The following is a 139,619-nucleotide window of genomic DNA, read 5'->3' on the forward strand; positions in this document are numbered from 1 at the left end:
TGATTCTTGAACGTGTTGATACTTAGTTGAATTCATTTTCTCTTCCACCCACACAATATTTCCTGTGGTATTGGCTGCCACACAATTCTAAAGCACAATAGAGTCACCCCCATGCTTAATGATTGACAAGGTGTTATTTTCTTCAAAGGCACCTTCATTTTGCTCCAAATGTATCATAATGTTTGTGGCTGAACAAATCAATTTTTGTTTCCTCATTAGCCAAAAGCACATAGTTCCAAAACATTCTAGGCTAGTCAAAGCTCTCTTTTGCATACTTTAGGTGGCTTTTGTAAAATTGGAGAATAGATTTCCTTCTGACCACTCTCACATACATATGAGCTATCTTGTGCTGTGAACCTGTGGATAACTACCCTTTAACTTTTAAGCAGATCATTTCAAATGATCTTCTCTTTTGCATATCTGACCAGTTTTCAGTTAAAACATTTTTTTCTTAATCTTCAGGCGATCAAATCTTTTTCCTGTCAAAGGTCACATTCTACCTTTGAATAACATGTCAGGGAGGTCCCTGCGAGCGGGAGCATGATGAAAACTAAATTTGCTTTAAATGTCAATTAACACCAGGTATTTCCCTAATGCAGACATCGCTTTTCAAAGTGTGACACATTTGAAGGTTAGCTGCTGCTAGGGAGGAACTGTTTGTCTGTTAAGCAGGCATATATCTGTGCAGATAATTTTACACATTTATTGGGTGTTGAGAATCTCCAGACTATTTTCAGCCGAATTTGGCAATCCCTAAAAAGATAGGCTGGAAAAACTGGGCAACGAACAGGATTTTTGTCTCTCTGTATATATTGTTTTTCAGTTAATTCTCTTGGGAGAGGATTAACTTAAATTAGGGAACATCCTCCCCTGGATAAATATAATACTTGGTATGACTCTTACTCACAGAACTAATAATTTTCTCCTTTGATCTTATTAAAATATGATTTGATGGAAATTTTTCAGGGGCCCTGGGATCATGCTGAAGGCTTTGCGAGGTCACATTTTGTATACCTTAATTTTCTTTTAGCAAAAAGGGGAAACGGCAGACATCTATATTACAGGCAAAAGTCCAGTTTGGGGGCAAGAGGGACTAAAAGTCTAGAACAGGGGTGTCCAACTGGATTTCTTCAAGAGCCAGATCAGCATTGTACTTCTCCTCTGTGGGCCAGCTTGGGGGTGGTGGGGGAGAGATGGAACAGACCTCTCCCACAGTTCCCTTCTGGCAAACTGGGGCACGAGTGGGCGCAGGCCAGTCCTTTGCTATTTTCAGGCCAGCCCCGCAGGTCTTGAGTTTGACACCCTGGTTTAGAAGCCTTCTTTGTGGTTGAATATTTGCTGCTCACCCCCCCGCCTCCAATAACTAGCTCATCGGCTTAAAAGCAGGACCAGCAGCTTTTGGGCTTCTGTTTTTAATACCCTGGTCTTCAGTACTTACATTTGACGTAAAGAGATGCCAAGGGATGGATGGAAGATATGTTCCATAATAGAAGATGGGATTAAAAGAAGGAAGACACTGCCTTATATTAACTCAGAATGATTATATTAAGTCAAGTGGATCAATCAATCAGGACTGGCAGCAGTTCCCCGGAGGCCCCGTCAATGGTTCTTTGCAGCTTTGTCTCCAAAATCTGATAAGTGGGGACACAGGGGACAGGCCTGGCACTTCATACATGTAATGTATTTATCGACCACTGAGTGATATTCCCCAGGGAAGATCCAGCGTGCGCATGCAAAAGCCATTACCCTGAATTCCCAACAGCAGCAAATGCCTTTCATGCTCATCTAAATACCATCTGCAACGTATCAAAGGGAGATGGCACTCCTTGGGAAAATCAGGTGGTAGGAGATATTAGAATATACATCCACTTGAAGTAAAACAGAATGCAATTCTCTTTGGTACTAGAAGCGCTGGCCTCTAGGAAGGGAAAGTAATCAGAAAAAAAAATGAGTGCTTTCATAGGCACAGAAGATGTGTGTCTATAAAGATGTGGGAGGATGCAAGAGCTAATCCTTTTTTTCATTAGCTTGCTCAGTCGTCATCCCAACGGCTCAGTTTGGCAGTTCCACATTTAGAAACAAGGTAAAGAATATCTATAGAACAGGGCTTCTGCAATTCTACCCATTTTTTTTTAATTGGTAATGATCCTAGAGTGTATTTGTCCATCTGCATGCACTGGGAAGCATACAGCGGGCGGCACAGGTCTTATTCAGGACTTTTGTTTAATACCAATGCTGCATTCCACATCTCTGTGCTCAGCCCCAAAGCTTGGTCTTTCAACTTCAATGGCCGAGTTGTCTGCCTGTTGTTACTTCATGCAAGGCTAGCTTATCGTAAGTCGCCATCTGTGTCTTAAAGGAGGGGGCTGAACTGGTATTCATTACTGAAAGCTGATAGGGTGCAAAGGAGGAAGGGAGTTCCCCTTCCAGGAAGTATGCTCTCCTGGGTTTTTACTGACACCCGCCATCCCTTTGGAATAAATACGGGGGTATGGCTGCTGTCAACCTGAAAACTCTGGATGGCTTTCAGGAGCCTTGCTTGGAAGATGTGAAATTCTTTGTGAAGTTGGGCCATAAGGATAATCAGGTGAGATTACTGTTCATATACTAGCCTTCATCCGGTATAGCAGCTTCCCTGCCTAAGGTTCTGGATCAGAGGTGGTATTCAGCAAGTTCTGACCAGTTCTGGAGAACCGGTAGCGAAAATTTTGAGTAGTTCTGAGAACCGGTAAATACCACCTCTGATGGAAGATTTTACAGTATCCTTCCCTTGCCATACCCACCAAGCCACGCCCACAGAACCGGTGGTAAAAAAATTTGAATCCCACCACTGTATCTGGATTCTCTTTAACTGACTCGCACTGCAGGGAAGGACTTATTGGATTGGACACTCCCCAGGTGACTGATGGACCCAATAGCAATAGCACTTAGATATATACTGCTTTATAGTGCTTTACAGCCCTCTCAGAGTCGGCATATTGCCCCCAACAACCTGGGTCCTCATTTTATCCACCTCGGAAGGATTGGAGGCTGAGTCAACCTTCAGCCTGGTGAGATTAGAAGCGTCAAATTGCAGGCAGCTGGCTGTCAGCAGAAGTAGTTTGCAGTACTGCACCCTAACCACTGCGCCACCATAGGCTTCCAGAGGGAACTTAAGTTATATCCAAAGCTTGGTTTCACACTCCAGCCAAGGCCTTAGTCATTGCATGAAATGACTGACAACTGCCTTGGAACAGATCAGAATTGTGCAGATTCTCTATAATTGTGGAGCTTCTCAATTTTCCAAGGAGCTTAAGGAGCTGAAATATCACAGGAAGCATCAGAGGAAGATATGGAATTACTTTAACCAAGCACAGGTATGGGCATTTATTAGCACTTTCCTGATGAAATAGGCTTACTTTCTGAATCTTTTTGGGTCAGGCTACAGTCCTATTTTTGGGAACCAGATCCCTTCTACAAACAGGGGACAAAGGAGGCCTCACAAGCAAGGTTGCCGTGAGGACTATTCCAGGCATCTATTCAACTAAGTTGCTTGCATCTTCACAGAGATGGACTCTATCTGGGCAGATCCTACAGAGGTGATTTGAGACATGCAAAATTATCTGGGATGAATTCCAGCCAGCTAATTGCTAAGCACATGGGGTCCCTGGGGCTGTGAGTTCTGCCACCTATTTTAAGTTCACATCCCTCCTGGTTGATCAAAGCCAGCCAGGAGGAGGCATGTACTTGGGTCCAAGTGATAATAAACCCTTCTATGTGAGAGGGATGCTTCTACCTGCAATTAAGGTGGTGGTGGTCTATCATCTCAAGAAGCCTCCCTTAGACCCAACAGCATTGGATAATTTTTATCCAATATGAAACTTCTCTTTTTTTAAAGGCAGGTTGCTGATAAGATGGTAGGTGCACAGCTTTCAAGGGGACCAGCAAGAAGCAGATTACCTGGATCCCTATTGGCTGGGTTATAGTATAGGCACCATTGGCTGTGCTTGTGAAAGTTGATAATGTATTGTGGAAAAGCCCTGGGGAAGCTGGGTAAAGAAACACTACCAAGCGAACAGCCGGATAAGATAGCATTACAATAAAGTAGAATTAGCTCACCAGGTTATGATTCTTGCAAGTCTCAAAGTACAATCAACCCCACCCCCAAATCTCCTTTATTGCCTGGGAAACTAGAAAAGGTCTCTTCTGGCCTTCTTGCCCTTCCAATTATGTAGCTGCAAGCTATGCTGCCCTGGTCCCTTGGCAGGATCTCTTTGCCCATCTCCCAAGGTCTTTCTCACATTGCATTACAAAACCCTTCATGGCACAGCACCAGTTTACTTGCAGAACATCTATCCCTGGGAGCATATGCCCATTCTACAGAGTGGGCACGCTCTAGGCACTCTCTATTATAAAGTAGCAGCATCTTATTGGATTGAAGAAACAGGTCTAATTTCTGCTCAGCTTCCTTACTGAGATTCAGAGGGTCCAACACTTGGGGCACTCCGGAAGGCTGCTAACCGCTGGCTTTTTCTCCAGATACTGCAGCCAGGATGTTAGATGAGCCCAGTATGGATGTATCTCTTTTGTGAATTGGTACATGGTACCTTTGATTTTTTTTTTCCTCCCCTTCTGTATCGGACTGTATTATCTTTATTTGGTTATACGTACATTTCTTTGGCCTTGGTAGCTTGCCAGAGTTAAATGACTGAATGGCCATATAAATAAAACAGCTAGATGAATGGAAGAGGGCATATAATATAGCAGTCAGAAGCATTTCGTGTTGCCACTTAACTGTCTCACCCAAGGAGAAGCATTTGGGTGGGTGTTTCTTTTTCTGGAGTGTTTTTCTCCACCGCTCTCCACCAGATCTGACCCATTTTCAAACATAGGGCAGGGTTTTCTGCCAGCTTCTTCCTACACACACACACACCTACACAAATACACACACGCTAAATTTGGTCCAGTTCCAAGAGTTTCCATTCTTATGACAGCCTTCCCCCTTCTTTGCAAAATGTATTTCCAGTATTCCACTGGAAAATCTATCAAACAAGAAAAGCGTGCAGAGCATGGCTTCTGGGAGGTCTTTATCAACAGTGGTTTACATCTCTCACCCCACCACAAGTGGTCCTGAACAGGTTTAGGCTATGTAGCAATCTACTATATACTTGATTATCTTAGGCATCACGTAATATTCCATTAGATCAGAACATGTTGACTTACAACAGTTCATTTAATGAGTGTTCGAAGTTACAACGGTACTGAAAAAGTGACTTAAGAGCATTTTTCACACTTATGACCCTTCCACCATCTCCAGGGCATCTGATCAAAATTCAAACGATTGGCAACTGACTGATGGTTGCAATGTCCCTGGTCATGCGGTCACTTTTTGCTACCTTCTGAGAAGCCAGATTCACTTAACAACCAAGCGGCTAACTGAACACCTGTGGTGATTCATTTAACTCTGGCAAGAAAAGTTGCAAAATGGAGCAAAACTCATTTAACAAATGTCTCACTTAGCAACAGAAATTTGGGGCTCAATTGTGGTCCCAATTCGGGGATTACCTGTATAACCCATAAACCCTGCAACAACTATAATATACCATCATCATGCCATAACATCACACTACCTCTACTTTTGTTGGGTTCCCTTCCATCCCAACCCAATGCCTAAGTGAAGAACAAGGTCTTCACCACCTTCCAGAAACCTAGTAAGAGTGTGGACCCTCCAAATCTCAGAGGATGGGAGGCGTTAGGAAGGTTTGAGGCAGCCACAGAAAAGAGTTGTCTTTGCAATCCCAGCAGGTGGCAAAATTTAAGAGAAGAGACCTGGAGCACAGTCATCCTGTCTGACCTGGTAGGATGTGCAGAAGGCTTCAGAAAAAGCTGGTTCAGCTGCAATCATCATCATCATCATCATCATCATCTTGTAGAGCTTTAAATGTAGCAGTAGCGGTTATCCTGCTGATTGACAGAATCTCAAGCTCCATTATATGATGTCTTGCCAACATCCCCATTATTCCTGCCAAACTCCTGAAAAAAATAATCTTGTGTATGAGAAAGACTAGCAGAACAAATAGGACCTCTTATGGTGGAAGTTTTTAATGATGTCTTATTGGCAGCCAGGATGCCGGACTCATGGAGGGGGGCATTGACTTCGCTGATCCCAAAGGAGGATTCGGATCCCCGATATATACATAATTATAGGCCGATTTCACTGTTAAATACTGATTACAAAATATTCACTTCTATTATAACAAGTAGACTAAAAAGAATCTTCATATATATGAAGATCAAAATGGATTTCTCCTGACCAGACAAATCAGGAACAACTTAAGAATAGTACTAGATGTCATAGAATTTTACGAAGCCCACCCCGAAAAACAAATTGCACTTATGTTTTTAGATGCATTTTTGGATTAAAAATTGCCAATTTAAATTATCGAAGGCCTTCTTCAATAATTTAAATTGGCAATTTTTAATCCAAAAAATTTATAATATGAATTTAGGCACCAAATTTGAAAATATTATAACAATGCGAATTAGACAGAACCCAGACATAAAAGGATTAAAGGTTAAGAAAGAAGAATATAAGTTGCAAGCGTTTGCAGATGATTTGATTTTTTTTCATTGAAGAACCAATAGAAAGAAGACAAAAACTGACGAATGAATTAGAACAATTTGGAGCAGCAGCAGGACTTAAAATTAATAGGAAGAAAACAAAATTAATGACTAAAAATTTAACAGAAAAATAGAAAATAGAACTAGAAGTTATGGGAATACAAGTGATAAAGAAAGTTAAATACGTAGGAATATGGTTGACAGCACATTGTAAGACACTTAAGGAAAATAATTTTGATAAATTGATGCAACAGGTAAAAAAGGATTTAGAAACATGGGGCAAGCTGCAACTTTCATTATTAGGCAGGATTGCTGCTATTAAAATGAATATTCTTCCAAAATTCCTATCTGTATTTCAGACGATCCCAATCAAAGTACACAATTTTTTTTTAAAGAACTTAACTGTAAAATTTATCTGGCAAGGGAAAAAACCTAGAATAAATTTAAAGGCAATGCAGGATGTGAAGAGCAGGGGAGGGCTGGCACTTCCAAATTGGGAGTTGTATTATAGTGCAGCCTCTTTAGTATGGTTGAAGGAATGGGTGAATTTAACCAATAAGAGAATATTATTCTTAGAAGGCCATCACTTGCAGAGGGGGTGGCATGTTTTTTTATGGGATGTAGGGAAAACTAGCCAGAAATATTTTCACAGACACCTAATCAGAGACTGATTATTAACTAATTGGAAGAAAATACGGAAAAAACACTATTTAAAAATACCAATTTGGATTTCAACAATGGAGGCGATGATTCACCCAAATAATCTGGATATCACTAAAATGATTAAATATAAGGATCTATTGGATACACAAGGAAATTTGAAATGGCGGCAAGAACTTCAAGAGCGGGGACTAAAAACTGATCAGTGGGCATATCTTTAAATCCAAAGTAGATATAAACAGGACAAGAAAGAATTTGGAATTAACAATAAACTCCAGCAATTAGATGAAATTTTATTAGGATCAGGCAAAAAAAATATAACAAAATTTTATAATTATTTATTAGAAGCAGAATTAGAAGAAGAAATTGTAAAAGGGAACATGATAGCCTGGAGTAGGAATATAGGACGTAGCATCACCATAACAGAATGGGAAAAGGTCTGGGGTAGAAATAATAAAATTACAAAATCGGTAGCATACAAAGAAAACGCCTATAAAATGTTTTATAGATGGTACCTTCCTCCTTCAAGATTAGTGAACATGCACCCCAATATGAGTCCAAATTGTTGGAAATGCAAAAAAACAAAAGAGAGAACTTTTTTCCATATGTGGTGGTCCTGTACAGAAGCTCAAAAACATTGGCAGAAAATTACAAATTGGCTGGAAGAAATGACAAGAGAACAGATCGAATTCAAACCAGAGTCCTTCCTGTTCGGGATCTTTGATAAATAAATATAAAAAAAAGTGAAATATATAATAATACACATTTTGACAGCGGCCAGATTGGCTTTTGCACAATGTTGGAAGCAGCCTCATGTTCCATCAGAGGAGATGATCATTCAAAAAATTTCAAGTTGTGCAGAAATGGACAAATTAACTTTGGCATTAAAAAATAAAGACACTTCAATATACTACAACAGCTGGAACTGCTGGTACAAATGGATAGACCAAAAATAGACTTCACACTAAAATGCAAAAGAGGATAGGACAAATCCATAGTAGTGATACACAGATATATGTAAGGATTAGGTGTGTGTATATGGCATAAAATAAGGATAAAAAAGAGGTCTTACAAACTGTTGAAGATGAGAATGTTTTTAATTGTTTTCTATTTTTTTCTTTCTGTTTTCTTCTCCCTTTCTTCTTTTTCTCTCTTTCATTTATGTATGTGTTGTTGGTTTGTTTTAATTGTAAAATCAATAAAATTTATTTTAAAAAAAGAGAGAAAGACTAGATGAGAGTCATTGGTATCTTTTAGAAATCAAGAGATCTATTCATAAATTTCAGACTATATCTGATCTACACTGGATTTAGTTTTTGTTTTGGGGACATCCTGTGCTGTAATTCACCAAGGGACATGTTGTGCTTTCATTTCAATGATTTTACTAAACTACATTTGGTGGTTAACCATGACAGCTGAAACTGTTATCTGTAACAACAGGCCCACAGATAATGTAACCCTAAATGCTGTACCTACCTCTTCCATGTGTACAAGACACAAACTGCATGTATGTTTAGCATTAGATGTTTGTTGTAAATACAGTATGTTTAGTGCGAACTGCTGCCTGAAATATTGGCCTGAAATATTAATGTATTATCAATACCTAAGCAGCAATTTACAGTCTGGATATTGCACATTACCAGAAGATATTACATTTTAGCTGAACAATTGCCTTTAAGCAGAATTCAAATAATTAAAAAGCATTTATTTCTTATTGATTTATATTGTCTAAGTGATGCTAAGCATAATTGAAATTCTTTCTTGATGGGCTTCCAGATGCCAGATTTTCCCACAATGTTTCATCATTTTTCTGGTACAGAAAACTCATCCAAATTTCCACTCTTGGAACATTTGTATACTTGTTTCTGTTATTTCATCCTTTTACCTAATTCTATTTGTATTTTATATTGTCTGGTAGCCACATTTGCTTGCTCTTAGGTGGTGATGTAAACGGAGGGTTTTATATAAAAAGTATTGACAGTACTGTCTACTCATTCAATCATAACATAAGCAGGTAAATGATCTCTCATTGCTGCTGCTGCTGATTTTGCACTTGATAACTGCACTTTTTGTATATGATAACTGAACCATCATTCCAGTCTGTTTATATTTTATTTGCATTTGACTTGGGTTTTTTTCAATCTAGATCCAAAAGAAATACATCAGTGCCAACACCTTTTGCATTTAATCAAGCACATTCCAGTCCATAAACACCAATACTGTTAAAAATGTTGATTTTAAATGGTGACACAAAACAACTTTCTTTTGCCTCTACAATAACCAAAGCACTTCCCCTTTGCAATTAATTATCTTGTTCTTATACAATTTTCCTCATATTATGTCATCTTGCAGTCATAACTACAGAGTGGCTACTATAGATGTTTATTCTATTTCAGGAGGGCTGCTTCCTCTATTTTTAAATTATCCGGACAGCATAAAATCAGTTGAAAATTTGCTGATAATCTTGTAATTGTCACTTGTTAATATTTAGCAGCCCAGATGGAAAAGAAAATTTAAGAAAAAAGCTTTTGACAGTAGAAAAAAAGCACGCGATCATCACACACCATTTTTAAATTAAAAATTGGACTTTCTTCTACCAAAGAAATATATAAAACAAAACCCATGTATGATTGGCAGCATTTCAAACTAAAAAAGATGCTGCAGTAAGATCACTGATACACAAACCTGAGTCTTGAAAAGTGATCAATAGCAGAAGCCTGATCACCCAACTTGAAACACCCATTACAGTAATTAAAGAGGATTTATGTTTTAAAAACTCTACAATTTTGGAATAACAGTTTTAATATTGTACTGTAAAACACATAGCAGGAAGAGGATGTGAAGGAAGTGAGAGTTAAGCTGAAAAAAAGACTGTCAAGTCAATCACAGAAAGAAAGACCGGCAAGAAAACCAGCAAGATGCAAATGAATGGAATTAAAAAAAAAAAAAGAAGAAGTAGAAGAAGCAGACGTTAGCTGCCAAGGCAGCCTGTAGTTTCATTGCATGTGCATCTTATTACTAAGCCCAAGAAAGTTTACAACAGTCAAGTGTGGAAGACATGAAAATAAATCTGCTTAGCAACTTATCCTTTGGTCTCTGATTAACATATCGCAGATAGGTTGTAACTTTTGCATATGCAGTGGGCTTCATTTTCATACATGTTGACAGCTTCATAATGGCTTTCTCTTCTTTTGTGGGTGGGGAAAGGATGCTGCTGCGAAGTACATCATCCCACGGGTTTCAGCTGTCAAGAGATGACAGGAAATAGGAGACCCAGGGCAAATGGGAATCCACTAAGCTTTCTCATTCTATCAACCCTCCCTCCTTGCATGCATGCGGTCACAGCCATCCTAGTAGAGTGCATCACCCCAGGTTCAACACAAAAAAACCACACACAAACAAACAGAAGCAGAGCCCCATGGGATGTTCTAACAAAAAGGTGACCCGGAATTTTAGAACATATCCCCGAAAAGATTAGACGTCATCTGCTTCAAATACTCAGGGAATCCGTCACATTTGCAAGTTACATTATTTCAGGGAAAAGTCTTCCTTTCAGGTAAAACTGTAAATTGGAGGAATGCTAGCCAAGAGCATCCTCACGTGGACAAAAGCTGCCACTGCAGTCAGAACATACAGTAGTCTTGGAGCATAGCCAGAGGGCCGCATTAGAGTTCAATCTGCAAATCCCTGGCCTGGAAGAAAAGTACAACCAATATAAACAACACTACTGTCTCCTTCCCACAAACTACAGAAAACTCTACTAAGTTTGTGGGGAGGAAACAGCAGTGTTTATGTACAAATGCAACAGAAAGCATGTAATGCACTCATTTGCTTACTCAACAGTAACACACAGAGGGCTGAATCTCATTCTTTCCCAGTTTAAAAGGCCCTTGGTTCAATGTGGATCCAGCACTTCCTTGTAGAGATACTAGTCCCATTTTCCAAATAAAATTCTAGTTGTTTCAAAAGTTCTAGACTTGGGTACTAAAGTTCCTCTGTAAAACCTGACCAGCACCACAGAAAGGACCTGTTGGGCATTGTGCATTCACACGTCTCTGCAAATGTCCAGTTCCTCCTGCACCAGCTAAAATGGTATGGAGGGCAATTCCTAGTAACAAAAAGGAAGGAATCAGGTAGAAGCTGGACAGATCTCCTTCCTGACAATATCCGCAACCACATTTGAAGTGTGCTGGTTTCTGCTGTAGCAAAAACTGCTTTGGGAAAATAGAGAAAACCCTATTTTAGAACTGGAACACTAAGGACAAATTTAAGCTGCTTCAGGTGCGTACTGGCAATTACGCAGAAACAACTTCACAAGGATAAATCACATTAAAAACAGTTACTGGGGCAGGCTTAAGCCGTGGTTGAGGGCATGTGAAGATGAGTCTGAGAGTTCCAGTACAAAATGGGAGATTAAAAATTTAATCACACTTTAATCCCCATCCCCCACCCCCATACGAATACCACTGCATCTAAATCACATCCATGACACAAACCGGTCCCAAATCAAACTGGTCCTTTTCCTCAGATTTGTCAATAAGGTAAAGAGAAGTCCCCGAAAAATGTTTGCCAACAAGTACTTTATGGGGAACAGTAGGCAGAGTCCAGGGAGATTAAGATAAACTCTTTTCAAAAAGAAAGGAAGTAGTAGAACCTACATTATAGCCGTGCAGAGAGGTGTATCAGTGCAAAATCTTTCTCAGCATTGCACCATTCCATGAAATACAAGTACTCTGCAAGGCTATGAGCCAACTTCTGGAACAAAAGGTGGCATTATATCCAGCCAAGGACAAAACTTGGTTCAAGAGATCTAGAATTCTCTTTGTGGGCCCTTCAGAGAAATAGATATTGCATATAAAAGACTGCACATTTGTCATACAAATAATGGGGCTGATTAAACATATCCAAATTTACCTTTTAAGTTCAAGTAACTTGTAAGATTCTGTAACGTACCAAACAGGTACAATCAAATGCTCAGAACAGATTCATTTCTGTTACAGTGTCATGTTTTTCTAAACTATCAGAGAAGATTTTTTTAGTTTACTATTGGTTTACTATTTGTGGATTGGACTGAATTGACCTGTTTGGTTTTGTCTGATAGGCTTTACTCCCACTGGAATCCATATCCGCCAGAATTTTAGCCTTAAAAACCAAAACTGAAAATTACTGCCCCCAACGAGTTATAATAGCATCTTCCCAATAGCTTGTTTCGGACCTCTTAGGACAACAGCAAAATCCAACAGTATGATCCACAAAATAAGATGTAATTTGAACAAGGGAACTCAGGCTTGAGTTACCCCAACTTAATCTCTGGTTAAGCAGGAGAGCAGAGCAGACGGGGAGTAGAGTGTAGAGAATTCAAGTAGGGGGCCAAGACAGGTAGGAGTGTGAAGCTGCTCCAGGCAGCAGGATTAGGACAATGTTTCCACTAGCTTCCTCAGTGGAAACCACATGAGCCATGCTACCTCATCAATAGGGGCCTCCGGTGGTCACGCAACAAAATCCAGAGCTGCTTCCAGGCTATATGCATAACAGATGCTTCTAATTCTGCAGTTTTTGCAGTGGGTCAAAGGAGCCTCCAGAAGCCTGACATAAATACTATTTACATGACTTATGTGCCCCAGTCAGGAAGAGAAAGCTATGGAAAGGCATCAGGTAGTTACTAATACTGGTGACTCCCATCTCAACCCCCGATAGGAGCTTGTTGATGGCTTAGCAGCACTCAGTGGTTGTAGCTTGAAGACTTGGCTTCAGTCCTTCAAGAGATCTGGGAATCTGTAGGAGACAGCAAAATCTCACTTCTGGTGTCACCAATTGGCTTTCACAGCATTGATGTCACTCACTAGGTTCTGTGCCAGGCAGATACCAAATATCTGAAATACAAATTGAAGACGTGCTTGTGAAATGCTTGTTATTGTGGTGCACACATACCCAATACACGACCGGCCTTCCTAATGTTCCAGATATACAGTATTTGCAATTCTAGAATCTCCAGCCAGAAAGTTTGGGGGATGCAGTCTTAGCAGCCCCTAATAATGAAATGGTGCAGCACGAAGCTATTTATTTCACTCTCATGGTTGGAGCACTCAAATCTTATTACTACAGGGCAAGTGACAGAGAGGCCTGGTCAGCTTTGCTCTGCCAGTGAACAGCCTATCTCAAAATTATAGAAAGGCAGCCTCAACACGTGGCCTCAAGTTTCTTTTCCCTGTAACCTAACAATTACAGAAATGTAATCTACAGCACCTGTTCCCTAGTAACTATGGGTTTGACTTCAACAAGGAATTTTTCATTTGCAATCCAATTGAAATGAATGGATCAGGTACGAATTGCAATCATCTGAATGGAACAAAGATACACAAATGCAGATATCCTTTCCATTTTGTTCACTTTGAAGTTCCCTACCTTTGATTGCACAGAATCACAAATAGGCTATTTTATCATGCCTAAGATGAAGTGCACGTGCAATTAATACAACTATTAACTATCCACTGAAAAGCAGCTTTTGCAATTCTTTCCAGCTCTTTTATCTACATAGTCCTATGAGATGAACCATTTTGCAAGATTCATGATTGACAGGTATCCACATATCTTGGATCTAATCCCACTGGCATCACAAAAGTAACTCAGAAACGGAGAGGAGGCAGGAGGATTAGATATGTTTGCCATGTTAAACTGAGGGAAATGGAGATAAAAATATACTAGTATTACTGTTATTTTCATTAGTATTATGCATTCACTATTATGATCATAATTATGAGATGGAACGCAAAAACTAAGCAACTGACTTCTCCCAAAAACTGGCCCTGTACATACTTGATTACAATGGGGTATGGTAAAAAAAATAATAACCTTCTAGTAATGGAAAAAAATCACATCCACCTAGAACACGTGTGCAATAGAAGTTCATTTGGGCTAAATACTTGCTCTATCAAAGTATGTGGCAAGAGAGCAGAGTTAATCTTACATGCTCTAAAATGCTATAAATAGGATAAAACTAGTTATCAGACTTAGGCACCATACTATGTTGGTAGCATCATTTTGAGGTTGGGGAGATTGAAGGTTCTTCAAAGCAACAATGAGAAGAGTCTACTACCTAAAAACTTCCTACTTTCACTCCAAAATTGGTCCTATCCCGTTCTGTAAGATCAATGTATTTCTGATAACTTCTGGCCATTCTCCTGGTCAATGGATGAAATGGCAGCCTTGAGTCCTGGGAAAGTTGCATATCAAGGATGGATGGATGGAGGGATGGTATTTCCATGGGGGGGTTACTTGGAGAAAGAATTCTCAGTAACGTGGAAGCTCATACCTGTAGAAGAGCCACACCTATAAAGGTCCCTGCCACTACAACGAGATTGTCCTGGAGCCACTTCTCAAATTGACCAGCACACCCTTTCGTGTGAATGAAGCTCTGCTGCTCCAGCTCCTGCAAAAAAAGGTACAGAAGAGCAACGGAAGGACTCTAAAAGCAGCACAAAGTGCAGTGATCACGTCTCCCCGCAGCCCAAATTCAGAAAATACAGTAGAATTTTTTGTAGCCTAATTAGAGGCTGTCCCTTGAACGTATGGCCAAATGCATGTGCTCTCTTGCAATCAGTGGCATTCTAATACTCCCACACAGACCCCTTTCAGAACCTGTGCTCTCACTCTACATTCAGACCATTCCTTTACGCTTATTCCGGTCCTGCCTTTTTTCCGGACAGACAGTCACCTCGTTCTTTCCACTAAACTTCCCCACCACACCAGCCTGACCCTCACCAGTTTAAGGCGGACATCATAGCCACATTGTGTATTGAGAACATCTTCCTGTCAAAAGAACAGACACAAAAGTCATTGAAGTCATCCTCATAAGGGAACCCAGAAAAGAGATTCACTGTTTCTCCCCTAAATATATCCAGCATTTGCTTTTCGTTCCACACGCTTCCAAATAATTTGCAACTTCTACCTTCAGCTTTAGCTCTTCTCCTCTTTCCCACCTCCACTCTGCCCTATCATGGTGAAGGAATTCCACGGAATGACAAATATATGACTGACACTAATTTTCTTATTTATTTATGTTTTAAATATGTATCCCACCTTTTCCAACAGGAGCTCAAAGCAGCATACACACTGCTACCTCCTTATCTCCAACCTGGGTTTCCATGCTCCTAGTCTAACAGCTCAGTCCCTGCGCCACATTTGTTCTCCAAATTAAAATTATCCATTTGGATAAGGCTGCATTTAATCTACGTATATTTTCCTAACAATTCACACAATTAGATTCCTATGTCAATACGAGGACCTTAAAAAAAACCTGCTCAGACATTATTTAGGTCTACAGGGGATGAGCAAAGGGAGAATCCATCTCACTTATTTCCATATTTCAGCTCCTTACCGCAGGATCCTTGAGACAGCAGGAAAAGGGCACCCCACAGCGCTCCCTGCTGGGATTGGAGTCAGTGCAGTTGAAATAAATGTTAAGGTTCCAGTCATTAGGTCCATGAGCCCCACAACACGACCACTGCGGAAGGAGACAGGGTTAGACTGGAAAGAATGCTCAGCAAACTGCAGCGCTCTGCAGTACTGAGCAAAAAGAATGAAGGAACTTTGACCAGCGTGGAAAATAAAAATAAAAACAGAAAATGGAGAAATGATTTAAGAGCGTGTAAGGTTTAATACAGGAAGCAATTTTGCAATGTTGCAGGTTCATTATCAGCCATGAGATGGCATGTTCACCTCTGGAGTGGCCTTCACACCTTTTAATTGTCTAATGATGAGTCCCTGCAGGAAACAGGAGAACTACCACACTCATTATTTGTTCTGCACTGTTAGCTCACTTGGTGAGGTTTGTCTGCAATCATGCTTTTCAAATTGCTGCTCTCCTGTACTTTCCTTATTGTTCATCCCTCTCTTTTATATAACAATAACCTGGATGCGTATGAGAAACAACATGCCTGAAATCACTCTTCTGTCTTATTTTCAAGAACCATCTGGTTCACCTGAAATAATATAGTGCGTTGCTATCAGCAAGCCCCTTCCATTATGAGTGTTTGTGACACAGTCAAGGAAATGAAAGGATGACAGGTCTGTGCAGGATTTTTAAAAATCCTTTTTAATAATTTTTCATCTTAAATTTCTTGTGCGAAATCTTATGATTACCTTTATAGCTTTTTGAAAGGAGCTCTTGAAAGCATTTTAGTACTAGTGAAAAGAATTTGGCGCCCACCCCCAAAACTCCACAGTTAAAATCATGCTGACGTATTGGCTTTTTAGAGCTATAAACATTAAATTCCATTGTATACATAGTGCAATTACATTTCTTAAAAAAATAACGTAGGTAGAAAAGGTATTTCAGTTCAAATTATAAAACTGAAACACACATATTCACATGATTTAAGAATAGTATCAGGAAAGATCGGGTACAACAGGGTCCCCAACTTCCAGGCCGTGGACCAGCACCAGGCCACGATATGCCAGAAACTGGGCCATGCAAGCAAGCAAAGCCCCATCTGCGGGATCCAGGCAGCAAGCGAAACCACACTGCCTCTGGTCCACAGAAAAATCTCTCTCCAAGGAACCAGTCCCTGGTGCTCAAAAGGTTGGGGACCACTGGGTTACAACATGCTGAAACAAAGTTGCGAAGATATATCCAATACTTCACTGGATACATAAAAATTATTATTATTAAATATCTTAATGAGGTATTTACACTGAACTGTTATCCAATTTCTGATTAATGCATTCAATCTCTTCTGGAATAGAAAAAATATGATCCATATTTGCTTTGTCCTTTTTAAGGACTGAAAAGCGACAGAAAATAAGTCAGTAGGATCCGGCCAGATGAACATTTATTCAGAATAAATAGTGTGCAATAAGCACACATATATAAAATATGTATATATGTATATACATATTAACATACATACTGAGGGATAAATTGTGGTGCATACAATCTTATCATTGCCATGTTAGCACAGTGATTTTCACTTATTTTTTAATTTATGTTTTAATTTGCACTAGAACATGTTTTTGTCATTCTCAAAAATTATAGAGATATTAATGCACTTGAAAAGAAAAGCATTTTAACACTGTTTTAAACACTGATTAAACAATAACATCTTGCCTTTCTGATCAAAATCATCTAAGCATGTTGTTTTTTATAATATTGTTGATTATATAATTAACACCAAAACACATTTTTGCTCACCTTTCTCTAGGTAAGAAAAAACTATGGAAGTAAAGTTGCTTAATGCTTAACAAAACAGACTTTTTTCTCAAATTGAGGAGTAAAAACTAATGGATGATATAAAAGATTATTTCCAACTAAATTGTCCATGTGCATATTATCCAGTGGGGACAACAGGCCTAAAACCTAAGTAGTTCTTGCCTAAGACCTACAAAAATACCCCATGAAACTACTTCAAGTTAAAAAGAAAATCTCAAAGTAGGAAAGTGACAGCAAAGTAAAAAATATATCCTAAAGTTAAGTGTATTTAAGATATCATTCTTATTTTATTATGCAGATACCTACTATCTCTTACCCCTTGTGACTTATTGAAGAATGTAGCTTCAGGGAATATATCTATAACACTAAGCGTCTGGATTATTACCACAACAAGGATCTATGAAAATAATTGTTCCTGCGCCTACAAGGGATTTAATGCAGCCCTGGAATTCTTTCTTCTCATCTACATAACTATGTGGTACCCATTATTGTAGCATGTTTAAAATAAGGAACATAATCCAGAAGAATTTATAATCTACTGCAATACCTTGTGTAGTTTAGAGCAGAAGAAACACATCAAAAAATGGTCTTAAGAGCAAGTAACAACAGTCTCCTGCATTTCTATATTGAAACTCTGCACAATAATTTATACAAATTATATCTCCTATATCTACGCATGAGTGAGAAGTCAAAGCTGAATGTCTGGGGGAATATTCCTTCAAAGGATAGAGACCAAACATATGTATATGTGTATGTACACATAACAGGAAGAGATTTTTAGGGGTGACTTTGTAAACCCAGGGTAAGTGACAACAAATATTTTGGGGGGACTGGTAATATTTCAAAAGCTGTCATGTTACAACCAGGATTCTTCCAAAGAAGCCTGAACATACACAAACATTACAAACGGACATATTGCTATAGGTAATTTACATAACTCACATATTCCTGAGCAAAGTCTATAAGGTTCTGGAGGTCTATGTCATCGCGATATGCCTTGACATTATTGTTAATAAAGAAGTTGAGCTGATCCTTGATCCAGTCCTTGAAAATGAAGGCCAGGACACCAGCTGTCAGCTCCAGGAAAAAGATGAGCCCCAGGAACACAGAGAACTGGTGCCAAAAGAGAGGTACATCATTAGTGTGCAAAACCAAAAGATCTCCCATCAGCATGGGAATATAATATCCTGCTTCAGGGTAAGGTTCATTCTCACATTGACTAGATAAGCACAAGTCGCAGGAAAAGAAGCTTTGCTTAAAATTTTGTCAGAGGATAGCTGATGCACTGAAGGACAAAATAAAACAAATGTTATATTGCTAGTTAATTTCTACGTTAATAAGCTGTTTTTTAAAGTTCAGTTCATATGGCTATATGGCTTCAAAGCCCTATATTGTTTTCCTGCCAAGGCAATAGAAGGAAATTGAGTTAATACTTTATTTTTCTTCATATCTCCCAGGAAAAATATAATATCCACCAATAATGCTGGTGTATTATTTTCCTAATGCTATCATTTCAACTTGCATTAAGCCCCTTGTTCCAGCTTGTATATACTATTCATTTCTCAAATATAAATGTAACTTTCCTGTATAATATACCAATTCAAAGCATTATGTCTTGTTTTCCTTCCAGTGCCAAAATAAAACTCAATTTCTATTATGCTTCTCATACAACAAAGCCTACATAAAATTTTCTGCGTCCTTGTCTAGTTTCCAAATAATGTCAAAATAATGCTACACTAAGAATTACCATATTATGTTTTGTAAGTGCTCCTTCATAATCCTGTAATATATATAGGCAGTTCTCAACTTACAAGAGTTCATTTAGTGACCGTTTGAAGTTACAATAGTACTGAAAAAAGTAACTTATGACCATCTTTCACACTTATGGCCATTGCAGCACCCCCATAGTCATGTGATCAAAATTCAGATGTTTGATAAATGACTCATATTTATGACGGTTGCAATATCTCAGGGTCATGGGATCACCTTTTGCAATCTTCTGACAAGCAACGTCAATGGGGAAGCCAGATTCACTTAGCAACCAGATTACTAATTTAAGATTACTGCAGTAATCTTCACTAACAACTGGCAAGAAAAGATGTAAAATGAGCCAAAATTCAATTAACAACTGTCTCGCTTAACAAGAGAAATTTTGGACTCAGTTGTGGTTGTAAGTTGAGAACCTGTACTAATATGTCTATTTTCTCTTGAAAATGAAGTGGACTAAGAGTAAGAAAAAGAACTGCTTGCCAATGTCACCCTGGGAGTTCTTGTCATGTCATGATTTGATCCACACAAGCCCAGCTATGCCAATAAGAAAAAAAAAACAAGAAGAGAAAAAGACATACAAATTTGAGGAGCAACGTATTCTCCCTCAGTGCCCCAATACAGCCAGTAAAACCCAGCACGAACATCACCCCTCCAACCACGAGGAAAAGCCAGACTGGGTCAAAGCCACCAAGGTCTGTGATGGATGACAGATTGGAAAGTACACCCTGGATAGAGAAAGACACAGAGCTGAAGTTGACACCACAGCCAAATTCCCTTCAGCAAAATATCAGTTTTCCTACATATGGATGAAAAAAACAACAACCCAATGGCATAGAATTTCCACTGTTGAGGTTATGTACACAATAGTTACTATACCAATTGTCTAATGATGTGTGAAAGGTAAACTATATATTTATACCATCATTCCCCAACTTGTTACCCTTCAAATATATGCAGATTCCTGACTGGAAATTCTGAGAATAATTTCCGGCTCTACAGATTGGCTGGAGAAGGAAGTGGTACATTAATCACAAAGCCAGAACAGGAGTTAACTGAGCAAACCTTAGCTTAGACTAACACTGATGATGTTACCTAGTCTGGGTAATGAAACATCTGCAAGAAAACACGCAAGCTCAAGAGGGCACCAAGGAACCCTCAAACCTTAGCTTACTCAGAAAAAAACTGCAGTTTTTAAACACACACATGTATTCTCCTATATTTATTATTTACATTATAAATTATTTGTTTAAAAATGTTGTATGTATACAATGTTAAAAATGTTATATGTATACAAAGTGATGAGAAAGAAAACGTGAACAGGTGTGGAAAGGAAAATAAGCTGTTTTTCATTATGTACATAGCTAAAATGCAGGCCGCTTTTAAGCAGCCAGAATTCTAGCAGGCAAAAACATCCTATTCTTTATTGCTGCAGTGGTTATTGACAGCTTTCCAATTTTAATTTAAACAGTTAGTTTTGTTCTATAAAACTGCATGGTTTTGGCTCCCGGATACCCTCAGGGTCCAAGTGTTCCATTCTCTGCATCAGATGACAAGGACACAAAGCCAAAGATAGCAGTACACCTGTGCTACACCTAGCATCCTTTTCGGTGACACTTTGAAAGGTGGAAATTGGGTGTTTACTGATTGATTTTGGGAACTTATAATGATTGGGCAGCTATTTGGGGGGGCGGGCAGCATATAGTTATTTTTCTATTTTATTTTAATAAGATTTTTAAAAATTATGTAATCCACCTGGAGTACTATGAGGGGAGCGATATATACTTTTCTGTAAGTAAATAAATAAACAAACTAAAATGTCCTTCTCATCTGGGCTCAGTGCCAGTTTCCAAATGAAAACTCTCGGCTGCTGTTTGTCATGAAAACAACATCAAGCAAAACTACTGGTGCCAAATGAGAAGGTGAGCCATTCTCAATAGGAAATCATCTCAGGGACCACAATCTACAGCTGCTTTTTCACAAAATAAAAATGGTCAGCGATGGGAGAATATATATAAATGTTATTTTAGATCTGGTTTCAGAAAATCAAAGCATGCTGGTAGTATGCGAAACGACTGGAGACAAAGATATAACATGATGAGGCTCACCAGCTATTGCTCAGCACATGGTCTCAAAGACCTGATTGAGCACAGTGCATTGCGTTCTAGGCTCATACTTAGCTATAAAAACGACTGAACGAATGGAGGGTGGGAAAATAAAATTGGCAGTGGAATGAAATGTCCATGTACAGAAATAGTAAACCTCTGAAAAACAAGTATACAGAAAACAAATGAAAACTTCTTATAAAAGAATTTGCTTCTTAGCTCCTCATGGGCACTTAGCTGGCTAATTGTAAATAATGTTGGACCAGAAGGACTCATTATTACTCATTTTTAGCCAAGTGCCCAAGTTGCATGCACACCCAAAGCCTTCGAGTAAAATTTTTTAAAAAAATGGTTAGCAAATTTCAATTCCTACATATAACTGAACTACTGAATTAATTATGCATATTTTTATTGAATTTAAATAAAACTTAACATTTTCCTGGAGCTACTCACTATTTTCTGGAGACTGGTCCACAGAATTCTACTATAAAATCAAATGAATAATTTGTCCAATTCACATAATCCAGGTATGGTTCATATACTCATACCAGAACAATTTATTACCTGGATACCAAGATGGGATCAGATAAAGCAATCAGAAAAACATTCCCCTTCCTGGCCATACTTACCTTTTCTGCCCAAGCCCACAAGCCAATGCCTAGGAAAGCTGCCCCCAACAACTGCAAAAGAGAAAAGGCCACAATCATGCATAGGATAACAATAGGGAGCAATTTAGCTCTATACAAAGTATGTAGAAAGACTGCAGAGGCAGGGGGAGGGGTAATTCTTGACTTATAACTATTCCTTTATAACTGTTCAAGGTTACAGCAGCACTGAGAAAAGTGTCTCATGACTGTTTCTCACATTTACGATGTAGTATTTACATGGTCACATGATCAAAATCTTGATGCTTGGCAACTGACTCGTTTTATGACGTTTGCAATGTCCCAGGGTCATATGATCTCCTGTTGTGGTTAGCCGGCAGTAGGTGCGGACGGCTGAAGAGAGGGAGGACTCAGATGAAGGGCCAGAACCATTAGAGAGTGGACTGCTGCCTTCAGAGTTTGTGGGGGCTGGCAGCAGTGATGAGGAGGTTCCCGAGGAGCCTGTGCCAAGTGCGTGTGCATGCAGGATTGTTCACAGGAAAGAGCAGCTACAACAGCACGGGCGACTTGGGAGTAAGGCTGCAAGGTAATGACGACTCCTTCAAGAAGATAAAAGCCAGCTGTGAAACAAACGTACTTTGCAGAAGGCAAAGATGTTTTGAAGCTCCAGCCTTGTGGATGTTCCAGTATCCTGAGTTTGAAGATTCTTGTATTGCAAATTATTTCTTGTCTGTTATCTTTTGTCTCGCACAGTTTGGCAAGGCTTGTGCTTATCACAGCTAATTGTTTTGCAAAAGCATTACAAGGTTTCTGTTCCTTTTGGATTGTATTTGATTTGTTGGAAAAGGGCCTGGGTCAGAACATCACCTTTACAAGCAAAGCCAATGGGGAATCCAGATTCACTTTACAACCATGTTACTAACAACTGCAGTGATTCACTTAACTGTGGCAGGAAAGATTGTAAAATGGGACAAAACTCACTTAACAACTGTCTCGCTTAGCAAAGAGATTTTGCCTGCCTCCATACAGTCAATTCCTGAGTATAATTCTTAACATTCTCCAATCAAGCAAAGCCAACTTTATGGTTGTATATATAGGCTAGAAGATCAAACTAAATCCTTGTCATTTGCCAACCCCATTAATATTAGCAGGATACCCATCACTTGGATATGGAGTCTAACTTAAGAGCTTTGGAAAACAGAAGGCTGGAGCAGTTGCAAGCTTAGCACTGTGTACAGACAATGGCTATACTGTTCCCACGGTAAGAATGGAACATTTCTAAAACAGCAACAGCATTGATCAGAGTCCTTCCCCTGCCCACAGGGTAAAACCCTGCCCCTCTTTCAATGTCAATTGCTATTTGTTTGCCATTGCCTACGGGGCTTTGTGAAGGTTATCTCAATAGGTGGAATGTGAAGAATTTAGAAATTGGCCTTATGACAGTATTTGTGATGTTGTATAAGGCCAATCTACACCAGGAGACAAGGAAACAATACAATGTGCAGAATATTATTAAAAATGGGGCCAATGTAGAGATAATTATATTGGCTTAAGAAATCATTGTTAATAATAAGCAGCCTCGGTGATTCTCTCGTGGATAGCTTAGACCACAATCTCCCTGAACATGAAAATGGGAAAACTATGTTTTATTTCATCTTATTAACTCTGGATACAAAATCAGAATCCTATTTCAGTTCACTTCATGTTCACCTTTGTAAAATAAGATTAAAATATAAGTCTAATATCAGAAGAATGCCAAACCTCAAATCTTGGCTTTTCAGTTATTTGATTTGATATGGAAAAGTAATAAAAGGCATGAATAAAAAATCTAATAAACAAATAAGCAAACATTCTTAGGTGATTTTCTCACATGAAACTTCTACGCCAAAAATTTCATTCCAATTCAATAATGCCAGTTAACACTTGCCAATTCACACAAATATAATCTATACTGTGCATAACTAAAAATATAAAATTCACTCAGTTACTTTTTCTTGTAAGAAACATAAAGTCCCAGGCTACAGTCAAGAAAAAGCTGGAAATGTTATTTGGGGTGTTCTTATTGGCCATCAATTTTAGAAAATCTGTCTGACTTTAAACATTTTTCTTTTCCTTATGCCATAACATCATGTGGCAACCTAAAATTAAGGAGAAATTTCTTGATAGTGAGAACATCATTGGAATGGTTTGCCTCCAGAAGCTGCCAGTGTTCCATCACTGGAGGTTTTTAAGAAAAGAATGGACAGTCATTTTATCTGGAATGGTAAAGGATCTCCTGCTTAAGCAAGGGGTTGGTTTAGAGGACCTCCAAGGTCTCTTCCAATTCTATTATTCTGCATTCTGCATCTAAACAATAGTTCCTGCCAACTCATAGCCAGTGTGAAAATCCATTTGTTAACATTTCCTATCTTTGCATCCTCCAATACTGATTAGAAGTTCTGGAAACTGCTCTCCCTACATATCTGGAATACTCCACTTGGCAATGATTCTCTCAAATGGATCTTGGAGAAGCTGAACTGACATTTCTCTCAATATTAATTTCTCGTTTTCTGGTGAGTGTTCAGTATCAGAATTTAATTTTTATTTAGCAAACATTGTTTTAACATCTTTTCATTCCAACTTGCTCCAATCATGTCCTTGATGTATACGAAGTATTGATATTTATGTCTTTGTGATTTATTTTTCTCCTGTGGGTTTTTTCCATCAACCTGTAAGTAATTACAATAGCAGTGTTCAAACTGGGCACAGTTCTTCTTTAAGAGTGGGAGGAAGCAAGAAAAAGAGAGGAAAGTAGGTGTACGTTGTACGAAACCAGTAAATCTTCTAAAGGAAAGATAAATATTCTGCATAATAAATAACGAGCTAAATCATAGGATTTCCTTTCTAAAACAGAATACAGAAATAAAGCAACCATGACCCATTTTATCTGCTCTGCTAGATCCTCTGTTGATCAGAAAATTACCAGGTATGTTTCGCCCTGCATGTCAACAGATTGAGTTTAGTCCTAAAACTTGCACAGTTTTGGCCAAGATAGTCTTCCCTGCTGGAACTCTCCATACCACCAAATAAAGTTATTCTAAAGTTGTTCAATTGTGGAAAAAAAATCTGTAATTTGTTTTTTACACAAGCAATAAAGTTAACACTGTTTTATCTTGATAATGAGGATTTTGATCTAACAGTTTTAATTTCTATTCCCCAGGTACTGTTGACAACTTGCTAGTTTATGAGTGTTTATCTTTTGCTGATTTTGTTATTTAATCTGCATGGTGAAGCATTTATAAGAAGTAAGATAATTCATTACTAATTTGTAGTACTACTTTTTTACTATGCAAAATAAATATCTTATATATAAGTTAAATATTTATAAGTATATACTGTAAAATAAACAGAAGATAGAGGAGCATACTGTATACTGGATAAGATGTGCATGGCTTAGTGTCTATTAAATAGGAGATATGATATGGGAATGTCTCAAATTAATCTGTTTCCTAGATGAATATAGGCATCCACTTCAAGATGAGATAATTCTGATTCAAACAGGGCCAGCACAATAAGGAAAAATCAAAACTACTACAATCAACTGCTAACTGATCTCAAGCTTTCTTTAACTGTAACACAATTATATCATAATTGTCCTTGAGGGACAAAACTAAGCATGCAATGAAAGTCACAATTAGGCAATCCGCTATACAAATAGACAAGTGAAAAAGAAAACAGTACCAACAGTAATAGGTGCTATCCTAAAACAACTGGAGCACCGCTTGAACACCTTCAGCATTGACAAATTCAATTCGGTCAATTGCAAAAGGCAGCTTTACTCAGAACAGCTTAAATCCTGTGACATTTCCTTTAGCCCCATCAAACATCAACATCTGCTATCCCAGGTTCTCGAGAAGGACCCAATAAACGAATGACAATGCCTAATCCAGTTTTTACATCTTACTAACTATGCAATGAACCATAATAATTTATGATACTATTATTTAATTAAATTATTAATCTATTGAATTTATTAGACCTGAACATCCTAATTTTATTTAAAAAAAAACCACTCTGCTTGAAACTGCCTTTGCAGTAGGAATCCCCATCCCTGGGGCCATGGACTGGTCCTGGTCCATGGCCTTTCAGGAAGCAGGTCATATAGCTAGAAGTGAGTGATGGGCAAGTGAGCATCTGTATTTGCAGACGCCTCAGTTCCACCTTAGATCATCAGGCATTAGATTCTCAAAGATCATCAAACTCCTACTAGAATAGAATAGAATAGAATAGAATAGAATAGAATAGAATAGAATAGAATAGAACTCTTTATCAGCCAAGCGTGGTTGGACACACAAGGAATTTGTCTTGGTGCAAATTCTCTCAGTGTACATAAAAGAAAAGATACATTCATCAAGAATCATAAGGTACAACACTTAATGATAGTCATAGAGTAAACTCTGTATGCAAGTGGTCTAGTTGTGCACTCTTCCTCCCCTCCACGAAATTGTTCTACAAAACCTGAAAATTGTTCCACGAAACCAGTCCCTGGTGCCACAAAGGCTGGGGACCACTGTTATACACTGTTAAATGTTAAATGTTAAATAGATCCTTGATTAGGGCTTGAATTATTAAATTTCCACCACTTTGACTATGAATGTAACTGCAGAATACCCAAACATTTATTATTATATAATAGTAGTTCATTAGCTCTAATAATAATTTATTAAATGTTTATGCAGCTGGGATCCCAGCTACATCCAACAACCTATAAAGGATGGGTTGGGAGTGACACAATGTGCTAAGTCATGGCTTGTTTAACTACAGTTTGTTGAACAAGTCATGCTGTATCATGCTAGCCACAATCCTTATTTACAAAACACAGTGAAAGAGTTCAGACAATGGGTGACAACCATCACACACCTTAACACCAGGTGTGAACCCAAATTAAGATACATGCAGCACTGGGATTTACAACAGAAATTATGTAAAATACGTGCAAGAAAGAATGAGGTGGGGCAGCTGTACTGTTTTCGCAGTATGAATTTCCTCAAAACAAAGGGATTAAGGAATTTCGGAGTGCAAGCCTACTAACGGAGCGGGCTTTTCATGATAAGATCTAAAGTATGCTGGCGCTAAATCGAAGCCGACACACTAAAATATAGTCATAACTTTTTGCCCCAGAGGAGAGTGAGAGGAGAAAACGCTGCTGTGTCAGAAAGAGACAGGCAAAGGGTTACATATCTGATTTTAGGAAAACCTTTCCTGCTTCTGCTGGAAAATGCCGAGAAACCGAAGCAGGAACAAGCGCTAGACTCGGAGCAAGACAGCGGCCGGTCTTCAAGTACCGACCGGGCGCCGCGAGAGGCTTTGGTGGGAACCAAGGACGTCCTTGCTGAAAAACTTTCGAGCGCCGAATCCGTCACGCTCAACGCGGCGCGGGACCATCCGGACGCGGCGAGCACCCGCCTGGCGCGACGAGCCTTTGCAAAGGATTCCGCAACTAGGCGAAAGGGAGCTTCCCCTCCTCTCTTCCCAGGAAACCAGCGACCGACCGCCGCCGCCCCCCGCCCCCCAGGCCCCGGACTTCGCTGCAAACGCCACGGAGGTGGGAACAGCCACAGCCCGGTCGCTCCATCCGTCCTGGCCTCCTCCCCTCCCTCCGCCCAGGTAGAAGCGGTGCAGGCGCCCATCCGACCGACCGCTCGCTTCCGCGGGACGCGACTCGCTCGCTTGCTCGCGCTCACCCACCCAGAAGAGCACATTGGAGGCGAAGAGCAGGTATTTGGCGCAGCAGCTGACCTGAGGACCCTGGAAGTGCTGGGCTTTCCCTGGCATGGCGAGCGCGGGGCCTGAGCTCACAGCCCCATGCTTCCCCTCAGCCGAGGCCCAGCGCCGCCGCGGGACCGTCTCGTCTAGCCCGCCCCCTGGCGGAATTGAGGGAGAGCTGCTGCAGCGGCACGCGCGTGCACGGTTCCTCAGTCTCTCTTGTCTGTCTGTCTATCCGGACTTCGGCGGAGCCTGTGGTTCCTCCGCGCTCTTTCTCACGCCGCTGCTCTCCGCTGGGTTCTCGGAAACCGTGTACCGTACGGGCCCTCGGGAGCACAGGAGCCTCTCTAACTGATCTCGCCTGGCCAAAGGTCTGCTGAGGCCCGAAATAGAAGCACTTTCTTCCGAGACATAATGCAAACCTAAAGAAATTACGTTTATTTGCAATAAATGCTCCCTTCTTCCTCGTCTTAGTTATAACTTGTATTTTATTGCAGTTTTATACATACATGCCTGTATATGTATATATATTGGCCTTGTGGCGAGAAGGGTGACACATTTAATTATTTAAATAAATGCAACACATCTTTAAAAGTTAGGGTCGTCCCCGTCCCCCCCAAAGGATTGGGATGTAGGGGAAGGTATACCTATTGCACAATGCTTTAGTTAGACTGCAGTATGCTTTTCTGCTTCCCACCATCATATGTTGCCCTCTCAGAAAAAGTAGCCCCTTTTAGTGACAAAAAATTCCAGTCAACCTTCTGTTGTCCCAGAGATCTCTCCCACCTGGGGAGCTCTGTGCAAAAATTCACACTATATACACAGAAAGCTGCACCCCTTTAGACAAATACTAAAGGGAAAATGGCCACAAGCTTCTGTTGTGAGAGTGGAGAGCAGAATAGAGCAAACATTTCATGACATCTAAGACCAACTGCTGAAGATGTGTCGTATGGTCTCCCTTTAAAAAAAATCCAGAGAACTTTACATTAATAAACAGGAATTAATATTAGTTTAGGTATTGGAGGGGGGCCTCCAATTTCAGTAGATACTGAAACCACTCGAGCCATGGAGGCTTACTGAGTGACTTAGGGCAAACATTTTCTTGGCCTATCATAAGAGTCGTGGGGTAATAATAGAAGTGATGTTACTGTTTTAATCTCCTGGAAAAAAAGACATTCAATAAATCTTAGAAAAATAATCAAGTAGTCAAAACATACAACCACAATTGGGACCAGAATTTGGTGATCAATCAAATTAATAAATGAATCATCATAGGCTGGACCTGGTTTTATGACCCTTTTTAGTGAGGTCATTACGCAAATCACACTGTCACTAAGTTAATCCAATTAAGCTTCCCCAGTTGACTTTGGTTGTGGGAGCTGGCTGGGAAGATTGCAAATCAGATCACATCAGCACAAGATACTGCAACCGTCATAAGTGCAAGCCAATTGCCACATGCCCAAACTACAGTAATGCAACCACAAATGTGATGTCATAACTTAGAGGACAGGTCCCAAGTCACTTTTTTCGAGGTTTCCAAGGTAACATCATACTTGCCATACTATATCCAGTTCTGGTCACCATAGTATGAAAAAGATGTTGGGTCTCTAGAAAGAGTGCAAAGAAGAGGAGAGAAGATCATTAGGAGTCTGGAGGCTAAAACTTATGATGGATGGTTGCAGGGTCTGGGTATGTCTAACAAAGAGAAAGACTAGGGGTAACATGATAGTAGTCTTCCAATATTTGAAGGGCTGTCATAAAGAAGAGGGGGTTAATCTATTCTCCAAAGCACCTGAATCAAGACACAAAGTAACAGATGGAAACATATCAAAGGGAGAACCAACCTAGGATAAATATTCTGACAATTGGTGGTTTGCCTTCCAAAGTTGTGGGTGTTCCATCACTGGAAGTTTTTAAGAGATTGGACAGCCATTTCTCTGGAATGGTATAGCTCACCTGCTTGGGCAGGAGTTGGACTAGAAGACCTCCAAGGTCCCTTCCAACTCTATCTTTTGTGTGTGTTCCATAATCACATGAATATCATTGCCTTTGAATAAGAAAGTGAGGAGAGATGTTCAAAGAAAGGATAAAACATAATTCAAGTAGCCTCCCTAAGATGATTAATGATGGACTATTACTACATTATATTGAAACACAATACTACTTCACATCTTTCTTATCATAGTAACATTAGCTACTTCCTGTCTTCCACAAAAAGGTTCCCCCCATCCTTACTATATTCTTCCTGTCAGTTTAACTACCCAATTCCTAAGTGACTTTTCCTCCTGAGAGCTATTTTAGTAGACAAATCATTTAAGACCCTATTTTTCCACTTCTTTGCCACTTATCATTTATTAATAATTCACTTTTCCTCTTTCTTCCTCTATTAAGTTAGCACAAGTGTTATTTAATATGAAACAGGAATGTACTCATTTAAAAAAGCTTCCCACCTACATATCTTATCTGAGTAATAGTGTTATCCATTAGCAACCGATATAAACGTTATGTACCAAATTCTGAGCATAGGGATTAAAGCTGCAGTGGGCGTTCTCCACAGAGAATGGTTTTTTTTTATAATTAACCCCTATTTAACCTAATCCAATCAGGCAGTTCCCACATCAATATTTTAAGCATTTTTTTTTTAAATGAAAGATGTACAATCATTGATGTTCTTGTTAATCATTAAAATCCATTATCCAAGTTATTTAACTCTGCATGAGCCAGGGCCCAAAAGATCTGAGGGGAAAATCCCATTGGTTATAAGCTATAAATGCTCTGGTTTTTATTTGTGTTAGTAAAAGAATAACAAAGAATGGGCCTTTATCTGGAGAGAGTGGTTGGTATCAATTTTAGCTGCTTCTGAAGCATTTGGAACTTGTATTGAGTCTTGAAAGTTACTTTGACTCCAAATATGAAATGGGTAGCACATATAAGATTAAATTAGATTCCACACCAAAGGATAGTAACAGTGCTGTTGATGGCTGATCTAGAAAAGATAAAAGTAGATGCTGATTTCGGTCTGTTCTTCATAACTTAGAATATATAAGGTCTGGAATGCATCAATTATCAGTCCCATCCCTACAGATGTACATTTATATGCACATGTGTACATGTGTACATCCTATAGAATTGTTTCGCTGCAGGTAGCCATATTTGTGTAGGCAATGCCAGGGCTAGTTACTACAGGCAAACATCCTGTTGCTTGCATTATTCATAGCAGTTAATGAATAGCAGTGTTGAATTGCCCAGCATAAACCTGGTGTCATCTCGATTGCAGAGGCTAATCGTAGAAAGTAAAGTCACTGCCCTTCGAGTCAGCTGCATAACATTCTTCACAGCTACACAAGCTGTTTCAGGGTAGAGTGCCCCTTTCAGTGCAATGGCTCTTGCACCCAGCTCATTCAGTATCTGACAGGAAGAGTTTAAACACTGGTGGCTGAAGTTAACAAGACCAGAGTATGCTTATGTGCTACCCAAACTCCATACTTAAGAACTGGTTCTGTAAGGCTGAGTTCCTTTAAGCCCAGTACATAGATCTTCAATAAGAAAAAAATTGCATGATTGAACCACTTTTTCACAAAATGCACTTCTTTTGGAAATAGCAAAACATTACATCTTTTTATTGAAAATAAAGTATTTTTTTTCTATGTAGTACCTCACCTTGAGGTCATGTAAAATTGGAAGGAAGTCTAGTTTTAGGAACAGATTAGAAGCAAAGAGGCAAGTTCTGTTTCTCGGCAAACTATTCTGCTACCTTGGTACCAAGTAGTTCTCACAATCCTTTTGACCACATTGTCTAAGACTAAGTCTTTTCTGATCACAGAACCAGATACACGAAGCACATTCTGCTTTAAGTGACGCTTTTTTAGTTTAATGGCTTAAACGTGACTTAAAATTGAGGGTAACAGGAACGATTTTGCTCCCAGTACAAATACTTTCCATTCAACTCCAGTCCAGTCAAGAATTCAAAATGCTTGGTTACAACATTTTAATGGGAAGAGCAGAGACATACTAAATCTTCATGTAGCTCATCTTTAGCCATCAAGCCCAGTGAGTTCACACGATAAATCTGCTCTTCATAAGGGACCCACTCTTGGTAGCTGTGTCTGCATGAGCCTGATAACCAATTACCACTTTTGAAGAGAGGCCCAGGTGTTCCTTATACACACGCCTGAAAGCAAGAACAAAGCAATTTTGTGTGAGCGCCATTAAAGACATCAATCCCCATTGGTTTTTACTTCACACATTTCTTATGATTCCTTTTAAAGAAATCCCATTTAAGAAATCTAGAGCCATTTACAATAAAAGAACTTCAATAAAAAAAGGAAAAAACCAATAAAAACATACACTAATACATTTTGTAAAATAGAAAATACAAAGTGAAATCCATAAGATACATTAAAACAGGCTGTCACCAGGGCCCACGGGCTGCGGCCAGGTGCCTTGTGGAGTGACCACCTCAACCTCGTGCCAGAGCCAGCGAGGAGGAGAGGAGGCGGGGGGGACCAGGAAGAGCACAGAAAAGGCGGTGCCATCAGGGCCCCTCCGTGTGCGCGTTGCCCTGGCGGTGCGCCCCGCGCCACTTCGCCCCTGCTGGTCCATTGCCCCACGCTGTTCGCCCCCCCGGCTGCCGCTGCCCCGCTTCTTCCCCACCGCGCCGCTTCACCGCCACCCTGCCTTTCTCCCTGCCCGCCGTTGCCCCGCCCCCCCCCGCTGCTTCTGCCCCCCGCCCTGCCCTCGCGTTTCTGCCCTGCCGCCGCGCCCTCGCCACCGCTTCTGCCCCCCGGCCTTGCCCCGCCAGTGTCCCAGGGAAGGTGAAAGGTTGGACACCTGCATTAAAATGTGAAGAAAAAGTAAAAGCAACAAGTTGCCAATCATGACAACACTCCAACATATCATATTGCTGTGTTTGTTTGCTTGCTTTTTTAATCTCAGCTGATTATGTTCGTTTTTTTACAGTTGTGTGATTTATGATTTTTTTAAAAAAAACATTAGCTGCCCAGAGTTATATATTTGAGCCATATAAATTGAGAGGAAGAAAGAGTGAGGGTGTGTGCCTGGGAAAATTAATCTGCCTTTCCTAGGTGCACAAAGGGCAGGAAGCCTGGCATCAGGCTTTCTAAAGACCATGGGACCTGCCACTGGAAAGGCCAACTCTCTCACCATACCTCAGTCTGGGAGGGCCCCGCCTGAAGGTGACACTCACCCAATATGAATTACTCCATCCCGGTTCTCTGCCTCCCGGGTCCAAATGGCAATTTTGTCTCCTTTGGCACGAATATTGATGACTGCCCCACAGACATCATCACTGTAGTCGCAGAACATCTCTCCAATCAGGCACAGCAACTACAAAAGGGGGCAGCCAGAAAATCCAAATGAAATATACAGGGAACCAGATGTCACAGCATTTGTCTGATGTACCAGGTTTTTTTCCTTCCCCAAAGAGTTTAATATTGATATGGGGGAAAGACTAGAATCTTAAGAGATAAATTAAGGACTAATCTTTTCTACACACTGGGAACCTAATAGGTGAAAAATACTTAAATCAAAAATGTGTCTGCGTTCTTGGGCTGCAAAAATTCAAGTGACCCACATAACATTAACCAAAAAAAATAGAGTTTTCTATATGTAGTTAGTTCTCTTAGTTGCCTGCTGAAGCTCCGGATTTGTGCAACCCATATCTGGTAGCCCTACTGTGTTCAGGGTTATGCAACCTCTGTTTAACATCTTTTCTCTCTTTTCCAATATGTTTTTCTGCTTCTGTCCAATAAGCTGTTGGAAAAGAGGGGGAAGGGAAGCACACCAGATGTCTAAACTGATGGTTTTCAAACACCTTTTAAATTAGTCTGAGGGCATATTGCCCATCTCAGAATAAGCTAGTGTGGTCTTATTTGTGGAAGGAATTACTGAAACTGAACAATTACGTAAGTAGCCCTAGCTACTAAAGAGAGACAGGGATGAGCTTTTGGATCCATTACAGAAATATGGCCACAATCCAAGAACCACCCAGTTTGAGAAATTAATGGAGCAGAGGGAAAAATATAAACTGAATTCTGCTTGCTTACTTACAGTCTCTAACCAGAAACGGTCAAGTTCTGTACGCCGCTGCTGCTTAGCCAGTGTGATCAGCCAACGACCACCATGCTTATTCCAGTTATCTTCCCACATGGGTTCAATTCCATCCTGGGTAGAAAAATGTCAAAGACAATAATTGCTTGCTATGTACAGAATAAGGAAGATGACCTTAATGAAGATATTCAAGTTCTGTTGCCACAGCAACAAAAGATAAAACATGTTTTAAGTCCAGAATGTCCAGATAACATTTAGAAGAAATTCAGACAGGCACCATCCTAATTTACTGAACTATAAGGAGAAGAAGAGGGACAACAAAATCAGCCAGTCTCAATAAAAGTAATTTTAGGATCCTTGCTATTGATTTCTTGGTCTGGCCTACCTAATGGAGCTGATACGACCTCCTATGAGTCATACATATGAGTCATACACATTCTCACTATGTATTAAGCTACCGATACATTCAGTTGGGAAGCACTGGTTTTGTGCCAGAAAGCAAGGCATAAAATTAAATCATTATTCCCTAATATGGACAACTTCCAAATATGCTGACTTCCCAGCCAGCATAATTATTGCAGATACAAGTTCTGTATTAGGACAATGCACAAGTTGAGAGAGTTAAAGCTTCATAATAAAGAGATCCATCTCTATTTACCTTCATATAAGAAACCCTCATGTAACAATTCAATGGGTTTAGGGTCAAGTTGTTGGGATTTAAGGCCTGGAAAAGAACTTACTTTGAAAAGAGAGTAGTCACAGCCAGAAGTCAGTTTACTAGCTAGTTGGATATGGCTATATAGTCTGCAATTTCAAGAACAGGAGATAGAGGTTAGCAATATAATTGATTGGCTTTATTTCAATAAGAAATCAAAGTAAATTGCATAAGTATCACCAAAACTCCAACCCAGACATTTTTTCACTAAAACCAGGTCCATATCACAGGAAAGCATTATTAACTTCCTACAGCATACATCTGGCCTAGCTGCATTTTACATATTTCAGGTGGCATTTTTAGCAAGGAGATACAATTCATTTTCCAAGCATTAATGTCAGTGCTAACCATTTTACCTTCATAATTATTTAAGGAATAGTTGAATAAAGATAAAGAATTCAGTGCCTAGATTTTTTTTTCCTATAGAATGAACCAGTGAGAAGGAAGGCAGGATTTTTTTTTTCCCAGCAACGATGTTATGGTGAACAGTTTTCTTATTGGCTCACTCTGTCTGTAGATGTTTTAGGTGACTTAAAAAATTTTTTACAGGTCCTTAAATGGGAGAAATGACTCAATGACTTCACTGATCTCACAGCAATTGCCCTGAATTGGGAAGGTAGGTGCATATGATCAGACTAATACACACTATCCTTCTGATTCCACTTTAATATGCAGACAGGATCAATGCAGGCTACTGTATTTTGAGTCTGCAGATTCCTCTCAGGCAAAAGAAGCCTTGGTGAAATGGAGGAAAAATGGATTCATCTGCTCCCTTTCTTCCACAGTAGATAGCAAGACTGTTCCTTTTTTTTCCTTTCCACGTGGAGGCTAGCAGTTTTTCTTTCTCTTGTGTGCAAAGTGATGGTGGTTTGCTACTCCAGGACCATCTCTCCTTTTCCTCATCACTAACAACCTTCAACACCCTGTTTCTAGTGCCTGTTTGCAGGTAGTCCTTAGAACATACCTTCCCTTTCTCCTCCAATATAACTACATGTAAATACAGCTACAGCTGCTGGGGAAAGCACCTGATTGTAAGATTACAATCAGCTGTACTTTTAACAGTTGCTTGAAATGCATTATAACAGGGGTATCAAACTCACAGCCTGCAGGTCACATGTTGGCCCCGGCCCCACCTGGTTTAGCAAAGTGGGGGAGAAGTCCCAATAGGTCACATGACGATGCCATGATGGCATGAATTTGACACCCCTGCTGCATTAGAAGAATAGTAACATCCCAATGATTTCTTTTTTTAGTAACTGCTCAGATTTTTATTTTATTTTTATTTTTTTGCAAAGAGCAGCAAATTCATGGATGATGTTCTGGAGACAAGGGTGGAAAAGGCAATGTGTTTTTGCTTTTTGTGTGAAGTAGGCGAGGTACAATATTTTTATTGCTCCAGGACAATTAGTAGCTTGGGATAGAAAACTGGATGAATGTCATTAAACAACAACACCCTGCTATTCATTAGCTAAAAGACCACTTGTTGCTTCACTGAGTTCCTGTGTTGCAAAGTATGGAGCAATTTACAAGAAGGGAGCTGGCACCAAATTTTGTAGACTGCAGTTCACATGGGAGATACATGGTATGGGACTGTTTTTGCTACAGTACTGTAGGTTCAGCTAGTTAACTCTCTTGAAAATAAAGATCCAGTCTGCGTCTCAAATGCAGGCGCACCTCAAGAATTCTTTAACAGGAAAGTAATACAGGTGGTCCTTGGCTTACAACAGTTTGTTTAGTGACCGTTCAAAGTTACAATGTCACTGAAAAAAGTGACTTGTGACAGTTTTTCACACTCCTTTTTGCGACCTCCTGATGAGCAAAGTCAATGGGGAAGCCAGATTTACTTAACAACCGGATGTCTAACTTATCAACTACAGTGATTCACTTAACAACTGAAGCAAGAAAGGTTGTGAAATGGGGCAACAATTCGCTTAACAAATGTCTCACTTAGCAACAGAAATGTTGGGCTCCATTATGGTCATAAGTCTAGGGTTACCTATTGATCTAAATGCCATGTAGGGAAGAACTGCTTTCCATAACCGATTCATTTGGGAAAACCTTTGTATCCATTGAGTTACTAAGAAAGCTATAGATACCCCAAGGCTTTGGAATAAGGTAGACCTTTCTCTATATCAGTAAACAATATTCTAACAAGTCCCTGTATTTGTTGACAGTGGGGAAAAAATATAGCAAGGTGGCATTTGCAGTATTAATAATTTATACAGAAGTTCTCCAGAATCCTCTGTTTTTTTTTCTCTCTGGTCAATATTGCTGTTTGATCCACATGCTAAATGACATAACCTATAATCATATTACTTCTTCAGGATTGTATGACTGAAATATTATCATGCACGGAAGAAGATAAGGATACACTCACGCCCAGAAGTCTTCCACAGTATCAAACTTGGTAACAAGCCGCAAGTTATCTTGCCAAGTTTTGCTCTTGTCATTTTTGAAGAACCACAAGGCCCACCTATGAATTAAAGGAAGGTACAGTGAAGGTAATGGAAAATGCTCTTTGAAAGCCAAGCCAAATTACCCTCATGCTTCTTAATGCTTTTGGGGGGGAACTGATAAGTGCTCCATGCTCAGCTAGGTCTAAGTGTATCATAATTGATATTTGTAGCCAATATATATTAATTTTTCAGTTTAGAATGCCTGAAAAAAGATTAGGCTTTTCTCTCTTTCTCCTTTGTTTGTACAGTAAAGAAATATAAAAATGGGAGTATTTTAAGCATTTGATAATGAACAAATATATTATTTGGAGAATCTGATTCCTGCTCATAAGACAAAAAAGACTGAAGACAGTTAATATACCTGTAAGCTGAGAGTATTTTCTTATGTGGTATCTATAAAATCTGCAGATGTACAGAAGTTTCTTTTTGAGGACAAACCACCAGACATTTCTTGAAAATATATACAGTATATCCATTTTAGTATACTTAAATGCTTCCTTTAGCGACATTTAAATGTATGTGTTCTAGACACTTATAGTTCATAAAAGAAATGGCAAGTACGAAAAAAGAATATTGAAACCCAAGAACTGGACACTGGACATAACAAAATAAAATGGTGTACACCATTTTATTGCTAATACCTGTTCTGTAGGGGGTGCTTGGTGATGTGCTCTGCAACTGTCTCCCCTCTCTTAGTCTTGTGCTCCTGATGTTCTTCATGTGTGCTTGCCTAATGGTTGAACAAAGGGGCAATGCTATGGCAATTGACAGGACAGTCATTTTCCCCCAATTATTCACCCTGAAGTCTTTACCGCCTAAACAATAACACAAGCTAAAGATGATAAACCCTGTAACAATAAGGCATTGCAGATTAAATAAAAGCCAACCGTTTTTTTAGAAATTGAGAAGCCCATATATTTCAGGCCCGTGTTCTTTCTCAAGAGCAAATCCAAAACTAGAAAGCTTTTATGTAGACATACAGCATTAAGACGCAAAACCTATCGATGTGCTTTTTCTCCAGAATGGGAGAAGCACATTATTTCTCAAAGTTTGGAAAGTTTCATATCCCAGGAATACTAAGATTCCCCCGCTCCCCCAAGGCCTGTTCTAGCCCCAAGGAAAACCTGCTCTAGCTTCATGTATTTTAAATCCCAAACAGACATAGTTCTTGCAGCATGAAACATCTACTGGAAAAGGCTGAGCCAACATTTCAAAAGCCAGGAAACAAGAGTGAATAAACCAAGACAATTCTTGGCTACGCTGTATTAGCAACATTACAAGCTGCCAAAATGTCTAACTTTTTCCAATTCAAAGAAACAGGAAAACACACAGTTTGATGCCCCTAGACTTTAGTACCATATTCATTTTATATACAATCCCTAAGGGAAGCAGAGGAGGAGGCTGACACTGTAGATTTTGCAGGTTTTGTTTAAAGAGCTAAGGAGAGTAAATAGATCTAGGAAGGAAGACTAGCTGCCCAATGAGCTGATAGCCTCCTTTTCATATTAGCTAGTTTAGGCAAGTTATCTTGGGCCTGCTGGTATTTTCTTCAAGGAACAGCTTGAAAATTGTTTTCATAAGCAGAAACTTTATATTCCTATTCCCTCAGTCCTTTTAGTGTTGTAGAATCAGTATATAGCATGTAGACAAAATTTACATGTTCTCCAAGCATAGATTCATTTTAGTAGGCCTACTATAACAACAAGAGATTTCCCCAACATGCAGAATTTCTTTTGTTATAAAGATACAGGAAATCCCTCATTATAGCTAGAAATACAGGAACTTTGCTAGCTTAAGTCAAAGAAAAGCTTTCCATGCAGTTTAGACCATATAATGTAGGTCTTCTGATTTATCTAAGCAGTATTAAGATCGTAGTCTGGAATACATGCCATGTTAGAAAGGTTCACTATGTATATTTGCTTGGAAGTATACTGTATCCCATTGCATTCAATTGAATTTAAATCCTGCATGATACAAAGTAGAACCTTACTTCCCATATATGAATCAGTCTAGCTCTATTTCCCCCCAGCCAAAATGAGTTCTCAAGAAGTTAAACAACTGAGTTGAATAATTAACCCTCCATTTTTATGAATACTATCTCTACAGCTTTCAACTTGAGAAGAAAAGGACAGAAAGCTCAGGAAAAAAATAACTAAATTTTATATTACCTACCATATTTGCTGCTGCCATGTTTTATACAATATTTTTTCCAATTCTTTTTACCAAAAAGGTACTTGGGAGAACCTCTTCAAATCCCCAAACCAGACAGACCTTTCTTCAAAAGACAAGAGAGTTGAGTGCATTTCATTTGTAGAATCTGCTAACTACCTTTATTGGGTGGAGCATGACATGCAGGGCAAAACAAGGTCATTAGAATACCTTTAATGTTAAAGGACCTGAGCCAATTTCTCTGACAAAATTAGAACAAAAACAGAATAGAGATCTGGCCAGATGGGAGAGATAGTCACTGTGAAATTGAACACAAGAGAAATGCTGAATGACAGCAATTGTAGAGTAGAAACTGGATGTGGGTTTATTTTTTAAAAGAGGCTAGCATTTGAAGAACTGGTCACTTTCCCAAGTCAAATAACACCAGATTCCACCAAGGTTGTAGGAAGCTGTTGAGCATCATGCTGCCAGTTGTCATCTATCAGCCTGTCCTTGTCTGCTCAACCCACATCAAGAGAGGGCAAGATAACTGGATGCTGTACCTAGGAAAATCTTGGGACATTTTCCTGTTTCAGACCAAGAGAATAATCATCCTATCCCCATTCTGCCTAGACTGAGAACCCCCTGACTGACACAAGATACTGATGCTTGTTTCATTTGGTCACCTAACTTCATTGGGCTTTTACAGGGCTGACCACTTTTGATAGCTGCCATTTGTTTCAGGTATTCTTGCTCAAGGCAATGGCCTAATAGGATGGGTGAGGGACTGTTGATGCTTTTTGCTTGCTTGCTTAAACAGGTAATTGAACAAGTAGCCAAGGAATGAGTGTTCCTCCGTTTTGGATATTGTGGGAGCAACCACAGTTCAGCTGTAAGCCTGCAGCTGTCTGAAGCAGTCTGATTGAAAACAGCATTACAATTTCTGAAGGGTAATAATAAAGAATCCAATGGCACCTTAAATTAATTTATTGCAGTATAAATCCTTGTAGCCCACAGTCCATCATGTACATAAAATTTATTTAAGTTTGCACTTATCCATGAGTGTATTGGTAAACATGATAAGCAGCTAAATCAGATTTTAAAAAGCTCTTAATATTATTATGTTGGTATTTCAAGGGACTACTGAAAAGTGGTCTTGACCAATCTTCCCTAATTTGCTGTCTTTCAGATGTGTTGAACATCAGCACCTGTAATTCTTAAACCAGAAGACTGAGATAACATGCAAGTATCTTTTCACTGGTAAACTAATTTACCCATTCTTTCATTCAGGATCAGGCTTCAAAAACCAAGAAAAACATGCTGCATAGTTACTTCTAACAACTTTCCTTTATTGTTCCTCTCCTATAGACAGCAATATTGCCAAACTAAAGCAACTACTTGCATCATTAAAAAATATACTCCAAGAACTTCAAGGGATAAGCTATCTTGATCTCTTTTTCCCCAATCTAAACTTTGGTCCTCTGGAACACGAGTCTCCAACCTTGGCAACTTGTGGACTTCAACTCACAGAGTTCCTCAGCCAGTAAACTGAGAGTTGAAGCTGAAGTTGAAGTCTTCAAGTCTTCAAGTTGCCAAGGTTGGAGACACCTGCTCTTGAATGTAGCCCCTCTCTCCTGGGAATCCAGGCTACATCCACCATTCGGGTCATAAGCAATAGAATTCCACTTAATGTTGTATTTCTGTGACTTTATGCTGGAGTTTCCATTTATAGCTTCCTGTTCAAGAATGATCACTGTATGAATGCCATATCCTGCAGACAAAATTGTTCCGCCTTTTCAAGTTTTCTGATGTCAGATTTATGTTAGGATTTTGTTTTCTGCTTTCCTTTGTCCTATGTGCATTTAATGCAGTAAGTATTTCCTAGTAAATAGTATCCTGCTGAAAGATGAGAAGGAGGCTGATTTTCTGTATTCTGCACAGCAGTGGATTTGTACACTGTGCATATGCAGATAGATAAACTCAGCAAGACGTCCATAACCAAGTACATTTATTAATTCATCGGGTATCCTCATGACTCACATTTGTGATGAAGTTCTTCTTTAATGACCAATCCTTTGTATATCTGCCTTGTAGGTAAAAGATGGTTATCTCCTAACCCATCTCGTAGCGATAGAAAGCAGCTGCCATGAGTTAGAGAATTCAGGCAAAGTGAGGAAAACTCCCCCAACCCATCGAGGGTCAAATTAGTGACCATTCGGGATTACAGATGTGGCCATGTGACATGAACTACATTTCCCAGGATACCTTTAACTACATGTACCATGATGCATTCCCTTAAGGGGACAGCTCATAATTCCTAAGTAACTATCCAATTCCCATAGACTGGCTGGGACAGCACAGCTGACATTATTAAGCATTAGCATCATGTACCTGAAAAGATTCAAGGATAAGATTGGCATCTATTTTTGTGCTAGGCTGTGGTCCCAATTCAGATAATCCTTGACTTATAATCACAATTGAACCCCAAATTTCTGTTGCTAATCAAGACATTTGTTAAATGAATTTTGTCCCAATTTTACAACTTTTCTTAACATCGTTAAGTGAATCACCGCAATTGTTAAGTTAGTAACATGATTTGTTAAGTGAATCTGGATTTCCCATTGACTTTGCTTGTCAGAAGGTTGCAAAAGATGATCACATGACTCTGGGACACTGCAACCATCATAAATATGAGTCAGTTGCCAAGCATTTTAATTTTGATCACATGACCATGGGGATGACGCAATGGTCATAAGTGTGAAAAACAGTCATAGGTCACTTTTTTTCCAGTGCCGCTATAACTTTGAACAATCACTAAACAAACACTCGTAAGTTGAGGGCTATCTGTATTGGTGTCTTTTCATTACACATTCTGCTTATGCTGATAAGCGGCTCTTACAGGAGTACAGTATTTACAGGAAATAATATGCCTACTGTTTAAAACTGACAGAAAAGAACCTCTATGTCACTGATGATGTATCAGAAAGCAGTTTTAATTGGAGAATTGATGGTGTCCTCTCACTTTTTTCCTTCCAGATTTTCCCTGTTATTTCTCAGCATCTCGTGGATTTGGTGATCTATATTTCATTCATTAGAACAAATATGATAGTTCATGTCCAACGAGTCAGAACCCAGGTTTTGCAATGCCTTCCCTGTTTGGTTCTGATCAGAAATGCACACACAGCAGCTGATAGGTCTGTACTCCTCCTCCCCCGTAATATGTTTGGTGGGATAAAAAAAGGTGCTACAGATTTTGTACTGTGTTTTGAGTAGAAGCTGGAACTATGTAATTAGGTGTAAAACAATGTCCCGTCCCCCTCCCTCTGTCCCATCCATCCCTCCAGTTTGGCAGAGTGGTGAAGGTGCTTGGGTTGGAAACCAGAAAACTGTGAATTTCAACCTTTGTATAGCCAGGCTGGTGTAGCGGTGAAAACGGGGACTTAAATGTTTAGGCGTGAAAGTCGGCTGGGTGACTTTGAATCAGTTGCTCTCTCTCAATTCAACTTACCTCACAGGATTGTTCTTGTGAGGAAAATAGGAAAAGGAAGGAGCATTAGGCATGTTCACTGCTTCAAATTACTTATAAAGTAATAAAGGTAGAATAAAAAAATGTAAATAAATACATAACAAATAAATGGTTAATAGTTTTCCAAAGTAAAGTAGACCTTTCAATTATGTAATCAAAGTCCAGTAATGAACTAATTAATCTGATATTCAGCTTTTTGAATAGAAATATACAATATTTATATTTGCATCTAAATATGTCTAAATAAAATACAATAAATAGAAATATTTATTTGAAAAAAAACAATGTTTAGTGTTTTGATTTGGCACCTCTTTTATATGGGTAGGGTGCTTGAAGTTATTTATAAACTGCATGAAAGGCAATAATTCAGCTGGCAGAAAAGGATAAGCTTCATTCCTTTCCTGCATGTCCTGCATCTTTCTTTATATCTATACAGTATATATATACCTATTCCTTGCCAGGAAAAAAGTGCAATCCTGATTTCAAAAATACAGAAAAAGTTTTATTTTTCAAAATCCCAAACATCCCAAACTCTTCACTGATAAATTTAATATAGAGAAATAACATGCTTAAAAAGTATAAGGATTTGTTGTCATTTGTTTATACAGCAGGAAATAATTTTTTAAAAGTTTCCACTTGCTTTTATTTTCATAAGCCACAAATATAGCTTTAGGTTGATTTCTTCTGATCTTATGAGAACCAGCTCTTCACTACAATGATTTGATTCATGCACTTGTGTTAAGCTATGATATGATTTTGTTTGGCATATTTTGCGAATTTGGCACTGTATTTTGCAATTATATTTATGGTTTTAGAGTGTTCAGCATCAATAGCAATAGCACTTAGATTTATATACCACTTTATAGTGCTATACAGCCCTCTCTAAGCGGTTTACAGAGTCAGCATATTGTCCTCAACAATTTGGCTGCTCACTTTACTGACCTTGGAAGGATTGAAGGTTTAGTCAACTTTGAGCCAGTTAGCATCAAACTCCTCACCGTTGGCAGAATTAGTCTGCAATATTGCTTTATAACCACTACTATCATGCCTCATCAATCCAGATACTTGAACTTCTTCAATAAATCATAGTTAAGGAAACACAGGCATATTATTACAGGTGACCCCTGACAAGCCTCGGCCTCAGTAACCCATCTATACAGAGAGAATACAGAATAGCAAATTTGGGACCGAAACTGAACTAGTGACAGAAACAATGAGATTCATGTAAGTATTCTCAGATAAACATCCCAGGAAATATTTGAGAAGTCAGCTTAATATAAAGAAAAGAAATGACATAGAATTATGTACTAGGTAGATAAAGCATTCAAATATATAGGAATAAAGAGAATTGTGCTGTCCAGCCAGTGTATGGGAATTGGATAGTTACTTAGGAATTATGAGCTGTCCCCTTAAGGGAATGCATCATGGTAAATGTAGTTAAGGTATCCTGGGAAATGTAGTCCATATCACGTGACCACATCTATAATTCTGATTGGTCACTAAATTGACCCTCAATGGGCTGGTGGAGGTTTCCTCACCCTTGGCTGAACTCACAGACTCATGGTAACACTTCTACTTCTATCGCTATGACATGAGGGAAAAAGGATAGAAGATAACCATCTTTTTACCTACAAGACAGATATGCAAAGGATTGGTCGTTAAAGAAGAATTTCATCACAAATGTGAGTTATGAGGATACCTGATGAACCAATAAAAGCACTTTGTTATGGATGTTTTGTTGAGTTTATCTATCTGCATCTGTACAGAAGACAAATCTACCACTGTACAGAATACAGAACAAGAATAGTAAGAAAAGATTATACAGATAGGTGAAGAAGCATTAAATTGTCAATGCTTGGAACTCAAAGTTATTGCAGGAGTAAAACAGGAATCTGGCTGAAGATATGAGGACCCTGGAAGTGCAAACTTCATGATGGGACAGAAAATAAATCATTGTTATAGCCCAGTGTTTCTCATGCTGGCTGGGGAATTCTGGGAGTTGAAGTTCCCACATCCTAAAGTTGCCAAAATTGAGAAACACTACTATAGCATCTTGAGATGAATGAAAATGCAATTACATTTGGATAGCAAAGGTTGTAGAAAGAGCAGATCTTTGAGATCTAAAAAGAGAGAGGAAAACAAGAAATGTCCAGAAAAAAATGACCCCTCCAAGATAGCCCATTTCTAACATGTTTGCTGTGAATAAGTCAGGGTAGATATAGATCTCTTTCTTAATCAGTTTTCAGAACACCTTTAGGGATAGATCAGCATTCTACAGCTTAATGGCTCACATGTCTTTTGTTCAGGTGGACAATAAATACTATACTACTAATGTTTGATGTATCTATCTACCCATATATGTAGTGAGTTGCTTTCATTTTAAATTCCTGTCCTCATAATCCAGTATGTTGGTCCCTCACCAATATGCGGCTCCTGCCTGCCTGTCCAGAAATTTCTTTTGGGGGGTCAAAATGGAGACCATGAACACCCACTCTCCAACAGATCTCCAAAAGATCTGCTTTGTTTTAAAGTACCATGAGTAGTACCTGGAGATTCAGAAGAGGTGTTATTATTATCTCTGACTTCTGGAATTCATATATCCGGACTGATGATGAAGCAGAGCTGCCTTTAAGGATATGCAGTGTATCTAGCTTCACCATTCCAGAGTGGAACAGAAATCAATATACAAGTTTTTCAAAAAAGCTCACAATATGTATCTAGTTTCAGAAATGAAATCCTTATAATAACCATCGCCCAGATGGATGCCTGAGCAAGCAGAGAACAGTTTTGGCCATTCTAAGCCAGCATGATAACATTGCGATTGTTAGGACTAAGATTTATTTGTGTACATTTTCCATGAACTTGCAGTTCTTACATACATTGTACATTGCCCCAAATTGTTGCAAAGCTCCAAAATGTTTCATGAATTTAAATTTTATTCCTATAATAATGTTTTGCTCCTTCATTTGAAAGTCTTATATGTTTTATCTATATTCACTGACATTTGTATGGATTCAGGTGATCCATGATCTAATCTTAGTTTCTTCAGGAGAAAAAGCAGTGCAAACCCCCTAATAATAACGTCTGCTTCTTGTAACCCAAGAAGTAATTTTTCCCCCACAGATGGAGACTCAGTCAGCAATAACTTGTTTTTAACATATTTCTCCATGGAACACTAACCGGCTCTCCTGTCAATCACGTCATCTGCAATCCAATATGGTACAAATACATAATGCAAAACAAAGGCAGAAAAACAAATACCAAAATACATACATTGCGTAATTCATTTATTGTAAAATATACTCCTATAAATGTAATATATTACATCTACTCAGTGGAATAAAACCTTCTAAATTTTACATAAGGTTACAACCATATTGCCTTTTAAAAAAACACCTAACTGTAGGTTTCTGACTATTATGTCCTTATATTTTTATGTGAGTATACATATATGCATGCATAATGTAAGGTAACTCTCATCAACTCTAGATCTGAAGGCACCATGAAAGAAATCTAGGGGCTGCTATGCGTTATGTGCAAACCTTATTTACAGTGAAATCAAAGTTTCTTTATTTACTGTATTTAGTCTTTTTTTCTCACACCTGCATGGTATGATAGGTTTAAATTATGGGGTATTTTGGGTGGGTGGGGTGGGGGTGGAATAGGAGGAATGGCTTCCACTTGCCTTTTGTTTGGGGAATGGAGTAATATTTGTTTCCATCTTTCCATCCATTCCCCCTACACTCACAACATATACTGTATGATATACATATTTAAATAGTGATACCTTCAGTGTAAATTTGTGCAATGGGGCTCTTCTTTGCTCTCTTTCCTCTTGTACTTATTTATTTCCATGAATTGCAAATCATATTAGGTAGTCCCTGTAGCCCCCAGAGCCATTCTTCTACAGGAAGGTGGAGGAAGGGAAGAATCTGTTTCATTGGCAGATGCCAATCTCTCTGTATTGCCCACAATTATTAGTTTAACTATCTAAAATTGACCTCAGATTACTACAAGATCTTTAATTTAGCAACATTCTTACATTATATCTGAAATTTATATTAATTTGTCAAATGGAATCATTGTCTTCAAACCTATTTGTTTATATTCGATTTTTTTATACTGGTAGTTTCCCACCTCAAACAAGCAGCTGTGAACAGCAAACAGACAAGAAACAGCAGAAAACCAACAAAACATCAAAAGTGATAATCAGCAGCCAAGATAAACACCACAACCATACATTTTCTTACTATGGATACATTGATTATATGAAGAAAGCTGTAATGCTGAGAAAGAGAAGAGGATGATCAGAAGCAAGATGGACTTTGTTACAGCAGCAATAGGTGCATTGTTGGAAGACGTGTGTGTGCATGTGTATTATTATACACACACTAGAATAGGAATAGAAATAGGAATAGAATAGAAATAGCTTTATTGGCCAAGTGGCCAAGCACACATAAGAAATTTGTCTCTGGTGCATAAGCAACTATGTACATTTTTACTTAATGTACAAGTAAATCCTACAAAAATCAACATGACTTTCCTGGTTGCATTACGAAAGATCTTCTTTATATGAAACCAACGATCCAGCTGCTGACACAATTTGCTTGTTCCCATAGGCCAATCAGATGCCAAGGAAGGATTTTTTTTTCTATCCTGAAGGTCAACCACCCCCTGAAGCCTATGTTGCTTAACCATGCCACCTGTCTCTGTCAACTGTTTACTCTCACCTTATTCCAAATGACAGGGCAGCTTTTCAGGCCAGACTAACCTACGGTTTCTTAGCCAGACTAGAATCTATTTAGCTTCAGAGCCTAGAAAAAGACTGGCTTGGCAGGGCCACCTGCTAAAAACCTGAGCTAAAACAATGCATATTTTGACAATCAAGGAAGGTAGGAGGTCTGCCCCAAAGACCAGGCCTGTGGATTTACATCCCGCAGCTGCCTTCTGAGTTCAGGGGTCTCCCTGCCTCCCTCTATCTATGCAAACTCAGCTAAGACGCCCACCCACCCCCACCCGGCTCTTGTCTCATTGCTCCAGCTGCTTCTCCGCTAAGGGGCAGGGAAGGGTATTGCGTTCTTTCAGATGCCCGGGGACCAAGTCACCGGGCCGTAAGTTAGGCCGGGGTGGGGGTGGGGGAGAGGGGTGTCTTGCTGCTGCATCTGGGCAGGACCGAGGGGCGGGGAGCCCAGATATGCGTGCTATGATGAAATCCCCTCGCCGGCGGGTATAGGGAGACGGCGGCTCATTGCAATATTCAGCAGCGGTAGCCACGGAGGCCCCGTCTTTCGTCTGCTCGCTCCTCTCCGCCTCCTCTCTCCTCCGCCTCCTCCCCCAGCCGCTCCATGGCAGAGCTGCCCTGACTCCCCCGCTGCACCGCGCCGCCTGCCCGCCAACAGCCCCGCCCGCCCAACCCGCTCCGGCCCGGAATGATCTGAACCTTCCGACAGACACGCACCCGAGTCCAGCGCAATCGCCCACCGCAGGTGAGTGGCGCCTCGGCACGCTTCCTCCCTCCCCCCCTCCCCGCGCCCTCCACCAAGATCCTGGGTGTCCGCTCGGATGGGGAAAAGATGAGGGGGGGGGTGGGGGCGGCAGGTCGGTCATTAACGCTGCCCTGAAGGTGAAGCCCTCAGGTCTGCTCAGGGTTGTTGCACTCTCTCCGGCAAGCGTAGCCTTTTCCCCCCGCTTCCTTTGCAAAGCGGGGCAAGATGGAGAAAGGAGATGGCGCGCATTTTCTCGGCTATTCTTTCTGCCCACCAAAAATCTACGGCCGTTCTTCCTCCCTCCCACCCGCGGTCGTCTCTTCCCCCATTTCCTCCTCTTGGTTTCAAGGACGCGGAGTCACCCTCGTTGTCACCCTCGCCGCCTTCGTGGGTTGAAAAAGCATCCTCGCGCGCGCGCGCGGTCCCCCCCCGCCCCCGCGATCGTCAGCGATGCTTTTGAGGAACCGGGCTCGAAAGGTGTTGCTTTCTGCACCGGGGGGACGGGGGGGGGGACGGGGACGGCGCTGCAACCCCTGAGGCAGGCGAGGTAGGCCTGGGCTAGGGTGGCAGATCAGGGCGAGGAGGACCAGCTGTTGCAGCAGTGATAACTATGCCCAGACTTGTTGAATTGGGAGGGGGGGGGGGGCAAAGGTTACCCTTCCCCGAGGGACCAACTTGGGCTCCAACAATGGCTATGGAGGTGCCCAGACATCCCAACCCTCCCTTCCCCTCTTCATTTGGAGACCCAAAAAGAGACGGTCTCCTGCCTGTTCCAGCACACTTAGCTGGCAGGAAGGCAGTGCTTGCAAGGAGATACTGCTGGAGAATGTGAACAAGGTATTTTTGTGACTACTGTACTGTGAAGTATAGTCGGAGTTACTCCCTATCTCTTTAAAGCCTGACTCATTCGCCCCCCCCCCACCCAAAATCTTTGCTGAAGCCATCTTCCACCGGTGTCTTGTCTCCATGCAGAGCTCAGTGCCGGGATGGATGTGTTTATGAAGGGCTTGTCCAAGGCAAAGGAAGGGGTTGTTGCTGCAGCAGAGAAGACCAAGGAAGGGGTAGCGGTGGCCGCGGAGAAGACCAAGGAAGGCGTGCTGTATGTTGGTAAGGTTGCTGCAGGCAGAGCTGCAGAGCTGCCCCTTCTCACTATGCCCCCTTGCAGGGAAACAAATCTGCCAAGCAGAGAGAGGAAGGATTAAAAGAGAAGGCGAAGGCAGGCTTCCATTGGTTAGGGTTTTATCATTATTCTAGTTGATCCTTCCAAAGTGACAATGGCTTCCCTTCCTCAATAATTCTTTCCATCTATGCAATGATTCTAGATAAGACCCCCCCCACACACACACCAAATAGTCCAATAGTAGGGCTCCTTTCTGAGCTTTTCTGTATGCGACCTTTCTGATTACCTTCAGCATCCAAAATATTTCATCTTTAGGGCTCACCTTTACCTATGAGATTATGTTTGATTTGCAAGTCATGGTCACGTCTCCTTTCCTTTGGGATTGATCAGATTTCAGATCCAATTAGGAGAACAGTGGTTGAGTGCACTGGTTTATTTAATTTTGGTTTACTATGCTGTGCGAACCCAACCATTATAAAAGCCTCTTTACCTTTTTCTTCATGATTTGAGCCCCCTTCAGTTCTGAAATGTGATTCCCTTTATGTAAAGATGCAATTCCAGTCGTGAGGTGAGTGTTCTGGAGTCTTTCTGCTACTCCACACATAAGATGGAATGCTTTCATTCTGCAGGGGTGGGGTGGGGGAAGGGAACCATTGGGACATTTCAAAGCCTTTTTCCTACAATAAACTCTAAGGTTATAGTCTTTTGGGGAAAAGCAGGGATGTAACAGATTATGGATTCATCTTAGTGTTCAATTTCAGCCAGTTTTATAAATTCACCAGTGAGCAACCATTTCCCCCAACACTTGAATAAATAATGCCTCCACTAATATTTTTTTGAAATTACTTCTTTGAAATTATGAGTCCCACTCCCAATTTCTTCATTCCAGAGATTCATCTATCAACTTCCCATGATCATTCCATTTTGTCATTCATCTTCCTAGTGCTGACTCACAACCTTCCTGAACATTTGCTTTTCTTTCTTGTAAAAGTGTAAACTAAATATAAATAAAATAATCATTGAATGAGTGTAACTAATTATACTTGTGATGCCATTTGCAAAAAGCAAGGCAACAAAAACCTTTGGCAAGACCATGAAGTATATATAGGTAGTTCTTGACTTACAATCAGTTATTTAGTGACCGTTCACAATTACAACACTGAACAAAGTGGCTTATGATCATTTTTCACACAACCATCGCTGCATCTTCATGGTGATGTGATCAAAATTTGGATGCCTGGCAACTGACATGTATTTATGACGGTTTCAGTGTTCTGGGGTCATGTGATCATCATTTGTGACCTTCTGACAAGCAAAGTCAATGGTGAAGCCAGAGTCACTCAACAACAGTGTTACTAACTTAACAACTTCAGTGATTCACTTAACAACTGTGGCAAGAAGGGTCATAAATTGGGATAAAACTCACTTAACAACTGTCTTGCTTAGCAATGGAAATTTTGGGCTGTTGTGGCGATAAGTCAAGGACTACCTGAACCAAGGTCAAAGGGAAAGGGTTTAAAAAAGTCATTTATAACAAATTTTTCTCAGATATATTTACAGAAAAAAATGAGAGCAAGAGACGTGAATGAACCTAATGCTGTAAATCAACTCTTAAGGGAAAAAAACCAGTTGTGATAAACAAGAAAAAGCAATATGATGTAAACACTGCTATCTCTTAGCCTGGACACATTCCATTTAACTTTTTTTCTTAATTTGTCTTCCTCAGCTAGTTAAGAATCTGGCCTTAAGTTGATCAGCTGTCAATCCAAACATCAAAGGCAGACAAAGTTGATTTGAGCTAAATGTGAATCCAGGTCTTTCCTCCCAGAATCTCTACATTTTACCAAATCAAATCATTAAAAAGACTCCAACTGTGATCTGCCATCATGGGGATTGCTAGGCACAAGTTAAGAAAATGCTGTTAAACTGTAAGACTATAAACTAGCAATGGCTTTTAGTCTTTGTAACTGTATAATATCTCTTGAATTGTAAGCACCAAACCTTAAATGCCAACTGTTTGAGAATGATCAATGAAATTGGGACAGATCATTCTGGAGAAAATCTATCGATGAATTCACTAAAATTTGATGGTACATAATCAGCTGGCCAGTCAGTCAGTTAATCAATCAAGTAATAGTGACAAACAACTATACTATCCTACCTAATGTGTGATTTCTGAATATATAATTGGTTAGCCATGGCAAGCCACATAAGTAGACTCAAAGAGCTCTTCACTGATGCAGCTGTAGCTCTAGAGACATCACTTTGAGAGTGAGATGGGTGGTCTTTAAATTTTTACACACACACACCCAAATATCTTGTGTATTATTTACACATACAATAAAAATGAGAATACGTAATGATGTTGTCCTGTAATCTTTTCCATCCTGGTGGTTTATAAATGAATTAGACTACAATTCCCATATTTCCTGCCAACATGGCTCCCAGATTTTGTGACTGGAGAATTTGTGACTGTAGTTCTATTGAAACTAGATCTGTAAGAACCTTATTTTTTTTCTTTAGCTAAGCCATTATTCTTTGACTTTGTCTACAAAATATGCTTTCCAGGAGTTACCTTAGCATGTTGTGAAACTAATCTAATTCTCTGGCTTTGCATGATCTGCTGAACACTGAATTAACCAAATGGGATGAATTCAAGCAATATGCTTCGGTGAAAAAGGGCTTATTTTGGGGGTTCAGCGTGCTAAGCATATGTAGCAATTCCCTGCATCTTGGTCAATTTCTCTTTCTCATATCTTCTTGAGTGTGATCTCTTTATTTTTTCAATCTTCAGGATTTTTCCAGATTCCTGTTCTACAACAGAAAATATACATTAATCTGTGCCCTGTATTTAAAAGGGTTAAGGATAAAGGAGACATCTAAGAATTGATTAGGAATATCATGGTGTGCCTTGTTGAGAAGAGCCACACTCAAGCAACATTCCTTAGCAACAGGCTAAGAACCATTTAATGCTACTCCAGCTCAGCTTCATCTTCAGTGGCCAACATCAGACAACACAACTAAGCAAGCAATCATATTTTCATATTTGCACCCTTTTTGATCCATATTTTGGTAAATATGGATCAAAAAGGGTGCAAATATGTAATATGGTATGACCAAAATATGTTTGGTATGACTTGCCCATCAACAGTCACCAGGTTTTTGTTTTCATAGTTTTGTTAGTCAAACTGGAGGATCCATTGTCCTGGACAGTGCTGGAAGGAGGGACCACCAAAAAGTCCAAAACTAAGTGCTGGCTACAAAGTCCAAAAGACATCTTGAAAGAATGCAGTGCCCACCCATTTCTGCACAGTTGCCAAGACAACTAACTGGTTATGTCTGGATAAAGTCACCAGGTCTTGAGCTCTGCTCAAAGGACTTTCATTTTATTTTATTTTTAAAAAATAAGTTAAATCCATATTGGCTGCCCATGTTTCATTTCTTTGCATGCCCGTGTGCAATAAAAATGAAAAATGGAAATAGAAGAAAGAGAGGACAGAGGAGAGGATCAATTTCAGAATGAAAGGAGTCACCCAACATGATGAACCAACCAGTGTACCTTGATCTTTGTCTATGTGTAGCAATCTGTCAGATCCTCAAAGAAGGCCAGGTGAGGAAAGATATACCACAAGAGGTATATCCTCCTTGAACTCAGATTTACTGATTTAGGATACACTAATAGAATCTTGACTCCCTGACAATATTTTCTCCATCCATCCCTCCTATATCAAACAGAGTCAAGGCACATATTCTTTAGTTTCTTTCTGATACTTTCTGGGTTTTTTAGGTTATGTTCATGTTTTGCTAATGGTTTCTACATATCTTCTTCAGCTTTGTGGCCCATCAAGCCTCAAAAGAAGTGAAGAAAACAGAGGGCCAAATTGCACCTTGGTTTATCTTATGAATGTAGACAGTATACCAACAATTCCATATTTGTCCTGCCTCCTGGCTCTTTCTCATTCTTCATCTTATTCTCCCTACTGGGAGAACCAGAGATTAATTAACTGCCCATTTCCCCATAAAAGTCTCTTTGCTGCTGCGCCTTTGCACTTGTGACTTTAAGCATAATGTGGTTTGTTACACTGTAGCTTGCATAATTTTGAACTCAACTATTGGAGTTTCAAAGCTTAATTTATGGGTTTACAGAATGTGTGCATATGTGACGGCATGTGTAGCTCTATAGGCTTTAGTTCATCCCTTCTTCCAACCCTTTTCTGAGGAGATGGCAAGAAAGTGTATCCAGGCAGTACCTACCCTATTTCTCTCTTTATCTTAGTGACAGGCTGCTATATGGATTGTTTATTTTTGTGCTCTATACCACTGAGTTAGGCAGCCATATATAAGTTATAGATAGATAGATAGATAGATAGATAGATAGATAGATAGATAGATAGATAGATAGATAGATAGATAGATAGATAGATAAATTAGGTCGCCACTCAAGGCAAATGTCAGGAAACTGACATTACTGTATTTCTTGCCAGACATTGATGATGCCTGGTACCAATACTAAGTGATCAGTTCAGCTTGGCATATAAGTCAAAACAAAAATTACTGTCATAACAAAAATAAAAAATAGAAAATAAATCATATATCCCTGTTCTGGAATAATTACCTCTTGCTTTCTCTCTCTCTCCCCTATTGGACTTGTTAACATTTCCTTAAAAACAGAATTGCTGTTGCCCTTTTGCCCTCACCCATTTCTGCCTTCCCTTAGAATCCTTTTTATTTTTTAACAAGTAAAGAATCAGGCTAGAAACCAGGAGACCAGGACTTCTAGTCCTGCCTGAGGCACAAAGCCATATGAGTGACCTTGAGCTAGTCAGTTTTCAACCCTAGGAAGGAGGCATTGGCAAAGCACTTTGAAAACATTGCCAAGAAAACCGCAGGGACTTCTCCAGGCAGTCTGAGAATTGGACATGATTGAATGGAAGAAATAAAAGGAAATAGCCACTTAGACTGATCCAACAAACTCATGTTAAAACAAACCAATCCAGCCAAAAAAAAAAAAAAACCTGTGAAAGGTTCTAGAATGCCATACTTTCATTTTTAAAATTATAGCCCTGCAAGAACAAAATGGAGATTCGTTGACTAAAAAAACGATCCAATTTAGACAGAGATGTATATTTGGCAAATCACACAATAATACATGCATTTTTATATTCTTGATAAAATTGCTATTCTTTCCATCCTGCCATACCCATTTTAAAAGGAAGTTAGAATATTCAGATTATTAATGGATTGGACGATTGATATTGTAATTCAGCTTATGTCGCAGCCAATTTATTTATCTGCTGTTTTGTGAAAGAAGAAATATTTCTTCTAAAAAAAGATTAGACATTGATATCTTTCTTGAAGTCTTTTAAACAGTATTTATAAAGGAACTGAGAAGTCCTAACTTCTTTAGCAAGTTATCAAAAGTAATTATCTAGTGGAATGATACAGCAAACTGACCAACTCATGACTTGCTAATGTTTTGGACAACAGATCCTACAGTATCCTGATACAGGACATCATACTTACAGGGATCCAAAATATTTCTCTTTTATCATTCCCAGTTCCTTTTCCAAATAGGTAGATTATAAACCCACAACACTAAGTGGCAATAGCCTAGTTCATATATTTTCAAATTATAAAAAGAATTGCAGAGACAGCATGGAGTTCCAAAAAGAAAATGTCAGACTGATGGAACTTTCCTCCCAATATGGCTCAGGCAAGGGATAGTAGAGAGAAATAAGGTTAGCAGGGGAGAGGCAGAAAAATGTTTCTGACTTGCGTGCAGAAGCTGTTTTCACATGTGGAACTGGGTTCGATCATCGGTGTAGACTCACCTGTGAAAAAGGCAGTTTGTATCTGGGTGACTGCAGGACATTGGTTTATGGATTTCATATTCATGTAAGTAGATTGATGAGATGCTGGAGTGTGCCACTTGCAACTGTAAGTGTGATTATGGGGTCATTTTTTTAAGAATGCCCCTCTTTATAGAAGAAACGAACTTCCCTTCATGTAATAATTTAGCACACTGAATTAGTATTTTTCTTTGAAATGCTAGCTTTCTATATTCAAGGAACTTATACTGGTATTCCCCACCTATCAAGTTATTCTCCTGTTTCTTCTCAGCTATAGGCGAATCCAGGCCTTTCTTAGGTATTTGTCCCAGAAGGAACTATTGCTACAATCTTGTGACCATTTATACAGATAGTCCTTAACTTACACCCATTCATTTAGCAACCATTCAATGTTACAACTGAAAAAAAAGTACGGTATTTATGGCCAATCCTTGCACTTACCACTTTTGCAGTATCCACATTGTCATATGATCAAAATTCAGATGCTTGGCAATTGGCATGTATTATGATGGTTACACTGTTCCAGGGTCACATGATCACCATATGTGACTTTCCCAGCAGGCTTCCAAGAAGCAAAGTCAATGGGGGAAGCCAGATTCACTTCATAACCAAAGACTGATTTAACAACCTCAGCAAAAAAAAGTTGTGGAGTCAGGTGCAACTCACTTGACAATCACCTCACTTGGTGATGAAGGTTGTGATTTCAATTGTGGTTCTATGTTTAGGACTATCTATAGCAGGGCCTGCGGGCCAGATGTGTCATGCATTGGCCACACCCACACCTGGTTTAGCAAAGGGGGGGAAAGTGCCAATACATCACGTGATGCCACTGTGATGATTTTGAGTTTCACACCACTGATCAATAGGAATAATTCCCATTGAATACAGTGGGGCTTCTAATTACACATGCATAAGATCAGGCTCCATCTATCCTGCAATTATATTTCCTCTGTCACCCTTTGGAGGTCTTCTGTGACAGTGATTTGTGGTTGGAGTGGAATGAGACAACTTGCCAACGTGCCATGAAACAACTTGCTGCAGGACAATTGAACAATTCAATTTAATTATTTAAAATAATTTTTAAAAATATTTTAATTTTTGTCATTCACATTTCATTTTGCACCCTTTAATGGTTCTTTTCCACAATTTCATTGATATTAGTATAGCTCTTGTCCCGCAGTGAGTTGGCCATGGTGAGTTGGCCTTGGCAAGATGATCATGTTAAGCTGGCCATGGTAAGTTGGCTATGGTGAATTGTCCTAGACCCTGGCTAGAGAGCAAAATTATGCTTCCTCTCTGCTTTTTCTAATGCCTTGTACTATTTGAACATTCCTCACTGTAGGTGTTCATTGTACAATACAGGAAAGCTGTATAAGAGAATGCCAGGTTCTGAGTTGCACGTGGAGATAATATATTGCAGATGTTTGTCCTCCACCATGTGGCATAGTAAGACATGGAAAATGAGTTAAGGGGTGGAATTAAGTTGTTTAAAGACTCTGATTAACAAGAGAACCTTTTGTTGGTTTATAGCAGAAAATCCACCCTGCTTGCCAGTAATTAATTATTGTAATTAACTTCTGCATGCAAGCAGAATAGTAGAGACAAAACATCATTTTGCCACACCTTTATTTTGTTGATTGTATGAAGAAAAGGTTGCTTAAATAGACTTAGGGTTTAATTAATCCACGTAGACTGTGAAAGTGTGCTTGACTGGATGGCTTGCAAACATGGTGAGTCCAAGAATTAAATGCGAGGGTGGTACATGCCGTGAAAAATAGAGAATCAAAAATTGCACTCTACTGCTTTTGAGGGCAGTTTATCATTGCTTAGATCTGCTTTACATTTTTTCCTGGATGTTTGACCTTGCCATTGGCTGCATCAACATGTTTCTTGGAACAAGCCCAGCAGAGCAAGCAATCCACAATGCTGGAAGTCTTGGGCCCTTTTCATTAATTATCACTATGGCCATTTTGTAGCTTTGGCATATTTTATTGGCAAGGATTTTTATATCTTTTTCCAGATCACTAATTAAAGAAAAACACCGAAGGCCACTGGGCTTGCAACTGATCACTCTGGGATTTTAATATAAGTACTTCTGCTTTCTGCCCTGCTTAATAACTGAATTGTAGCTTATTGATCATGATAGGGCTATTTCCTTAACTGGAATGCTCCAAGAAAGCAAGTGGGATTTCTTAAAGCACTCAGTTATAATAATTACATTACCCTTCTGAACTTATCTGTGAGTTCAAAGAACAGCTGGCAGATGAACTGGTAGGGAAGCATGAGTATTAGGAGATGAGATGTCTAACAAATTTCTCCTGTTGTGCCAAGTAGACACAGCAGAACAAAACACAGAGGTTTTTCTGTACCGAATATGCAGATAATTCTTCCAATTGCAGATAGCTGTGCTATGGAGAACAGGGACAAACATGTTGGAGCGGCAGCTTGTTCCTGCTATAATCTCAAACAAAAGGATATGGAAATGGATTTCTATTGGCCTAGTCTGCTAAATAGTTCACCAGTTTTGTTTTGAGAGCTCCATCATGGGATATGGATAACTCTCCTGACCTCACTAGGTTTCATGTCTCTGCCATTTTTTAAAAAGTTTAACTTAAAAGAATGGGGGAGCTGGCATTCTACGCAGTAAAGTACAAATCCTTTGGATCACCTTGATTTCTTTTTATTGGCTTTTTTAGAAAAAAAAGGGGCATCTGCTGTACTGTGCCTAGTTTAGATGTATACCATTTTAACAACAACAAACATCCAGAAGCATAAACAGGATGTGTCCTGCAATAGCAAGAGCTAGAAAGTGGAAGGCAATATTCATTATGTAGACAGGCCAGCAAACCCTACCTGCTGTTGTAGCCACCATTTTCCTCACATTTCCAAAAAGCTGGGGAGCCAGGCTCTGCAGCATTTGGCAATTCCACCAAAACCCTATGGTCAGGGGTGGGATTCAACCAGTGTTACTACTGGTTCGATACTTACATTTTGCGCTGCGTGCACATGTAATACAGTGAAAGCTGTGCCTCCCAGACAGCTGGTAAGCGCTCTGCATGGGTGCACAGCGTTTGAAAAAAGCCTTTATTACTGATTTTTCAGCCTCAGCTCTGCCACGCAAAGCAGCTGAGGTTGAAAAAGCAGGAAATAAAGGTCAGGTAAGAGCCCAGGTGGGTAGGTGGGCCAAACAGCAGCAGACACAGAACCACTTCTGTGTCTGCTGCTCTTCAGAGCTACCGGTTCTACAGAGCTAGATAGAACCAGTAGCATCCCACCCCTGCCTATGGTTCAAGGGCTATTCTGAGCCAATTGGAGGATTTATGTGTATTTGATTTGTATGTTGCCTTTCTTCTCTGGAAGTAAGGGGTCCTTGATGCTCTCTGAGCTTGGTAATTTTTATGCAGATGTTTCATTACCCAAACTAGATAACTTCATCAGTATAAGCAAGGATTGGGGTTTCCTTACTAGCACTTATGATGTTAGCTAGTTTGGGTAATGAAACATCTGCAAAAAAATTACCAAGCTCAGAGAGCACCAAGGACCCCTCATTTCAAACCTGAGCTATATATATTCTTCTTTATTGGTCTCTGAGAATACTTAAGGCAACTAGCAAAATTTTTAAAAACCCAGAAATAAGCTGCCCAAAGTTTAAATATCATTTAATGTCATATTCAATCATTTATCAATTAGAATGCCTTATAGTTTTCCTTTTTTTTAAATGCTGAGAGTGTGGGGTTTAGCTGCAACTCTGACTAAGTGATGTTCCTAGTCTGGTAAACATGCAGGAGGAAATCTTCATATGCCACAAATTCATGCCCCTGACAATGGGCATCTCTTCAGAAGGACCTCTCCCAGAGAACTTAATAGCCAAACAGATTCATAATAGAAAGGATGGTTCTTTAGTCAACTGCTAAGCCATTTAGGGCTTGAAAGCTTAAATTGTGCTGGCCAGCAACTGTCAACAATGCATATTGTTCAGTGCGTGCATTATACAATCTCCATTCCCCATGTCTTGCATTGTATTCTTAGCAATTTAGCTGCTGTACTGAGCATCAGTTGCAATTATTGGATTCTTTTAAGGTTAGACATAAGTTGACTTCAGAGTCAGCTGAAGTTAAAGGAGTAGCCCAAGTTGGCAAACGCATATTCTTTCAGGAGGAATGGAACCTTATCCAAACCAGGTGCAGTGTCATTCCTCAATCTGTTTCTTATAAACTAATGGTGCCCCTGTCGTGCTTTGGATTTATCTCAGATTGTTTGTGCTCATTGAACATTTATCAAACTTAGCCAATGATTAAGCATAGTAAGGAGCAACAGAGCTGAGGGTTAACAAAACATACTGATACACCATTCCATTCCAAAACAAAACTTCTGGCCAAGTGGTTTTGTTGTGCACCCATAGAGACAAGGGTGAAGACCATTAAGAACTATATCTGTATTGTATTCCAAGAAACTGAACAGGGGCTATACAACATAGCTGTCAATTTTTGAGCAAACAGAAACTGTAGTTCAGGATTTATACCAAGCCAGGCTTGAGAAGCTTCATATTCTCTTACAGTAGATCCCCACTCTAGCCCTCACAATGTCCATTGATGATTGATGCTTGCTTAAATATATTCTGCATCCTCACTTTCCTCTTTGGCAAATCCATTATTAGGGAGGGATTTTTCAGCCTGAGAGATTTCATTCTCCCCAATCCAAGCCAGATTGTTGTGTGAACCCTCTGAGTTTGGGAGTAGTTGTCTTAGTAATGTGTTTTAACTGATATATTATATCTGGGTGTTTTAGCTTTCTGGAAGCCACCCAGAATGGTTGTCTTTAGTGATTGGGTAGCCTTAAAACTGAATAAGTATATGTAGATCTTGAACAGCCTAGTTGTGCCACTCTCCTGGACTTTGGGGTAAGGATAGAAGTTACAGAGCACACTTTAAACACTGGATACTTCTATTACTTTCCCCATTAAGTATGGATATGTTGGACTGTAACTTACGCCATCCTTAGCCTGCATAGCCAGAAATACATTGGCTGTGAGTGGTAGGAATTGTAGCACAGGGCTAACTTTGCTAAGTTGCTCCATTTCTTAGCAACCTCCAAGTAAAGATGTAATTCACCTACATTCAAAGGGGCCTGCCTTCCAATACATATAGGTTAAACTAGAAGAGATGCTAATCAGCCCTTCCAACCCGTGATGTAAAGATGCTTTCTTGGGAGCTATGAAATATGAACTATGAACACACTGGTGTACTGTGTTCAAGAATGCTTTCTTATTCTATTCAGACTTCTGGGATTCTTATTCGTCTTATTCAATTCAAACTTCTGGGATTTCAAACAGAGACTGGACAGTATCCTATCAGTGACAGTGGAGTGAATCCTACAGTTGCAGGTGGTTGGACTTGATGATCTCTTAGGTCACTTATAACTCTGTGATTCTATAATTCCATCTATACATCTATATAATTTTAATATCTTCATAACCACAAATGTTAGGAAGTTGAATTCCATGGTCCATGTGTCAGCAGGTTTTTAAACTTCCCATTAAGTGCTTATTCAGAAATAATGTACATTTTATTTTAAACATGTCTTTGTAGACTGAGGTAGAGCTTAGAATGAACAGGATCAAAGCAGGCATGTAGAGGTAATGTAATGTTTTTCTTTGTGAGTAAAGTTTTTTTTTTCCTAAGGAGGTATTTGTTCTGAAGAATAGGCAGAAGCTGCACATTGAGTGCAAACATTGCAGGCAGCTTGATCCCAAAAGCCAACTTCAGGCTTTCTCATAGGAATGCAGCCAAGGGACTCGTGATTACCTGAGGCCAGCTGCCTCTTGGTTGATAGCCTATATGCTTCATAGTTCATATTTCATAGTTCCCAAGAAAGCATCTTCAATGCATACCTTTACATCACGGGGTGGAAGTGCTGATTAGCATCTCTTCTAGTTTAACCCATATGTATTGGAAGGCAGGCCCCTTTGAATGTAGGTGAATTACATCTTTACTTGGAGGTTGCTAAGAAATGGAGCAACTTAGCAAAGTTAGCCCTATGCTAAGATGTTCAGAGGTGAAGGTCTGAAGAGGACCAGTTTTCTTCTTTCCAGAACCAAGTGATGGAATACTATGTTACTTTATTCTGAGCATAGCATTTTCTTTTAGACAGCTATACAACAGGAAAAATATCTACTGACCCTGAGGAGTAAAATATGCGTAAATGAGACATGCCCCAGGAGAGTCTCTTTGGAATGGAGGTTGTTTACATGATCCCAGCTCACCCCTTTTGGCACGAAGAGAAGGTGTGTGAATTCCATGCCTATTGCTTTGGGATCACTGGCAAGTTTCCAAAGCAAAAAAAGAAAAAAGAGAAAAAAGAAAAAAGAAAAAACTTCCAAAATGCCTTTCCCCCCACTAATTATATCACTGAATGGAAGCACTGCTAGTAGACAAAATCTCTAGAATCTAATCTCCACCCCCACCCCACCCCGCCTCCGTCCACTAAAAACAAAAGATGGAAAAACCTGCTCAAGTCAGTGATGCTTTGGAGCCCCAAGACATCCAGGCTTTTCCCCATAGGATCTGTTAAGGAGTGAGTGCATAGTTGTTTAGTCTGCCAAAAATATGGCTTCCTGGAATGGTTCTGGTTGTTTCAGACTATGCATGTAATTAACACCCCTAAACTTCTGGTAAATTAACTGAATTTTCATGAGCCAATTGGAAGGCTGTGCTGCCAGCAAAATACAGCTTCATAAAACTGGCACACATTTCATGACATCCAGGTAAATGCAAGGGGAAACTTGGCAAGAGGGAAAGAGCTATGGGTGATTCTGTGTATATCACAGTCTTGTTTGCTGCCACATGCCACAAAAAAACAGGAGGAGAGCTTCAATTTTTGGATGGTTCACTGACCGGTGAAATATGGTTATATTGGAAGAAAACATCAACTGCTTGTTGCCTTTGAAGACCAGTGGAAATCCATAGCAGTTCAAGACATTTTGCTGCCTGTTGAAAGTCAGTATCGATACAGTTTATTATGTTGTTGAGATAGCAGCACCTCCCTTTATTCCTACCCACTTTCTTTTTTAAAATAATAATTTTGTTAAAATTGCAAATACAATGGTAAAAACTAGTGCAAACTGAAAGAGAAAAAATAGGTATGGCAAAGAAAAAGAAAGAGAAAATAATTTTTTTTTAAAAGGAAATATATAAATAAGTGACTTCCGACTTGCATCATAAATATATCAATTTTAGTAACTCATCACCTTTTAAAATACAACAAATGTTTTTTTCTTTCCCTATCTCTTCCTTTATCTATAGGTTTTATCTATCTATAAAACCTAGTCCTTTCAGTCCTGTTGTCCATTGGGAGAGTTATAGAGACATATTATTATTTGCTTGATCAGATAAATCAACTTCATATTACTTAAATTTACTTTTAATAATCTTGATCTTTAGTCCAAATAATGTCCTAGAAGTTGAGTTCTTTTCATTATTTGTTGGTCTTCTTTAAAAATTCAAAACTTTAACAAGCCTCTTTTGTAAAACCAATATACTAGAAAAATTATCCTTGCTATTCTCTTGGTTTGTTTTCTGTATCTCTCTTTTAATTTTTAAGACATCAGCTGATTTATTTGTATGTTCAATACAAAATGGTTTCCTGTGTCATTCTCATAGCCTGTTATTGTTAAATCCACTTTCAAATCAGTCTCAATCTTGTCAGTTAAAACTTGCTCCTCTTTCATAACATCTTTTCAACAATCTGCCCATACAGGCAACCATTCTTTAATTTATGGATTTGTTGTTTAAAAAATATTGTTTAATATTTCCAATATTATTCCAATACCAAAAATGTTCCGTACTAGCAGGCTTGAAGGCCGGAAAAGCCAGGCCATGATTGGTCGTTATGGGACACTCTGATTGGCTCATATAGAGCTTGCTGCGATTGGCTAACACCAAGCGCGGCAAGCTCAAAAACCTGTCATTGGCTGCCTAGCCGCGGCCAGCTCTATAAAAAGAGCAGCTGCAGCTAGGGTTTTTGTCTCAGTACCTGGTTGCTTAATAAAGAGCTGTTGTTCAGTACTACGAGTCTCGTCTCTCCTTGGGACCCACCACCCAGACTTAACACTGGCGACGAGGGTGGGATACTGAGACAGCAAGGCTGACCAGCACATGGCAGACAGCGCGAAGACGACCAGCGAAATGGCCAGCAGCGCCGTGCCACCCGCACCATTCAATCCGGCCAGTGAGGACTGGGAGTCCTACATTGATCGTTTCCAAATGTTCTTGGAATCGAACAACCTGAAAGACGCCACCGGCAGCAAGAAGCGAGCGGTCTTTCTAACACACTGCGGACCCACCGTTTTTAAAATGGCCAAGGCGCTTGCGAAGCCTGCTGATGTCAAGACTATGGACTGGGACAACCTAGCTCCCATCCTCCGATACCATTACGCCCCGGCTGTACCGACCCTTATCAGAAGGCATGACTTTTACCAGCGTGATCAGAGTGAGGGTGAGAGCATCGGCGAGTTCGTAGCCGACCTGAGAGACCTAGGGGGCTTATGCGGGTTCGCTAACCTAGACGAGGCCATGCGAGACCGGGTCATCCTCGGCCTAAAAGATCCAGCACTCCAAAGCAGGTTGATGGCCAAGGGTGATATATCCCTCGCCGACGCCATAGACGAAGCCACTGCAGCCGAGGCCACACATAAGTCAGTGGCGCGAATGCGCCGTTCGAACGGAACCGATCACAAATCCACCAGCGAGCTGGCCGTGACACCAGAAAAACTCGCAGCCTCCACCCACCATGGCGACATCGAAGCCCCCTCTGATAGCAAAGAGGAAGAAGTTCACAGACTTCAGTCAGAGCGCGAGCGGCGAGACCGGCGGGGTCGCAAGTCGGCGTACCAATGCGCCGGCTGCGGAGGAGATCACCCACGTTCCGAATGTAAGTTCCTGGATGCTATTTGCCGTTTTTGCGAGAAGCAAAGGCATATCGCTAAAGTATGCCACAACAAAAGAAACTTCAGCCCTCGGCGCCGGGGAAACAGCCCGAGAAGGCAAGATGGCAACCCTACCAAAAACCGGGACCGCCTGACAGACAACTGATGGAGCCGGGACAACAGAACCAAGAAATTCAGCGAGGCACCACGAAGAGAGGAAACGTACCAAACAGTCATTATCGGCCACGCTTCACCAATCGACGCACAAAAAATTCGTATTGAGGTCGGTATCAAAAATCAACCATGCACCATGGAGGTAGATTGTGGCTCCTACCTCTCTATGGTCTCCTGGTGGACCATTAAGCGTATAATACCCAGCATACGCCGCCAAGAACTGAGCGACCAGAAATTGATTTTGAAAGACTATCAGGGGAACCGCATTCCAGTTGTGGGTGTAGGACATTTCAAAATCTCTTTCAAAGACTGTACCAACATCTTACCACTCACAATCGTCGATAAGGACCGCCCCAGTCTACTCAGGTTGCAATGGTTCGCACCGTTGGGGATCGAGATGGCAGGCATCAACCACACCGAGGATGAAGACTGGGAAGCAACGCTCGTTCGGGACTTCCAAGAAGTCTTCAGTGACACCCTAGGCAAGTACAAGGGGTCCCCAATCTCCTTTAATCTTAGCCCTGACTTTGCTCCCATCCGCCTCAAACTGCGCCGAGTGCCTTTTGCACTCAAGCCTAAAATAGACGAACAATTAGACAAACTAATAGCGCAAGGTGTATTAGAACCCATTGATCATGCCTGCTGGGAAACATCAATTGTCACCCCTATCAAACCAGACGGCTCCCTGAGAATTTGTGGTGACTACAAGGCCACCCTCAATCATGCATTGCAGCAGAGTGCCTACCTGTGCCAGTAGTCCAACATCTCCTACACTCACTGGGGGCTGGCAGAATCTTTGCAAAGCTCGACCTGGCTCAAGCTTATCAACAGCTGCCAGTCGATGCTGAAACTGCCGAGGCTCAAACAATCGTAACACATTGAGGGGCCTTTAAATGCAACTGACTCCAGTTTGGAGTCAGCGTCACACCTGGGGTTTTCCAAAGCCTAATGGAAAGACTGCTACAAGGAATTAAAGGAATCATGCCCTATTTCGACGACGTCTTAGAAGAGCCCCCAACAAGCGAGAATTGGAAAAGAGACTGAGAGCAGTGCTACAAAAATTTAAAGACTCTGGCCTCAAGGTAAAGAAAGAAAAGTGCCAGTTATGTACTGAAAGGGTTGAACTCCTCGGATACCTCCTTGATGAACAGGGAATTCACCCTACCAACAAGAAATTAAGGGCCATCAAAGAAGCCCTCAGGCCAAAAAACAAAACGGACCTCCAAGCATTCCTTGGACTCATTAATTTCTATAATATTCTTCTACCCCAGAAAGCCACTGTCGCGGAGCCCTTGCATAGACTCCTGGATAAAAAGGCACCATGGATTTGAGGACGGCCAGAAAGCGGGACAAACGAACCCTTTAAACCATTTAAAAACCGCCAAACTGAACTCTTTTCTCAGAGAGGATGTATCCTGTGGGGAGACCGGGTAATCATACCAGAAACGCTCCAAAAAACAGTTTTAAACATGCTGCATGAGGGGCACCCAGGCATCATATGTATGAAAGCCCTGGCCAGGAGCTATGCTTGGTGGCCAGGCATGGACAAGCAAATTGAAACCTGGGTCGCCGCCTGTAACAGATGCCAAGAGACTGGTTCAGCTCCCCCAAAAGCCCCACCGTTAGAATGGGAAACCCCCAGAGGCCCATGGTCACGCATCCATATTGATTTCGCTGGACCAACAAAAGGGCATACCTTTTTAATTACTGCTGATGCTTACTCGAAGTGGCTCAAAATAAGCAAAATGAAAACCACCACCACAGAAGCCGTCATAAAAAAACTAAACAAACTTTTTGCCACACACGGTCTACCTGATGTGATAGTATCAGACAACGGACCCCAGTTTACTGCATTGGCATTCGAGCAATACTTGGCAAACCGTGGCATCCGACACGCATTAACATCGCCTGTTCACCCGGCGGCAAATGGGAGTGCTGAACGCATGGTTCAATTCACAAAAAAAAAAACTATTCAAAGAATTGAACATGGCGACATCCACGAAAAAATCACCAAAATGCTTCTGATCCAACACATCACGCCCAACACCACGCCCAACAAGAGCCCAGCAGAACTACTCATGGGCAGAAGACTCCAGTCACCCCTAGATCGTCTGCACCCTGCTTACACCCCAGAGAAACCCCCGGGATCCTCTAGCAAAAACCGTGCCTTCAAGGAAGGAGACACTGTTTTTGCAAAAAACTTTACTGGAGACCCACTATGGCTTCCTGCGAAAATCACCCAGATCACCGGCCCTCGATCCTACTGACTCGAAACCACTGATAGCAGGTGTTGGAAATGCCATATTGACCAGCTAAGGTCCAGGCTGGCCATTTCTCCCCTCACAGACTCTAACCAAGAAATCAGAGGGTGGGGAGAAACCGCAAACTCTGAACAAGAACTGGGTTCTGAACAAGCAGAACAACCCCCATTAAACAGAAACCAAACATTTAACCAACTAGACTTACCAGTTGACAGGGAGCCGTGGCAGACAGGTTCTTCGCCTGGAAGTAGCAGCTGGACAAGCTCTACCAGCCCAGAAAATCCAAGCGGGAGCAACAGAGCAAACGACTCAACCGACCCGGATACACCAGGTGGGAGTCGCAGCTATAGGCCCGGCTCACCCTTCCAGGCGGTTCCTTCGAGTAGCTGGAGAGCGACGTGGAGCCCGTCCGAACCTGACGATGACCAAAGACATTGTGAACTGCATAAGTCAGGTAGATAGGTCCGAAGACCCGCCTACTTGCGCGACTACGTTTCCCTGCCCCTCGGACGGAACCAAGAGGGGAGGGATGTTCTGTACTAGCAGGCTTGAAGGCCCCCATTCCTATTGGTCCGGAAAAGTCGGGCCATGATTGGTCATTATGGGACACTCTGATTGGCTCATATAGAGCTTGCCGCGATTGGCTAACACCAAGCGCAGCAAGCTCAAAAACCTATCATTGGCTGCCTAGCCGCGGTCAGCTCTATAAAAAGAACAGCTGCGGCTAGGGTTTTTGTCTCAGTATCTGGTTGCTTAATAAAGAGCTGTTGTTCAGTACTACGAGTCTCGTCTCTCTTTGGGACCCACCACCCAGACTTAACAAAAAATATATTTATCTTGCTTCATTCTATAACTGTCAGTTTAACTTGAGTATTCTTCTTTAATTATAATATTTAGTTCCTCCAGTTCCCTCTGGTGTTCAAGTTTTAAAGTCTTGCCTTAACATTAAAAAAATGGATACTTTCTGGATGCTTGACAAAGTATCTCAAACACACCTTTGGAACAGGGCCTCAGTTTGGTGTATGTATATTATTATTAGTCCCTTTAAAATTATTTACTTATTTAGGGTATGGCTTATCATACATGGACTAGCAATATATATTAACATTTCATCTAGAATTCTAGATTAATAAAACATTATAAAATATGTTAAAAAGATCGATGTTTAAATGTCAGTGTCTAGCCCATCTAATCATTGAAGTGCAGCATCGTTTATATTAAAACAAATCAGATACTGGACTGGCATATGCCCTCCATTTACATTTGGTCACAAGTTGATCGACAGTTTGATGTGGGACCCAGTAGTCACACTGAGGGGAGGAAACTATGGCACATTTATACAGAGAATGCTGGCAGATGCCGTGTGAGGTGCAAATCTTATTCAGGATTGTCTATTGTTGACATGGTAGTTCAAAGCCTGTCACCTTTTTTTTGCGGGGGGGGGGTGTCATTTATAACTCTTCCTATGTCTGGCCATTCAGTGACTCATTTGGTTTTCCACTGGGAATCACTGTTAAAATTGTTGGGAATAAGTCCCTTTGAAATCCTGACTCTGTTCAGTTCATTACAAAAACAGTAACTATTCCAAATACATCTAGACCTAGAGCTTTCGAGACACTGCATCTAGCAAAAAACAAATTCTGGTTTCTCTGATATTATTTCACACTCCTCATATATTTAATATTGAAGATTACTTTTAAGACAAAACCTTATTTGAGTCACTGTAGATTAGTAGATGATTGAACAACAAGAAGCTGTGCCCAAAGTGGTTGCTCCTCATAGAGGAAAGCTTTGTTTTACTGTATTTCCCACATAGAAGTTAATGGTGAAACCTTTTAATACATGAAGGGAATGTTTCACATGATTCTAAAGTAGGAGCATCTTTCCACAGCTTCCCTCACTGTGAGGGAATATTAATATTAATGTCCATTATTAATAACTTAGGCTGTTTGTGCATATTAACTTACATTGTAGTTAGAAGATGGAATATAATTAATGTCCATTATTAATAACTTATGCTGTTTGTGCATATTAACTTACATTGTAGTTAGAAGGTGGAATATAATATTTAGACCAGGAATAGGCAACCTGGAACTCTCCAGATATTTCTATTACAATACCCACAAATCCTGATTGCTGGCCATAGTGACAAGCTTATAGGAGTTGTAATATAAAACATTAAGCTGATGCCCAAAGATGCCAATTGTTTGGTGTCTACCTTAATTCTCCGTACTCTCATGACTCACTTTCTTTGCAAGTTACCAATTCTCAGTACAGATTCTGACTGAGATTGTCAGTCCTGATGGAATCATATATTTGGGCTTTTTTTTATCTTTCACCTGGCATTTGTTGACATCTCACAGTGGGGAACCTCTGACTCATCCTAGAAAATGTGACAGGAAATAAGCTCTATTTAACTCTTCTGGATACTTGGATGGTGCAAGTGACAGTTTCTATGCCACATGCCTTTGGAAGTCTCTTGACAAGCATTCAGTAGAAGCTTTTAATACTACAGAAAAAGCTGTGTGCTATGGAAGGCATATTAACAGGGCATTGTTTCTCTCCTCTCCTCAGCAACATGGGTAATTTGCAGCTAGACCTTCCAGAAAAATAACAGAATCTGTGTTTTCTATTATCCAACACTAACACCGATTTAATGCCAGAGCTGAGTATCCCTTCCCTAATAGACGTGAAATGAAAGAAGCTTGTTTGAGGATAGAAAAGTAGAATCACTGTTCAGCATTTTAAAAATCATGAAGGATGTGTGCTATACTACTAGAAAGGCAGAGCACACAAACTTCAAATGATATTCTCTTTGGAATATGAGAGAAACGTTCTTGGCTTTTGCTGATTTTTCAAAGAGTCCTAAAGTAACTACTATAGAAGGGCCTCATGTCTCAAGAATGGAAAACTAAAGAAGGGTGGGGCGGGGAGAGATTTAATTATTCAGGATATATGTGTTTTGCTTGTAGTTCATGAAGCTCGAAAGCAGAATAGCAGTGTTATGTCCATAGTCCATGCCTTGAGATTTGCAAATTAATTTATGGTTAGGTTATGTCATTGATTCCTAATAATGTCACAGAGTTTAGTGATGCTTGTATAAGCACTCATAGCGCCACTGGCTGCTCTAGCTGGGGGGGTGGGGGTTCCAGTGATAAAGTATTACAATCTATGAGTAAGAAAAATGCAATATATTTCTTCATTTTTAAATATTTATATGCCATCCCTCAGATGCTACGATTCCTAGATGGCATTCAGTAAGTAAGAGGCATATTATCTGAAGACAGACAACAGGGATTCCAGCCCAAAATGATTCATTTTTATGCACAATTTGTGGTATATGCACGCATAGGGGTACAGACAGACACAGACAGAGATGTCTGGAATATTCTTAATTTCATCCATGAGGTTTTAGGAATAGCTAACCCCAAAAAAGCCATAAGGAAGGTCTTTGTTATACTTGACAATTTCAAGACCACAGAAACTGATACTCTTTGTTGACTATCTTCTGGGCACAACTGTAGTAAATCATGAACATATATAAATTATAGCTTTGAGTCAGATTTGACTATTGGTGCCTGCATGGGAAGTTCATGTAGTTTCCTAGGTGGCATGTTCAGAAGTGCTTTGCAACTGCCTTCTTCCTAAGAGGGTAGGAATTAGAGGGTAGGAATGATGACAGAGGAGAATATTTGTAGCTCAGGGTTGAAATGAGGGGTCCTTGGTGCTGTCTGAACTTGGATGTTTTATTGCAGAAGTTTCATGATCAAACTAGGTAATATCATCAGTGCCCTGATGGTGTTATCTAGTTTGGGCAATCAAACATCTGCAGGAAAACAACCAAGCTCAAATGGTAGGAGTGGCCCAAAGTTACAAATCTGGCTTTTATGCCTAAAACAAGAGAAACATTGCCTTAGAAGCTTAGATTATCCAGAAGCACAGAGGAATTGAGCAACTCTTCCTTTCATCCTTAACTCTAACTTTTTCATATAACTCACAGCCTTATGATGTCCTTGCCTCACCATTTTTCACTACACTCCCCCCCCCCCGCCCTAGATGTAACAGTTTCATAATGTGAGGCACACATTTAAGTACCCGCTTCCAAATGCAATAATGAACTGTCCACAAAAGAATATTTGTCCTAATTGGTTGCTTGGAATAGTTGCTGTCCACAAAGAAGCTTCTATATTTGAGGGAATTATTGCAAGCATTGCATTCATTGATTGATTGATACTGGCCACCCAATTTATAAAATGTGGGGGTTGGCCAGAGATATTTCATCTTGAAGTCTCTTCCCTCTGAAATGGGTCTCTCTCCATGAAGAATTGGGATACCAAATTTCTTTCCATGTTTCCTTCAGAAGGCAACTTGAATAGGGGCAAGCAAATGTGTGTAGGCTGGATGAAATGCAAACTGAATTTAATATGTTTGTCTGTAAATGCTACAGGATTTGTCTTTCGCTGTAAGAAACTAATACGACTACCCTTCCAGAACCTGGATAAATGTCATAGCTTATACTTTTTTAAAAAAGGAAAACTATTTCCTGGAGATAGTAAAAGGTGCTGGAAATAGAATAGAATGAATTGCTTATCATTATTTCCAGTGAAATGGCATATATCTATTTTAACTGTTCGTCCTTTCTGTCTCTTTAGGAAGTAAAACTCGGGAAGGTGTAGTACAAGGTGTGACTTCAGGTAATGTTTATTGCTGTTTCTCTTCTCCCCCAGCTTTAATCCTGAGTGGGCAATTGTATGAGAACAAGCCAATAAAACAGTGCCAATAAAACAGTGATATTGTTAAAATCATTCCCATAACTAAAGCTGGACAAAGTGTTCCATCTACTTCCACCTGTTGGCAGAACTGGCTAAAAGGACTAGCTAAGGTACAGTTAGTGTGCAACTTGACTCAGCTTGACACCAGGCTTTATATCTCATGTCAAAGTATACATTTCATAATTAGGCAGAATTAGGTCACATTTTTGAGGGGAAATTTTAGGAATTTTAAGAGATGCAATGGCTGCTTTAAATTACAACAAATCTTCAGGCAATCATTTTATAGCACATTTAGAATTCCAAAAATGCCCCCCCCCAAAAAAAACCTATCAAACCTAACCCAAAACTACTCCCCTCCCCCGACCAAAGTTTCACTCACTTGGGGCAAAGTTTTCACTTGAGACCTACTGCTTTCCTGATAAGAGGCCAAGTAGTTTTGTACAGAACAGTAAAATAAATGACTTGCTTAAATGGTACAGAGTGTACACTTAAGTAGTGTCAAGTCTAGAAAAAGACATGTTTGCTGCAGGAAGAAGATAGACTTAATAGTGATAGCTTCTCTTCCATGGCCTTATACATATGCTTCTTCTTCTATCCGTCTATGATGAATAGACTGTATCATTGTATTGTAGTTGTACATTTGTACAGTACTGCCAAATTATGTTCCAAGTCAACATCTTTCTTAGCCAAGTTGTGAAAGGCCACATGTTGTACATCCAGTGTGAGCTAATTGTATGGTCTCATAAGACACAAGAGCTTTTTCTTTCTGTCTTTTTGGTTTTCTTAGTTGCTGAGAAGACAAAGGAGCAGGCATCACAGCTGGGTGGAGCTGTCTTTTCAGGAGCTGGCAATATTGCAGCTGCCACAGGACTGGTCAAGAAAGAAGAATTTCCCACTGATGTGAAGGTAGGCATCTTAATAAGAGCTATTAAGAATCAATCTAGGGGCAGGAGAATTTAAAAACTACCACAGAAAGAAAGGATAGATGACTCCAATAGACCTGAGTAACATTTGATATTGATATTTTGTTAATTTAATTCTTCAAAAGCTGAAGGTTTGCTATGTTGGTTGCATTCTCATTTGGGGATGAGGACCTATTAGGATGAGCAGGAAAAATGCAATGACATTCCAACAATTTTACATGACAGGATGCAGTATGCTTTGGATAAGAACCTATAACCATGGTGTGTAGGAATGGGAATGCATGTGTACAAGTGTCTTTGCATATATGGGTTGTGCAGTAACATATTACCACAATATGTGTGAAAATCTCTATCCCATCATTTGTGCAGAGTGTAAAAGGTGGTGATATTCGTTTAGCTCAGCATCACACATGGGGGGTGCGGGCGGGTTATGCTTCGTTTTTATAATTTGTTGGATGAATGTATACATTTGGACTGGCATGTGCTCAGAAGCACCACCTTGTGCATCTTGAGGCTGAGAAAACCAAACCGTATTACAGAAATTGTCTGGCTGCTGCAGGACTGCCAATCTGAGAAAAAAAACTCTTGAATCTTGCAGCTGAGCTGCCAGTGAACCATTTGCTTCCAGCTTAGCTTAAAATAGCAACAGCTGAAGATGAAATGAGGCCATTGCATTCAGGCAGGAAGAGGCACGCTGCTCTACTCAGCAAGGGGGGGAAGGAGCCTATGAAGAGTAGTGTCAGACTGCCAGTCACAGGGCTCTTCCCGACAGCCATGTTGATGCTTTCCTTCCATCTTTGAGATGGGAAGAAACAACGTCATTCTTAAAAAACCGTGGATCCACAAGCCTATCTGTTACCACATCTCTGGAATTGAGACTGTTATTGCTGCTTTCACAGGAAGCAATGGGGGTCATTTTCAGGACAATTGCTTAGCAGTGAGCAATAGAGAAGCTGGCAGGCAAAGGAGGATGACATGGAGAGGGCAAGAGAGGCTGAAATCAATGGGTGGGAGGTTCAGCAACTGTTTTTAAGCTACCTCATTGAACAGACAGTGGCAAGGTGGGGGCTGTAGCTTTCCAGACTACCTATGAACACTTGAGGTAACACAGAAATGAATGCAGCTTTTTATAGATTTGTAAACAAACAAAAAATTGTGCCGTTCAATAAAACCAGGGAGTAAGACTAAAACCATTGACTGTTTCTCCTATAACTAATGCTTTACATATGTAAAGAACTTACAAATGGGAATGCTGACTTCATAGAAGAATTGTATTTGGTCATTCACAGGACCAATATTCTCTTGATCCAAATTGCACATGTACACCATGAGAGCTATCTCATTGGATGCTACAGTATAAGAGAAATGGCTTTGGAGACATGGGCCACAGCAGCTGGATAGAGTGGGTGGCCCTGCAACAATCTAACTGGTCAATCTAACAATCTAACTATTGCTGATTTCTGACGAAATTCTTCTGTGTATCTGGAATCTCTGCATGGATGTCTTTTACCATGTTAATTGAAAAACACTCCCAATGAGCTGGAACAGCTTGTCCTCACAACAAATCAGTGGGCATTCAAATATAGATGAACTCATTAATGTTTGAAAGTTGGGGGGGGGAATCTATGGCCCATATGCCAAGCGTGATTTTATGTACTTTGGTTATGTGCTGTGTCTCTGCCATTTCTCTAAATAATCCTAAACATTCTAGTCTTTTATCACAAAGAGACCATTTGAGTCCCCTGATCATTGCGGTTAGCATCTTCAGTGCTTTTTAAGCTTTCTTTCTGCATTTTAAAAGTGCAACTGGAACAGTCTATTATATTCAATATGCAGCTGAGCCATATAAGGTTATTAAAAGGTTAAAATACTGTATATTTTCAGTTCATTTCCTACTGATCCCTAGCATGGAATTTGCCTTTTTCACAGCTCCTGCACATCTTCCTTGAACTAGAGCCCAAACTGTTTTTTTCTGTTTAGTTCACACAGGTTATGTGAATTTGCATAGGGGTGGGTAGCTTGTCCAATGTACATCACTTTATATTTAACAGTATTTACCACTTGGTTAAGTTTTAAAAGATCCTTCAGGAACTGTTCTCAGTCATTTTTTGTTTTTATCCACCACATATCTGCAAATTTAGCCAGTTCCCTGCTCTATTATTAAATAAAGTTAATTTAAGAACAAGTTAAATTAGCTTTGATCTTAATGCAGATCCTTGAAGGACACCAGTTGAAAAAATTGACCATTTATTCCTACTCTCACCCCATTCCCATTAAATACACTCTCTGATGAGGAATATAGTGTTGATAGGATTACCTCCATTTACCTGCTGGCACTTTAAACAAGACTCTAAAACACTGAAATACAATTTACCTTTGTAGAATCCATGCTAAAAAAAATTTCAGCAGGGCTTAGTTGTTTTTTCTTTTATTACCCTTCCTGCCCATTTTTCAGGAAATTAATACAGCTTAATTGCATAATAAAGATATCAGTTCTATAACTATTTTAGCAAAAACAAATGCAAAGCATTCATTCATTCATTCCAGATTCATGCAATCTTATACCTTCCTTGAACATCCCAGTGAAAAGAAGGATGTGACTGGCTAACAATGCCAATTCATAAGATAAGTGGAATACCTGATTACTATTAACTCTGCTCTAAATGATCTTCCATCATACAATAACATATAGAAGGACAGAGTACATCATTCTATCAAACAATGGCTGGTTTGCATAACATGTTAAGCTAACTTGTGAATTAGATACTGCAAATCCAACCAGGGTTGTTAAAGTATAATTCATGTAGATATCTAAACATTTCCAGTAAATTATTGTTAACCGTGTTTGGTATGTTGTACAAATACAGCCATTACTTTCTCCACTCTCATTATTCCTCATTACCTAGTCTTTTAGTTTCTAAGTATTTTTAAACATTCCTGTAAAATATATGCTGCTTATGAAATTTCATGATAGTATAGTTTATGGGAAAAGAGACAATCCAGGAGTGGGAACTGTGAGAAGAGTTTCAAAAAGACTGATTATAACTTTGCCTGGGCATTTACTCTTATGGTTTTATAGATTATGTTTTTGCCCCAATCTAGCAATTAAACATGTATTTCTGAAATCCATGTGATGCTTATTCCTTTGTTTGCCAATTATTTAGGCTTGATAAATTAATTGTTTGAGGAAACCTTCAGAGGACATTTTGGAAGTGCTCTGGCAGAAATAAGTAATATTGGCTGTCCTTTTTCATTTGCAGCCCGAGGAGGTTGGTCAAGAAGCAGTGGAGGAGCCTCTGATAGAGCCACTGTTGGAACCCGAGAGTGAGAATTATGAAGAGCCACTGCAGGTCAGTGAAGCAGAATTAGGGCAAACTGATCACAAAATGGGAATGAGAAATTCTGGGGAATAAAGGGAATACAGGAGTTTAGCCTTCTATGTCCCTACCACATCCCAAGTCCTGCTGTCTACTTCATCATGGTGGTGGGAGTTCCCTGGGAGATTTGAACCAGGAATGATGGGTATATATGCTAAGAGTATGTTGTCCGAATAGAGCATGAAGATTATCCTAGCTGTCATGCTAAAGCAAGCAGGCACCTTTATTGGGCAGAAGCAATATAGGAAGTTACTGGAAGCAGTAATAACCATCATTTCATAAAGTGAAGAAGGCACTGGTAAACTACTCCTGTTTTTTTAACCAAGAAAATCACATGCATTGACTAGATAAAATGACTGATAATTTACCAGGCTGATCAGATAACTCACTACTGAAGAAGGGATGAAGCTCTTTTTGGAGTACTAACAATGTGGATTAAAGGTTTCCAGACATTTAGTTACTGATACTGCCATAAGGGGGGGGGGGGGGGAATCCAAAGCTACAAAGAAAGAATTACAGTGGGAACATGGCATATATGAAACATAAACATGGAAAAGTTGAACAGTGAAAGATGAAATTAATCAACAGTGACATCTTAGATATCACAAAACTGAAACAGGGTGCAATTGTGAACTTTCAGCCAGTATATCATGTTTATTATTCAGGACATAAAAAAAGGCATCGCTTTCATAATTATGAAGGATATAGCAGAGACAGTATTGGGATATAATGAGTAAATGACCGAAGAATACAAAGTAGACTTCATGAACAACTCTTTAATGTGATATTCTCCAAGTTTATGTTCCAACTACTGATGCAGAAAAAGAGGAGACTAATGAGTTTTATGGTCAAGTTGAATTTGAAATCAATAGAACATGTAAACAAGATGTGCTGCCTTTGACGAGAGACTGAAATGCCAAAATTTGAATCAGTGAGGAAAATGTGTCTGGAGTTAGAAAGTAGAAATTAAGGAGAATGATTTACCAATTTCTGGCAATCCAATGATATCTTTATTGGTAACATTGTTTAAATGAAATTGAAATTATATACATGGAATAGATCACAAACTGTTCATGTGCAAATTACACAGAGAAGAACAAAGCCAATCAACTTCCACAATATGAATTTGAGCTCACTATTTTCAAGAACATTAGGAATTGCTATGAAGTCCCAAACCTAATGGGGAAAAAATTAAGAGGAAATATGGGTTGAAATCAAATACATTGTTAAGGATAAGGCTGAAGAGACTTAACATTTTCTTCATCTCCAGTTTGCTTCCCTATGATAGAAAGTTTTTTGACTCCTGAGCAATTAATCTGTCTTGAATTTGCTTCTCTTGTATAGTTAAAATATTGATCTCTGGTTTTAGAATAGCATTTTTGTATAAAAATCTTATAAGACATCAGGAGTCATTTTTCTTCTTTTGCAAATGTGGAATTTATCCTGAAAATGTGTTAATATTTGGAAAATCCCTGCATCAAAGCTTTATGGTGTCTTTCAAAATATCCTTTTTTGAACTCTTCTGAGATGCCTTTGAATTTTAATTGATGAAATTTCAGTTTATCCTTTCTATTTTCTGGCATTTTTGTTCTTAGACTTCCAACTGTGAGATTCTCTTGCTTTCCTTTTAATTATTTAATTTGTGTAACTTGAATATTCATTGCAGTGTTCCTAATCTCTGTTTTAAAATCAGATTCATTCTCATATCATTCTCATATCTTCATTTTCTATTTTTAAATCAAGTTCCATATCCTCCATTATATTCATCCCTGTTTCTGGTATTTAAAGTTTTCATTCCAGTCCTGATATTTCGATAATGAGATGGGCAGCATATAAATTTAATAAATAAATATCTGGGTTGCTAGTTTCTTGAACATTTGATTGAGCATGTCTGAGTCGGATTCTTCTTCTCATTGCCTTTCTTCTTCCTTCCTTGTCTCCCTTCTTTCTTTGTTATAAAATATCTTCCATAACAGTATTTGCTTAGTAGATCTCTATATCCAACCACTATTGTTTTCAGGTTTAAGTAAAATGGTAAGTTCTTATTCTGATTTTTTATATTTTTTTTACCAACTTCCAATAAATATCCCATTGTAAAACTTCTACAGTATTTCTATCTCATCTCTCTGCCAGTAATCAGTCTTTCTACGTTTTATACAGAAAAATAAGAGAAATAGCTGAAATGACACTTCTTTGTTATGTGGATGCTCAAAGGCAGCTTACATCTAGTTGGTTATTCAATTGTCATTATTTTCTATCAATCGCAGGCATTCACAGAAGTAGATCTAACTGCTACTTGAGCTCAGTGGAATCTGTTTCCCCAGTATTTTCAGTTCTGGAGCACATCTTAGTTCTGGAGTGCATTCTTTTTTAAAGAAAAGTTTGTCTCACCATAATATTGCTGTTGTGCTGCAATCAATTCTCTTCTCCTTTTATTCCAGCCTCGGAAATGTTGTGAAAAGTAGTCAAAATAATTGTATTTATAAAGATTAATGAAGGAAAATAGTTGGCATTATAAAATCCAATAGAGGGGAATGGAAATTCAATGGTTGATTGATTGGAGATTATTTGAATCTTTCTGTCAAAGAAAAGAGAGGGGGGGGGAGTATATGCTTGCATGGGAGTTGGCAATGTGTAGCATTGGAAATTGATATTGAAAAAATGTACCTGTATGGGTGCTAGATAATGAAAAATATGGGCTGTGTGAGACCAGAAATCCCCTGGCTTTGCTTTCTTAGATTAACCTATGGCTTAAGAATCTAAGGAGTAATAAAAATACCACAGACTTCAAAGTAGGGAGAAGATTCCTGTCAGGAAGCCATCACTGCCCCTTTAAACTGCAGCATTAAACCAAAATTAATTGCAAACAAAATGGCGGGGGGGCATTAATCATTAAACCTATATGGAATTATTTTAGTAAAAGGACAATTTTCAACAAGCTCTGAACATATAAAACTTATGTTGTTTACAAGAAACACATAAAACAATACTACATCACTTCATTAAAACAGAAAAACTTACATCAAGAATAAATAGCATCTGGAAAAAAACAGAATATTTTTAAAATCTTCTTGTTAAGAATTATTAAAAAAACAAAATAAGATAAAAATGGACAAATTTTAATCTTGAAACTGAAAAAAGACAAAAATTTAATTCAGAAAATTGTATGAAAATAATATTTATATCCTAATAGAAACTGCAGAGGGTATAATAATCATTGTTAAAAATATGAATAGAATGCTACATTTTAATTTAGTCAAATCAGCTAAAAGGAAAAGAAAGAAGGAAAGCTCCAAGAAAGCTCTTCCAATATATGGTCACAAGGGAAGCAGCATATATAATCCTAATGCGTGCGCAGTATGCGTGCACACACACACACACGCACACGGAATAACCCAAAGAAACTTCACTCTTCCAAATTAATTTCTTTATTGAATGTGGACTATATTGACAGAGTGCACAAGAAAGTGCATAGGGAAGTGAAATGATATACATAGAGCAGGCAGATTATATTCCAAAGAGGAAGACGAACAAATTTATTATAAATGCACTAGATATATTAACATCAACATTAAAAAGACAGAAATATTTTCAGATGTGAATAAAGCCTTCAACAATTGGAAATCAGTTTTGCGGGGATGTTCTAGGTTGAATGAACTCCAGTGAAGAATTCAAAACTTTGGTGGAGAGCATATATCAACAGCAAGCAGTGAAGATTATGGCAATTGCAACACTCTCTGCAAACTTCTCAATATGTAAAGATGCTTTGGCAATGAGGTCCACTTTCCCTTTTACTATTTGTAGCCTTTTTGGAAGTCCTAGTAAACATGATCTAAAAAGATAAAACAAATAACCAAGATCTGAATTCAAGGAGAATACAAGAATAAAATGCTATAAAGATAATATAGTATTAACAATTATACAACTACAAACTCCATACAACAATTGATGTAAGTAGTTAGTAGTAGTAGTAAGTAGTTAAGAATTACTTACATCAATTGTTGTATGGAGTTTGCAATTGGCTGCATTAACATATAAAGATGGATTTGGGGGAAAATAGATATTTATTTCTCATCTTACGGGGTGAAGAATTATGTTTGTTTATATTTGTGGTGGTGATTAAAGAAAAAAATAACTTCTTTAAATATATTTGTCCTTTTTTCTTACATTTCCCCTTTTCTTCTCTTGAATCTTTTCTTCCATATTCTCTTTTTTTCTCTTAGTTGGTTTTGGCTTATTCTACTGTAATTAAAATTTTCAGTAAAAATAGTTTTTAGAAATACATATAACCAATCACTTTACCCGCCATGTTTAAACGCAAGAGGCTTTTGTAAGTAGGCAGTTCTGTTGAGTAAACCATTATAGTTGATAGGATAAAGATAGAAAGTAAAAAGTAGAAGAGTGGATCTGTAGAGCAAGCTTCTCTGTTATCTGATCTAGAGATGGGTTATTTTGTCTCATGTCTTATATCATCTAGTACGATTAATGTTTTCAATTTCTTTTCAGGAGGAATATCAGGATTATGAGCCAGAAGCATAATGGCCACAGCTGTTCCCGACACTTCCACCAGCAGCACAATAACAATAATTTCTTCTTCCCTATCCACATCCATCTCTCCAAGGGAAGATCTTGATGCAGATGCTAATGGAGAGAATCCCCCATACCCCATCCTGTCATGAGTTCTTCCTCCAGTTCTGCTCCAAGAGACCTCATCAGGATCAGTGTTTTATGTATTGTGGTCTTTAGCGTTAAAGAGAAAGAATACTGAAGACAAACCGCGACTGCAGTGGTTTGTGTACATGTGTACATTTTAAAGCCCGGCCTTACTGCCTGTCTCCCTCCCAGTGCAGTAAGGCCAGATTTCATGTGTCTGTAAGCAGCATGTTGTATCTTCTCTGTTTTTAAACAGAGCACTCCATGTCCTTGACTGGGACCTTGCACTGGGCCCACTGTACATTTGCTTGCACGTGAATCATGTCAACTCCGTTCCATTATCATTGGAACTTTTTTTTTAAAAGAAGATCTCTGTCCTGGTCATGTAAAAGAGACTTCCTGATTTTAACGGTGCAGAAGTTGTGTCTATGTATCCTAAACAAAAGGAGCATCTTTCCTTTCCTGCCCCCAGCACTCTGTATATTTGACTGTGGCATGGATATATACCTCCCACTGTCGCTGTGTGTGCAGTCCTGGGTTGCTGCCAGTGATGCAGCTACCCATCTCCATGAATAAAGCCAATTCTTGACTGTAGCTGTTTTTCTGCTTCCACGTGGTTCATAGGTCAAGAGGGAGAGCAGTTAACCTGTGCTTTTCTGAGAACAAGGTAGTTTTCAATGGGCTAAGTGTCCACATTGCTGACCTTTCAAGGCTTTGAGAACAGTATATTTTGTAATGTCTAAGGGAAGCAGATGATGTTGCTTCTTACAAACTAACACAACTTCAGTGATTTTTTTCCAAATTAAAGTATAAGCAATCAGTAAGTAAAATGGAACATCCATTGGAAATGCTGAAAAAGCCCCTTCAGCAGGTATGTTTTTTTCATCCTAGATGAATAAGCTACAGGTCTTAAAATTGAACTGCCAATATTGTATCCACCTCTATTGTGCAGTCATACTTGAATCAGAACTCTATACGGTACAAGATTTTAAAAAATAAACTGTAAAGGTAGAAAACACATAGAAAATAGTCAAAGGACAGAAATACCTTTTCTGAAAAATTGTAACATTTAGGGCTTAGAACCTTATGGAAAGAAAGTAAGGAATATAATTATGCATGGTGCAGAGAAAATAAAAATATTTTTTCTCCTTCTCTTATAAAAATAGAATCTAGGCACTTCCATTGAAGCTGATTTACGGGAAATTAAAGATAGATACAACGTAATTTATAAAATGTTCTGTCACAAGAAACAGTAGTTTAGACTACTTTTTGACACAAATTCATTGGAAATGTTTCGTTAGATATCATTAAGCCATAAAGCAGCTTCAGTCCCATAAGCTATCACTAGGCAACCATTATCAGAGAAGGAAAGTATTTGCATTATTGTATTTATTGGCTTCTCAGAGGCATCTGATTGGTGATTGCTAGAGACAGGATGCTGTACTAGATAAGCCCTAGATCTGATCCAAGAGAGCTATTGTAGTTTAAAGATAAACATGTCAACACACACACACACACACACACACACCCCTATTCGGCCTTAAAATATTAGGGCAACACTGTCTTCTGAGATAATAATTATTAGAAATTAATACAGTCCAGTTAACATCAAAGCCTGCTTATAAGTAGTTGATCTAGTATCCAATTCCAAAACAGTTCCACTGCCATTAATTAAGAATAATGCTATTCATGTGATTGATGAAGATGGTATATAATAAATCTTGATTAAAAAGATATTTTACTTACTTTTAGTGGGAAAATCACGCTTCAGAAAAACTGCCACAGGGCAGAAAAATGTGTGCCTTCCACTTTGAAATGAGATAAAATTTAAAGTCTTTTTAACCACAAAATCTATTTTTGTGGCTTGAAATCCCTAACAATTTACCAATATCCGAATAGTTGCTAATAACAATATTGTAGCTGCTAATTTTCATGTTATTTTGTTAAATTATAGATGGCTTAATAATTTGTGGAGTTTCTTATTACAACTTTTATTTTAAAATCAATACCAATCTTACATTGTCTCCCTTTCCTGTGATAAAGCTTTCTCGATAAACATTCCAGTTTCTTCCAATTTGTCTATTTGTCTGAGATACATACATATCAAGATTACAGACCTATATGTTATCCCTGAAAGTCTTAGAATGATGGTTGTATGTTTGATATTTTAAGATATATTACTTTGTTTAGCAATTCTGAATTGCCCTTTTGAATCCTGTATGTTCTTTTGCATTTTTAATCCCCACAATTGTCAAGAAAAACATGTATTTCCTGCTTAATTGATGATTCCACACACAATATGACAGCATGTTGTGCAATTTGTCTTGCACAATTTTAGCCCCTACTATAATGTCGCATTTAAGACTAGCAATTAAACTACTAAACGAAATAGGCACAAGGTTGATTACTAAATGATTTCATAGATTATCAACTTTAACTTTGATTTTCTAGAAAAAATAAAAAATAATTTAATTTATTCATTCATAATGTGACCTATCAGAACCTATTTTCTTGCAATTTGTTAAAGCCCAAAATACACAGCAAAGAAAACAAAAGAACTGGAAAATATGTTCTATCAATGAAAGTATTGATATAATGGATGAGATGGGAAATTTGTGACAGTAAAATGGCCCATGTAACAAAATTTTAATTTGAAGAGGCAGGTAGGAGACTGAATAAACTGTCAGGATGATGCCTCAGTGATAAACCTGATATTAGTTTACAATAATCACAAATGTTGCAAAACCAACAATATTAACTAAATAATTAGTGTTGTAAAAGTGACCCCTCAGCGAATTGAAACTTAATATTAATCAGTATGTAAATAAAATTAAAATCTTAAGTGGAATTGCTAGAGAAGTAAAATGTTATTTTTTTTTTGTTTCCTTGTCCCCAATCTTTGCATGTCTTTAACAATTAAAAGGAAAAAGGATTTTAGAGCTGCCTCACAGAAGAGGCAACGGATGACTATATACATGCATTTATCAAATTGAGAAGCCTCAGATCCTATTCTGAATTGCAGATATTTCCAGCAATCACGTGCTCTCATGACTACTGTACAAAACTATCAAATGAAACTTAGATTTCTCAGAGCCTGAATTGGCCTCAAGCTCCTCTATGAGTGAAGTAATGGAAGAAAAAAAAAACATTGGTCTCCATCTGTGGAAAAGGCTCTGTTGCTGCCATGCAGGATATATACTTTTATGAAAAATGGTAGTGATTTATAGAGAATTGGTCTGGAGGAGAAGGGAAGAACATTCACCAGAGATTATCAACATCACCCATGATAAAGACTGACATGTGAAAAAAAGTGAAGCAGTTCCCAAATGGGAATATACAGCTAGTCCTTATTTAGCAACCACAATTGAAGCCAGCACTTGGTTGTTAAGCAAAGCAGTTGCTAAGTGAAACTGCAACTATACTTATGACCATTCTTCGGCTTTTCTTTGCTTTATATACCTGTAAAGATCATAAATGCAAGGACTGGTCACAAAGTTGATAGATTGTTGTAATGTATTCTACCTGGGACTGCCCTTGAAGAGGATCCAGGAACTTCAGCTGGTGCAGAATGCAGTTGCCAAGGCAGTTATGTGTGCCTTTAGAATGGTACACATTACATCTCTGTTCTGCAAACTGCATTGATTACTAGTTTTCAAGATGCAATTCAAGGTGCTGATTTTGACCTTTAAAGCTAATGGTATGGGACCAAATTTATCTTAGGGACTGTCTCTTCCTGGTTACACCTACATGCCCCATCAAGTGCAATAGAGACATGCTGTTTGTGAAGGAGGTTCCACCTGACAGAACCCAGGAGATGTGCCTTTTATATTATAATTCCTGCCCTCTGGGACACCATTCCCACCTGAGATGAGATTAGTCCATCCATTAGCCATCTGGAAAGTCTTGACAACATGGTTTTTCTATTAGCCTGAGAATCAAATGGCAAGCCTGCAAACTGATTCAGTGAAGCTACATGACGGCTGTCCTCTTGCCATTTGGGGGTTCTTTTATGTGTTACTCCTTTACGTTATTATTATTATTAATTTATGCCTGATTTTTATAGTGATACGGCTTTAATTATTATTTTCCTTGTAAGCCATCCAAAGTAACTTTTTACTTTGGGTGGCTATATACAAATTTGCTAAGTAAACAAAGTTACCTTTTCAGCAATGTGGTAACTGAACAGTTGCTTAACAAAGATTGTATTAGGCATTCTGAAGTCAAAGATGCTAGACCCATGGCTTTTCTGCACAGCTTAAGTGTTGATTTCAAATCTGAGAATAATTGGGCATATGAAGAATGGGAGCTGCAGTTTATCAGTGAGCAGGACAACAGTTGTTATCAAATTCCTAAAGAGAATGATAAAAGCTCATTCTTTTAACACTAGTCCTGTTTCCGCATTTAATTCAGGGTGTCATTTATTAAACAGACTTTCCTTATTGAATGAAGTCCAACACTTTGGCATCAGTTTTCTAATTTAAAACTGAAGATTAAAATCATTTATAGGCAGTCCTTGACTTATGACCACAATTGGAACCAGAATTTCCATCACTAACAAGGTAGTTATTGAGTCATGCTTGATTTCACTACATTTTTGCCATGCTCATTAAGCAAATCACTGTGGTTCTTAAGTGAATCATGCATTAATTCAGTGAATCTTGTTTTCTCCATTAGCTTTGATTGTTGGAAACTGGGAAGGTGTCAAATGGCAATAAAGTGACCCTGGAACACTGCAACCTTCATAAATACATGCTGGTTGCCAAGTACCAAAATTTTGATCAGGTTATCACAGGAGATGTTGTGATGGTTGTAAGTGTGAGGACCACATAAGTCACTTTTTTCAGTGCCATTGTATCTTTGAATGTTGTTAAGCAAATGATTTAAGTTGTTGTAAGATGGATGTAAGATGGATGGTGGTATAGAAGCATAGCACAATACCAGGCATAGAGTTAGAAGCACAGTAAGTAAGATATCTTGTTCTATTCTAATACCAAGTCGTTGATCTCAACATGGGAAATCCATGACAGCTGTTTTTTTTTAATCCTAAAACGACACAATGCTGTCTGAGAAGAAGTGCTGGTACTGTGCTGCAGATGCTTAATGGTTGACAATCTGGAACAACAAATCATAACTACTGAGCTTCGGTGTTGTCAATATGTTTTGTCAATACTGAAGACACTGAAATGCCTTCACCATTACATCTTGATGGAGGAAGTAAGGTCTGTCCTCACCCTTCTGGCCTTCAGGAAATGCCTTAAAACTTGGCTATGTGTTCTGGTTAGATGGGGCCCTGAAGGAGGAACTGTTGGCTGGAAATAGCTAGTGTAGTAACAGAGAGGCCACCGCCACCTCTCTGCTCCAGACCCATGCTTTGATCTCTGGTAATTTCAATCATATTTATATTTGTTTTTACTTCCATATGTTTTATTATGTTTAAGACACTGAGTATTACTTTGGACAGCAAGATGAGCACATATAAATTAGGTAGGTAGGTGGGTAGAAAGATAATGGATAGATGGATGGATGGATAGCTGTGTTAGTCATTAATTTGTCTTCAAGTGACATAGGACATACAATTTGCACAGGTAAGCCAAGAATAACTCATTGTTCTGGACTGTTTGACATTTAGCCACTGCTATACTATGTTCCTGTACTCAATTCAATTGTCACATTAGTTAATGACATCTGCAGGAAACCACAATAACACAAATATGTGCATGAATACATAATAATACGAATGCAACTGAAGGAGAATTTAGAGGTCCAGACTAAAAACCACCTAACCCAAATGTATCTTCCTGAAAAAACAAATAAAGCAATTGCAAAAAAGCAATTTCCCAGGGCAACTAAAACTCAACTCAACCACAATAACATTAGAAGCCCAAGGAATGCTAATTAGCTGAGGCTTTAACCTCATCCTCTTTTGGCTTGTCTTTACATCCAGTGCTTCAATAAGTGAATTAATGCTTCAATGTAATGTATCCTGGTCTTTGTTCCAGGCGTACTCCTACAAAATTCTACAATGCCCAATAGGTAATTGGAGATGTTGCATGCAGGTACATAAGTTTTGGCATTTGCATGACCTACATTATGCATTATCTTTTGCCTCACTTGTCTCTCTGAGAATACATCTCCTATCCTGCTTGCTGAAGCCTGAAGACAGTAATATTTTTGAAGGACAAATCCCCATGATATCCACCTCAGGCTGCTGCTCCATATCATCCCTGGCCCATTTGTGAAGCTACTTAGGGTGGTCTTCACAGATACTCTTCACTTAATGTCTATTCATTCAGTGATAGTTCAAAGTTATGACTGCTGAAAAACTGGACTTCTGAAATTTATTTACTTATTTATTTATAATTAATGACAGAAAGAAAAAGAGCATTATCTTTAATGATGGAAGTACATGTACTATCAAAAAGAACAAAACAGAAAGTGCTTTAACAAAAAGTGAAAAAATGATAAGAAAAACGTTTGTTACAATTCTATATATACTTATTTAATGCAAATATTAGTTAAGTAAGTATATATTTCTAATAGATTTATACATTTTTTTAAACTACTGTATTTTGTATGAGTCCCATACATGTCTAATGGATTGGCTCCCCCTTCCTTCCTTCCTTCCTTCCTTAATTGGCCACCCATTTTACCACAAGGTAACTCTGGGCAACTTATAACGATACACACACACACGCACACTTAATATCTGCAGATGCTACAACTCAATTACAGATGGGGAGGGTGGAGATAGGATTGGGGGAGGGGGATCTGTTGTTAAACAATCAACCTCCACTGTGATGTTCTCCCATTGGGTCCCCAAGTTAACTGGCAGAACCAAGTCTTTAGGCCCTTATGAAAGGTCAGGAGGGTTGAGGCTGGCCTCACACTGGGGGCAAAATGTTCCTGAGGGAATTTGCAGCAGCGGAGAAGGCCCTTCCCCTGGACCCTGTTAGCTGGAATAATTGGGCCGATGAGATCCACAGCTTGCTTCCTCTGCCAGCACATGTGGGATGGGCCAATCCAGTGGGGTGAAACAGTCCCTCAAATAGCCTGGACCCATGCTATGAAAGGCTTTAAAGATGATTACCAAAACTTTAAATTGTACCCCAAAACCGACTGGCAATTAATGCAGCTCACGGAGCAATGGTGTTACATGGGCCATTCTTCAGGCCCCAAGAATTGCCTGCACAACTGCACTCTGCACCAGCTGCACCTTCTAAATGCTCTTCAACCCCACATAGAATGTACTATAATAGTCCAACAGTAAGATGACTAGGGACTGAATGACTGAGTACATGGACTTCTGATCCAGCAAAGGCTGCCACACAATCCGAAGTTGTGGAAAGGCTCTCCTAGCCATGACTGCCACCTGTTCTTTGAGCAGGAATTGTGAGTCCAGGACAATCCCCAAGGTGTGGATGGGATCTGTCTGGGGTACTACCATCCAGAGTCAAAGATGACAAGATGGTGGATCTTGTGTGGAAATATAGAGTTGGGTATGGCCAGCGTACTGCAGATACCTCAACCCATGGTGATGCACGATCTCATACAGCAGTTTATTATAGAGGTTAAAAAGGAGTGGAGAGAATATCAAGCGCTGTGGCATGCCACAAGATAGTGATCCAGGACTGGAGCTCTCATTCCCTAGTCACACTGATGGGGTCCAGCTTCTGAGAAAGGAGTCGAACCAGTGGAAAACTGTGCTGCCCAGCCCTAGTCTCCATAGCTGACCCAAAAGGATACTATGGTTGATGGTATTGAAAGCTATTAAGTGAACCTATTGCCTACAACGGGCATTTTCCCCCCTAGAAACTGGAAGTAAATACTGGTTTCTGGAAGAAAACATGGTAAATTATGGTCACATGACTGCAGACTACTGCAAACAGCCGAACATGTGGGTGAGTTGCTGAGCACTCAAAATGTGATGACTGTGGGAGGAAGAACATCGGAATTTTTAATCCAAGTTTTAAGTACTCTTTGGAGAGGGGGTCCATTGTAATATCGAATGGTCACTAAGCAACTGATAAGTTGAGGACTACCTCTATAGACAATCAATCGATCAGTGGCAAGTGCAATCAGTTCCTCAACCTATTGAATAAATAAAAACATATTTATCTTTCCAGTATCCAAAGGTATTCCATTTATCTTTGCAAATCAACTTTTTAGGCATAGTAGGGGTACAAAGAATCTATTTATGTTCTCCAGTTGTCAAATTCCATATCCTATCTACATAACTCATATCTTATGAAAAGTTTACATTTTGTTGCAGAATGACATTTATATAATACATTATTTTATTTCAAAACTCGGTAAGTGTAGGTCCATTGGACATTGTAGAAACATGTTTTAAGAGAAACATGATCTCTATTACATCTCCAACAAAGTGCTTTCTTGACGTATCTTTTCTGTACAAATGTAATGGAGCTCCATAGTCATAATCTGAGGCCTATTGACATCCTTGCTATAGAATTTAAGACACTCCCATTGTTTATACATTTTTTATTCCATTCATTTCTTAAAATTTGCATAACAATTTGATTTATAATAAACAGGTTTTTTGGTTTTGAAGGATTTAACCAAACCAGTATTTCAAGAGTTTCAGAAGCTGAAAATGTTGCTGGTCCAAACTATGATGTTAAATGTTGTAATTATAATTATTGCCATTGGGTTACATTTGATAGATGGTATCTATGTCTTAACACAGAATATGTTAAAAATTCATCTGTTTCTCAATTTTCAAAGTTGGTTACTCCATAAAGTCAATTTGGCATGCATTGAAGGGTTTAATCTTTTTTTAATTAGCCATTCCATTCCATAACTTTTAACTGATGTAATGCTTTTCAGAAATATTAAAGTTTTATTATTGTATCCTAATGTTGTCCATCCAATCAATGATGCCATGTGTGCGATTTTTACCTGATTTTGGTATAACTGTAGTATGTCTGTTTAAATACTGGTGATAAAATTCCCTTTTCAAATATATCTCGTTTTGGCACCAGATCTATGAATGTGTTATACCACTTGACAGGAAATCCATCTAAACCTGGTTTTTTACAAGTTGGCATTTCAAAAAATATTTGTTTAGTTTTTACCTCAGATAGTGAAGCAAATAAAAGTTGGTTTTGTGTAATTTAAATGTACCAAATTAATTTTATTTTAAAAGGCCTCATATATCCTCAATTCAATACATCATTTGGCTTATTATATAATTCTGAATAAAATTCTAAAAATCCACAATTTACATCCATTGAATGCAATGACTGATCCTTAACTCATGACTATTACAGCATCCCTTACTCATGTGATAAAAATTTGAGCCAGACTGCATTTATGACATCCTCCCCTCCACAGCTAATCTTTGTCATCTTCACCTGACTTCCCTCTCCTAGGCTCACTATCCTGGCCATGCAGGGAAAGCACCGCATCTCTAGGGCTGCTTGCATCCCCTCTGTACCATCCCCTAGCCCTAGTGCACATGTGCTTCTCATTGGCCATCCAACCATCCATTTACTTGCCTGTCAGTCTTCTTGTGAGCCACCTGGAAGTTTCAAGTGGCTGCTAGTTTCCCCACTGATTTTGGTTGTCAGAAGTCAGCAGGAAGTTGCAAGGAGGTGCTCGCTTAATGACCTGCAATCCTGACATAATGATGGCAATGGGAACTGCAGGGATTGCTATCGCTACGCGCTGTGGTCACATGATGTTATGCTTTACTATTGAATTGCCTAGCACTGGAAATTCCAGTCCCACTTACCGCTGTTAACTGAGAACTACCTATAGATGTTCTTGTTTGTTGATACTATTGTTTTCTTCCTTCTCCCAAAGCAAAACATTTAATATTTTAAATCCAACATTAAATGCAAAGTCTCTGTTCTGTCTCTATGGAACGATAAATGGTGGCAAATTGGGATTCTTTAGGAAAAGGTGTGGATATCACTACTTTTAGCTATGTTCCTAAGTATATTAATATTATATTTCTCTGACAGGACTATGATTTATACTTTTATGAAATATCATAAACCATTTAGAAATCATGTACGGTTGAAAATACCATGAAGTTTTCATAAGATTAGGGAACTCCTGAGAGATTGACAATCTTGTCATAAGAAGCATGTGCTAAATGATAAAAATAAGGCTATATAAAGAAATATTATAAACTGAAGTGTGAACATCCAACTCTCCACCCCATTATATTTTTAGAAGGACTGGTTTTCCTGCCTGTAGGAGGTATTGCTGAGCAGAAGGGAAAAAGATGGCAGCAAATCTTGCAATTGCTTTATGAATTTCTGCATTTAATTGTGTGAGTTGAACAACCCAGTTTGACCTCATTACTGAGGCATAGTAATATCAGGTTATTACAGTGGGGAGGGTTTTTGTTCTTATACTTTGCCTTGGCTCAAGGACAGGAGGAAACCCCATTAAAGTACTGTTAGAGCTTAAAATTTAATCCCAACAAGCCTCAGCACAGTGTGCATATTAAGTCTATAAATGATGGGAAGAAGCACAGTCTACCAAATGGGAGCAGCAGAGCTGTATAGCTTTACTGGATTCATACATGTGTATGAACAAGCTCTGGATATTCCATATATAGTAGCTGAATGTGGATTTAAGGAAGGTATTGGCAATTCTAATTAAAGGCAAAAACACCATCCTGAAAGTGTAAAAGTATATTTCCAGGCAGACTTGCAGTCAATCAGTTAAGCCAGGATCTATTTGAAACACTTCTCATGGCCACCATGTCTGGGGCTGTTACTTCTTCTCACATGAATTGAATTTCACCTCTCCTGCTTGCTTCCACAAACTGTGAATGCTTTCAATGAATAGCTATCACAAGGAAAACACAAATACAAGAGCTATGTACGTGTAGAACAGGTGAAAACAGTTGGCATGAACATCTTTTTTGCTTATTCTCATGAGTTGACCTAAACCCAATTCAAAGCCTGCAAGTAACAGCAATTATACATACAAACACATAACATGTTGATCCATATTCCATTAGTCTTGATTCACCTCATCTGTTTTATTGTTTAAATAAATCATCTTTCAAGCCACTATTCAAAGCAGTTAATGCTTAGCAACTGAAATGATTCTAGATAAGATTTCTCTTAAACTAGAGGGAGAAACCTCAGTCAATAAAAAATAATAATAATATCACCATCATCTGGTTGATATCTAGATTTTTGTAGCCTAGATCTGGCAACAATAACAGAAATCTTTGCCCTATTAGTGAGGAATTCAACAGTCCCTTTAAAGTGTTCTCAGTATATAAGGTAGTAGCATACTATCAAACACTGAATCACTTGCAATGCTGATTCACTGACTTTTGCCATGTGATTAAAGCCTAACTTTAAGGGCTATGATAATAGGTCATAATTTTTTAAGAATTATGAAAGATGGAAAAGCATACGTGTCATTACATGGCTTATTTTTCAATAAACTATTTTTTTTTCTCAAAAAATATTTTGCTCAAAAGCTTAAAGGTTTTGTGAAGCATATACCAAAACCTGATACAAGTTAACAGTCTAAACTGCTGGTGCTTGTCAGACTTTGTAATCAACCATTCCAATTCTGTTGACAGACATGAGACCAAAATTTTCACTAACAAGATTTATGATTATGTTTACAAGAATGGCAACTACAAAATATTTATACAATCATTTTTTATATATCTGACTTTTTATAGTCATCTCTTGCTTGAGTTCTAATAGCAGCTCAATGTTTTTTGAATTATTTAAACATAGTATGCAACTGCAGATGCAGCCAAATTGAATTAATTTTTGAAAAAAATAAAGCCTGCCCAACTCATTCGGTTCACAATATATTTCCTGGAACATTTACATAATCATTTCTACTGTCAAAGGACCAAAAGATCTTTTCCAAGAGAATATAGAATTGTGAATCTTTTATGCTTTATGGTATCAAATTTGCCTTCAAATGTAATTCCCTTTGGAACTAAATGCACACATAGGAAAGTTAGGACTTGATGCCTTACTTACTGCAGCCAAATCAACCTGAATGAGATGAAAAACAATTTCTACCAAGACAGACACCAATTGTACAGTATATACTGATAATGCAAGGTTAAATTGACAGGGTTTTTTTTCTCCCTCAACCCTCTTGTCACAAAGGATTAGCAGTACCTGTCCCTTTCTTAGGCTTATCTTTTATGGTTATCATCACAGTCTTTTTTCCTTTCTTATTGCCTTTCCTTTTTCCTCCTAGCTAAGGTCAACCCTGCCCTCTGGTGGCAAAACCCTTTTTATGATACTGAACTTTTTATAACCGAAGACTACCACTGCAGATATCAATGTACAAACAAATTATTAGCCAGGTGGGAGAGACGTAAGTGCCTATAAGTTACTTAGTCCTAATCAGATACTACCTATGGGATTTCTGCTGATAACATTTACAACTGGGGTGTGGTTAGTCAAGTGCTAAAACATGGTGTGACTAACCCTTAAGGAATGAAAATACTTCAAATGCTTGGCATATTTTTTACATATTACAGCTCTGCCCATTACATTTGTCTATGACAATGTTAATTACACAGTAATCTTTTAAAATTTATTAAAACTTTTGGATGCTTTCTAGAAATAATAACCTTGACATTCTTAAACCAAAAGAAACAATGACTCACAATATAATTCTGTTTCCAAACTTACAATTATTTTATTATTAATATTCATCTATTTCTATCTATGTATCTATTTACCATATCTGTCTATCAAATTTATTTAATTTTTAAAAGTCAATCTGTCTAGGGGCAAAAGATCTGGATTTGAAACAGATTCCTCGTTTTTCTGAATGTTGCCCATTGAGTCACAATTATAGAGCACATGGCTGAAAATTCACTAGTAATATAAGAAGTAATTTCTGCAGTTGTTTAGAAAAATAGGCAAATGTGCATAGAAAAGTAACTTACCGGGTTTATCAGAGTATGTTATAGTCTACTATAACATTGTGAATCAGCTTCCTTAACTGTTTCATGAATAAAGAGATCCTGCTGCTGCTGCTTCTGAACAGAGTACAATTACGTAAAAGTGTTTGCGCAAGTATCTAAGGTAGAACTCTTTTTTTCATTAGTTCTGCCACAGCCATACATCCATTGAGAGATGTGACTGGAAAGACTAACATTAACAGAACGTTATCCAGAGATTTGGATATAGACCTTTGCCATTACATTTCCTTATGTACCTTTGAAGGTACAAGCTGCAATTTAAATTACAAGATCTTGGGAATATACCGTATATGAGAAACAAACTACAATGAAAATGCAGCACAGAACATCAAGGATATAAATATTGATTATATGTATGATATTTAAAATAAAAATAAATCAGGTTTATTGCAAGGAATAAACCTTGCCAGATGCAGAATCCAAGTTGACAACTTAAAAAAACAAAACATTAATTAATAATAAATCTCATCTACAGAGAAGGTCACAAAACAGATAGAAAAGTGGTATCACAAAGACCAAAATAGAGGTAAGAATTTGGGACAAATGAAATAGCAGTAGCATAGAGTTGCACAACAACAAAGCATCTACTTGTAGATTGAAACTAAAACTCAGGAAAAAAATTAATAATTATATATCAGAAAGTCTGTGAAATGAAAGGAAGGAATAGGATAAAAACAGAAAAATCTTCTATAACATAATAGCAACATCTTGGTCCAGCTTTCTTGCTTAGAAGTTCCTTATCTTCTAAAATAATACATACTTTTTGTTGTTGTTTTTTAACCAGCAGGTTAAAGGCCAGCAGTGGGTAGCTTCAGTAAATGAAACTTGCTTCGATGTAAGTCTTAAAGATCTTTTCAATGGCACAAATATAGGCAGCTGTTCTCTGGTCCAAGCCTAGATTATACTTCGTAGCTATACTCATGATTTGCTAGAAAATAACATATAAACATAAGCAACATGGACCTAGTATTCTGGTCTGAGACCAAAACCTAAAAAATAATTATTGGATAAAAATTGTATCACTGCAATAGTGACAACTATTTCAGTAATGCAGCAATGGATATTACAGACACAGAAGCATAAAGTAAAAAGTCTACAGTATGAAAAACAAAAGGATTTTTTTAAAGATAGTGATAGATAAATGCAAACTCAGAAAAACCTACCCCGGCTGAACGTTCCATGGTGAAAGCTAGTCCAGAGTGAACAATATCCTTCTCTGAAGCACCCTTTAAAAAAACACAAACTTAAGAAAAATACCATATATCATTCTATTTTCCTATCAATATTTAGATTAATTATTTCTCACTTTTATTTTGCAATGTAATGGACTGGATGTATTTGGAATTGTGGGTTTTAAAATATGTACAATGTATTGCTACCAACTTATCTCAGGTCATTGATGTGAGGACAAAATCAGTCCATGGATGATGACTTGCAACCTGAGACTTAACAGAAACCTCTTTCTTATTGCATTGGCAGGCTATTTCAGAGACCTTCTAGATCAGTGGCTTCCAACCTTTTGGGCACCAGGGACCGCTTCTGGGGAGAAATGTTTTTCTGTGGACCAGAGGGGTGTGGTTTTGTGTGCTGCCTGTATCCCGAGGATGGGGCTTCGTGTGTTTGCATGACCCTGTTGCTGGCATGCCATGGATGGGTGGTTGGGAAATTTCTGTTCTAGATAATGCTGTCTTGGGCAAGGGCCACCCAGTTGAATTACCTGTTATAATTAGGCCTTCTTTTATGCCTGTTAAGAAAGTGGATAAAGGGCTTTCTAGGATGTCATCCACATGCAAGTTGGATTCTTACCTCTCCTGGCTTCTTTGGATAATCAGAATGGGGTGGGGTGGGTGTGGAGTGGGTTATACACTGGATCCAGGAGATAGCAAATGGTTCCGTATATGAAGATTCAATGCCCTCATTACCAGAAAGAGATGTTGGTTCCTTCCATTCTTGGATCTATAGGTTTTGAACAATCACCATCCAGTCTCTAACATTTCCTTTTTGGTGAAAGTTGTGAAGAATGAAATTCCCCATGTGTTTTCATGAGAAATGCAGTGCCCTAGGCATTTTTTGTTTAAGAGAATGCTCCAAAAGGGAAGGGGAGGGAAGGGGAGGGGAGTTAAATACATAACTTACTGCTATTCTAGCTTGGAATTCTGGTGTGGGTATAATAGGGATACTTCCACAGCTTTTCCGAAATTTTCTCTCCAGACTTTGTTGCACTGACATCAGCAGATGATAGTTAGAATCACGCTCATATTTGAAAGTAAGACGCCCATAGCTGACATGGTTGAGATTTTTCAGCCATTCAAAAAAGGAAACTGTCACACCACCTGCATTTATGTATAAATCCTGCCACAAAGAAACAAATAGTTTCAGTTACTTGATGAATTATCTGTAAGAGAACTCAGAGAATATGTTACAAATTCATGTAAAAACGCAACACAAAATTTAAAAATAACAAACACATTGTTGCTTGATTTCTACTTACTGACAATGAAAATGAGCTCAGGCACCTGTATTACAACACATTATCACTGCGGAAGATAGAGAATAGCCAACTTTACTGCAGCACAGAAATTTATTTCCTGTGCTGTGGATGAATGATAATACAGACTTCAGAAGCCTATTTGCACCTTCCCTTCTTATATTAGCAACAGTGATTCAAGGTATTGAACAATTTGAAGTTATTTTAATATTAGGAAGTCAGCCATTCAGAGCCTCTAAGTAAGTAAACAATTTATTATGTTATCACTAGAATTGGGGTGGTGGGGGAGAAAAAAACAATAGGAGGCAAAGGAAGTAGTGTAATATCACAAACTATAAGAATCATAGTCACAGAAAAAAAAAACCTAATGCAAAACGTCACTGGGTGGCCAAAAACCAGTCACAGGTTTCTTGTTTTATTCACACTTGTACCTTATGGTAGGTTTCAAGTTCTGTAAACTTCTGAATATACACTGGTCCTTAGGACAGAAATTACTTCCTGGATTAACCAACTGAAAATATTTTAGGTCAAATGAATTATGGAAAGCCCCTAAAACATGTAGTTTAGTACTGTCTGGTCAAATAGAGCATGATAACATTTTTGGCAACACATTTTAGGACAATACAATGAATACATCTTGCCCATAAGCACAGCAAGGGAATTGTGCTATTCTTTCTCAATCTCTACTTTAAATAGATGCATTTAGTCTTTTTCTTCTTATTAAACAACCATTGCACACTGGGCCAAAGTTTTCAATGAATTCTTTCTTAGGACCACCAGAACTCTTCTTTCTTGGTTAGTCATCACACCTTCACATATTACATCAATGTAAATGTGCCTCTGTAGTTACCTGCTATTTTCCCACCTGTTCACAGATTGAAGAACAATTTGTGTGAGATTTCTCTGCTCTAAATAATTCATACTGTCTATGAACATGGACATTATGCTTTCCATCTCAATTCCAGATTTTTTTAACACAGAGAACTTGGTATCCCAAATACGGCACCAGTGTCTATCTTATCATTTATAAGAGTCCTACTTGAATAATTGAATTATTTAATGGGGGGAGGGGAAGAAAAAAATTTGCTGCAAAGCAAAACACAGTTCCCATTTAATTTTCATGCCTGAGAGGAAGAGATGCCATAAGCTTACTTCAAAAATAAAAATGATGTATTGCAGCCCCAAAATTGTATTTTAAAGTATATACTCAGAAAAAAATAAAAATAAGCAGAGATTATGTAGAAAATCTTAAAAGAGAAGAATAGAGGAGTCCCCAGCAGACATTTTATACTCTTAACACTTTCTCAACATTTCATATATACACTGTCAGCTAAAAAAGTTGCTGGTTCTTGATACATGCCTACTTCCAGTTCATATCCTTGGGAGACCACTATTTACCTTATTGCAGAGTGAAGATTATACTTACTCCTGTATTCAGCCAGGTATGGTGAAACTCAATGATGAACCTAAGACAACCTCAACATTTACTGTGTAAAATTTAGCGAATTACTGTGGAGTCCCAGTGAAAGATTTGGTAAAAATTTTTGAAGTTCATATAACATCTAAATTTTTACATATTTTTTTCCACTAAAAATCTCTCTGAGAAATGCTGTTACTATTAATCCAGTCTAGGTTAGGACAACCGGATAAAACTTCCATCAAAGGCTAATTCAGAAATTCATTTATTTAAAGAAAGTATTCAGAACTACAGTAATAAAAGGAGCAGCACAGTGTATATCACCTTAGTCCTGACATTACAGGATTTCAATTCATGTATTCTTTATTTAAGTCCAATGGACTACAAATATTTATATCCCACAGGACAAGATTATGGCATTACAGACATGGTTTTAATTTTACAGTTCATATTCAGGCTAATTTATATAGAAATGCAACACAAAAATAAATGTAATAAAATAAAGCCATATACTTATATCTTAAACTTATTTTGCTACCAAATTCAAAATTAGGAATTAATATACAAACAGAGGTAACATTCAAAAATCCATACAAAAAAAATACAAGTTGCCTTGTGTATTCAATTTTTGTTAGACTGCTCTGGATATTTTCAATGTATTGCAAAATTCAGTCATGTGTAACTGCATTCCAAAAGGATTGTCCAATTTTCCAAGGCTCTACAAGGTGGAGAACGCCCAACAGCAGCCTATAAGCTAGAGGCCAAATAGCAGAGCATGGGCATTAATGGAGCCAACAGGTCTGCAGACATACCGGAAGTACAAGGATTTTTCTCTGCAAAAAGATGTCATGAGCATCTGGAGTTGTAGGGCCATTAGCACCTTCAGCAATAATCTGTGAGGCATGAAAAGAATAAACCATATTATCACAGCTAAAATACAAACTCTAATTATATGTGATATGAAGTAGTTCTTTGTCTTATTTAAATCTCCTGCCAATTAATTTGGTTGGCTGATTCTACGTTATAATATTTAGAGATGAGAAAAATGTCTCTCTGTCTATTTTTTCTTGATCATGAGTGATTTTACATACTTTGATATCTTTCTTCATTTATTTTTTATTCTAAGCTAAAATGTCTGTTATATTAAAGGAGAATATTTGTAGATCAGGATTAAAATAGAGACCCCTCATTTTGTAATATTCTAATTTTCTCTCATCATACAACTCATAACTATGAGTTACCTCATGCATTTTTACAAGAGTTAAACACAATTCTCAACTTATGACAGGTCACTTAGCAACCGTTCGAGTTACAACAGAGCCTCCCAAAGCTATTTATGATCCAGTTTTGAAGTTACTGCCACTGCAGCATCCATGCAATTATTCACTTTTACTATTAACTGCAGGGACACTGCAGCACCCTACCCCACCTATCTTCCCCTCATTCCTCCACAACCTTAATCCCAGAGGCCTTGGGTCTACTTCCCATCCCACCAAGCACATACCCTCTTCCCCATCCCCATATCTTTGGAAGATATTTGGAGTAACAGATATCCCTTATGTTAGGGAAGGATGGAAGGTCACCCCACCTTAGTGTCCCTGGCGGCAAGGCTCCATCCGGAAGTGGCGCCAGCAGCCACAATGAAACAGCAACTGAACCATCCCTACCAGTGGCTTTCCTCCCACTGGTGGCTTTCCCCATTGTAGCAATGCTTGCCCCAGCCTTTGCCCACCCACCCCATTGCCAGGGTTGGGTTTAACCCCTCCCCCTCACCCCACTCAGGGCACCATTCCTACCAGTCTGCAGTTGCCAGGGATTCTGGACTACTGTCCAAGGGGCTATCAATTAGAAAAAGGGAAAAATGCACACACACGTGTGTACGCACGCACGCGCACACACACACACCTCAAACATTGTGAGAAGGAAGGAGAATTCCAAACTGCTTTCTCGCAATATTTGAGGCGCCTCTGTGTGTTTATGTATTCTCAAAAGAAATCTCCCCCCTCGTCTCTTTAAAGCATTGGGCTTTAAAGAAGGTGATGTCAGGCACAGGAAATCAGGAGTCAGGATAGAGCTCAAAAGCACTTTGAGTTTATTCCATGCAACCTATACACACGAATCTGATCTACTAACTGTCAAGGCAAATTGACGCCAGATAAGAGGCAACAGACTTCAAGGGGGGCTGAACTTAGGTCTCTCTTACAGGAGTGTAGTGACTCCAAATTGATGAGTTTGACCCCCACCCTTGGGCTCAGTCAGGTCATTTCCTATATCAAGGTGGGAGTTGTGCACATGCACTCACACATACATATATGTGTCATACACTGCAAGAAAGAGAACTTGAAATCTGGACTCGTATGGCTGAGGCTTCCCATTCCAGCCAGGCTATAACTTCCTTTCCAGCCTCCTAGTGTTTCCACTGCACTGCAGCACCCTGTCCAACTCACACATGGCCTGCATCAGGCCTCCTCTACACTCCCCTATCCCTGAAGCACTCCTGCACTGGGACTTCATTTGTTTAATGACCCATATTATTTGTTAACGACTGGTTTAATTCATAGTGTAAGTTTTGGGGTCATTAAGCGAAACAGTTTTGCTTAATGATCCCCATGACTTACAATCACAATGGAAAGGCTCCCAAAAGAGTCTCCACTCCTTTCAGTCTTTTAAAGGAGAGAAGAGAGCTGCATACAAACATACAAATACACAGCCAGTTTGGTCTATTTGTTAAGGCACCAGATTAGAAGGCCAGAGACTCTGAGTTTGAGCCCGGCCTTAGCTATGAATGCCAGCTGGGTAACCTGGGGCGGGATACAAATAAATAAATAAAATAAAATATGAATGTGTCTCAAACATTGCTAGAAGAAAGAAAGAGAACTTGAAGTCATCTTCTCCCTTCTTGCAATGTTTGAAATGTTTGTGGTTGTAAGTCGAAGGCTGCCTACATATCCTTTTTAAAATGTAGCAATCAGAAGAATACATAGTGCTCAATACAGAGACAGCAAATATTTCCATGAGGGCAATTAAATGTCCTTAGTTTTATTTTTAAACACTTTCTTACTGATTTGTAATAGGGAACTTACTATTTTTCATAGTCACTGCTTATTGGAGCGGTCTGCTTCACTCAGTTATCAGGTAGGACCTCAATACAGGTAGTCCTTCATTTATAACAATTCATTTAGTGACCACTTAAGTTCACAGTGTTACTGAAAACAGTGATTTATGACAGTTTGTTGCACTTACAATCATGGCAGCATTCCCATGGTCACATGATCAAAATTCAGACACTTGGCAACTGACTCATATTTATGATAGTTGCAGCGTTATAAGCTTTTTTGCGACCTTCTGACAAGCAAAATCAATGGGGATATCAATTTACTTAACAACCTTGTTACTAATTTAATAACTGCAGTGATTTGCTTAAAAATGTGGGAAGAAGGGGGTATAATGGGGTAAAATTGACTTAACAAATGTTTCTCTTAGCAACAGAAATTTTGGGCTCAATTGTGGTCATAAGTTGAGAAGTACTTATACATTTTTTTACCATCTAATTAACCAGTCCTTGGATTTTTTTTTCTTACTAGAAACAAGACTGATGTTTATGAAATAAAAAAACAACTGTTTCTAAACAATACCTTTGCTTGGACACGATGAGCGTTTTCCTTTGTCAGCTGTTTCTCAATAGCAGCTGGAATAAGGATATCACAAGGTACCTCAAGGGCACTGCCCTCAAGTTTCTTAGCCTTTGGAAAACCAACAATGGTGCCATGTTCCTGGAATAAAAACTTCAGTTAGTCAAGCCAAAAGAGAAAAAACAGGGAAATGTATTTTTCTACACTACTTAGTGCTTATCTGTGCCGGAAACAGGCTAGGGCCTATCTGCATTTGATTATTTTTAGAGAAAAAACTCACCAGTGCCTCCATGTACAAGTAGTCCTCGAGTTACGACAAGTGAGATCAAAATTCATGTTGCTAAGTGAAACATTTGTTAAGTGAGTTTGGCCCATTTTATGATCTTTCTTGCCATAGTTGTTAAATGAATCATTGCCATTGTTAAGTTAATTACATGGTTGTTAAGTGAATCTGGATTTCCCATTGACTTTGCTCATCACAAGGTTACAAAAGCTGATCACATGACTCCAGGACAATGCAACCATCATAAATGTGAACCAGCTGCCAAACATTTGAATTTTGATCATGTGACCATAGGGAGGCTGCATTGGTCATAAGTGGGGGAAACGGTCATAAGTCACTTTTTAAAGTGCCATTGTAAGTTTAAACGGTCACTAAATGGAATGTTTTAAGTCGAGGACTACTTGTATTTCAACATACTTGTTTGTAGTATTGTAGTTCATTGGAATCAATTCCATCGGCGTTATAGATGGCACCATCTACTTCTTCAACGCATATACAGCAGGCTCCATATCGCTGCAGGTATCGCATTGAGTGAAAACCCACACTGCCAAATCCCTGTGAAGGCCAAATTGGGAAAACATGGAGCAAATTTTCAGTCAGCAACAAAACACACATACACTATCATGACTAAGAAGGAAGATCTGCTTCTGCTATGAATGTTCCCTTGATAGTTGATAGAACTCAGACATTCCCAATATATATCCTCTCCACATTTGTAAACATCTCCAATCTATATCTTCATAGATTAGGGCTGTCAAACTCCTGGCCACACCCACACCTGGTTTCGTGAAGGGGAAAAATTCTCAATACATCATGTGATGCTGCCACCCTCCACTCCCATTCACTGATAGATTGGAAGCCAGTGAGATTTACTCATGTCTCCTCAGCTGAGGCTTAAGTTGAAATAAAGGTAACATGTTCCAAAGGTAGAGAAATAATTTCTAGAGAAATTATTAGTTTTTTCTTATTGTATTAGATTTAATTTCTTTTTAGTTTTTTTTTATAATTTTTGCTTTTGTTGTCTGTTTACCCCTCTTAATAGTATTTTCCTATGGGAAATACTTCTAAGCTACTCTCTGTAATTTCATATTTTCAGTTTTAAACTCACTCATCACTAAAGGTTTTCCAAATAAATACTTAAAATTAACAATGAATCTTTAGTTATCTTCTTTTCCTTTTAAACATAAACATTAACATTTATTTACCTCTTGAGACACTGACCTACCTCCAAAAGAAGTGGGGCTCATTTCCCTAGTCATACATTTAACGTTACAAGTTCTGGAGGTAACTCTACTGAACTTATTTCATTGTTACTCAGCTTCTTGTTCTTTTACTTCCCCCTAAAGACAGTGGGATCTGACATAACAGTGTTGGGAGTCGTAAAAAAGATACCAAGCAAACATAACTCTGGAAGATAAATGTCAGTAGCAATAACTACCAAGCAGCTACACCAAGGCAGAAAGGCAGAATCAGGGGGTGTATATGAGGGTTTCTGGGAGAGGAAATTCAAGACCTCAAATCTTTCACTCCACAAATATAGCCTTGCTGATACAGCTGTTTATTAGGCATTTAAGAGTTGATTGTGCTATTATAAATTAGACATTTATCCAGGCAAAATTAGTCAAGCTGGATAATTATGGTACATCTTTAACAAAAATCAACAGTTTAAAAATGTGCTTTATTTTTTCCTCCTGATTTATCCAGGCAAAATTAGTCAAGCTGGATAATTATGGTACATCTTTAACAAAAATCAACAGTTTAAAAATGTGCTTTATTTTTTCCTCCTGATTTCTAGCCTGATGCCTTAATCATTACACCACACTGGCTCTCTTTGCATATATGTGTGCCTTCAAATCATCATTGACTCTTGACGACTGTCTAGACAAAGCCCCACAGTTTTCTTGGCAAGATTTTTTTAAAAAGCCTGCTTGTCAGGCATTTAAGACTTGATTGCCCTATCAAGATAAATGCATTAGATAGCTATCCAGGTAGAATTAGTCAAGTTGAAGGATAATTACATCTTTAATAATCATGACAGGTTTTAAAATGTGCCTTATTTTTTATTTTGCAATATAAAATATGATTTGATTGCTTATTAGTAACCTATGACTATCACTGTGTTGTATTGTATGATGCTTGATGGACGTATTGTTTTTCGTTTATGTACACTGACAGCATAAGCACCAAAGACAAATTCCAATCACACTTGGCCAATAAAAGAATTCTATTCTATTCTAATATATTTCTATTATTCTATTGGGTATTACAAGTTCTGTGGTTAACAAACAGAAAAGCTCAATGAACTGGTCCATGTGGCATCGTTTTCCCATGTTAATTCGCAGAAAAGAAGTTATCTAGGTCCTCAATTAACTCCAACCCAATCATGCCCTGTCAACAAGAACTCCAGTCCTCCATCCTCATATTGGCTTTATCTCATTCCTGGTTTTTGACCAAGTATCTGTATCAGCACAAAATTATTTTCTCCATTTTCCAACACTACCCAAGATGAATAAAATCCAGAATGCTATGTCATTCATTGAAGCAGGTTATACATGCAATTAGAAGTATGCTTTGGAAGTATTTCCTCTCTAGTCATTAGCCAACCTCCTTTTCCATTATTTCTCTAGATCAGGAGAGAAATTTGAGACAACCATGACCTGGATGACTGAGAATCTCTGTAGACATTCCTCCATCAGACATTTTTCCTTTCACCTATGTTACCTCCCTAAGCCCTTCCAGTTTCAACCTGAATTTCTTTCCAGGTTAAATGAAAGTAAAGTTCACCTCTATTTCACTTAGGGAAGAGGAAAAGGCATTTTTCACTATTTCTATAACACATTCTCATCTTAAGGTGCAGCAGTCCTGCTTTTCCTCAATAACTGACCCTAAAGCAAGAGAAAGTGCTTATTTCTCCAGAAGTAATAGAACTCAGCAATTACCAAACCTGGTTAATTGTGCCATAGTGGCAGAGGCTGCCTTATCTTCTTTGATTTTTTTTCCCTTTATGTTTCTTTCTTTCATATTAATCTAGTTTGGGAGATACCAAGGGTATAAAATAAGAAGAATAGAAAGCCACTTCAGAAAAGATAGTGTTTTAAAATGAGATTCATCTTCTATAGTACCCTGATTGGTGGATGTCTTTTCTGTTTACTTGTGATATATTAAAGGTGGACAGTGGCATAGCCAGAGGAGAAAACCGATAATGCTGTCTATAAACTAGTTCCATGTTCAGAAATCAAGAAAAACTTTTTTGACAGACATAATAGGACAGGAACTGGAAATATTATGCAGATAATTTTTTGCTGCATTATTCTGCGCTGACTCAAAGATAGATGGTCCTTTAATTCAGTAGTGGAGAGAAATAAAAGCAAAGCTAACAGGCATAAGCAAAGTTTGTTCACTCTTCGGAGTACCTGGAATAGCAAACCACAAAGGTGGGATAAACATCTATTAAATACATGTGGTCCTTACTTACAACCACAATTGAGTCCCAAATTTCTGTTGCTACCGTAAGTGAAACAATTGTTAAGTGAGTTTTGCTCCATTTTATGACTTTTCTTGCCTTAGTTAAGTGAATCACTGCAGTTGTGAACTTAGTAAGTTAAGTGAATCTGGCTTCCCCAATGACTTTGCTTGCAAGAAGATTGCAAAAGGGGACCACTTGTCCCTTTGACACTACAACCATCATAAATATGAATCAGTTGCTAAGTGTCTGAATTTTGATCACATTATCTTGGGGATGACACAATAGTTATAACTGAAAAATTAGTCACTTGTTTCAGTGCCATTGTAACTTTGAATGGTCACTAAATGAACTGTTATAAGTTGAGGACTACTTGTAAATAGTAAATAAAATACATAATGTTGTTTCTTTGTACTACTGCAGCATGAAGACCTTGTGGGGGGAGGCTTCTACTAGTTAAAGAAAGTCTTTAACTCCAAGTGCTGAATTTATTATTTAAAGAAAACCTAAATCTAAAATATTTTTTTTCATTGTCACAAAACAAGCCCCTGTTGCCTTTTTTCCCTATTTTATCTGTAGAGGAAGGATATATGCTTAGATTAGTTGTGACATTTAAATTCCTTAATGAACTTTCCATTCATTAAACCATCCATGGTTCAATGAACTTTTAACAAATCCATAGAAAACAGCAAAGTGCAAAGATGACACTCACTATAGAACTTTCCAATAAGATATCAATAACTAAATCACATTATATCAACTCCAGTTTAGATTTAACTATCAAGAATGGAAAAAGAAAATTCAGGTGGAAATGAACTCACATGTCTATGGAGATTCTCAATTATCCAGGTCATGGTTGTCCCAAAGGTGGTTTTTCAAGAGGCAATTGGACTTTCTGGTTTTTCTTTGAAGACCTTTTGCTTCTCACCTGAGAAGTTTCTTCAGAGCTGAAGAACCTTCTCGGATGAGAAGTGAAACATCTTCAAAGAAAAATCAGAAAGTCCAGTTGCCTCTTGAAAAACCGCCTTTGGGAAAGAACTCAAAGTAACTCAGCTCTTCGACTTTTAGAAACTGCTTGTATACTAACTCATTTGTGCCCCTCCTTAATTTCTTTGACAATTGAAGAAGTATAACAATCTACAAAGACTCCCAAAAAAGATTTGAGGGCTTTCCTTCCAAGTTTAATTTTCTTGATAAGCTAATTATAGTAAGTGAAGCATTTCTTGAGGGATTGCTCAGCAAACTCAATATAATAGAGGTGACTTAGAGACAGTTACTTATAGAAACTCAGCTTTGCTCTGCTTGCCAAGTTTTTCAATCTAAGGCAAAAATTGCTTTGGGAGAAAGGCATTTTTCCTTTTTTTCCTAAAAGAGGTTGGCAAATTGCCAATTTAGAAGAAATATATTAACAAGAGCTATTCTGAGAAAGAGCCGATACTCAAAAAAGGTACAACCCAAGTAAAACATTACTTCCACCAAACACAAAATTTTGAGGATATTCTGTTCTAATATAAATCAACATTTATTTAGTACCTCAAAGTCACAGTGCCTTGATTAAAAAGCTGGTCTACTATTGAGAAAATTCTAGTTAAAAGCAAAAGCCATTATGAAACTTATGGAATTTTATATTTTGATCAGCTACTCCCCTTTCAGCCTAACCTATTTCATAAGACCACAGTACGCATGAAGCAGGATGGAGGGCAAGGAAACATTTAAGCTCTTTGGAGAAGAGGTAGGAGGGTACTGTAAAAATCTTATTATGCCATATATTTTCATAGATCATTGTCAAGGATATAGCATAGTCATCAAATCAAACAGTCATCAAATCTGAATGCTTATAATCTTCTTTTTCTTAAACAAGTGAGGCCCAAAGTTCAAGTGATATAAAAGACAGCAATAGATTATATGACACCACTGTTCACAATGCTAACACAACCCAAATCCAAACTAATTAGTCTAATCAGTGCAGACTGTGATTGCTCGCTAGCTATCAGTGATAAAAAAAAGTATAACCAAAGTAGTGTAAAAATATACATGAGAATAATTTTGCTTATCCTGTACAATGTAGCTATCCTGATGGAATATCACATAAGCTTTCTTTAGGATTTGTGATCTCTTTATGAGATCCCTAATTGCTAGTCAGTAGCTGCATTATATTAGAAGTGAAATACTGTAAGCAACACAGTAGAAAAGAAAATTATCTTTTCAGGATGAGTTCTACTTTCTGACGCTTTAGCTGAGACTAAAGAGACTTTGTACATGATGATAAATGGCACTGCTCCCCACCCTTCCATAATTAGCAGTTCTGGATATCATTTACCTTTTAATTTAATTTACCTTTTAATTTGGTCCTATATTGTAGTTTAAAAATTTCCTACATATTGAAGTTACCAACAAATTTAGCTAGTTTATAAATATGATGTTATATAATTTTACTATAAGAAAGGTAAGAAAAGATTGCAGATCATGACTTCTGGAAGTCCTTCAACTTCTAGTAATGGCCATTTGAGATGTCTTATGTTTTTCTCTGTAATGCAGTAAAGTTGGGGAGCAGGGCAGAAGCACACCAACTCACCCCACCCCTCTGCCTGGCAATCCCCAAAGATAAACAGAAGTGTATGTGCGCACATGCTGCCTGTGCATATATGTTTTTCTGCCTTCCCCTCATAGTGTGAGCTAAATGTACATCGAGAAATATAGAGTAATATAGTCTATATAAGCTCCATTCTGAGTTACAAAACTGATCTGGAAAAGAAGAAGGGATTTAAAATGGAGGCATCAGAGGGTTCCAACTGTCTAACTGTTTCCCATTAAAAAATGTTGGAATAATTTTTTCTGTTTTTTAAATTTTTTGCAGTTTCTGCACATATTTTGGCTACTTTCTATTTAATCTTTATTTTGCTAATTTCTCCTATCATGTCAAAGTTGGTCTCATTCTGTTGAAGTCTTTTTATATTGCAGTGGATTGAAAAGACTAAAAAGGACCTGTTCCATGGTAGAGCTTCTGGCTTGGATTAATTGTGCTGTGAGATCTAACAAGGCTTGATGACATTTTAAGAGCCAAATCTTGTTAGCCTACAGAATGATTTTACTAATCCATCTCTACCTAAAGACTGAGATGCACTATGATAGGAGTTGAACAAATTTCAGAAATAAGTTCTAGCCAATTATATGGCCATATGGAAGCTTATAGCAGCTGGTAACAATTTACTTCAACAGAAATTCAACAGAGGTGTGAATGCTTTCTATTCTGAATGGCTCCATGAACAGGTATTTTTATAGTCTATGCTCAAACTGAAATGTGTTTCAGATGTTGTGGTCCATATATAGAACAAAATGAGGCTACTCAGTATAGATAATGTTCTGCTGGGAGGTAGATGACAAGCAGGCAAAACGTTAAAGGCATCAGCCCTGCTGGCTGAGGAAAAAGAAAAGGCCAAAACTGACATGCACTACCTCTCTCTCTTTCCAAAGAATTCCTAGGGCAGCATATCTCACTAGCCTGACTATCCATATGCTCTTGAACATTTTCATAAATGATCTAGATGAGGGGATAGAATAGAGGTTCACCAAATTTACAGATGACGCAAAGCTAAAGGAAGCTTCTAACATCTCAGATGACAGCAAGGTTAAAAGGCTAATATTAAACTTGAATTGTGGCCTCTATTTTTCAAAAACGTAGTTCAAGCACAAGAAATAAAGCGTTGTGTATTTACATGGAAAAAAAACAGATGCACAGATACAAAATAGCAGGAGTCTAGTAGCACTTTTTCCAACTAATGGATTTTATTAAAAGGCATAAGCTTTTGTGAGCTGCAGATAGAGATGACCTAATCGTTCCCATCCCCTCCATCTTTTATCCAGGGGTGGGATTCAAATTTTTAACAACCGGTTCTGTGGGCGTGGCTTAGGTGGTGGGCGTGGCTTGGTGATCATGTGACTGGGTGGACATGGCTTGGTGGTCATGTTATTGGCTGGGTGTGGCCAACTCAATATCACTCACATCGAGGCACACTTCTCCTTGCCTGGCCTCTCATGACTGTGGGGATGCTGTAACAGTCGTAAGTGTGAAAAATGGTTATAAGTCACTTTTTTCAGTGCCATTGTAACTTTGAATGCTCACTCCACACAAGCAAAGTACCAACAAAGGAGGGGAAAAAACTCCAGAGAAGTTCCTGAGACAGGAAGTCTAGTCCTGCCAAGAATGTAATAAGGGTTAACAGAGAGGCAGTTTCTGTAAGCAACAGCAGAATGTTTCCTTCCTGCCTTCCTTACAGGATTAGGCCAGTAATTTCTTCTAATAACTGGTTCTCTGAACTGCTTAGAATGTTAACAACCGGTTCTAGGTGCGAACTGGTAGAATCTCACCACTGCTTTTACCTTGTCCTACATTAGAGCCAATGCAATCTTGGAATGCATCAATAAAGGTATAATACTGAGATCAGAAAACAATTGAGTATTTCTAGTTCATCCTTGAGAGGTTAGACTGAACCTGAAATATTGACAATATGGTACAAGAAAGATGTTGAAGAAAGAATTCACAGAACAGTGGCTAAGATGATGAAAGGATTGGCTTATAATGGCAATCTGGGCAGTCTCAGTTGCTATCTTTATGTGGCAGCATCCCACAATTATATGATTGATATTGGAGATCCCAGCTGCCAAGTTACTCAAATTGTGATCACATGACTGCAGGAATGCTGTGATAGTTCCAATTATAAAAACCTGCTGTAAGTATCTCTCATTCAGTGCCATCATAAAATTCAATCACTGAGTGTGATGACTACTTGTACAGTAGATTAATTCAACCAGTCTGACTAACCTTCGAACTTCTCAGTGCCTTTCCTCCTTCACTCTTCTTTGTTAATGTCCCAGATTTCCTTCCAACACTCCCCACTTCCAAGTATTCCAAGTCTTTCCTTCCTTTCCTGCCTGTCTGCCTACCTGTCCTCCCTCCTTTTCTCCATCACAGTAAATCACTTGCTCTCAGTCTCACTATTTTCTTTTTCAAAGGTAGGTAGCTAGGTAAATAAATAGATACAATCCTGTCTTAGATATGAAAGTCAAGTGGGTGGCCTTGTGCCATTTCCTCTCTCAGCACTAGCTTCTATCCAACAACTTGCACCTAATAAGCATGATAAATAATGATCCACAACTTTCAATGAAGAGATCTTCAGTCAATTTGGGACAGTAGCACCATGTCTGTGTGTTTGTCACATATAATGAATCTCATCAAAAATGCTTGTGACCATAAGAAATGATCTATAGGATACTGTATATAATATGTAGCTATATATAAACAAATTATCTGGAGTCAGATAAAATATCAACATCCACGCCCTTACCTGTACTGTGCATGTGCGCACCTTCCAGCTGATTTTTGGCCCATTTGAGGCCGTTTTTGCCCTCCCGGAGGCTCAAGGCAAGCCTCAGGAGGCCGAAAAATGGGCCCATTTTGATACTTCCTGTATTTCTGGGCGGGCCATTTTTCAGCCTCCCGAGGCTGCTGAGGCTTTCCTCGAGCCTCTGGGAGGGCAAAAACGACCTCAAACGGATCGAAAATTAGTTGGGAGGCACGTGCTTGTGCAGGTAAGTTTGGCTGGGGCTCGCATGCCCGCACAAATGGCTCTGCATGCCACCTGTGGCACATGTGCCATAGGTTCGCCATCACGGCCCTAGACAATTTCAGACCAATTGTTGTCCAATCTCTTCTTTAAAACTTCCAGCGTTGGAACATTTACAACTTCTGGAGGCAAATTGTTCCATTAATTGTTCTAACTGTCAGGAAATTTCTCCTTACTTCTAAGTTGCTTCTCTCCTTGATTAATTCCCACCCATTTAACACCCATTATTTTAATAAATACAATCAAATATTCCAGATTAAATTGAATCCAGTTGGTCTCTATTATCCCTTTTGAAATGCAGTATCAACCCCAATTTGTAAGGATGGACTTGCAGTAACCTGTAAGAATGAGATTATATCTATCCCACCGCACCTAAATACTATATTTACCTGCAAAACAAATGTTTTACCAGATAAACCAGTTTTAAGGCCAATAAGATTCATATATGTTGCATTGTTGATGTAGTTTTCAATTCCATGTAGAATTCCACGACCTGTGGCTGATGGGCGACCATGGATTCCTCCCTGACTTATGGGCTTCCCAGTCACACAGGCATATGAGTTGATATCCTGTAATTATCAATATGAAACAGTATATAACTATGCCAAGTAAATAAAGCCAGAAAGCTGAGAACTGTGTCATTTCCTGAAATATGTGTAGTTACAACTTAAAAAGAGAACAAACTTGAAAAAAATGTAATACAGCCAAACATACAGCTTCCCTTTAAATCAAATCTTCAGAGAAGGAAGTAAGCTACAAGGTTATTTAGAAAGCAGGCACAGCAAGCTTTTTACCCAAAGAAGTAAATTTACCTTGTGTCCAAGTGTCCAGGCATATGTATCAGCAATCCAGGACATCTCCCTTTCTCCTGTGTTTATATCAGGAGCAGCTACATCAATTCCAGGACCTGCTCATATTAAAAAAAAAAAAGTCAGAGCAGTCAGTTTTTTTGTCTGGTCTCTTCTAGCACAAATCAAAATGTTGCCTGAATAAATCAATCAATCAATTGTGCATATGTGTGCATGTACAAATGCATATATAAAACTGAACATGCATTTTCTATGCAACCCTATGTATGTTTATTCAATACTGTAGTACCGAGTTCAATAAATAATGGATGGCAGCTTTATTATTTTTAATAAAGGTTGGAAAAAGAGAATTGAACATATGAAATGGACCAACAAAATTTGTATAAAATAGTCTAAATTGTATTATCTGCATAAATCTAAAGAAAGAAATGGGCATGTCAGAAATTCCATTCAACTCAAATGAATATATTTCTAGGCAAAAGGCTATAGGACTACACACTTGTTATTTTTAACTGAGAAGAATTAGAGATAAATAGAGTATTTAAAGTCCATCCTTATCCCACTAAAATCTTATTCAGTCACATTTCTACTTTGATCAGTAAACGTTTCACACAGAGTTGAAATTTCCATTTTAGTTATTAAGCAGTACAGTATTGTAATAAAACAGAACTAGTGGGCACAGATCTTGATCCCAAATCCTAAGACCTAGATGTGCAAAACGTTTTCTTTATTAAAAACACCTACTCCAGATATGCCGGTCGCCGTGATAATCATTATGGAACCAAAGATAAAGAGAGGTGCAATTTAGAATACACTCTGCACCAGAATAGAAAGAAGAAAAATAGTAAGCAGGAAGAAAAAGGTCATATGACTTGAAAAAATAAACTTCTTTAAAAACAAGATATGCATATATTTTCATGTTAACCTGTTAAATGTTTAAAACAAGATGACCAACAAAACAGAGCAATAAAGCCACTAGATTAGGGAAAGGAGCTGAGGGTATCTTTTTTTTCTTTTTCTTTTTCTGACCCTGTAATAATCCCTTTATTCAGGGTGGAGTCAGGGCAACTGAGTGGAGCTGAGTGTTTACTGGTTAGATGCTGTTCCTGATGCTTACTAAGAGTTCACAGCAGGTATTTTCTCTTGCTCCCTGATAAACATCTGCCACTGCTATGATTGAACTTTCAACCTTCCGAGTGGGAGGTGAGCATCTTCACCTCTAGGCTACCATGCTGCTCTTGAGGGCACCTTGTTAAGGCTCTTTAAATTAGGCAACAATGCTGGAAAATAGCAGATTTTCCTTAATAATGACAAATTGATATTAACAAGGAGTACAATTCTGCAAAATGTGATTCTTTTTCTATCCTTGTCAAAATTATATGATAATGAAAGAATAATATTATCAGATGTTAATGTCAATTCAATTCAAATCAATCTGGTTGCCAGATATCCATAAGAGATGGCAGGCATTATTCTAACCATTGTTTTTATAACTATCTGAAACTTGGTCAGATGGTGTTGGGTACTGTTGTTCAACATAATAAGAGTCAACAGATTGGAGGATAATCTCTTAACCTCTTACGATATTTGGGCAGCTTGTGAAACAAAAACTTTTTTTTTACAAAAACGAACTTGCCTATAAAACCTTTCTTGGCTAACTCCAATGTGAATTTTCTTGTTATTTGCTCCAGTTCATTTTCCTGTATAAGAATATCAACATTCAGTTATTATTATAGGCTCTATCAGAGATTACAAAAGGGTAATTGTGACAAAAACCTATGTCTACATTACATTTTCTTTCAGGAATAAACTGCATCCTGACAAGGCAAAAATCTTTCAGCATCAGTACTTTGCCTCAACAGGTAATTCTTTTAAAATTCCTTTTATCTATTGTAAAGAAATAATATAAACCCAGCTCAAAAGATCAGGGGGTGGGGCATACTACTGTGTTGGTTTGCCTCTTTCCTTCCATTCCATTCCATTGGTATTGGTTGGGAAAGAGTGGCCCTACCCTTGGTCACTACTATGTGGGTTGCATAGGATTTAGTGTTTTCTCCGAGATGCTCATTCATTGCCATGATATGGGGAAATCATATCTCTCTACCACTGAATATTTAAGTGATGCCATGAATATCTTATCCCAGTGTCTGGAGGCCATGAGAGTCTGGATAGGAAACAGGTTTCAGTTGAATCCTAGTAAGACTGAGTGGCTTTGGGTAGTGGGGCCCACTGGTTCTAGATCTTTATCATCTTTGGTGCTGGATGGGATTGCACTACCCCTCCCCAACAATCACCCTCCTAGGCTAATGATTCCAGGTTAAGGGGCAGATGGCAGTTATGACTAGGATGGCCTTTGCACAGCAGCATCTGGTGTGCCAATCGTATTCATATCTGGATTGGCAGGTCCTATTTATAGTAATTCATGCCCTGGTCACATCCAGATTGGACTACTACAATGCGCTCTATATGTGATTGCCCTTGAAGAGTATCCACAAGCTTCAGTGGTATAAAATGCAGTGGCATGGACAGTTATGCAAACTTCTAGCCCAGCATGTGTTACAATTCTGTCTGCGTTCTGCAATGGTTGCCAGTTTGCTTCTGGGTCCAATTCAAGGTACTGGTTTTACACTTTAAAGCCCTTCATGACATGGGACTGCATTATCTCTAAGGGACCACCTCTCCATGATTACACCAGTCCACCCCATTAAATCTGGCAGAGTAGGCATGTTGTAGGTACCATTGGCCAGGGACTATTATTTGGTGCATCTCAGGGAGACAAGCCTTTGATGTCATGGCACTCATTTTATGAAACATTCTTCTCTCTGGAATTAGCATCTTCCCTTTTGTATTCCAAAAAAGCCCTCAAGTATGTTGTCAGATCTGGGGCTCCAAAGTGACATGCTCAGATGGCTCCACTGCAGAGGTGGACCATTTGTATTCTTTCCTGTGATGTGTATTTTTGCTTTCTTATTATTTTGCTAATAATATTTTATTAATAAGAGTTTTATATTGTACATATTTTTGTTTTTATTTATTGTTCATATTAATTCCTGTTGCCACCCAGAGTTACTTTTGGTGAGATGGGCGGTTATATACATTTGCTGATAAATAAATAAGATTCTAAAGGAGTCAGTTGTTCTTAGGTTTTTCTTTTTTATACAGACTAATTAATATTCAAATTCTGCACACACAAATTCATCCTCAAAAATACAGTATGTCATGAGACCTACTGGGGTGGGGGCATGGAAAGCTCATATCCTGCTGGCAGGACAAGGAAATTTGGCAAATTTCAGGAGCGGAGAGATCATTGAGATAAGCCACATAAGTCCCAGACAGCTGCTCTTCTTGAGCAGACTGGTGCTTTGCAAATGGCTTTTGAGTTGAAGTTCTGGAAATTGAGGGATAGCCATCAAGCTCATATTCATGAAACAGACTTTTCAGTTAAACTTTATTTGATTAAGGTTGAAATAGATAATTAGACACAACTCGTTTCCCTTTCTGGACTGTTGATGACAAAGAATGAATGACAAGGCTTTCAAATTTTGTTTTCTAGTTAAGAGATAAATCATGGGGTGAAGATAGAATATGTTATATTTGTTTCCATTGGCTGGGCTGAAGAGGTAACTTGCTTCTTTTTTTTCCTTTTTACATTTTTTCTTTATTGTCTTTTTCTTTTTTATATTTTTGTAGTTTGTATATGTTGTTATTCTTAATAAAGTTATTTGAATTTTTTTTTTAAAAATGAACCAATCATCATGTCCTGGTTTTTTTCATTCCAGAGGAGGAACCTATACTTACTGAATAATTCTTTGGCTCGATAGTCACACCAGCCTTTGACCCACCAAAAGGAACATCTGAAATACACCGTTACCAACAAATTAGCATATTTTCATTCCTTATCCAGCCACAGAAATGTAATAGGGGAGCAACTTTTAAGAACTGTTGAGTATTGCCTTATAATTCAAAGTTGCTCCTTTCTCAGAAAATAGCCAGTAAAATATTTAAACATGTTAAATACATTCATGATGAATATATCATAAAAAGCCTACCGAAGAATGAAAGCTCTGCTGCTTAGAAAATATATGGGCTTTTTTAAGCAAAAATATTTCTAAAAGTAGGATAAAACCATCAGGAACAAAAGAAGAAATCCCACCTTCCCCCGCCCCCCAGGTATTATAGGGCTGTATCTACCATACTTTAGAAACCTAGTGAAAACCAAGAGCAAATGTCAATTCTAAAACCTACCAATTCTGTCACATCATAACATTGTTAAACTCTCTTGTCTTACTGGATACACATACAGTCCTGGTTTACACAAAACCATAAGGTCAGAGGTGGTATTCAGCAGGTTCTGACCAGTTCTGGAGAAATTTCTGTAGCAGAAATTTTGAGTAGTTTGGAGAACCCGCAAATACCACCTCTGATTGGAGATTTTATAGTATCCTTCCCCTCCACGCCCACCAAGCCATGCCCACAGGACCAGTAGTAAAAAAAATTGAATCCCACCACTGCATAAGGTGATTGGTTTGATTTTGGATTGTTATATGTAATTCTGATCATTCGTTTGTAAACTTTAGTTTATGATATAGTGTTCTGTATGAACATTTAGCCTATTCAACAAACTTTTTTACACAACAAATACTTTGAGGTGTCAATTTAAGTTTTCTCTGAAGTTAAACAAAGATTATATTCACATAAAATGCTGATAAAAATGTATTTTGAAGCCTAAGTGATGATAATCAAGAACACTGTAACTTACAAGAAATCCAAGATAAACTAGGCTAAAGGGATTCAAGACGGTGATTTAGAATTTTGCTTAAATTCATATAAAAATTCTACTTAAAAATGTGACATGTTCTTTAAGTAACAACAACTAGTGATTTCATGGTAATATCTGTGTAGTTTCACTGAGACATATGGAAATGATTTACTTTTGCTTTCTTCCAGGATTTTTTTTTTTCAATAATATAAACCACAGCTCTGGAACTTTTTGGTAGTTTCTCACCCAAATACTAACCAGATTTGACTCTACTTAATTATTCTGAGATCCTTAGGACTGCAGAAAAAACAAATACTACCAACCTGCCTTCCATTGGGGACATGTACACTGCACGAGCCAAAAAGAGAGCTGTGAAAATATTTATAGACCCCTCACAACCCGGACATAAACTGTTTCAACTCCTACCCTGAAAATGACGCTATAGAGCATTGCACACCAAAACAACTAGACATAAGGACAGTTTTTCCCTGAACGCCATCACTCTGCTAAACAAATAATTTCCTCAATACTGTCCAACTATTTACAAAGTCTGCACTACTATTACTATTAATCTTCTCATCACTCCTTATCACCCATCCCCTCCCACTTGTGACTGTATGACTGTAACTTTGTCGCTTATATCCTTACGATTTATATTGACTATTTCCTAGTATGATTTGACTGCTTACTGTGCCCCATGACTATTATTAAGTGTTGTACCTTATGATTCTTGATGCTTGATGAATGTATCTTTTCTTTTATGAACACCGAGAGCATTTGCACCAAGACAAATTCCTTGTGTGGCCAATCACACTTGGCCAATAAAGAATTCTATTCTATTCTATTCTATTCTATTCTATTCTATTCTATTCTATTCTATTCTATTCTATTCTATTCTATTCTATTCCAATTCATTCCATTCCATTCCATTCCACTCATAAATATGTTAAAAGTATGTATTGGCCCCAAGACAAAATCAGGAGGGCACTGCATACCGCCATTGTGAGAAATAAGTATTTATTCCTTTTTCTATTTTTTTTAGTCAATTGCTTAACCACAAGAGAATCTGGTCTTTTATTCCTTGGCTATCAAGATTTTTTTTGAAAATCTAAGTAGATGCTATCTTTTGGTTTATCTTATACATGTTTGTTAACACCCTCAAAAAACTAATGGTAGATAATTTAAACAGGACTTTCCTTTAGGGAAGCATGCTGAATATCCCTAAGCAAGACCTCTCCAAATGTTTGATCATTTATCTAATAGCAGTTTCCTCTATCTTCCTGGAAGTGATGTTAAGCTATAGAACTATAATTTTCTGGATCTTCCTGTGAGCCCTTTCTAAAAATTGAGTTACATTGGCCAATCCTCAACTACCAACTACAAGTATAGATAGGTTACATATCTTAGTTAGGTCTACAATCTCCACATTAAGCTCAACTCTTGGGTAAATGTCATCAGAGTCAGTGATTTGTTGATGGTCAATCTGTCAATATGTTGCTTCTTTTGTCATCATTACATGGTTAAAACAGAACAGAAGCTCAACCTCAGGAAACTGCCCAACTTTTCTCTTTTCTCTTGTGAAGAAGGAAGCAAAGAATTTGTAGCTTCTCTATCCAAAAGGTGCTTTTTCTAAAACGGGAAAACAGGGGCTTTGCAATGGGGCTTTCTTGTTTTTTTTCTTTGAAAATGTTTTGCTTCTTATCTAAGAAGCTTCTTCAGTAATAAACTGAAGCTGAAGAAGCTTCTTGGATGTGAAGTGAGACATTTTCAATGAAAAACACCAAGGAAGTCTAGTTGCCTTTTGGAAGAAGTATTTTTGGGACATCCATGACCTGAATGATTGAGAATCTTAATACACATTCAGCTTCTCTAGAATTTAGTCTTCTCCTTTTAGCATTCTCTTTGACTCCTTCATCCAAAGGATCCATGGCCTTCTTGGCTGATTTGCCACTTCCTTGATGAATCTTTTATTATCTAGTTAGATCGAACAACCATTTTTGAGGAGGCAATGATTATTTTTTTGAAGACAGAAGAGAGTAGTATACACAATAATTCATGTGAATCTCATCACTAAGAAATTTTCAACATACTGACTTCCAAGTCTGCTCTGCTTATCCTTAATATTTACTCATATAGTGCTAACTTACCTACCACTGCACACTTGTATGTCATCAAAGCAGCCAAGGCTTTTACTTCATCAGCACTAACTGATTTGCTATATCGAATCCCTGGAGAAAGAAAACAAATATGTATAAATGTATATTGAACATGTATATCCATTGCAAACACATTTTATTATTTTTGTGAGCTCTAGTAATATATGTTTGAGAATGCTACACAATGTGTGTGTAGACTCTTTTATGAGGCTTTTACGTGGATCTTGTATTTGCACCAGCCTCCATCATACAAATTTCCCTGTCTAAAGTTATGTTAACCTGATTCATTTTGTTTCTTAATTTCCATATTTTGTTAATGAGAGGAAAAGTTACATACTGGTAGATAATTGGGGAAAAGAAAGATGAACTCATCTTGAATTATATTTTATCTATAGAAAACTCTATTAGCCAGTTGTGAAAAGTATACTCATATCATGGTAAACATTTTACAAGCCAAACTATGATTGGGTATATTTGTCATTGCTTTAGACCAGGGGTGTCAAACGTACATCCTCACGGCGGCATAACATGATATATTGGGACTTTTTTCCCCTTTGCTAAACCGGGTGGGGGTGGAGCAAGCACGTGACATATCAGTAGGAAAGACAATGTTATATATTTTCCAATTTCCTCTAAAATACCTAAAGGTTTTTCATGACTTCCAAATGTTTACATTTTAAAAAAATAATTCAACTTTTATAAAACAATTTATAATTTTAAGACCATATTTAAAAAAACTATTTTTAATATTACTTTTTAAAAACCCTCTAAATAATATTTATGGTCAAAAAAGAAAAAAATTAGTTGAGCAGACAGCAGTAAGATTTTATTAAGCTAGATGGCAGCATTAATGAATGGAAAGCAGCAAAGTGCATGGCATTTTTCAAAGGAGTTCTATTTTTAATATCACAAAAAATCCACTGTTTGTATTTAGATCTACCAGAGCTCCAATGCAAAAATCTGCACCACTAGACAACAGTAAAAAGTTAGTCAATCTTTTCTTCGCTGCTTACCAAATGATAGATAAAAACTTGCCTGGAGATAATCTGGATTTGTACAACCCACCATCTACCAGCTGTATTTTGCTAGAAAGCAAGTAGTTCACCACAACCACGTGTGTTGTATACTGCTTAATAACTCTGAACACTAACCTTCCTTAAACAGCAGGGATTGTCAACTATAACTTGACAGATCTTAAAATAACCAGATATCTACTTTTGTGTCATCTTGCAACTATTTCTAACATTTGTTTATAAACTTGTTTCCTTAAAATGCAGGTTCACTAAGTCACGCAGTACAGATTGTCAGGTGTTAAGCAATCTATTTTTGCAGTCCTACTTTTGTTTGGATAGCCAGATGGCTATGTTTACTTTTAACAAATTCTAAAGATGTAATCAATTCATATATTAAACACCAATTTATTTTGGGATTTGTATCTTAAGTTTTTCATCCGCTCAAGCAGACAACTTAACTTTTAACTCATCTAATTTTATGCCTTGATTTGCACAAAAATGAACCATAAACTAGTCCATTATGTTTTAAATTTATTGTGCCAACCCATAATGATAGTGTAGTGTAAAGTATCATATATAGACCAATATGCAAATCACAGTTCAGTCAATCAGATCGAAGTCCAGTCAACACAACCAATAACTGCAATTCTATGCATATTTATTCAATACGTTTTAATATCTTCAAGGCCAATTATTGCTTTTCAATATCTACATTGCTGTGAAGGTACAAATTAAGAGTTCTGATTGTTTGCTTAAATTTACAGTACGGGAGAGGAGGCGCTCTTCAGGCTCACCTCCTTTGCATGGCAAACGGTGCTGACTGTGTTGGGCACGACAGCCCTTGATCAACTCCCAACAGCCATTGTCTCTACGAATGGGGAAGGCCACCTCCAGGACATGGCCGCAGCTTCGGATTGCGTCCAGGACCCCGCGAACCCACAGCATTCGCTCATTCTCGTCCTTGGGAGTGCGAAGCCGCTTTACGAGCTCTTTTTCAACCACACGCTCCGCCCGGTCGCAGTAGCTTTCGACTATGCTCAGGAAACTAAGTTCTCCCTCAGCCTCCTTTGCGTGATTCCAACGGCAGGGCACGAGCGGTTTCCCGCGACTTCTGCCTGGAGTATCCCCGCCCCTTACGGAGGGATACTGTTCCCATGGAAACGAGGCCTGGTACTTCCGAAGCCCTGTTGAACGCCGGAGTCCCGTTTGGGGCTGCCACGAATAATCCGACCAAAAAGCCGTTTCTCGCCACCGACCCCGCGCCTTCAGCCACCACCGCATTGGACGCGCGAAGAGCGGAGGGCGCTGCCTTTTCTTTTTTTTTTAATTAGGGCAGAACCAGCACGAACTTTGCTCAGCTCTGGCACGCAGAACAAAAGATGAGGCGAAGCGAAGGAGCTAAATTTGACAGGCATATCGAACGGTGAGATTTTGATTGGACAGGAGACCATCCAATGGGAAAAAAGGGCGGGAATACGCCTTGGTTGCAGGGGTAAAAGCAAGAGAGGAGGAAGAATGTAAACTGTGTCTAATGATAGAAGGCGATAGACAGTAGATCTAGCACGGCGCTTTTTAAACTTGGCATATTAAAGATATGTGGACTTCAACTCCCAGAATTCCCCAGCCACCCTTAAAAAAAAAAGAAATGAAAAAGTTGCGATGGATAGCTTGGATAAGATCTTCAAAAAGAAAGAACTGAGAAAGTAAAATCGAATTGAAAAGTATCCATTCATATGTGGATGTTGTGGAACCCAGGATGTAGATGCAAAAAGATGTGCAATAGAATTAGAATAGAACAGAATAGAATATAATTCTTTATTGGCCAAGTGTGATTGGACACACAAGGAATTTGTCTTGGTGCAAATGCTCTCGGTGTACATAAAAAAAATACATTGGTCAAGAGTCAAGAATCATAAGGTACAACACTTAATAATAGTCATAAGGTACACTACATAGCTCTAATACATAGGCAGGTATGAGTAATGAGTAGTGTTGGAGTAAATTAAATCTAGCTGTATTTTTTCTCATGTTCTTTTGCATTTAATTTTTAATAACTTTTCTATGATTTGCATCAGGTTGCTTACTTCAACAGAAAATAGCATATAGGTAGTATATATTTAACTTACATTTTTCACTTTTTATTTTACTTTCATAATGCACTATTCTTAAATTTGCTTTCAGCTATCAAAATGTCTATATAATTTATTAGACATATTTAACAGAGCCTTATTTTTCAATCATTGGATCCAATGAGTATAGTATATGTATACTCAATCTAAATAACCTCTCTAAATATTGGACAAGTTGCAGCCAGACAGTCTGTTTTGAGGTATCTAAAAACACAGCCTCTCATTAAATTTGCCTTATTTTTGGTAATTTGTACTATGTATGTCAGTTACACAAATGATATATCTTATTTTTATTTAAATATATAGGTGATGCTGTTTTACTTCTCAGATGTATAAAATTGCAAGTGGCTTAATATTTCAATTATCTGAACTGCATTCCTGTTAAAAGAAGAATCACACAACTTTTTATTTTTTATGATAAAATAAAGGTTAGCTTACTACATGTAGAGAATTTAAACATTTTGGTTTCATGTTTTGATATGCCCCTTATTACAGTAATTGAATTTATTAAAGTTATTAGTTTCTCTCTCTGAATTAGCAACTTTTCCATTCCACTCAGTCAAATACTGGCATAGACCGCTCTCCATATCAAATTCCAGTTTTACTCATCCTCTAATACTTTGTTGAGTGTGGATAACATGACAAAATTCTAGGGTAAGACTGTTTTCAAGGTATGTACTAAACTATATAACTTTTCAGGGACCATATAGCCCTCTGCTTTTTTTATTTTTTATTTTAAGAGGTACTATTGTTGCTGGAATGACATGGGAATTCTCATTCAACTTTTGTGTTCAGTTTCATAAAGACAGGCATTTCTGCATAAAACTATTTTTTAAACGTGAAACATTTAGTATATTGTACTAATCCAAGTTTTGATTTCATTTATTTGTTTTGTTTGTTGTGTAAATTAAATCATGGTTTATCAGCTATTTATGGTTTAGCTTGATATATTACCTGTAACTCAGCTAATTGTGCCATATGAAACAAATCATGGTTTAGTATAATGCATGAAACCAGTGATAGTTATTATAACTTGCACACTTTCAACCCAAATTGTGCCTGGAATATTTCATATTATCTGAAACAATAAAGGCATCTTTTAAAAAGAAGAGGAGAAAGGTGGGGGGATTCACTAAGGAGAAATCAAGGACAATAAGGTAAAATAAAAAAATGATCAATGATTGAAATCTCAAAATTGGAGTTAAAAATTAAACTCCTTTTGTCAGAGCCATAGGCAAACTAGAATGTTGCTAAAGTTTATTTTGTTCATACTTATTCTGGTTACTGTTTGAGAATACCGTACATAGTACTGAAAACTTTTCTCAGAAACTTTCCAAGTCAATTGATCCTAAAGATATCATCCTGTTACTTTGCCCTGCTAAATCACATTTTCCTATTTTTTAAAAAAAGAAAAAGGAAATGAGAGTTTTTATTTTGCATCATTTTAGGATTAATTGACGGAACATTTACCCTCTTCATATATGGATTGTGAGAAATTACCTTTGTTCATTACTGCAGTTTCATTTTTTTAAAAAAAATATGGCTTTTATATATTATTTCAATGGTGTATCATATATTGAAACTGCTAGATTGGTAAGTTTTAATTTTATATCTTAAAATCAAATTTATATCACCTATTCAGAAGATTTTAAATAAATAACATTAGCATATAACTGAAATGAAAATCATACTTTTTATATTACAAAACCATTATAAAAATAAAAATAGGTCAGCCAATATTCATCAGCTACATACAAACTATTTGAAAAATAAGATTTACAAAATTAAATCCCTCAGACATCTCCTAGAGAAGCGGATATGAATTTCTCTTGGACAGTTGTTACGCCTGGCGTAGCTTGTGCTAACCCTATATACCTCATCAAACTCTTTAATTAGATCATCTTTTTCCTTTCCTAGCCATTCAGCCAATATTTCTGCCATCAAATGTTCCAATTCTTCATTTTTGGCTTCCGCCACATTCTGGAATCTTAAATACGCCATTGCTTTGTCCATCTCGAGGTGGATCAGAGAGTCTTCCGTTTCTCTAAGTACATTTTTTTATAAACTTAAAAAAGAAAAAGAAAAGAGATTGATACACCAATTAATAGATGAGAAAGGCATCCCACAACATGAGATTGAGAAGAAAAAGGATATTATATTAAACTATTTCCAAAGATTATATAAAAAAGAAGAAATCAATGAGGATAAAATAAGAACTTATCTGGAGAATACGAATGATAAAACAATAGGGGAAGGAGACAAAGAATTACTAAATAAGGATATTACATGGTCTGAGTTAAAATCTGCAATGGAAAATCAATGTAATAATAAATCCCCTGGTCCAGATGGGATTCCAGTAGAATTATATAAAGCCACATTAGATTTAGTAGGGCCTCTGATGCTGGAAGTGTTTAATGAAGTACTTTCGGCTGCCAAAATGCCAGACTCATGGAGGGAGGCGTTGATTGCGTTAATTCGAAGGAGGATGTGGATGCCAGATATATCAACAATTATAGACCAATCTCACTTTTAAATGCCGATTATAAATTATTTACCTCAATTATTGCGAATAGAGTAAAACAAGTTTTAAATTTATACATTCATGAAGACCAAAATGGTTTCCTTCCATTCCGCCAAATTAAAAACAATTTAAGAACCGTTATTGACGTCTTAGAATATTATGAAGCTCATCCAGAGAAACAATTTACACTCTTGTTTCTAGATGCGGAGAAAGCATTTGATAACTTACATTGGCACTTCTTAATACAAAAATCTATAACATGAATCTGGGCACTAAATTCGAGAATATTATCACAACAATTTACAATACCCAACAAGCCAATATACTAATTAATGGTGAACAAACAGGCCCACTAACATTGAAAAGGGCGTTAGACAGGGTTGCCCTCTCTCACCCTCTTATTTATATTTGCTTTAGAATCATTGTTAACGCGGATAAGACAAAATCCTGAAATTCAAGGGGTTAGGGTCAAGGCAGAGGAATATAAATTACAGGCGTTTGCAGACGATATGGTTTTCTTCCTAGAGGATCCCATGGAGAAAGGACATAATCTAATAAAAGAACTAGAACAATATGGTTCAGTAGCAGGACTAAAGATCAACAGAAATAAGACGAAATTACTGACTAAAAATCTAACAGAGAACCAGAGGAAAGAATTAGAAAAAACCATGGGGATACAGGTAACAAAAAGGTCAAATATTTAGGCATATGGTTAACACCACATAGTAAATCACTCAAAGAGAATAATTATGATAAACTGTTACAGCAAATTAAGAAAGATCTAGAATCCTGGAATAAGTTGCAGCTTTTCTTTACTGGGCAGGATTGCCACAATCAAAATGAACATTTTACCAAAACTCCTTTACTTATTCCAGACAATCCCAATAAAATTACCAAAAATTTTTTTGATGATATAAATAAGGTAACTCTTAAATTTATTTGGCAAGGGAAAAAAGCTAGAATCAGTATTAAGGCCTTACAAGATGCAAAAAGTAGAGGTGGGCTAGCGCTTCCAAACTGGGAATTATATTATTGGGCAGCCAACTTACTATGGTTAAAAGACTGGGTCAATTTACGGAATAAAAGAACTCTAGCCTTGGAAGGGCACGACCTTCAGAGAGGATGGCACGCATTTCTATGGGATGTGGGGAAAACTAAACAGGCGTACTTTCATAGACATCTTATTAGAGATTCACTATTAACTAATTGGAAAAAAATATGTAAAAAACATTATTTAAAAATTCGATTTGGCTTTCAACAATGGAGGCAATGGTTCATCCCAACAATTTGGATATAACAAAAATGACTAAATATAAAGATTTATTAGATCCTTTAGGGAAACTAAGAACTCGACAGGACTTACAGGAACAGGGATTTAAAATTGATCAGTGGTTATATATACAAATCCATAGTAGATACAAACAAGATATCAAAGAGTTTGGAATTTATAGCAAATTACAACACTTAGATAAAATCTTATTAGGATCAAATAAAAAGAATATTTCTAAATTTTATAAATATTTATTGGAGGTAGAATTAGAGCAAGAGATAGTGAAAGGGAACATGATAATGTGGAGTAGGAATATTGGAAGAAGCATTACATTAACAGAATGGGAAAAGATCTGGAATAGAATCATTAAGATTACGAAATCTGCGGCGTACAAAGAAAATATGTATAAAATGTTATATAGATGGCACTTACCCCTTCGAGGTTAGCGAAAATGAACCCAAACTCTAGTCCAAAATGTTGGAAATGTAAAAACATAGAGGGAACCTACTTTCATATGTGGTGGACCTGTAAAGAAGCCCAGAAATACTGGCAAAAATTAGAAAATGGCTGGAGGAGATAACCAAAGATCAAATTGAATACAAACCAGAGTTCTTCCTACTAGGGATCTCTGATAAACATTTTCCTAAAAAGACGAAATACATAATAATTCATATTCTAACTGCGGCCAGATTAGCATTTGCCCAGTGCTGGAAATCATCCGTTTACCTACAGATCAATTGGTCATTCAGAAAATATGTGACTGCGCAGAAATGGACAATTTAACCATAGCTCTTAAAAATAAAGAGTCTTCAGCATTTGATAATAATTGGAATGCATGGTATAATTGGTTATATCAGAGATAAACTGTTTAATGAGCATAAATAAGCATAAATATCCATAAATAAGCGATAAGATGTGTATATTTAAAGTAAGGTAGGAGAATTGGATCTTGTAGACTGTCAAAAAGAATATTTGTCTGGTTTTAACGTATTTTCTTTTTTCTTCCGTCTCTGTTTTTTTGTTTTTTGTTTTTCTCTTTTATACTTCTTCTTCTCCTTTTTCGGTCGCAAGACCGAGCGTTTTTTTTTTTTTTTTTTCCCTCTCTCTTTCTCTTCTTTCTTTCTTCTTTTTCTCTCTCTGTTTCTTATGTAATGTTGTTATGTTATTTTTTTAATTGTAAATTCAATAAAATTTATATGAAAAAAAAAGAAAAATAAGATTTACAGTGCCTTCCTGAAGTAAAAAAAAAATGAAAAACTACTTAAAACACTAAATTGTATGTACTAATTTCAAATTTAAACACTAATTACTTGTTATATTTTTTCAGATACAAAAGCATTAATGCAGCCTTTGGCAATATCTATCCTTCCAAGAAGATGGACAAAGCACTTTGTCCCATTTGCAAGTGCAGTACTTATAGTGGGTGTTTATGTCCCCTGATTTCTTGATGGATGAGCAGCTTTCAGCAGTATTAACGCAAGCTTTGTTTGTTAGACAATGCACCCGCTCTGCAAGGCATTCTGTTCTCAACAAAGACTTCATCATTTATAGTCTATTGGTTGCACAGCTTGCCTTTCTCCTAGTGTTTTGCAAACATCTGTGGCCTGATATCAGTATGATGAAGAAAGCTGTGAGAAGTAGAATAGCTGGCAACCACGCAACCCAAGAAGGAAAGATTATTATTATGGTTCGTTGCACAGTCAACCTGTTATACAGACTGGATTTAGCATTTTTATCCACCTATTGAGACTTTCCCAAGGACCTAGCATAGCATAGGCAGATGTTGATGTTTTATAGTGTTAAAGGTATCAAGCTGTTCTGAGTAAAGCTGCCTTTTGCAATTGACTGAAGGTGAATTTATCAATGTCAAAGATGTTCAAGTGGTGCTCCAATTACATTGGGATTATACCCAAGGCACCTATAACTATTAGTGTTACTGTTGCTTCCTTTCGACACAGTTGTTCTATTTCTATTTGCAGGTCTTTGTGCTTAGTTATCTTCTCCAGTTCTTTCTCTTCTCTTCTGCTGCCTCCCGGTACTGCCATGTCCACTATCCAGATTTTTTTGTCTGTCTTATCAAGTCTGGACTGGGATGTGGGATATATTTGTTTGAATTCTAAATTCCAAGAGCACTCCAGCTAACTTCATTGTGGTCCCATCAGTTCTTGCTTTCAGGCAAGTGGCATTTCTTGTAGATGCTACTTTCTAATGTCGTTGTTTGTAGTCAGTCTGTGTGATCTTCTTGCAGCCGCTAAACAAGTGCTCTTCTATTTCTTCAACTTCTTTGCAGAGGGGGCATTTGCTGTTGTTGCTGTCTTCTCAATTGTAGCTTTGTATGCATTTATTTTTAAAGCTTGGTCTTGTACAGCCAGAGTTAACCCCTCTGTCTCTTTCCTGCTGTTAGCCATTGCCAGGTTTTCTTAGTATCTGTTTTGTTGTTACTTTTTAATGTACTGGCAATATAATATTTTGTCTTCTCGTATCCCTTTTCTATTCTTTGACAATATATTTTACAGGTATTAGCCTTTATTTCCCTTCATATTTGCACACCTTTGTGATACATTCATTTTGTAACACTATCTTTAAACTATTGCCTAATGGCTATATCCAAACTCAAATTTCTCAGAAGTCAAAAGAGAGACCAAATTATATGTATTTTGCTTTTAACAGGTGTCCACCAACAAGATCAATATCCATTAAGATGCAGTCTTTGTTATTTATCCCAAAGTTTATTGTCTTTAGGAAACAAGTCAATGTGTGCCAGAATTGTCATTGTTCAGAGAATTCCTTGTCAGAGTTTAGAAAGCAATAATTGCTTTTTAAGTGGATAAAATAGTCCTCATGGGGCAGGTGACAAACTTGAACAGAATGGGAACTCTCCCAATGTGCTATATTTTAAGGCTCATGTGATTAATTCTCAGTAAGGCTCTTCCTGTCAGATTATTATAAAGGGATTACAAAATAATCACACTTTTTAATGTATTCTCTATTCTCTTCTGTGCATGGATGAAAAAAATTCTGCCAGATCCTGGAACCATTTTTCTGTATGCATGTTCCAGCAATTAAGGATCAAAAGGGCCATACAGTTGATTTGGTCAGGATTTGGGGGGGAAATAACAGATGAAAATAAAAAGAACCAGAGGCAGGATACGCAGTCAAAACATTCTGGTGCTTTAACACAAGGCAGGAAAACTAGGGCATTTTACACTCAATGAAATAAATTGGCTAAATTAAAAAGAATCAGGTTTGAATACAAAGGCTTTCTATGCCCTTGTGTGCTGCTATTGGCTACCCTATTAACTGACACTGTCCTTATTGTCATAGGGTGCTGAGCCAAAATGTGTCTTACTGTATTTGGCTTCAATTTTTTGTTTAGCAACTTGTATAAATTAGCTTTTTTGTTGTTTTTGCAGTCATGGCTTATGCTCAGCCAATCTTATGAAAATGACATATGATTGAAGTAAATGAAATTCTTGTGTGAGAATAAATGAAATGCTTTGGAAATGATTTTGCTAAACATTTTATGGTAGAGATTTTATGATGGATGTTAATAGGTGATGTGACTGAATATAAATTTATGTGTAGTTGATGTGCTGTTGACAGTGAAACTAAATTATTTGTAGTGGGTGTTAATATAATGAATATTTATAATTAGTGTTAACAAAACCAAAGTATTGCGTTTGATTTGATAGATGGAATTAATAGTTTTAAGTTATACATAAATGATGAAAAACTAGAGGAAGTAGGTGAATGTATGGTAGAATGTTTACCAAAGATGGGAAAATGGATGGAGAATGTTTAGGATATTTAAAATAAATACTAGCAGAAAGATAGTGGATGGCATGACTATTGAAAGGAATGAATGTTAGTTAAAAGAAGTAAACATACCATGTCCAAAAATGCTTCTGACCAGTTTGTGAGAGTTGGATTTATCAAGAGAAATATAAAAATTTGTTGAATGGAATGTGAATAGGATACTTAAGATATATGCATGGGTAAAACAAGAAAAGATACTCAGAAATAAATGTATGCTGAATGAAAGTGGATTGCATATAAAAATGAAAGACTAGTACATTGAAGTGATTTGGTCAAGTAAAGAGAATGAATGAAAATTGAATAAGAAAACAAATATGAGAAGGAAGAATGAGTGAATGAATGAATGAATGAATGAATGACTAGATTGAGAAGAAAAGTAAGATGGAGATTGTGTTGTTTGAATGGTATCGGTGAGATCCTTAAAAAGATGGGTGAGAATGTTAAAGAGTGAAAGATAATCTATGAAGCAAGCAGGGATACAGCAGAAATAAGAATAGGTCTCAATGATTAAAAAAGTATGGTGAATGATACTGATGTAAATCGCTATTAACTGTAATATTTTCTTCTTTTGCCTTTATCTGCTTTTTATTTATTTAGTTTAATATTCCTTACTAATTTTCTGTGTTCTTTTTTTGAAAGGGAAAAGTATTCTGGGGATCTACCGGTATGTATCTTTGTTGCCGGTATCTGAATAAACTTTAATTAAGCAAGCCATGTTTTTGCTCAGGTGATGATATCAAAGGAATTACAGCTTGGGGAATCCATAACATCTTATTTATTTGCTTTGATTAGAGTCTAGATCAGATTAGGGGTTCAATATTTTTGCAAGTTTATAGCATCCGTAGCAGTGCCTAAAATCATCTGGTGGTTTCTAATGTATTTAGGAACCACTCATCTTCTCGTAGAGCAACTCATAAAGTGACATAGAGCAATTGATTTAAACAGTTAAAGCAATGCTGGTATGGATAGAATCAGGAAATCAAACGACTGGGGAATACAGTGGAGGTGTTTATTTCTTTCAAACACACTTTCAATGGCAGGACTTAATTTTAGTTTACTTGTCATTAATTATAAGAAATAAATATGCATTCTCCTGATAATTGGAAACATGCACAAACGTGTGTGTGTACAAACAAACGTGTATGTACAAAATTATCCTTCATTAGTTCATCCATTCCTCCTTCTTGAAGTCAAGACTTTGCCATCTGTCAGCATCACATCTGTTTTAAAGCTTGGCCTTTCTGCATGGCTGGCTGCATGAATTGGCACAGCATTCTTGCAGATAAAGTAAGCAGTCATCTGTGAAAAGAAAGGGTGGGGAAATATAGCTTCTGATATCTTTGGGGTTTTCTACAAGAGAACAATCCCCACACCAACACCATGCAGCCCATCAAGCAAATCAGGCAGAGCATATGCACTCCCATAGATGACTTTTGCCACGATCTCTTCTATTTCCTGTTTGTTTCTCATCTCTCTTTTTAAAAGGTTTCCTTCCTCACATGTGTTCCAGATGCAGAAAGTGCTTTCTAGATTAGAAAATGAGCATGTCTTGGAATGTTTGCATGAGGGAGATCACAACTCTCTGTAGCAAGGGAATTTTCTTAGGAGTTCACAAATCATGTTTGGGCTTAGCTATTAGTATTTATTTCCTTCGCTCTGATTTTGTTTTGTTCTTTTAAATATTGCTGGTTATTGACAGAATAAATATGATGGATGATTGATTGATTCATTGATTGGACATAATAAGCAAATGTTATTTTTACCAATGACAAGGTGCAATGTTTTTCCCTTTAATAAATGGCAATCTTCCATTTACATATAATTAAGGTTTAGGGTTTACAGTCCTTCAGAAGGAACACTTTTTCTGAAAATTAAGTGTTGCCTCCATTCCTCTATGTAGAATAGTATACACAATTGTCAAGTCCCTGTGTTTGGTTTAAAATGCTAGGAAACACACACATAAACACACACACACACCCTAAAAAATAATTTCAGGTGGCACAGTGGTGAGAGTGGAGTACTGCAGGCTACTTCTGCTAACTGCTGGCTGCCTGCAATTTGGCAGTTCAAATCTCACTAGTCTCAAAGTTGACTCAGCCTTCCATCCTTCTGAGGTGGATAAAAATGAGGATCCAAATTGTTGCGGGCAATATGCTGACTCTGTAAACCTCTTAGAGAGGCCTGTAAAGCAGTTTATACCTCGACATGCTATTGCTATTTTTCCTTTCAATTCAGCACCTCCTCTTTACTTTAGCTAAGTTTTCTGTTATGTTGAAAGGGACCTCGAAGGTGTTGTAGTCCAAAACTCTGCTCAAACAGGACACCCAATACCATTTGAGACAAATGGCTATCCAGTCTCTATTTTACTGGCAAAAGTTTGCATAAAATCTTATCTCAGACAGCAGGAATATCTTTTTGCACCTTGCTTCCCATCAACTAACTCATTATGTCTTATATAGAAAACCGTAGTTTAAAAAAAATTGTTAGCATCACAGAGGAATCTAGCCATTGTGTGCTTTAGCAGTTCCTCAAAACTTGATTGTTATAAATAAGCAGGACTTGATATTGGAGGGGTTTTTTTAATTAAAAAATGTATCTGACACTCTCTCTCTCTCTGTGTGTGTGTCTCTCTCTCCAATCACAAAAAGTTTTCAGAATGCTAACAGTTAAAAACATTATCTATTTCAGTGGTCCCCAAAGACAAGGCCACAGCCCACTACTGGGTCACGGGCCATTCAGAACCAGGCTGCAGAAGCGGCAGGCGAATGCATGTGCATACAGATCCATTTATACAAGCAGCAGGTGCAAGCACCCACATGCAAATGGAGCTGCATGCATGCCAACCACTCATTCAAACAGAGTTGTGTGCACACGCTCACCTGCTTCTTACACAGAATTAGAGTTAGAATTAGAATTAGAAGACCTTTATTGTCATTGTACAAGTACAACGAAACTGTGGATGCACCCCAGCAACTGTTCACAATACAATAAAACCAAAGCACTTAAAAATGAAGATAAGAAAAATAGAGTACCCACGTCTCCATTTGCAATTTGAGAGTACAATATCTACGAATATACACAAAATATACATCCAACACTGACAGTAATGCTTAGCCGAGTATAATACACAAGAGATGGATTATACTGTAATATGTTATTATACATCTGAATGGGGGTATTGAGATTTCACATCTTTTCACATCTTAATAAGGTAGCGACTTCGTGTTTATTTGCGGTTTGGATGGTCCAGGGAAAAAAACTATTTGTTAGTCTAGTGGTGTGGGATTTTATTGACCTAAAATGCCGTCCAAACGGCAGCAGGTCAAAAAGATAATTGCCAGGGTGTAAGGGGTCTTCTATGATGGCCTTGATTCTGCTTTGGCAGTGGGACCTGGCTAAATCTTCCAGGGAGGGCAGAGGGCAACCAATGATCTTTTGAGCTGTGTTTATCACCCTCTGTACAGTTCTCCTGTCCTCAACCGTGGAGCCTGCATACCACACATCCAGACAATATGTCAGAGTGCTCTCCACAGAGGCTTTATAGAAAGCCAGCAACAGCTTCTTATCCAGATTGTTCTTCCTGAGAACCCACAGGAAGTGCAGCCGCTGCTGAGTCTTCTTCTCTATGGCCTTGGTATTAGGGAACCAGGAGATATCAGCTGAAATATGGATGCCAAGGAATCTGATCATAGGGACAGTTTCCACTTGTTCTCAGTTGATGATGAGTGGGGCGTGGTCCTGTCCATGTTTCCTGAAGTCCATAATCAGTTCTTTGGTTTTATGGACATTCAGTGACAGATTGTTCTGTGAACACCAGATAGGCAGGTTCTCTACTTCTGCCCTATATGCCGTCTCATCCTCTCTGGAGATGAGACCAATCATGGTCGTGTCGTCCACAAACTTTATGATGGTGTTTGTTGCGTGGCTTGGTGAACAGTCAAAGGTGTACAAGGCATATAGCAGGGGGCTCAAGACACAACCCTGGGGGGAACCAGTACTGAGTGTAATAGTGGAAGAAAGGTGGGGGCCAAGTCTAACAGACTGATCTGTTTGTCAAAAAGTTCTTAATCCAGGAGCACGTGGGGGTGGGGACCTGCAGATTATACAGTTTGGTTACTAGTATATCTCAGATGATAGTGTTAAACACAGAGCTGTAGTCCACAAAGAGCATCCTCACATAGCTCTGTTTGTTCTCCAGATGACTCAGCACTCTATGAAGTGTGATGGCCACAGCATCCTCTGTAGATCGGTCTGCTCTATAAGCAAACTGATGTTGATCAAAGGAGGGCGGGAGGCAGTCTCTGATGTGCTGTGAAACTAATTGCTCAAAAACCTTCATAATGGAGCTTGTAAACGCTATGGGCCTATAGTCATTGAGAGTGTTTATATTTGTTTTTTTGGGAACGGGGATGATGGTTGCAGCCTTCAGGCATTGTGGGATGGTGGCACGTGTTAAAGATAGATTGAACAGTGTAAGTATTTCTGCCAACTGCTCAGCACAAGCTTTAATTACTGCACCAGGAATGCCATCAGGCCCAGCAGCTTTCCTGGGATTTATTGCTCTCAGTGTTTTTCTCACCTCATGCACCTGAAGAGAAAGAGGCGCAGCGTCGTGGTCTTCGTGAGGATGTATGTCCAGGTTCTTGGTGGTCTCAAAGCGTGCAAAAAAGCTTTTAGTTCCTCTGCCAGAGTGCTACTGCTCTCGCTGTTTGTTGGGCCCTGGCCTTTATAGTTGGTCAGGGCCTGTATCCCCTTCCACATCTGCCGTGGGTCACTGTCAGTAAAGTGGCCCTCGACCTTCCTCCTATACATCTCCTGTTTGATGCCCCTTCTCAGCTCAGCTCTGGCAGTGCTCTACTGTGAGGTGTCACCTGCTCTGAAAGGCAGGTCACGGGCCCTGATCAGAGTCTGGACTTCTCTGGTCATCCAGGGTTTCCTATTTGGGAAGGTCCGTATGCGTTTGTCCACAGTGACATTTTCTACACAGGTCTTCATGTAGAAAAGCACAGTCTCTGTGTATAACTCGAAGTCCTGTTGTTTGAAGATGCTCCAATCTGCGGGCAAAACAGTCCTGAAGCTGGGAGAGGGCATTTTCAGGCAAGCATCTAATAGTTTGACTACTAGGTTTTGTTCTCTTCCTAAGGGGAGTGTAGGCTGGTACTAAAAGCAGGGTGAGATGGTCTGATTGGCCTAAGTGTGGAAGAGGTTTTGCTCTATAAGCATGCTTAATATTTGAATACACATGATCAAGTGTGTTTTTTCCCCTGGTTGGGCACTTAACATGTTGGTAAAGTTTGGGGAGCACAGTTTTTAGGCATGCTCTGTTGAAATCCCCAGCAATGATGTGAACGCCCTCAGGATGAGCTCTCTGTTGCGTGGTAATTATGTCTTGAAGGTGACTGAGCACCATGCTAACATTAGCATCTGGAGGTAAATATGCAGCAGTGATGGTAACTACTGTTAGCTCCCGTGGCAGATAAAACGGTCTACACTGAACAGTCATGGCCTCTAAATCTGGTGACCAATGGCTGTTTGTTATTTTGCTGTTTGTGCACCAGTCTTTACGTACATAAATAATTAGGCCCCCTCCCCTTCTCTTACCAGAGGCTATATTGCGATCTTGGCGGTGCAAGGTCCAGTCCGCTAGCTCCACTGTAGCATCAGGGATTTGCGGGTGCAGCCAGGATTCTGTGACATTAGCAGACAGCACTCCCGAATTGTGTGATTGTGAGAGATCTGCAGCTGTAGTTCCTCTACTTTGTTTACAAGAGATCTGGCTTTTGTGAGGAACATAGATGATAATGGGGGTTTCTGCAGTTTCTTCCTCAATTGAGTTAGCAGGCCTGCTCTGCATCCCCGATTCTGTTTCCTCTCCCTATGCCATCTTCTACTCCTGCTTGATCCGACAACAATCCATCGAGCTCCCAGAGATCTTGCTAACTCCAATGGGATATTGTGGGATTCTGTATAAGCATAGGTGCCTTCAGTTTTGAGTTGCTGTCCTATACTTATCAGGTCTTCTCGATAGTACGTTAGTCCATTACAGGATGGAGTAAAATGCAGGAACAAAAAGAAGTAAAAACACAAAAAGAAGAACAGACATTGGGAGCATTGAGCTGCTGCAACCATGTGCGCCGCCATCTTGTGGCCAAACCGTCCCCCTCCCCCCCACCCTCTTCCCCATTAGTCCACAAAACTGGAAAGGTTGGAGACCACTGATCTCTCTGAACCACATTAACAAAAGAAGGTGTTAAAAATATCTTTCAATTCAAATAGAAAAAAGTTTGTCTGTATATACATAAACAATATTGCACACATATACATAACCAAGAACTAATAAGATAGTGCATAGTAGCAGCAGGTGAAAGACTTATACAAATAAAAAGATTTCCACCTGGCACTGAAAAGATAACAAAAATACTGTCAGAGAAGTGCTTCAGGGCACTTCAGCAACGGTATGTTTGCTATCCTCCAAATAGCTGTAGATTTTCCCAGGTCTCATGCAGAACATAGGAGAATTTCAAAAGGAAACAGTTTTTCTTTCTCTACAAAGCAGACCCAAAATAGCTTACATCAAAATCAAACCACATAGAATGAGCATGAAATGCAGTGAAAGTAGGGCTCGATAAAACAGCGGAGGAATGTTAAGGATGTGGCACAATACTATGCATTAAATTTAATCGTGTATGCATTAAATTTAATCGTGGAAGATGCAGAATGATACTTTCTACTGAGCCAGTCTGCTTTGACTATTCTCTGCATTGAGGAAATTAAGTTATCTTGTGAAATTTGTATAAGGCTACCATGCAAGGACTCCCAATACCTAATAACTATCAACCTCAGTACATAAATAGTAAAATAAAGGAGTTGATAATAGTAGACCAAATTACAATACAAAGCAGCAGGATAAAACTGTACTAAATCAGCTACACTTTTTGACATCTTTGCATTGGAAGAAATATCCAAGTCCAGTTCTAAGCCAGAATAGAATGGAGGCTGATTGGAAAAAAATATTTTGTTTATTGGTTTACAGAACCAACACACACACACAGTGTGCAATTCTGGGACAGCTGACAAAATGGAGTTGATAGTAGGGTGGGTTTTTATACTTTTTATTTTTATGGAGTCATTTAGGGGTCATGGCTGGCTCTATAGGCAAAAGGGAAACACAAATCCTAGGTTTTTGTCTGAGCTAATCTTGTCTTGCCTAATTGCTTCTCTGGAGTTTCAGTCTGACCCAGTCTTTCTGAATGGATTACCAAATCTGCATTTCTGAAAGCTGGCCTCCTCAGTTTCTACTTGGGGCAGGGAGACTGGTTCTGGTTTCTGCTTCCCTTAAGATTTTTTCCAATTTCTCCTTTAGGGAAAATATTCTACCCTGCCTTTTTAATATTCCCCAAAATATTTCATTCTCTAGGAGGGTTAATGAGTGCTGACTTTCTACAATTGTTTGAAAGAAAGAAAGGACATAAGCGAGTATGCCCGAGAGCAAAGATTGCATTTATAGATTTTTCTTTAGACCGAGAACATTTTTACACAGCTCAATTATTTTTTTTACACTTGATTTTTCACTGCTATGTTTGAATGTTTGGGGTTGGAACCCCAGCAGTTGTGGGTAAATTAGAACAAGACATATGGGCAAAATCTGTATAACCATTTGCACTGTGTGTGATCCTGGGCATGTATCTTCAAACAATGAGGAGGGGTGGAGGTGGGGACATATATTTCCCTACTTCTTTCAAGATGTGTGAACGGAGAGAGCTTGGGGTGGGGTGGCGGATGAAATTCTGTCTAAACTACAGCTTTCTTTGACACAGGCTTCGAGAGCATGCGTTTCCAGGCAATCAGAAACATCTTACTCATCCCTTTCTCCTATTGTTATCCTGCCAATCTAACTTCTGTTCCCTGGAAAGGAGGATGGACCAGCTGCTAATATAGACCCCATGCTGATTCAGTGAGGAAAAACACCTTCAATTAAAGCTGCTTTGTCTCATACAGTCCTGAAGGATAACCCCTCATTGCAGAAAATGCAAGGATTTTTTGGCTGCTTCAAAAGAGTATGCTTCAAGGAGAGTTTTTTGACTGGGGTGGGTGGGTGGGGGAATGGAAAAGAAATGAATGTAAAAGAATCCATCATCACAATCCCTTGGCTTCCAGATATAGGGACTGACATCATAAAGGCATATGAAAGATATTTGTCAGGCGAGCCAAGAGTTTCCTGAAAGATATTTATGTCTGAGTAAACAATGATAGAAAGATTGGGATCAAATGGAAAGACATTAAATTAAAAAGCATTATTGACCAGTACTATTTATTTGGGGAGCTTCTGATTAGATTTAATACCCATCTAATTACTAAAAAGCAATGCTTCAACAGCAGGACCAAACTAGGCTTATTTGCTCTAGATTATATCAGTCTGTAGGTGAGGAAGTACATGATTAAATATTCTCTCTCTCCCTCCCTCCCCCTCTCTCTTTGCCACTCTGGAAATCAGAAGGAAAACACCTAATCTAATTTCCACCTTTATTTTCCTTACTCTCAAGAATAATATACATAACCCATCATTTGGTAGATGCCTGATTTTGTCTGCAGTGGCACAAATTGCTGGCATGAACAGTTAGGGCAAAAGACAAACATGGGGGATTATGAAAGCAGCTGATAATGAATGCAAGCAGTTCAGTTTTCCACCTCTGGATTGTATGTGTGATTAGCTTATTACTTCATAATTTTGCCATTTAAGTGGTCAGTTGGGGCCAGTCACAAACACCCAAGGTGACCACTGTCCTGAAAAGCATAAACTTTGCATGCTTCAAAATTTGTTCTTAGTGAATGCATGCTTATGCAGACCAAAATATTTGGGATTGGAGGATGCTGGCATTCAATTAATTTTGAAATGGCGTCACATTTCACAGGTTTCATAATTTGTAGAAGAGTTTTAAAAGGTTGATTTCTTATTTAGCAGTTTCTCCTTATGCCTCTTTATATTCTTCGTTGCCACAATACAATGGATTATACAATGGATATACTTTCCTGCAGGAATGATGAAGATGATGGGCTGAGAGCCCTATCCGCTCCCCACCCTTAACCCAACTCTCATCTGATGCTATTTCCAACTCCAGGAGGTATGTGACAGTTTACTATTTCACCACCTTGTTTTGTAACACATAGTTGTCATGGAGACTGTAGGATGGAGGCGACTGTTGCTCCCTGATCCCAACTCAAATGAGTTTTGTTTAAACTCATGAAACTCTTTTTGAGTAGAGCTTAAATGGCCGGGAGGGAAACCGAAGAGCAATGAATTTGGAATGGTTTGTCATACAATCATTGCTCCAATTAGTAAGATGACAACCAGACACTAATTTGTTAACCTTCACTTTTTGATTTCTTGCACTTGTTGATTATTGGAAAACCAATCTTTTCTTAAAACAAATCTATATAGTCGTAAACAAATCTATATAGTTTCTATGAGCATCTTAAAAACCAACGTTTTCAGTCACCGGGAATTTATTTCTCCTAGAAATGAAAATACAAGCATACCGGTGCTTTGCTTGTTGTTTGTTCATCTAGTACTGCACAACAATTCATTCTACAGTCAAGAGAAAATGATCATGGCTAAATTTATCTTAGCAACAGTCTTTTATGCTTGTGATTGATACTGTGCTCTTATTCACTGGATATATCGTTAGTATATGTACCACCTACCTTTCGGTTCTGATATTTAGCTTCACAGAAGTTTGTGCAAGGAAATTACAGGTAATTTTTTTCAGTCTCTACAAGGATCATATGATTGATCCTAATATTTTCTTGTTGAAGGGAATATCAAGCTAACTGAAATGTAATGAATATGCACACTATGATTTAAGGAGAACTAAGCTGAAGGAGATATTTAGGTAGTTTTAGTGTAGTCTTTGTTAGATCATAACGACAAAAATATCTTCTTTGCGGATGTTGCCAGTTCTAGCACCATAATGGCAATGGTTATAATCTTGAGAGTCAGCCATCTTGTAGAAAGATGTGGATTTTTAGCATCACTCCATGGCTATGAAACGTACAGCAGGAACGAGATGGCTTTATTGTCTTGTTACTAAGATCCATTTGTGAGTAGGGAGGAAAATTAAGAATTAGCAAGGTAAAGTCTCACAAGGTAAGAACAGTAAATGAGATACACAATAGGGAATTAATAGCAAATTTATCTCTCCTTTCTTTCTCTACTTCATCCTAGTTGCTGGCAATAAATATGCTGTTCCTTGCTTTTTTTTATTACAGAAATTGGATTGTGGAATTCACTGCCCTTACGGATGGCTAAAGACCATCCTTTGCTTGGAGGGATTCATGGAGATGCTAGAGAGCTATGCATTAAGTGTAATAATGGTACTCTTTAATGTTGACCTGCACTGAACAGGAAATTGGGGTTCTGCTCAGTTGGAGGAGATTTTTTTAAATTAGGGTTTACAAGGCAGCAAAATTACAGTATTTCTTTGCCTTTAGTTTTAGTAGTAGTTTGTCGTGTATCACTGAATCAAAGGCTTTACAGAAGTCTATGTAGATTGCGTCTATTGCTTTGCCCTGATCGAGTTGTGTAGTCCATATGTTTTTGCAGTGTAAGAGTTGCAGATTACAGGATAGGTTTTTTCTGAAACCAAATTGTTTATTAGAGAGTAGGTTGTTTGTCACAAAGTGGAGGATAATTCTCTAAATCTGTCTCAGCCAGGTTTCAGACAGGCATGTCTGGCATAGAGTCAGCAACAGTTGTGTTTGTTGATAACTGTGATGGAGCCAGGATGGAGATGGTGTGTCTATCCTGGTGCTCCTTAACAAAACAACAGAACAGAATAACAGAACAACAGTTGAAAGAGAGTTGGAAACAGTTGGAAGTCTTCTAGTCTAACCCTTTGCTCAAGTAGGAACCCCTATACCAGTATTGCCAAAATGCCAAAAAATGAGTGCGTGCGTGCACGGGGGAGGGGGGACTTCCGGAAACTGGAAGAAAAGACCACTTGATCTTCAGGTTTCTGGCGCGCAAAGACTGCCTGGCCAGCGTGCATGCGCACACTGGAAACTGGAAGCTCATCTTTCCGGCACATGCATGCATGCCAGGAAGCTGCTCTTCTGGTTTCCAGCACTCTCTCCCCGCCCTCCGCCC

General features: G+C 38.4%; 4 protein-coding genes across 6 annotated transcripts; 1 reads left to right on the forward strand and 3 right to left on the reverse strand.

Annotated features, from left to right (window-relative positions):
- Window positions 1–9,353: 9,353 nt before the first annotated feature.
- Window positions 9,354–27,839, reverse strand: TSPAN17 (tetraspanin 17). 3 transcript variants are annotated; one of them, XM_026726478.2, is made up of 8 exons: window positions 27,723–27,839; window positions 21,969–22,019; window positions 19,816–19,962; window positions 18,410–18,580; window positions 15,638–15,763; window positions 15,022–15,069; window positions 14,573–14,689; window positions 9,354–13,133 (listed from the first exon to the last, which is right to left on the reverse strand). In XM_026726478.2, the coding sequence occupies exons 1-8, from the start codon at window positions 27,756–27,758 to the stop codon at window positions 13,068–13,070; spliced, it is 762 nt and encodes a 253-aa protein (XP_026582263.2). In that variant the 5' UTR covers window positions 27,759–27,839; the 3' UTR covers window positions 9,354–13,067. The 3 variants fall into 3 exon arrangements, with proteins under 3 accessions (XP_026582263.2, XP_026582262.2, XP_087780318.1); XM_026726477.2 differs by having other exon boundaries at window positions 27,672–27,836; XM_087924192.1 differs by lacking the exon at window positions 19,816–19,962 and having other exon boundaries at window positions 27,672–27,838.
- A 3,500-nt stretch (window positions 27,840–31,339) lies between these two features.
- EIF4E1B (eukaryotic translation initiation factor 4E family member 1B) lies at window positions 31,340–39,119 on the reverse strand. Its single transcript, XM_026721517.2, has 7 exons — window positions 39,102–39,119; window positions 37,571–37,659; window positions 36,851–36,946; window positions 34,499–34,562; window positions 33,759–33,872; window positions 32,896–33,035; window positions 31,340–31,860 (listed from the first exon to the last, which is right to left on the reverse strand). Exons 1-7 carry the CDS (start codon window positions 39,117–39,119, stop codon window positions 31,746–31,748), a joined length of 636 nt encoding a protein of 211 aa, XP_026577302.1. The 3' UTR covers window positions 31,340–31,745.
- Window positions 39,120–47,557: 8,438 nt separating this feature from the next.
- On the forward strand, window positions 47,558–80,735 carry SNCB (synuclein beta). Its single transcript, XM_026726479.2, has 6 exons — window positions 47,558–48,089; window positions 49,062–49,196; window positions 71,069–71,110; window positions 71,976–72,094; window positions 75,372–75,461; window positions 79,995–80,735. The coding sequence occupies exons 2-6, from the start codon at window positions 49,076–49,078 to the stop codon at window positions 80,025–80,027; spliced, it is 405 nt and encodes a 134-aa protein (XP_026582264.1). The 5' UTR covers window positions 47,558–48,089; window positions 49,062–49,075; the 3' UTR covers window positions 80,028–80,735.
- Window positions 80,736–93,514: 12,779 nt separating this feature from the next.
- LOC113449974 (glutamate dehydrogenase, mitochondrial-like) lies at window positions 93,515–120,158 on the reverse strand. The gene is made up of 12 exons (XM_026721112.2): window positions 119,535–120,158; window positions 117,719–117,799; window positions 114,611–114,666; window positions 112,449–112,512; window positions 110,816–110,910; window positions 110,393–110,572; window positions 101,334–101,471; window positions 100,637–100,774; window positions 97,814–97,894; window positions 95,233–95,448; window positions 94,260–94,322; window positions 93,515–94,024 (listed from the first exon to the last, which is right to left on the reverse strand). Exons 1-12 carry the CDS (start codon window positions 120,019–120,021, stop codon window positions 93,908–93,910), a joined length of 1,716 nt encoding a protein of 571 aa, XP_026576897.1. The 5' UTR covers window positions 120,022–120,158; the 3' UTR covers window positions 93,515–93,907.
- Between the last annotated feature and the right edge of the window lie 19,461 nt (window positions 120,159–139,619).

This window comes from Pseudonaja textilis, chromosome 2, assembly GCF_049901715.1.
Source record: "Pseudonaja textilis isolate UNSWEBS1 chromosome 2, rPseTex1.2, whole genome shotgun sequence".
NCBI lineage: Eukaryota > Metazoa > Chordata > Lepidosauria > Squamata > Elapidae > Pseudonaja > Pseudonaja textilis.

Bases quoted from the DNA above. Each gene is read 5' to 3' on its own strand.
- TSPAN17 (XM_026726477.2), bottom strand. From the start codon at position 27,758: ATGCCAGGGAAAGCCCAGCACTTCCAGGGTCCTCAGGTCAGCTGCTGC. The intron at 22,020-27,671 runs GTGGGTGAGCGC...TCTCTTTTGCAG, and splicing joins CCTCCAATGTGCTCTTCTGG to TTGTTGGGGGCAGCTTTCCT. The intron at 15,764-18,409 runs GTGAGTTATGTA...CTCCTTCCGCAG, and splicing joins TAGACTTTGCTCAGGAATAT to TGGTCGTGTTGTGGGGCTCA.
- EIF4E1B (XM_026721517.2), bottom strand. The intron at 33,873-34,498 runs GTAAGTTCTTTT...TTTTCTACCCAG, and splicing joins GTGACTACTCTCTTTTCAAA to GATGGAATTGAACCCATGTG. The intron at 31,861-32,895 runs GTGAGTGTCACC...TCTTGCTTTCAG, and splicing joins GATGGAGTAATTCATATTGG to GCGTGTGTATAAGGAACACC.
- SNCB (XM_026726479.2), top strand. From the start codon at position 49,076: ATGGATGTGTTTATGAAGGGCTTGTCCAAGGCAAAGGAAGGGGTTGTT. The intron at 49,197-71,068 runs GTAAGGTTGCTG...CTGTCTCTTTAG, and splicing joins GGAAGGCGTGCTGTATGTTG to GAAGTAAAACTCGGGAAGGT. The intron at 72,095-75,371 runs GTAGGCATCTTA...TTTCATTTGCAG, and splicing joins AATTTCCCACTGATGTGAAG to CCCGAGGAGGTTGGTCAAGA.
- LOC113449974 (XM_026721112.2), bottom strand. From the start codon at position 120,021: ATGCGGTGGTGGCTGAAGGCGCGGGGTCGGTGGCGAGAAACGGCTTTT. The intron at 117,800-119,534 runs GTGAGCCTGAAG...TTCTTTCTCCAG, and splicing joins CCGTTTGCCATGCAAAGGAG to GGATTCGATATAGCAAATCA. The intron at 95,449-97,813 runs GTATGTCTGCAG...TCTTTGTGGCAG, and splicing joins GAAAAATCCTTGTACTTCCG to GATTTATACATAAATGCAGG.